This window comes from Oncorhynchus gorbuscha, linkage group LG10, assembly GCF_021184085.1.
Source record: "Oncorhynchus gorbuscha isolate QuinsamMale2020 ecotype Even-year linkage group LG10, OgorEven_v1.0, whole genome shotgun sequence".
Taxonomy (NCBI): Eukaryota; Metazoa; Chordata; class Actinopteri; order Salmoniformes; family Salmonidae; genus Oncorhynchus; species Oncorhynchus gorbuscha.
Genome location: NC_060182.1, coordinates 52337250 through 52481428, shown reverse-complemented (window position 1 = coordinate 52481428; position 144179 = coordinate 52337250). Strand labels below are relative to the sequence as shown.

The 144179-nt window shown below is 42.5% G+C and overlaps 4 protein-coding genes and 1 long non-coding RNA gene across 6 annotated transcripts in view; 3 read left to right on the top strand and 2 right to left on the bottom strand.

Annotated features, from left to right (window-relative positions):
• Window positions 1-31331, top strand: part of babam2 (BRISC and BRCA1 A complex member 2) — a 194566-nt gene extending 163235 nt beyond the window's left edge. Inside the window, exons 9-12 of the mRNA XM_046366379.1 lie at window positions 22904-22974; window positions 27369-27451; window positions 27635-27788; window positions 29141-31331. Of these exons, the coding sequence (XP_046222335.1) occupies window positions 22904-22974; window positions 27369-27451; window positions 27635-27788; window positions 29141-29204 (372 nt within the window). The 3' untranslated portion in view covers window positions 29205-31331. The remainder of the gene's footprint in view (window positions 1-22903; window positions 22975-27368; window positions 27452-27634; window positions 27789-29140) is intronic.
• Window positions 31332-66032: 34701 nt separating this feature from the next.
• fosl2 (FOS like 2, AP-1 transcription factor subunit) lies at window positions 66033-75412 on the top strand. 2 transcript variants are annotated; one of them, XM_046366378.1, is made up of 5 exons: window positions 66033-66257; window positions 66631-66750; window positions 71334-71588; window positions 71856-71963; window positions 73187-75412. In XM_046366378.1, exons 3-5 carry the CDS (start codon window positions 71349-71351, stop codon window positions 73721-73723), a joined length of 885 nt encoding a protein of 294 aa, XP_046222334.1. In that variant the 5' UTR covers window positions 66033-66257; window positions 66631-66750; window positions 71334-71348; the 3' UTR covers window positions 73724-75412. The 2 variants fall into 2 exon arrangements, with proteins under 2 accessions (XP_046222334.1, XP_046222333.1); XM_046366377.1 differs by having other exon boundaries at window positions 66537-66750.
• A 279-nt stretch (window positions 75413-75691) lies between these two features.
• On the bottom strand, window positions 75692-81555 carry LOC124045199. Its single transcript, XR_006840801.1, has 5 exons — window positions 80706-81555; window positions 80366-80479; window positions 79620-79840; window positions 77257-77427; window positions 75692-77143 (listed from the first exon to the last, which is right to left on the bottom strand). It is a non-coding gene; the product is annotated as an uncharacterized LOC124045199 (long non-coding RNA).
• A 5155-nt stretch (window positions 81556-86710) lies between these two features.
• On the top strand, window positions 86711-105451 carry styx (serine/threonine/tyrosine interacting protein). Its single transcript, XM_046366375.1, has 11 exons — window positions 86711-86953; window positions 87579-87611; window positions 87711-87764; window positions 98053-98150; window positions 98254-98314; window positions 98424-98460; window positions 101866-101905; window positions 102054-102104; window positions 104110-104182; window positions 104377-104467; window positions 104947-105451. Exons 1-11 carry the CDS (start codon window positions 86894-86896, stop codon window positions 105018-105020), a joined length of 672 nt encoding a protein of 223 aa, XP_046222331.1. The 5' UTR covers window positions 86711-86893; the 3' UTR covers window positions 105021-105451.
• A 90-nt stretch (window positions 105452-105541) lies between these two features.
• On the bottom strand, window positions 105542-110358 carry gnpnat1 (glucosamine-phosphate N-acetyltransferase 1). Its single transcript, XM_046366376.1, has 6 exons — window positions 110163-110358; window positions 108396-108559; window positions 107965-108027; window positions 107435-107562; window positions 107162-107223; window positions 105542-106587 (listed from the first exon to the last, which is right to left on the bottom strand). Exons 1-6 carry the CDS (start codon window positions 110168-110170, stop codon window positions 106440-106442), a joined length of 573 nt encoding a protein of 190 aa, XP_046222332.1. The 5' UTR covers window positions 110171-110358; the 3' UTR covers window positions 105542-106439.
• Between the last annotated feature and the right edge of the window lie 33821 nt (window positions 110359-144179).

Here is a 144179-nt window from a genome sequence, read left to right as displayed (position 1 = left end):
AGTCTATGGAAGGTGGTGAGAACCACGAGCCTCCTAGGTTTTGTATTGAAGTCAATTTACCCAGATGAGGACAGAAACTAGCTGTCCTCAGGCTACACCATGGTGCTACCCTACAGAGTGCTGTTGAAGCTACTGTGTTTTAATCAATTATTTTTGTGGCATGATTATATTTAGCATAGTTTTATCTAAAAATGATAACTTTTTTAATGAATTTTTATGAAATTCACTGAGGAGGATGGTCTTCCCCTTCCTACTCTTAGGAGCCTCCACTGGTGTACAGGGACTCCAGCAGAGCCCTCATACAGCTGCGAGTCCTGTTAGGAATAGGCACCTGAGACAAAAACAAGCACACAGACAAGTTTTCCTTCCCTATTGACGATATAATTTAATATGATCATGTGTGTTTATCCACCAAAACATGTTAAATTAAATTGTTCTGCTTCTTTTCGCTGTCAATCCTTCATATTCCCCAAAGAAAATGTGCATACCAACAGAGGCACCAGCTACCCTCCTGTAGGTTTTCACTCCATGTAACTAACCTGATCCATCTTATCAACCAGCTAATTATTAGAATCAAATGCACTAGATCAGTGGTTCCCAACTCCGGTCCTCGAGTATCAGATGTACTTGTTGGCGGCTACAATAAAAATGTGTGTTGTTCGAGGTACTTGAGGACCGGAGTTGGGAACCATTGCACTAGATTAGGGTTGGACCTACAGGACTGTAGCTCTCCAGGAACCATGGGAGGGTGTAGAGCAGACGTGTCAAACTCATTCCACGGAAAGCCGAGTGTCTACAAGTTTTCACTTCTCCCTTGTACTTGATTGATGAATTAAGGTCACTAATTCATAAGGACTCCCCTCACCTGGTTGTCTAGGTCTTAATTGAAAGAAAAAAAATAACTGCAGACACTAGGCCCTCCATGGAATGAGTTTGTCACCCCTGGTGTAGAGGAGCTGAATGGAAACAGGCATGTCTTCACCCTGCCTGGAAAGGGGGAGAGAGAAGGGCCACAGGCACTTCATGTTTTTGATTTAACCAACTAGGTGTGTTGAATTTAGATAATCACTGAACTGATCGATTAGTTCAGTTGGTCTGGTGTGGTGCCTAGTTGGGACAAAATCCTGACTATACTACATACCTGGGATGAGGAGTTAGCGAGGTCAACTCTGAGTTCATTCAGAATAAATGGAGTTAGCCTGGATAGTTCTGTAGGATTTGTTGTCATAAAGATTTACTTTTCAAAAAGGTGAGCCAGCTACGGGTTATTCTGAGTTGAAAGTGTCTGAGCCATAAATTGAGGACCAATGAAATCAGATACCATCCCTCTCTCAAAGATTGTTATCATCCCAGTCATTTGAGGAAGACAATCAAATGTTATTTTTTTGTGTAAAAAAGTATTTAGTAACGACAGCATTTGCTTTCCAAACTGTGTGTTTTTCCTGAGATTGCATTTTGAAGTTTGCGGAAGGCCAACTGACAGTCGCAACCAACCATAAATATATAATCCATAGATGGCAGGTTCCATTCAAATCAAGACTGGCAGCCATTGCTAGTTTACCCATGATTTTAACAGTCAAATTGCCAGGGTTAGAGGTTCCAAAATCTTTTATGGAATATATTTCTATGGCCACAACTCAACAAGCTGTTCCACAGATGGAAGAACGGGAGTGGGGGTAAAGGTGCTTGTGCATTGATAAGCACACCAAAGACAGCATTAACCTGTTAATCCTACCCCCTTACTTTTTCCGAACATTCTGTTAAAAATCGCGCAACATTTCAGCGTCCTGCTACTCATGCCAGGAATATAGTATATGCATATGATTAGTATGTGTGGATAGAAAACACTCTGACGTTTCTAAAACTGGTTAAATCACGGCTGTGACTATAACAGAGCCTGTGTTCCATCGAAAAGCGCAAGAAAAACTGATCACTGAAAACTGGAAAAAGTATCAATGCGCCACTTGCATGTATTGTTTATGGGAAACCAAATTACATGGGGCTGAGATTGCAAGTCCTACAGCTTCCACACGATGTCGCCAGTCTTGTCAATTGCCTGGGCTTTGTTTCTTGGTCAAACAAGTAAGAGAGAGCCCATTCCTTCCGGTCTCCGACAGGATGTTTTGGATGAGAAATTTTCGACCATGAGTTCAAGACGTGGAGCTATTGAAAACACATCGCCCGTGATCAATTTGATAGATTATTAACGTTTACTAATACCTAAAGTTGTATTACAAAAGTATTTCGAAGTGTTTTGTGAAGGTTTATCGTTGACTTTTTTAATTTAAAAAAATGACGTTGCGTTTTAAAACGCTGTTTTTTCCTGGATCACACACTCTTCATAGATCGATATTTAGGGTATATATGGACCGATTTAATCGAAAAAAAGACCCAATAGTGATGTTTATGGGACATCTAGGAGTGCCAACAAAGAAGATCGTCAAAGGTAATGAATGTTTTGTATTTTATTTCTGTGTTTTGTGTAGCGCCGGCTATGCTAATTATTTTGTTTACGTCCCCTTCAGGTATTTCGGGGTGTTGCATGCTATCAGATAATAGCTTCTCATGCTTTTGCCGAAAAGCATTTAAAAAATCTGACTTTTTGGCTGGATTCACAACGAGTGTAGCTTTAATTCAGTACCCTGCATGTGTGTTTTAATTAACGTTTGAGTTTTAACGAGTGCTATTACCATTTAGCGTAGCGCATTTGCATTTCCAGATGGCTAGATGGGACGCATGCGTGTCGGGTCGACTTAAGAGGTTAACGAGTTCTTAAATAAAGACGTCACTTCTAAAAGCCTATTTCACACCATAGCCTGCTGAATTTGCAAGATTTACTTTTATTTTATCTAGATTTTGGCAGAAATGTATGGCTCTCGAGTGGCACAGCGGTCTAAGGCACTGCATTTCAGTTCAAGAGGCATCACTACAGTTCCTGGTTCGAAACCAAGCTGTATCATATACGGACATGATTGGGAGTGCCATAGGGCGGCACACAATTGGCCCAGCGTTGGCCGGGGTAAGAATTAATAAGAATTTGTTCAAGGTAAAAAATAAATAAAAAATGTATAATAATAAAAATCATAAAGCCTGACTTGGAATGTGAAGTACATGTTGATAGACGTAGTATAAACCAGCCTTTAGTCTTAATCTTTGATTCTCTAGTGCACTATCATACTGACTATTTAGCACATCGCCTCACATGTGAATCCTTAAAGAGATGGGTGGGGCTAAGACTTAAGAGGGTGTGAACTATTTTGAATGGGTGTAGACAAAGAAGAGCTCTCCAGTAGGCGTACCAAAATAGTCAAGGGCCATTTTCTAAAAAAAATCCCATATTTCATATTCTAGATTGGACTATTTTTTGATGACCTATACTTACATGCATGTTGTACAGTCATGTGCTATTGGTTCTATAGTCATTTATGACCATGCCCGACCTACATAAATATTGAAATTGGCAAAACAATCCCTAAAACGAGATATTGGAGACTTAATATGTCTCTGCTTAACAATGAAGGATTCTGCTTTGTGTTAAAAAATTACTGGCTTGACAATCAACTCTCTCCTGTCTCAGCTGAAACTGTCTGGGATGCTGGTGAAGCAACCATAAGGGCTTATATAATTTCCCAAACTTCTCTGATCAAGACGCTTAGAAAACAGGGAACATTTTGAGGCTGAAGTAAAGCATTTAGAACCTTTTCATAAACAACAACCAACCCAGGCAAACAGGAAGTCACTAGCTTGTGCTGAGGCCAAACTCAATTCAGATCATACAAAGCATGTAAAAAAAAACTGTTTATTACCCAGCGAAAATATGAGTTTGGTAACTGGCCGAGCCGTCTACTTGCTCTACCAACTTAAAAAGATTAAGTCTGTAAGGAACGCAGATGGCTCCACTTCTTATGATCCATTGCCTATCAATAGTACCTTTTGCGACTTCTATATATCTCGTCATACTTCACAAAGATCGAACTACGAAATGACAAAATATCTGAATAAGATCATCTTGACCACTATATCAGATGAGCATAGAAATAAACTAAATGCTCCCATGGGAAGCAATGCCTTCTGGTAAGGTACCCGGCCTAGAAGGCTTCTCAGCAGAGTTCTACAAGAAGTTCTGGCCTGAGATAGGGCATATTTTCATGCCTGCTCTAAATGATATGTTCGAAAGAGACATACCAGAGTCCTGGAAAACTGCATCCATTAGCCTGATACTAAAAAAGGACAAAACCCCATTAAACTGCTTTTCATTTAGACCTATCAGTTTGCTAGGAGTTGATGTTGAAATAGTCGCTAAGAGACTTGCTCGCAGGTTGGAGGGCCTACTTCCAGACCTCAATAAACCTTATCAGATTGGCTTTGTGAAATCCAGATCTGGAAAGGACCATGTGAGACATGCTTTGAATATCCTAAACCATCTTGGCAAAAGTAAAGACCCTGCACTCAATGTCTCTCTCGATGCCGAAAAGTCCTTTTGATGGAGTTGGATGGAAATTCTTGTTTGCTGTATTAGAAAAAGTTAATCTGGGTGACCATTTGATTAATTCAGTAAAATTACTTTATTCTGACCCATCAGCAACAGTTAACACAAATGGTAAACTATCAGAAAGATTTCCTATCGGTATGGCTGACGTAAAAGCTGTCCTTTATCTCCTGCTCTGTTCTCGTTAGTCATAGAACCACTGGCTGAGGCAATAAGGTATAGTAATAACATCAGTGGGTGACGAAGAGCAAAGAATTTCAGAATTTCGTTATTTGCTGATGTTAGGGTAGTTTTTAAGTCACAGTGGGTACAACATTTCCTATACTCTTCCTGATAAACTCAGTCACAGTTTATTTGTCAATGTTATTCTCAGAGGCTACCCGGAACATATCCCAGTCTACGTGATCAAAACAGGTACTTCCTGTTTTGAGTTTCTGCCTATAGGAAGGGAGGAGCAAAATGGATTCGTGATCAGATTTGCCTAAGGGAGGATGAGGGAGGGCCTTGTAGGCATCCCGGAAGGTTGGATGTAGCAGTGGTCGAGTGTTTTAGCTGCACGAGTACTACAGTCAATATTTGATAGAACTTCAGTCGCTTTTTCCTCAAATTTGCTTTGTTACAATCCCCAGCTACAATAAAGGCCTCGGGATATGTGGTTTCCAGTTTGCACAAAGTCCAGGAAAGTTCCTTGAGGCCGTCGTTGTATCGGCTTGAAGGGGAACATACAGGGCTGTGACTATAACCGAAGATAATTTTCTTGAGAGGTAATACGGTCTGCATTTGATTGTGAGGTATTCTAGGTCGGGTGATCAAAATGACTTGTTTCTGTATGTTATCACAATCACACCATGAGTAGTTAGTCATGAAACTTACACCCCCGCCCTTCTTCTTCCCGGAGAGATATTTATTCCTGTCTGCGCGATTAACTGAGAACACAACTGGCTGTACAGACTCAGACAGTATATCCTGAGAGAGCCATGTTTCCATGAAACCGAATATGTTACAATCCCTGATGTCTCTCTGGAAGGACATCCTTGCCCTGAGCTCGTCAACTTAATTATCCAGAGACTGAACATTAGCAAGTAATATACTCAGATGCGGTGGATGGTGTGCGCTCCTCCTTAGTCAAACTAGAAGTCCACTCCGGATACTTCAAAGAACTTGGAATCAGTTCAGTTGCCCTACAGGGTACGAACAAAGGTGAGTTACCGCCACTCTGATATCCAAAAGTTTTTCCCGGCTGTGTTATTTAACAAAATATCTGGGCTAATAATGTAAGAAATAACACACAAAAAAAATACTGTGATGTTGCTCAAGAGCAAGAAGCACAGCTGCCCCATCTGTCGGCACCATTTCCCTGGACATCATATCTGAATATGGTAACCTGTCAGGTTCAAATCAAATGTTATTTGTCACATACCCAGGGTTACAAAATGTATGTGGATAAATCCATGGCTTTACCTTTGAATATCCCTTCGACAATCAACTTAGAAATGATATCTCCATTCCAATTGACTGAAAATACTTTAAATACTTGGGCATACAGTGTGGAGAACAAGTATTTGATACACTGCCGATTTTGCAGGTTTTCCTACATACAAAGCATGTAGAGGTCTGTAATTTGTATCATAGGTACACTTCAACTGTGAGAGACGGAATCTAAAACAAAAATCCAGAAAATCACATTGTGAGATTTTTAAGTAATTTATTAGCATTTTATTGCATGACATAAGTATTTGATCACCTACCAACCAGTAAGAATTCCAGCTCTCACAGACCTGTTAGTGTTTCTTTAAGAAGCCCTCCTGTTCTCCACTCATTACCTGTATTAACTGCACCTGTTTGAACTCGTTACCTGTATAAAAGACACTTGTCCACACACTCAATCAAACAGACTCCAAACTCTCCACAATGGCCAAGACCAGAAAGGGTGTAAGGACAACAGGAATAAAATTGTAGACCTGCACAAGGCTGGGATGGGCTACAGGACAATAGGCAATCAGCTTGGTGAGAAGGCAACAACTGTTGGCGCAATTATTAGAAAATGGAAGAAGTTCAAGATGACGGTCAATCACCCTCGGTCTGGGGCTCCATGCAAGATCTCATCTTGCATGATCATGAGGAAGGTGAGGGATCAGCCCAGAACTACACGGCAGGACCTGGTCAATGACCTGAAGAGAGCTGGGACCACAGTCTCAAAGGAAACCATTAGTAACACACTACGCCATCATGGATTATAATCCTGCAGCGCACGCAAAGTCCACATGCTCAAGCCAGCGCATGTCCAGGCCCGTCTGAAGTTTGCCAATGACCATCTGGATGATCCAGATGAGGAATGGGAGAAGGTCATGTGGTCTGATGAGACAAAAATAGAGCTTTTTGGTCTAAACTCCACTCGCCGTGTTTGGAGGAAGAAGAAGGATGAGTACAACCCCAAGAACACCATCCCAACCATGGAGGTGGAAACATCATTCTTTGGAGATGCTTTTCTGCAAAGGGGACAGGACGACTGCACCGCATTGAGGGGGGGATGGATGGGGCCATGTATCGCAAGATCTTGGCCAACAACCTCCTTCCCTCAGTAAGAGCATTGAAGATGGGTCGTAGCTGGGTCTTCCAGCATGACAACGACCCGAAACACACAGCCAGGGCAACTAAGGAGTGGCTCCGTAAGAAGCATCTCAAGGTCCTGGAGTGGCCTAGCCAATCTCCAGATCTGAACCCAATAGAAAATCTTTGGAGGGAGCTGAAAATCCGTATTGCCCAGCGACAGCCCCGAAACCTGAAGGATCTGGAGAATGTCTGGTCTGTATGGAGGAGTGGGCCAAAATCCCTGCTGCAGTGTGTGCAAACCTGGTCAAGAACTACAGGAAATGTATGATCTCTGTAATTGCAAACAAAGGTTTCTGTACCAAATATTAAGTTCTGCTTTTCTAATGTATCAAATACTTATGTCATGCAAATTAATTACTTAAAAATCATACAATGTGATTTTCTGGATTTTTCCATCTCTCACAGTTGAAGTGTACCTATGATAAAAATTTCAGACCTCTACATGCTTTGTAAGTAGGAAAATCTGCTAAATCGGCAGTCTATCCAATAATTGTTCTTCCCACTGTATATGTTACTCCAAATCTTAAAGACCTGTTCACTTCCAATTCTATGACTTTGCGCACAAAGATTTAAACGGGACCTGGTGTCAGGATTAATGTGGTCAAGATGAATATCCTTCCACGGCTAAATTATCTATTACAAAATATTCCCTGCAATCTGTCACAGTCCTTTATTCAGAAAATGATGCCAATATCCGAAAATATATCTGGAACAATAAGAAACCTAGAACCACATTTACCAAACTAATTAAGCCTAAGGATTTAGGAGGGGTCTCTGCCAAATATGCAACTATATTACTGGTCTGCTCAGATCAAGCACATGATTGGTTGGTGCCTAGACAGACGTGACTCACTTTGGGTTGGGATGGAATTAATAGCATGTCATCAAAGAGCCATAGCTTCCTCACCTTTTATTAATAGCTTTGTAAAGATCTAGGCCCTTTCTGACAATTTTACAGTCCATAATACACTCTTAGCTTGGAAAGATGTGAGGAGATACTTGCAGATTCCAGACCATTTATCACTTTGGTCACCGATTGCCCTTAATCCTGACTCCCCCCCCCCCAAATGAGGAGTATTGGACTTCTGGGCTGGAAGACAAAGGGTATCGCTGACCTTATGCCTTTATTTACTCAGAACACTCTTAAATGATTCCAACAGATACAAACGTATTTTTACTTTTTTTTTTATTGTTTGAAGTACCTACAACTTAGATACTTCACAGAGGGTCCTAAGAAAGTTGATAAACTACATTTTCAAATTACTGAAGTTGAAAAACGATTTACGAATCCTACTGTTCAAAAGAGAGGTTTAATCTTTGATTTATTATATTTTGTTGAATAGAAGTGCCGCCTCCTATGATGCATTGAGACATGTTTGGGAGAGTGACATTGAACAGGCATTAGGTGAGGAAGACTGGACTTCTATCTGCAAAAAGGTCAACCCCAAATGCACCTCCATAAGCTTACAAGAACTCAATTTCAAATGTTTTCATAGAACCTACTTTACACCCGTCCACTTTCACAGAATGTTTTTCAATGCATCACATTTATTTTTCAAATGTGTAGAGCAGTGGTCACCAAACTACGGACCGCGGGCCGGATACGGCCCGTCAGCACATTTGGCCCGGCCCTCTGAACAATACCAGAGACGCTATCGAATTTTTTTCCTATTTGGCCTCCAGAAAAAAAATCCTAGGCCCGGCCCTGTCAAAGAGAGAACGGAATAATGGCGAAAAGGTTAGGTAAGAGAAATTGATTCAGAATGCAGGGTATTTAACCTGCAGTGGACAAACAATTATTTTTTTGTTCAATGCAAAGAAAAGGCTGTTTGTCTCATCTGTCAAGAGACTGTGGCGGTATTCAAAGAATACAATCTTCGCCGACACTATGAATCCCGTCACAAAGACAAGTACGATAGCTTGCAAGGCCAAATACGAGCAGACAAACTCTCAAAGCTAAAAAGTGGACTACTATCTCAGCAGAATACATTTGTACGCCAAGCTCAGCTGAACCAGGCATCCGTTCGGGCCAGCTTTCGGGTTGCTAAACTGATAGCAAGAAGCGGTAAGCCTTTCACTGACGGAGAGTTTGTTAAGAAATGTATGGATGCTGTCGCGGAGGATGTGTGTCCCGAGAAGAAAGATGCATTTAATGCCGTAAGTCTGTCGACGAGTACAATCACCAGACGCGTTGAAGAAATCGGGAGTAATGTATATGCCCAGCTGCAGCAGAAGACGAAAGAATTTGACTTTTTTCATTAGCACTGGATGAGAGCACGGACGTGCAAGACACAGCGCAACTGCTCATTTTTATTCGTGGAGTTAGCGCAAACTTTGAGATATGCGAGGAGCTGGCAGCCCTCCAAAGTCTCAAAGGGACTACAACGGGAGAGGATATTTTTGACAAAGTGTGCCAAACCATGGAGAAGTTGGACCTGGACTGGTCAAAGCTAGCTAGCATCACGACTGACGGGGCTCCTAGCATGGTGGGTGAAACTCGCGGTCTAATAGGACGCATGAACCGGGAGTTGGAAAAAAGGGGTCTCACCGCCCCGCTACGAGTCCACTGCCTAATTCACCAGCAAGCACTGTGCTGCAAAGTGTTGACGTGGGATTCTGTAATGAAGGTTGTGGTGTCGTGCATAAACTTCATCAGAGCAAAGGGACTTAAACACAGGCAGTTCCAAGAATTCCTGTCTGAACTGGAGTCTACGCACGGAGATGTGCTGTACTACACAGAGGTCCGACGGCTGAGCCGGGGCAGAGTTTTGAGGCGTTTTTACGAGCTGCTACACGAAATTAACGCATTTCTTCATTTAAAAGGCAAAACGGTCCCAGAGCTGATCGACCCAGAATGGAAATGGCACCTCGCAATTTTAACAGACGTGACAGAAATACTTAACAGCCTTAACTTGCAGCTACAAGGCGAGGGGAAACTCATTTGCGACATGTATTCACACATAAAAGCATTTGAAGTGAAATTAGCGCTGCTTTTGGAACAAGTGAAAAGCGCAACTTCGTCCATCTTCCTGCTACCCAAAACCTGTCGACAGAGAACCCAGCGGTCCCGTTCCCAGCTGAAAAGTGCGTGGAAGCACTGGAAATGCTGAAGGCGGAGTTCGGTGTGCGATTCAGTGAACTACATGTTCATGCAAAAGAAATCCGTCTTTTTCAGAACCCCTTTGTTGCCGACATTGATGAAGCCCAGCCTTCATATCAGTTTGAGTTGGCTGAGTTACAGAACTGTGATGTTCTGAAAGACGCATTCAAGCCCAACAGTCTCATTGACTGCTATGCCGCCCTCCCAAACGACACATATCCAAACATCAAAAAACACGCAATGAAAATGTCCACAGTTTTTGGCAGCACGTATATCTGCGAGAAAACCTTTTCTCGCATGAAACTGCTGAAAACCCCGATGAGATCAAGATTGACAGATGAACATTTGCATCAGTGCTTGAGACTGGCTGTAACTAGAATGGAACCTGATATTCAACTTCTCACCAGCCAGATGCAGGCCCACAGTTCACACTGATGAACATACATAGGTAAGCTCACTTTTCTGACTTGAATGAGTCATTCTGAGCATAAACAAATATAATCATAATAAAATCTACTGGGATAAAATCCATCTTTACAACCATACTGGTAGTGAAATGTATTGTGCTGTGTAGGTGCTGTATCACTTAGTTCAGTTTCTCAACCTGCTTCTTTTGTGGTTTTCACAGGGAAGTTGATGAGAGAGAGCTGCAAACAGCGGTGTCTACAAGCCTACTGGAACCCACAAAATGATTATAAGGAAGGAACACAAGAACTTTAAGAGACTGCTCATATGTGTCAGAGAGATTCTGCTCTGACAACTGAGCTGAACTTTTATCTGTTAAGATTGTGCATGGCACGACAGAAAGTTAATGTTCCATGGCTTTTTTTCTATGAAGAACCCAGAGAGAGTTATTTAGTTATTATTTATTTCCTGTTTTATCTGTGAAGAACTCAGAGAGGGTTATTTAGTTATTATTTATTTCATTAATAGTGTTATTATTTGTTTCTTGACTTTTTCTGTAAAGAACCTGGAAAGGGTTATTTGGTTATGTGTGGCTTTCTGGAAAACAATAAATTTATTAAGCTCCCCTACGATCGTCACACTTTTTCTGTTACAAACTGACACCGGCCCCCCATCAGAGAAGGGAAAAGTTATGTGGCCCTCACAGGAAAAAGTTTGGGGACCCCTGGTGTAGAGGATACTGGCACCTTAATGCATGTTTTTTGGTACTGTAGCAGAATTCATTTACACATCTGGAAGATCTTGGGTAGACAATTTGCTCTTTCACCAAATGTATATTTATTCTAATTTGATTGTTAAGTTGTTTGAGCCTGAGTCTGAACGTCTGTTCAATACCCTTGTTTATTGTATATTGTTATTGTGGCCCACACCTCAAGTACCATCTGCGAGGATGTGTCTTTCTCAGGCTTCTGCTATTCTGCCTCTAGAGAAATGTTCCTTTGTGGTCCTACAGTTGAAGTCGGATGTTTACATACACCTTAGCCAACTACATTTAAACTCAGTTTTTCACAATTCCTGACATTTAATCTGAGTAAAAATTCCCTGACTTAGGTCAGTTAGGATCGCCACTTTATTTTAAGAATGTGAAATGTCAGAATAATAATAGAGAGAATTATTTATTTCAGCTTTTATTTCTTTCGTCGCATTCCCAGTGGGTCAGAAGTTTACATACACGCAATTAGTATTTGGTAGCATTGCCTTGAAATTGTTTAACTTGGGTCAAACGTTTCGAGTAGCCTTCCACAAGCTTCCCGAAATAAGTTGGGTGAATTTTGTCCCATTCCTCCTGACAGAGCTGGTGTACCTGAGTCAGGTTTGTAGGTCTCCTTGCTCACACACACTTTTTCAGTTCTGCCCAAAAATATTCTATAGGATTGAGGTCAGGGCTTTGTGGTGGCCACTCCAATACCTTGACTTTTGTGTCCTTAAGCCATTTTGCCACAACTTTGGAAGTATGCTTGGGGTCATTGTCCATTTGGAAGACCCATTTGTGTCTTGAGATGTTGCTTCAATATATTCACATAATTGTCCTTCCTCACGATGTCATCTATTTTGTGAAGTGCACCAGTCCCTCCTGAAGCAAAGCACACCCACAACATGATGCTGCCACCCCTGTGCTTCACGGTTGGGATGGTGTTCTTTGGCTTGCAAGCCTCCCCCTTTTTCCTCCAAACATAACAATGGTCATTATGGCCAAACAGTTCTATTTCCTTTTCATCAGACCAGAGGACATTTCTCCAAAAAGTATGATCTTTGTCCCCCATGTGCAGTTGCAAACCGTAGTCTGGCTTTTTTATGGCGGTTTTGGAGCAGTGGCTTCTTCCTTGCTGAGCGGCCTTTCAGGTTATGTTGATATAGGACTCGTTTTACTGTGGATATAATACCTTTGTACTGGTTTCCTCCAGAATCTTCACAAGGTCCTTTGCTGTTGTTCTGGGATTGATTTGCACTTTTTGTACCAAAGTACGTTCATCTCGAGGAGACAGAACGCATCTCATTCCTGAGCGGTATGACGGCTGCGTGGTTCCATGGTGATTATACTTGCGTACTATTGTATGTACAGATGAATGTGGTACTTTCAGGCGTTTGGAAATTGCTCCCAGGGATGAACCAGACTTGTGGAGGTCTACAATTTCTTTTCTGAGGTCTTGGCTGATTTCTTTTGATTTTCCCATGATTTCAAGCAAAGCATTGAGTTTGGAGGTAGGCCTTGAAATACATCCACAGGTACACCTCCAATTGACTCAAATGATGTCAATTATCAGAAGCTTCTAAAGCATGGCTTAATTTTCTGGAATTTTCCAAGCTGTTTAAAGGCACAGTCAACTTAGTGTATGTAAGCTTCTGACACACTGGAATTGTGATACAGTGAATTATAAGTGAAATAATTGTCTGTAAACAATTGTTGGAAAAATTACTTGTGTTTGTTTAACAAGAAATGTGTGGAATGGTTGAAAAACAAGTTTTAATGACTCCAACCACTTTGTTCTTTTGTCTATAGAAACTCTTTTAAAAACAAATTGAATATAAAGATAATTAACCCCCCCCCCCAAAACAAATCAGCATTACCTCTTGTCAATCTGCACTAGATGTACTACATACAGTGGGGCAAAAAAACAGACAAAATGAGAGAGAAAAAAAATCAGAAAATCACATTGTAGGATTTTTAATTTATTTGTTTGCAGATTATGGTGGAAAATAAGTATTTGGTCAATAACAAAAGTTTATCTCAATACTTTGTTATATACCCTTTGTTGGCAATGACAGAGGTCAAACGTTTTCTGTAAGTCTTCACAAGGTTTTCACACACTGTTGCTGGTATTTTGGCCCATTCCTCCATGCAGATCTCCTCTAGAGCCGGAATGTTTTGGGGCTGTTGCTGGGCAACACGGACTTTCAACTCCCTGCAAAGATTTTCTATGGGGTTGAGATCACACAGTCGTCCAGAACAGCTGATGCACTCATGCATGCTTCGTTGTTGCTTGCCTCGAAGCGAGCATAGATGTTATTTAGCTTGTGTGGTAGGCTCATGTCACTGGGGAGCTCGTGGCTGTGCTTCCCTTTGTAGTCCGGAAGTTTGCATGCCCTACCACATCTGATGAGCTTTGGAGCCGGTGTAGTACGATTCATTCTTAGCCCTGTATTGACGCTTTGCCTGTTTGATGGATCGTCATAGGGCATAGCAGGATTTATTATTAGCTCCCTGGTTAGAGTTCCCCTCCTTGTAAGCGGCAGCTCTACCCTTGAAAGCGGCAGCGGATGTTGCCTGTAATCCATGGCTTCTGGTTGGGGTATGTACGTACGATCACTGTGGGAACAACGTCATCACGTCATCAATGCACTTGTACGTGCCTCTGTGTGTGGAGTAAAGGTGGTCTACAGTTTTTCTTCCTCTGGTTGCACATTTTACATGCTGATTTAACATGCTGGCAGAAATGAGATAAAAGGGATTTGTTTCCCTGCATTAAAGTCTCCGGCCACTAGGGGTGTCGCCCCTGAGTATTTTCTTGACGGTCAATAGTCGACCGTGCCTGGAGCGTCCCTGCTAGGCATGGACACACACACCAGCAACTCAGAGCTGTCAACACACTACGTGTGTGTGTGTGTGTGTGTGTGTGTGTGTGTGTGTGTGTGTGTGTGTGTGTGTGTGTGTGTGTGTGTGTGTGTGTGTGTGTGTGTGTGTGTGTGTGTGTGTGTGTGTGTGTGTGTGTGTGTGTGTGTGTGTGTGTGTGTGTGTGTGTGTGTGTGTGTGTGTAGATAATTTCCATAGAACAATGGTTATATCAAAGGTCACGAATGAGTTAACACTGTCCCAAAATAATATGTTGATCTGCTCCTACCTGTATATGTTTTTGTTCAACTTTAGTGAAATATTCACTAAAATATTATCTGCATCATGCTGTATCTGCCTTTCCCATTAATGAACACCCGCACATAACCAACACACGCACACAATACACACTCAAATAACACAAGAATGGAAGCAGTGTGCAATGAGTCTAGGTTTCACATTATTTTGAACCTGTATTGTTTTTTTAACAGGCAATCAGGGGCATACCACCACCACAGCCTGTGAGGCACAACTTTTTGCGTAAATTACATTATTCCAACCAGTTGCCATTCTCTCTCCCCCTACCCCCTACCATCAGAAATATAACTCACTGTTACAGTGCATTCAGATACTATTCAGAACCCTTCCCTTTTTCCACATTTTTACGTTACAGCCTTATTCTAAAATGGGAAAAAATAATAATGACAGAAAAAACACAGGTTTTTTTTACATTTTTGCAAAGCTATTAAAAATATAAAAATATTTACGTATTCAGTATTCAGACCCTTTGCTATGAGACTCAAAATTGAGCTCTCGTGCATCCTGTTTCCATTGATCATCCCTGAGATGTTTCTACAACTTGATTGGAGTCCACCTGTAGTAAATTCAATTGATTGGACATGATTTGGAAAGGCACACACCTGTCTATATGAGGTCCCACTGCTGACAGTGCATGTCAGAGCAAAAACCAAGCCATGAGGTTGAAGGAATTGTCTGTTGAGCTCTGAGACAGGATTGTGTCGAGGCACAGATCTAGAGAAGGGTAGCAAAGCATTTCTGCAGCATTGAAGGTCCCCAAGAACACAGTGGTCTCCATCATTCTTAAATGGAAGAAATTTGGCTGTCTGGGCAAACAGAGCAATCGGGGGAGAGCGGCTTTGGTCAGCGAGGTGACCAAGAACTCGATGGTCAGTCTGACAGAGTTCCAGAGTTCCTCTGCGGAGATGGGAGAACCTTCCAAAAGGACAATCATCTCTGCAGCACTCCACCAATCAGGCCTTTATGGTAGAGTGGCCAGATGGAAGCCACTCATCAGTAAAAGGCACATGATAGCCCGCTTGGAGTTTGCCAGAAGGCACCTAAAGGATTCTGACCATGAGAAACAAGATTCGCTGGTCTGATGAAACTAAGATTGTGCTCTTTGGCCTGAATGCCAAGCGTCACGTCTGGAGGGCATGTTTTCCAGCGGCATGGACTGGGAGGCTATTCAGGATGGAGGGAAAGATGAACGGAGCAAAGTACATGATGATAACCTACTCCAGAGCGCTCAGAACATCAGACTGGGGCGAAGGTTCACCTTCCAACAAGACAACAACCCTAAGTACACATCCAAGACAACGCAAGATTGGCTTCGGGACAAGTCTCTGAATGTCCTTGAGTGGCCCAGCCAGAGCCCGAACCTGATCAAACATCTCTGGAAAGACCAGAAAATAGCTGTGTAGTGACGCTCCCATCCAAGCTGATAGAGCTTGAGAGGATCTGCAGAGAAGAATTACAGGTATGCCAAGCTTGTAGTGTCATACCCAAGATCACTCGAGGCTGTAATCACTGCCAAAGGTGTTTCATGAAAGTACTGAATAAAGGGTCTGAATGTTTTATTTTTTTTGCTTTGTCATTATGGGGTATTGTGTGTAGATTGATGAGGGGGAAAAAATATTTTAGAATAAGGCTGTAACGTAATGTGGAAAAAGTTAAGGGGTTTGTATACTTTCCGTATGCACCTTATTGGCACACTTGATGAAGATGAGCAAAGACTGTATAAAATAAATTACAAATACTGAGCTATATTGTATGCTAAATATTTTTTATTTTTTATTTTATACTAATACAATTACTCAGAGAAAGAGATTTTGTTTAACAAGAAATAAAATAAATTCTCAACAAGATAAGTTTCAAAGTTATTGGCACCACTAAAGATTTTAATAAATAAAATAAAAATACATTTTATCTGCATTAACATTCTACTTAGGTAAATCTCAGCTTCAGGAACTGTATTGTGGTCTTTCATGGCTTCCTGTTTCACTGGGTATAAACATGCAAAATCCATTTGCGATCCATCACCGTGGGGAAAGACAAAGAACTCTCAAATGAAAAGAGACAAATGGTTGTTGACCTTCATAAATCAGGCAATGGGTACAAAAAATTGCTTTCATAATATGCCACTTACCACTATTAGGGCAATCATTTAAAAGTTTAAAACCACTGAAACAGTGATAAACTTGCCTGGTAGAGGACGCAAGTGAGTAGTTTATATAGGGCGGCTTATGTCAATCAATCAAATCTTGTGACTTATGAGGAGGCGGGACTTCCGCCTAAGATTTTAATATCTCACCCAGGATGTAAATATCACATCCACTTGCTGTATGTAATTATAAACTGGGTGGTTCGAGCCCTAAATGCTGATTGGCTGACAGCCGTGGTATATCAGACCGTATTCCACGGGAATGACAAACATTTATTTTTACTTATAATTATATTGGTAACTAGTTTATAATAGCAATAGGGCACCTCAGGGATTGTGATATATGGCCAATATACCACGGCTAAGGGCTGTTCTTAACCAGGACGCAACGCGGTAACCAGTCTATAATAGCAATAAGGCACCTAAATATCCCCTCCATTGTTCTGAGTGGCCAGTGCTTTCACATCAGGATGTGAATGACACCCTTGTTATTTATTTTTACCGTGTGTTTTATGTAAACACACCCCACTGATCTGATTACAGTATTGTGAATGTGAAGAAGGGTCCTAGTGTCTGTGCAGACATGTTGTGAAAGGTGTTGGTGGGGTGACAGAGACTGTGTTGATCAAGGGGCTATTGTGTTGGGGCCTATGGTGACGTGGGGATTGATGTGATGGTTTAGTTAGAATGGAGGTTCCATGTTTGAGCATGACAACTATACCCCATTGTCCAATTTCCTTAACCAGTGAGAATTCTTGGAGTTGTGATGGGCTCGTCAGGAGAGAGGTTTGTGTGTATTAGTGCGGCAGGGGCTGGTGATGTGGGTCTGGACAGTTCAACTCTAAAATGGCATAGTTGCTTCAAATAGTTGTTTTATTAATAACATGAGCTGTGAATTTAAAATATGCAGGGTTAATTTAATTCTGTTTGGAAAAGGTACATGTCCAAGATTCACAGTTGGAGACACTTTCTTGACTTTTTGGAGTGGTAATGGCTTGTTTGCATGCCTAAAAAAACTGGTTGGGGGTAGGCTTGGGCCTTCCAGTGCATTCAAATCTGGCCCAGTGGAGAATCAATAAGCGGTTGCCTGGACTTCACTGAGCCTTGGAAGTACTGAGCCTTGGAAGTTAGACTTTATTTTATTATTATTTTTAATCGCTTTAGTGGAACATTTTCACAACTCTAAGCACATAAATCAAATCAGATCATCGAAGTGGCTCATGTTTCAAATCTCTAAGCACATTTTCGAATGAAAATCACTTGTCCACTGCACCAAATCACTCTTTCAATTTGGATACATATTCACTCGCTCAAAACCAGGCTACAGTTACAAGTCCAGACAAACCACCCCCCAATTACAAAAGGTATAGAGAGGGGCCGCCTTGTCTTGGGGAAACAGCGAATCGACAATGTTTATGCAGATTTTACCCTCCTGTATTCCGTGAATCCAAATGTGAACTTCACATTTCCATATCATAAAACTCATGTACAGTGTCACAATGTTTGAGGTACTTAAGTCAATTGAAATGTGGTTTTGATACATGAGCCATTTTGATGATCTAATTAGATTTGTGTGCTAAGAGTTGTGAAAATGTTCCACATAATTGTAAAAAAATAAATAATTGAAAGTCCAAACAACTGCGTGTTGATACCCCACTGGGCCTGGTGTGAATGCTCAATGAAGCTTAAACCTACCTCCAACCAGTTTGATTACAATGTTGGATTTCAACCCGGACCCCCAAAACACACATCCCACTCAAAACAGTTTCCACATGCAAAACCGCCCTTCTCTCCACCCCACAAACTTGATCAAAGTCACAATAGACCTTTGGGTCACCAAATAGCCTAATACATTACCCCTGATCAAGAGCAAAACACATATTTGTCCCACATTTGACCATTAGCCCAATACACTACCCACAGGATCACAACAAGCCTCTCACACCAGGTCCACACACACAGTGATGCAGACACTGCATGTGGAAATAAATGTAATCCTTAAGAGTCGATGGATGCGCCTGTCAATCTAAGTAACATAATTTTTAAAAATCCCCTTCAAAATCTGTCAGTGGCACCTAGAGAAATCTTTTTTTGTTGTTGCATGGGCTACAGTGGTGTTTGTCAGACCATGAGACATCCTGAAAATCGGTCTTCTCACGAAAACGTCTGTTGCGCCCGAACGGTTTTGCCTTCACACCAAAATGACCACTCTGGAAAGATGAGACACTCACGAACACGAGGGTGTTCTCTGTTTCGCTCTTTGATCCCCCACAAGCCCCAAGGGACTCGTCTAAAGTCAGTACCACCGATGTGTAGCGTCCAAACCGTTTGGCCTACTAATATAACTCTATGGAAAGATGAGATTCTCACGAACACAATGGTTTTCTCCATCCTGCTCTACGACCCCCATAAATGGCTCAGGATTCATATGAAGGTAACCCGGTACCAGTTTAAAAAATGAATGGAAGTATGAAGGTAGTTTTGTGCCAATAATAATGGAGGTTAAATATGTGTCCAAGAAACCAAAATATTTCCTGGGCTTTCATATATTGCCTAGATATAGGACAGACACTTCAAAACCTTATTCCTTAGAATTTATTTTTTGACTGTCTGTTTTACATTTATGAATGTGTTATTCAATACATTTCTATGGGCTATAAGTAGTAAAGCCCAAATATTTTAGCTATAAGTAGTAAAGGCCATATTTTATCAAATAGTTTTTACATATTGTTTTTGTTGATACATACAGGGGTCCTAAAATTCTAAATCAAATAGCTAAGTGATCCATATGTTAGATTAGTAGAACCCCACCCCCTCCCCAAAGGCTTAGACTTTTAGAGGTTAAGTATCATCACAGGAAATAGTATGTTTTTTTAGTTTTAGGCTTAAAAACAAGCCATAATCACTCCAATAACTCAGGAAGGTGTCTTCAACTGTGAGTCTTGGACATGCAACATGTTTTGAACTGTAAGTACCTACAAAGTCACTCAGAACAGTGGGTGTGATATTTGCATCCTAGTGTGAAGCCCCAGCTACTCAGAACAGTGGGTGTGATACTCACATCCTGGTGTGAAATCACATGGGTGTGATATTCAAATCCTAGGCGTAAGTCTCGCCCCCCTCATAAATCACACAATTGTTTTGATAGTTTGACAGAAGCCATCCTATATAAACTACTCAAGTGTATCTTGTCCCCACGTACAGTGGGGAAGATGGTTTGGGAAGGCAAAGAAAATTCCAAGGGGCCACAGTTGGAGAATTACAGAACTTGGTCGAATCTTGGAGTCTCCAAATCTCCAATTAGACGCTAACCTCTATGCCAATAGGCTCGTTGGAAGGGTTGACAGAAAAAAGCTTTTATTGTGAGCAGCCAAAAAATGTAAATGCCTGGAGTTTGCTAAACGGTATTGGCACTTGGATTGGAATCGGGTGCTATGATTAGATGAGACAAAAATAGAGGTCTTTGGCCACGTATACCACGGTGAGTTAGGCGTTGAAAGGAGGATACAAATGCAGAAAATAAGTCCATACCTACTGTAAAATATGGTGGCTGTTTTGCTTCTTAAGGTCAACGGCATCATGAACTCTACTAAGTACCATTAAATGTTTGCTGAAAATGTCATCGCCTCTGCCATGAGGCTGAACTCTTCCAGCAAGACAATGACCCCAAGCACACATCAAAATCCACAAAGAAATTGTCAATTGACCACAGAATCAACATTTTGCATGGCCATCTCTGGACTAAAACCTCATTGAAAACCTGGTTTGAGTGGAAGAGGGCAGTCCATAAGCGCACCGAAGGATATCAAGGATCTGGTAAGATTCTATACAGAGGAATGGTTTGAGATTCCTCCCAATGTGTTCTCCAATCTCATAAACCATTTTATAAAAAGGCTCAGTGCCGTCAACTTTGAAAGGTGAGGGTGCACATACACAAGTATTGAAAACGGGGGTCAATATTTGTTATGATTATACAGGTAAGACAGAACAGGTAGAGGGCAGAACACACACGGATCCCCTACCAAATCAACCCCCCCCCCCCCACCCCAAAACCAGACTTAAAGCAGGCATGATATAAACTCAGCAAAAAATGAAACGTCCTCTCACTGTCAACTGCGTTTATTTTAAGCAAACTTAACATGTGTAAATATTTATATGAACATAAGATTCAACAACTGAGACAAACTGAACACAGACATGACTAACATAAATTGAATAATGTGTTCCTGAACAAAGGGGGGGTCAAAATCAAAAGTAACAGTCAGTATCTGGTGTGGCCACCAGCTGCATTAAGTACTGCAGTGCATCTCCTCCTCATGAACTGCACCAGATTTGCCAGTTCTTGCTGTGAGATGTTACCCCATTCTTCCACCAAGGCACCTGCAAGTTCCCTGACATTTCTGGTGGGAATGGCCCTAGCCCTCACCCTCCGATCCAACAGGTCCCAGACGTGTTCAATGGGATTGAGATCCGGGCTCTTCGCTGGCCATGGCAGAACACTGACATTCATGTCTTGCAGGAAATCACGCACAGAACGAGCAGTATGGCTGGTGGCATTGTCATACTGGAGGGTCATGTCAGGATGAGACTGCAGGAAGGGTACCACATGAGGGAGGAGGATGTCTTCCCTGTAACGCACATCGTTGAGATTGCCTGCAATGACAACAAGCTCAGTCCGATTATGCTGTGACACACCACACTAGACCATGACGGACCCTCAACCTCCAAATCGATCCTGCTCCAGAGTACAGGCCTCGGTGTGATGCTCATTCCTTCGACGATAAACGTGGATCCGACCATCACCCCTGGTGAGACAAAACTGCGTCTCGTCAGTGAAGAGCACTTTTTTCCAGTCCTGTCTGGTCCAGCGACGGTGGGTTTGTTCCCATAGGCGACATTGTTGCCGGTGATGTCTGGTGAGGACCTGCCTTACAACAGGCCTACAAGTCCTCAGTCCAGCCTCGCTTAGCCTATTGCGGACAGTCTGAGCACTGATGAAGGGATTGTGCGTTCCTGGTATAACTCGGGCAGTTGTTGTTGCCATCCTGTACCTGTCCCACAGGTGTGATGTTCGGATGTACCGATCCTGTGCAGATGTGGTCTGCCACTGCGAGGACGATCAGCTGTCCGCCCTGTAGCGCTGTCTTAGCCGTCTCACAGTACAGACATTGCAATGTATTGCCCTGGCCACATCTGCCGTCCTCATGCCTCCTTGCAGCATGCCTAAGGCACGTTCACGCAGATGAGCAGGGACCCTGGGCATCTTTCTTTTGATGTTTTTCAGAGTCAGTAGAAAGGCCTCTTTTAGTGTCCTAAGTTTTCATCACTGTATCCTTAATTGCCTTACCGTCTGTAACCTGTTAGTGTCTTAACGACCGTTCCACAGGTGCATGTTAATTAATTGTTTATGGTTCATTGAACAAGCATGGGAAACAGTGTTTAAACCCTTTACAATGAAGATCTGTGAAGTTATTTGGATTTTTACAAATTATCTTTGAAATACAGGGTCCTGAGAAAGGGACATTTAGCTGAGTTTACAAGGGTGCCAATAACACATCTTTTTGTAGGGAAAAACTATTGCTTATTGAACAAAATCTTTCTCTGAGCAAATGTATTAGTATACTTTTTGTTGAGTATACAAAATATAGCTCAGTACTTATGTTATTTGCTTTGTACGGTCTTTTTTGCTCATCTTTGTCAAGGGTGCCAATAATTTTGGAGGTGACCATATTAATATAAATCCCTGATTGTTTGTGTCACAAAACTGTCATAGCCATCATGCTTATTAGAGTCACTAAGGGGTCACTGGGTTGGCGACTGACCCCGAGTGTAAACGTGCGTAACTCATCCTCTGATACACTTTATAGTTTGACATCTCAGCTCTTTGATATCTGCACTCATTAAAAACGCTGACGTATAATGTCTGAGTATTGATTGATGCTCAATTGATATGGTCTCGTCTTTCTGAGAGGTTGTATGTACCAACCAGGGTCATACTTGGTAAATTTGAATTCAAGTCACTCAATTGAGGAAGTGATTTAAATTGAAAATGATACAATGGAAAAATGTGTGAAATAAAAAGCATGTTATTTTCTGTGTATTAGGTTGACTTAACTTTTCAAGATGCCAACCCCAAAAGTTACATTTTAGTATTGTACAGTTCTGTTTCAGCTGGTATTTGCCTGGTAATCAAGTATGTATTAATTTATCTCCCTCCCTCCTCAGGTGCAGTATGTCATTCAAGGCTACCACAAGAGGAGAGAGTACATTGCTGCCTTTCTCAGTCACTTTGGAATGTGAGTCTGCGGTATGTGTGCGCGCATGTATGTGAGAAAAAAACAGAAATATCACTTACAGTGGGGAGAACAAGTATTTGAGACACTGCCGATTTTGCAGGTGTTCCTATTACAAAGCATGTAGAGGGCTGTAATTTTTATCACAGGTACACTTCAACTTGTATGATTTTTAAGTAATTAATTAGCATTTTATTGCATGACATAAGTATTTGATACATCAGAAAAGCAGAATTTAATATTTGGTACAGAAACCTTTGTTTACAATTACAGAGATCATACGTTTCCTGTAGTTCTTGACCATGTTTGCACACACTGCAGCAGGGATTTTGGCCCACTCCTCCATACAGACCTTCTCCAGATCCTTCAGGTTTCGTGGCTGTCGCTGGGCAATACGGACTTTCAGCTCCCTCCAAAGATGTTCTATTGGGTTCAGGTCTGGAGACTGGCTAGATCATTCCAGGACCTTAAGATGCTTCTTATGGAGCCACTCCTTAGTTGCCCTGGCTGTGTGTTTTGGGTCGTTGTCATGCTGGAAGACCCAGCTACGACCCATCTTCAATGCTCTTACTGAGGGAAGGAGGTTGTTGGCCAAGATCTCGCGATACATGGCCCCATCCATCCTCCCTTCAATGCGGTGCAGTCGTCCTTTCCCCTTTGCAGAAAAGCATCCCCAAAGAATGATGTTTCCACCTCCATGCTTCACGGTTGGGATGGTGTTCTTGGGGTTGTACTCATCCTTCTTCTTCCTCCAAACACAGCGAGTGGAGTTTAGACCAAAAAGCTCTATTTTTGTCTCATCAGACCACATGACCTTCTCCCATTCCTCGTCTGGATCATCCAGATGGTCATTGGCAAACTTCAGACGGGCCTGGACATGCGCTGGCTTGAGCAGGGGGACCTTGCATGCGCTGCAGGATTTTAATCCATGACGGCGTAGTGTGTTACTAATGGTTTTCTTTGAGACTGTGGTCCCAGCTCTCTTCAGGTCATTGACCAGGTCCTGCCGTGTAGTTCTGGACTGATCCCTCACCTTCCTCATGATCATTGATGCCCCACGAGGTGAGATCTTGCATGGAGCCCCAGACCGAGGGGGATTGACCGTCATCTTGAACTTCTTCCATTTTCTAATAATTGCACCAACAGTTGTTGCCTTCTCACCAAGCTGCTTGCCTATTGTCCTGTAGCCCATCTCAGCCTTGTGCAGGTCTACAATTTTATCCCTGATGTCCTTACACAGCTCCCTGGTCTTGGTCTTTGTGGAGAGGTTGGAGTCTGTTTGATTGAGTGTGTGGACAGGTGTTTTTTATGCATGTAACGAGTTCAAACAGGTGCACTTAATACAGGCAATGAGTGGAGAACAGGAGGGCTTCTTAAAGAAAAACTAACAGGTCTGTGAGAGCCGGAATTCTTACTGATTAGTAGGTGATCAAATACTTATGGCATGCAATAAAATGCTAATTAATTACTTAAAAATCATACAATGTGATTTTCTGGATTTTTGTTTTAGATTCCGTCTCTCACAGTTGAAGTGTACCTATGATAACAATTACAGACCTCTACATGCTTTGTAAGTAGGAAAACCTACAAAATCGGGAGTGTCACTGTATGTCCTGTCTGGTCCAGCGACGGTGGGTTTGTGCCCATAGGCGACGTTGTTGCCGTTGATGTCTGGTGAGGACCTGCCTTACAACAGGCTTACAGTTCCTCAGTCCAGCCTCTCTCAACCTATTGTGGACAGTCTGAGCACTGATGTTGTGCGTTCATGGTGTAACTGGTGTAACCTGTCCCGCAGGTGTGATGTTCAGATGTACCGATCCTTTGCAGGTGTTGTTAAACGTGGTCTGCCACTGCGAGGACGATCAGCTGTCTGTCATGTCTCCCTTTTGTGCTGTCTTAGGTGTCTCACAGTACAGACATTGCAATTTATTGTACTAGCCACATCTGCAGTCCTCATGCCTCCTTGCAGCATGCCTAAGGCACGTTCACGCAGATGAGCAGGGACCCTGGGCATCTTTATTTGTCAGTAGAAAGGCCTCTTTTAGTGTCCTAAGTCTTCATAACTGTGACCTTATTTGTCTTAACGACCGTTTAACAGGTGCATGTTCATTTAATTGTTTATGGTTCATTGAACAAGCATGGAAAACCGTGTTTAAACTCTTTACGATGAAGATCTGTGAAGTTATTTGGATTTTTATCTTTGAAAGACAGGGTCCTGAAAAAGGAACGTTTCTTTTTATAATGAATTTTTTAAAGGAATTAGAAATTATTTATACTGTTACTTTTGATACTTAAATATATTTAAAACCAAATACTTTTAGACTTTTACTCAAGTAGTATTATACTGGGTGACTTTTACTTGAGGCAGTTTATATTAAGGTATCTTTGACTTTTACTCAAAATTGACAATTGTGTAATTTTTCCACCACTCACGATTCAGCTGCCCTGTACGCCGGGTAAGCCAACTGTTGCCACACATTTCTTGTGTCTGAAGGTACAAATCCTACCTTCTCGGCAGGCCCAGAGAACAAATCAAAAACGGATGGCTCAGATGACCGTGTCAAGTAGCAGACAAAAGAAAGTTACTGTGAGATTTCAAAATGTTTAAAACCATGACAAGAGAGACTGCCAGCGAATGCAGCAAAGCGATGCTGTTTTTATGAGTGAGTTCATGCTGAAGTTCTTACTGAGCACTGTCAACACTTTGTATTCAACACTTTTATAAGCCACAAAACGTGCATTCTTCTTATTTCCACTCAGCGCTACAACAAGCACTGCAGCCGTAATGAATGAGAAGGAATGTGTATCTATAGGCTTGCGTTGTTGTTATTTTTAACTTCTTGGGTCTATTTTAATATCAAGGAATAATTCGGTGTGACTTGAGTTTCCTCATCAGTTGGATGACGAGTGTCCCTTTTTGGTCAGTGTCAGTGGAGGAAAGGGAGAGCGGAGGGATGTTGAGGCAGACCCTCAGACTTCTGCTCTCTCCCTCTGCTGACACTGATCATCAGATGCAGGCACCATCAGCCCAGTAAAATAAAAAGCAAATTATTGAAATGTATGCTCACTCAGCTGTGCTTCACAAGTAATACAACAACGCATCTATTACCGGTGTGATCATATAACCACAGCCATTATGCTGATATATTAGCCACTTTCAATGTAACATACTGAAACAAAATGAACTGTGCAAGAGATTTTGTTGTAGTCAGAACACATCGGAGTATGATTCTATTGCATTGACATGCACAACTCAGCCCGTACTCTATTGCCGTATATGGATCTGTGGCATTTATGGATCTGTGCTATTTACTTTGAACTGGACTGTGTTTACAGCATGAATCGGTCGTGAGTAGATACGGATGCACTTGTTTTCAGATCAAAGTGAGAGCTGCATGTAGCCATGTGTGCACATTTTGTTAATATCCTTTGCTAGTTAATGAGTTATTAGCCCAGTTATAGATCATTTGTAGTCAGCGATAGGGGAGTGATTGCTTCCTACAAGGGCACAAAACATAAACATGTCTTAGACATCTTTTAAAAGCGCGTCTGGTTAATAGCTTTTTTTTGTCTTAAAGGGGCAGCGTTGTATTTTGAGACAGGCTTGAATAAGCTAAGTAGCGATAGGCAGAGGGTAGCATAATTTGTCTGATTCTCTGTAATAATGGTATGGGAATAATAATGCTTTTTATTTTGTGAATGTTTTTCTTGCATCAAACAAAACAACAACATTCTTCAGTCACTTCCTTGTCTGAAGGACAAGTGGATAAACAGGTTGATGTCAAGCCCTGCGTGTCTCAGGGAATGTAGGCCTAAATTTAACACCACACATTGGCTGCTACTGTAGGCTGAATGATAGAACAGCTATTTCCATGTTAAAATGTTATAAAATACATTTGCTTCGTTGTTTCTGATGGTAGGCCACTTTGGAAGACCTACATTATGATAAAATAGCCACAGTAGCATACATGGCCTCTGTTAAAGCTGTAACTTAAAGCAGGTACAGCCTCAAGTTTGTACTCAGCAGACCTGAAATTTGCTCAGTACCGAATATATTTACAGGGAATGTTGTTCCCACCAATTTAATGGGTAAACCTAACCAACGTTTCAGCAACACAGAGCCCTCTTCAGTGTTGGAAAGCCCCTGCATTTGAAGAGGGCTCTGCTTTGCTGAGAAGTTGTTTAGGTTAATAAAAAAATATATATATATATATATATATATAATAAAATAAAAAAGCTTTACCCATTAGGTTAGGAGCATGTATAGGCAGTGCTACTTTCTTCTTAGCAAGCACATTTTTGGCATTGTATTTGATTAGTATGGGGCATGTGGACACATTACAGTGTCTATATAAGAAAGGTGTGCGTGCGTGTGTGTGCGTGCATGCTTGTTGCAGGGGGGTGGTGGAGTACGATGCAGAGGGATTCACCAAGCTCACTCTTCTCCTCATGTGGAAAGACTTCTGTTTCCTTGTCCATGGTGAGTTCCACACACACACACACACACACACACACACACACACACACACACACACACACACACACACACACACACACACACACACACACACACACACACACACTTCTTTCCAACATTGATCCCCACGTCACCTCTTTCTCTCTCTCTTTCTCTCCCCTATGTCTCTCCCCTCTCCTCCTCCAGTGGACCTCCCTCTGTACTTCCCGCGGGACCAGCCCACTCTGACTTTCCAGTCTGTGTACCACTTCACCAACAGTGGGCAGCTGTACTCGCAGGTGCAGAAGTCCTACCCTTACAGCCCCCGCTGGGACGGCAACGAGATGGCCAAGCGAGCCAAGTAAGATAGTCAGTCTTACATCCCCCCCACTAATGGTTAGGATTGAGGGAGGGGAAGCTGTTCCTAGATCTGTATCTAGGGGATGCTTTGTTCACCCCGTAGCATACTGGACAACAATGACCAATGACAACAATAACCAATGACTATACCATACAATAATGATTTACACTGAGTGCACTTTTACATTAGGAACGACTTCCTAATATTGAGTTGCACCCGCTTTTGCCCTCAGGGCAGCCTCAATTCGTCGGGGCGTCTACAAGGTGTCAAAAGCGTTCCACAGGGATGCTGGCCCATGTTGACTCGCGTTCCACAGTTGTGTCAAGTTGTCCTGGATGTCCTTTGGGTGGTGGACCATTCTTGATACCCAAGGGAAACTGTTGAGCGTGAAAAACCCAGCAATGTTGCAGTTGTTGACACACTCAAACCGTTGTGCCTGGCACCTACTACCATACCCCGTTCAAAGGAACTTTTGTCATGCCCATGTCCATTTGAATGGAAAAGATACACAATCTATGTCTCAATTGTCTCAAGGCTTAAAAATCCTTCTTTAACCTGTCTCCTCCCCTTCAGCTACACTGATTGAAGTGGATTTAACAATTGACACCAATAAGGGATCATAGCTTTTACCTAGATTCACCTGGTCAGTCTGTTTCCTAAAGTCTCGTACACTTTAGTGTATAATTATCCATAATACAGGATGATAATGATAAAAATCTAATTAATTTGTTAAGGCCTTTGTAAACTACTAGTTAGCAAGAAACTTTCAAAGCTGTTGAACCTTCTACCATCTTTGGACCAGCTTTCCCTCGCCAAATACATTTTATCTCAATCTAACTAATCTGGGATAATAATGCAAAAAAATCCCTGTCGCACTAACAATCACAATAACAGTACGACCACCTAATCGCTTTCATCGAAAAGGCATATCACTACGCCCACGGTGGTGAAGATTTGTATGCAAAATAGATATGATTTATAAATGTATGGCTCTCCCAACTTTATCCTACTCTACCTTTTTTATTTTTTAACATGAACCAGTTAACCCTGTTTGTGGTTTAATTGCTTATCTCCAGCTGACCATGCTTACTTTGCACAGAACAGGAGTGCTTAACTATAAAAGCAGAGGTTTTGTCCCAAAGTTGATGGTTACATGGAATAGATATGTCATTGTCTTTGTTGATATCGCCGGTCTCCAAGGAAAGTCAGTATTCTATTGCTGAAAGAGCAAACCGGTGCTTTGCTTTTATGGTCAGATAAGTACTGGTGCACTTCCAGTAAATCTGTATCTGTCTAAATGACTTTTATTGCTCTCTTTCTCGCTCTCTTTATCTGTCTATCTTTCTCCACAGAGCATACTTCAAGAGCTTCATCCCTCAGTTTCAGGAAGGGGCCTTTGCCACTGGGAAACTCTAGGACTGAAGTACAGCAGTGTGTTCGTGTGTGAGCATGTGCGTGTGTGTTTGTGTGTGAATGGACTGCATGATAGTGATAATGTGCTTACTGTACGGGTACTCTCTAACGCCACGTTGAGCATTTCATGCTTTTTCCTACACTGTCTGTTTCTCCATTTTATTAAGTTGTTTTTTCTCCTTTCTTAAAACTAGAGGGAATGAAAGTACTGAAAAGCTGTTACTAAAATGGTTTGGAGTAGTAGGTCAGAACCACTTGTTACATCAACAGACAGATGTGGGGCTTGCCCAGCCAAAGTGTTACGACTTCAAAGCAGACGTCAATTCTGATCTTCAGAGTGTTTGTCAGAGAACTGGAAAAGTGCCCTTGAAGGGGAATAACGGAACCCCTCTGACTCATTGTTGGACTGTCTGTCAAAGTGTTCACCTTTCTCAGTCAGGGACAGTGAGGTAGAGCAAGAGCTACGTCACCAGGTTATGCAGCTGCTCACTCACTGCAGTGCTAGATAGAATTTTGATGAATAACACAAAAATAATCAAATTTAGTTAACAGTGATCATACAAGATTCGTGAAGGTTACTGCTCAAGCAGCAACACACGCACGAGGGGACTCCTCATAAACACAAAACACTGGCAATTTTCAAAATAGCCTGCATCAGACTTTAGCACATAACCCAACAAAACACACCTTTATTGTCAGAAGCGTCATCAGACCTAGGTGGTAGCCTATATAATTTCTCATGTTCAATGCTCTGTAAACCAAGCAGAAAATGCTGTGCTCTAAAGATGACATAGCCACGCAAATACATTAGAAGATAATAGTTGATCTGAAACACTGTTCTCACAACCTTTATCTCCTAAATGATGTCGCTGGTGTATTTTGTAATATATTGTGCAGTAGGCTATAAGGTTTTTTAACCAGGCTCGAATCCTTCCAGGCTGAAAACATATAAGAATACTTTTGCATTTTATAAAATGAGCCTACATTATTACATTCTCTTGCTCGCTCCAGGCAAATCGCTTGCATCATTTAGTAAATCATTGTCAATAGTCTACCGATTTAGAAAATGTAAATGTGGGCTAATAATACATGTAATAATAGCATATGTGATCTACCCCAATGAAAAGTTTGGAAGTGAGCATAAATCACATTTCGATAGATGCATGCATCAGTACCTAGGCTATCTATTATATCTGCAACGGAAATTATTTTACATGGATAGGTTTGCTTTCAGCTGGCTGCTGTAGTGAATTTACAATTTTATAAAACATTTCTTCCATAAATGAGCCGTATAGCCCGTATGTGTCATCCATTGAAGTGGACGTTATGTTGCACACTCACTAGACTTTCCCTCTCATTTTAGTATATATATTTGTATATTTATGTTGCCGTAATGATCTGATCACACCATGCAACAATTGATGTAGCCTACAGTCAGAGATGGAAGATGGGCAATGTTAATTGGCAGGTGGAATGATGTCCAATGGGGTTGCATGGTTAAAAGTGGGAGGCGGGATCAGGTTGGCTCCTTTCATCCTTGCTTGGCAGAGATCTCAGAAAAGGTCAAAGGATGAATCTGATACCCAAATTGATCACAGAAAATGTTTAAGACAATTCTCACAATTGATTGGGCTTCCCGAATTTAGTATATTCGCTGTGACCAAAAGTTTAATATTTTTGTAGATTTGTGTTATTCCACAAAGTTCTATCTAGCGCTGCAGTGAGTGGGGAGCTGCATAACATAGTTGTAGCACTATCTTGCTCTCCCTGAGTGAGAGAGGTGAGCACTCTGACAGACAATTCAACAATGGGTTAGAGGGGTTTATTCCCCTTTAACTGTTTGACTGGAGCTCAATGTGGGAAAGATCAAGATCAGCGGTTCATCTTCATTCATATCAAACAGTGGGGTGGGGCCAAACCTTGATCTTACCAATACCTGATTACGTTCTACACTTGTCTTAATCCTTGCCTTGAGAAGTCCTCCTTAGTACTATGTACATTGGAGAATACTGTAAAAACCTGTGATTGTATTTTGACTTACTACATGAGTTTTTACTGAATTATGTTTTTCTGTTATATTTTTGTTTCACCAACATCTCAGTCATTTTCCCAATAAACCCTCAAATCATATACTGTCCAGAAATACATTATTTCAAAGTTGATGTGATTGTAAGCCACTGAGATGCACTGTGAATTCTGGCCTGTGCTAAATGTACTGTGCCTTCAGAAAGGATTCACACATCATATTTTGTTGTGTTACAAAGTGGAATTAAAATAGATTTAATTGTAATTGTATGTCAGTGATCTCCACAAAATACTCATGTCAAAGTGGAAGATTCTTTCTGGGTAATCTCAGTTTTGCACACCTGGATTGTAAAATAAAATCATCCCATTAGTCTTTTTAATGTTCTTCAAGCTCTGTCAAGTTGGTTGTTGATCATTGCTAAACAACCAGCGATTTAAGTCAAAACTTTAGCTAGGCCATTGAGGGACATTCATTGGCATCTTGGTAAGCAACTCCAGTGTGCATTTGGCCTTGTGTTTTAGGTTATTGTCCTGCTGAAAGGTACAATTGTCTCCCAGTATCTGTTGGAAAGCAGACTGAAACAGATTTTCCTAGAGGATTTTGCCTGTGCTTAGTTCAAAAAAAAAAACTCACTAATCCTTTGCGATGACAGGCACACTGATAACATGATGCAGCCACCACCATTCTTTAAATTGTGAGGTGTGGTACTCAGGGATCTGTTGGATTTGCCCCAAACATACCACTTTGTATTTAGGACAAAAAGTTAATTTATTTGCCACATTCTTTGCAGCATTACCTTAGTGCCTTATTGCAAAAAAGATGCATGTTCTGTCATTTAGGTTAGTATTGTGGAGTAACTACAATGTTGTTGATCCATCCTCAGTTATTGGTCACGATTAACTTTTCCTCTCCATATCATAACGCATTTATTACACATCTATAAGCATTTCATGAACGTGTTATAACAGGTTTAAAGACGAGAGGAGAGAACTCGAGACAAAGGGGTTGTTTCAGAATGACCAGAAGCTGATCTGTTATGATCCGCATTAGGTTAATTAAATATATCCATAGCATATGTATAGCACATTTATGTCATGCAAAAGCTCATATTTGTGTATCTTAATAGATGCATTATTACAATGACACTGTAGTGTCATTATGGCCATACCAGTATTACTGAATATGCCAAAAGGACAAACCACATTTTGAAAATCATGCTGATATATAAGTTAGCCTGTACCAGCCCCATTTCCCCCACCTTCTGATCCTTCTTCTCACTTAGGTCAATGGTGCATGACGATTCCCACAGGGTTGAATCCTCAGGGTCAATTTTACGGATCAAATCGTGTAGTTGAGGGTCATAACTCATTAACAGCCCTCCACATCACAGTTAAGTTGGTCGTACTGGTCTATAATGCACACATGTAGTCAAAGTAAAGTCAAATCAATTTTCTCATTCATGAAACATTTATAACATTTATAGCTAAGCACTTCATGGTAATTACAGTTGAAGTCGGAAGTTTACATACACTTAGGTTGGAGTCATTAAAACTCGTTTTTCAACCTCTCCACAAATTTCTTGTTAACAAACTTTAGTTTTGGAAAGTCGGTTAGGACATCTACTTTGTGTAATTTTTTCAACAATTGTTTAAAGACAGATTATTTCATTTACATTTACATTTACATTTAAGTCATTTAGCAGACGCTCTTATCCAGAGCGACTTACAAATTGGTGCATTCACCTTATGACATCCAGTGGAACAGCCACTTTACAATAGTGCATCTAAATATTTTAAGGGGGGGGGTGAGAAGGATTACTTTATCCTATCCTAGGTATTCCTTAAAGAGGTGGGGTTTCAGGTGTCTCCGGAAGGTGGTGATTGACTCCGCTGTCCTGGCGTCGTGAGGGAGTTTGTTCCACCATTGGGGGGCCAGAGCAGCGAACAGTTTTGACTGGGCTGAGCGGGAACTGTACTTCCTCAGTGGTAGGGAGGCGAGCAGGCCAGAGGTGGATGAACGCAGTGCACTTGTTTGGGTGTAGGGCCTGATCAGAGCCTGGAGGTACTGAGGTGCCGTTCCTCTCACAGCTCCGTAGGCAAGCACCATGGTCTTGTAGCGGATGCGAGCTTCAACTGGAAGCTAGTGGAGAGAGCGGAGGAGCGGGGTGACGTGAGAGAACTTGGGAAGGTTGAACACCAGACGGGCTGCGGCGTTCTGGTTTCACTTATAATTCACTGTATCACAATTCCAGTGGGTCAGAAGTTTACATACACTAAGTTGACTGTGCCTTTAAACATATTGGAAAATTCATGAAAATGACATCATGGCTTTAGAAGCTTCTGATATGCTAATTGACATAATTTGAGTCAATTGGAGGTGTACCTGTGGATGTATTTCAAGGCCTACCTTCAAACTCTGTGCCTCCGTGCTTGACATCATGGGAAAATCAAAAGAAATCAGCCAAGACGTCAGAAAACAAATTGTAGACCTCCACAAGTCTGGTTCATCCTTGGGAGAAATTTCCAAACACCTGAAGGTACCACGTTCATCTGTACAAAAAATAGTGTGCAAGTATAAACACTATGGGACCACGCAGCTGTCATACTGCTCAGGAAGGAGACTGGTTCTGTCTCCTAGAGATGAACGTACTTTGGTGTGAAAAGTGCAAATCAATCCCAGAACAACAGCAAAGGTCCTTGTGAAGATGCTGGAGGAAACAGATACAAAAGTATTTATATCCACAGTTGGCCATAATGACCATCGTTATGTTTGGAGGAAAAGGGGGAATGCTTGCAAGCCGAAGAACACCATCTCAAACGTGAAGCACGGGGGTGGCAGCATCATGTTGTGGGGGTGCTTTGCTGCAGGAGGGTCTGGTGCACTTCACAAAATAGATGGCATTATGAGGAAGGAAACTTATGTGGATATATTGAAGCAACATCTCAAGACATCAGTCGGGAAGTTAAAGCTTTGTCGCAAATGGGTCTTCCAAATGGACAATGACCACAAGCATGCTTCCAAAGTTGTGGCAAAATGGCTTAAGGACAACAAAGTCAAGGTATTGGAGTGGCCATCACAAAGCCCTGACCTCAATACCATAGAAGATTTGTGAAAAAGCGTGTGCGAGTAACGAGGCCAACAAACCTGACTCAGTTACACCATGTCTGTCATGGAGGAATGGGCCAAAATTCACCCAACATATTCTGGGAAGCTTGTGGAAGGCTACCCGAAACATTTGACTCAAGTTAAACAATTTAAAGGCAATGCTACCAAATACTATTTGAGTGTATTTGTCACGTTCGTTGGAACATACTCGGACCAACGTGCAGCATGATCTGGGTTCCATATCTTTTTTTATTTAAAGTAAGTGAACCACACAACAAAACAAAGAATGAACGAAACAAACAACGAACCGTGACTACAGAGGTGCAACATGCACTAACTCAAAACAATATCCCACAAAACACAGGTGGAAAAAAGGCTACCTAAATATGATCCCCAATTAGAGACAACGATAACCAGCTGCAACCAAGGGCTCTCTATGGTCAGGGCGTGACCTACTGGGAATGTGATGAAATAAATGAAAGCTGAAATAAGTCATTCTCTCTGTTATTATTCTGACATCACACATTCTTAAAATAAAGTGTTAATCCTAACTCACCCAAAACAGGGAATTTGTACTAGGATTAAATGTCAGGAATTGTGAAAAACTGAGTTAATGTATTTCGCTAAAGTGCATGTAAACCTCCGACTTCAACTGTAACTGTGCAGTTTGCCACTGATCTACATCAGCAATATTAAAGGTCTTTGCAGTCAATGTACTGTCATTTCTATTTTTATATTCATAAAGCATTTATAAATATGCCTCACTTATTAAAAAACAGACCTGTGACACAACACAATGTTAAAGAAAATATTAACATATTATTTTCCAGATGTAACGTTAGCTCATAAAACCATTGCTGACGACATTTTTTCAGTTGGACTTTTCTAGAAAACGTTTAACAAAGATTCATATTCATTGCATTCAAATAAAATTCCCAATTTCAGACTCATAGCTAGAAATAGCTACAGTATTTTAGTGAGTAAAACGTATTAACACAAATGGTAAAGCTAGCTTTTACCCCTAGCAGCTAGCTAAGCCCCTGGCAATGTCAACACTTTTTCCAACTCACTCAATAAACATTACAAAATCGTCATGAAACTCATAAAACATTTAATTAACAATGGTAGCTATCTCAGTAGCTTAAGACTTACGCTGTACTTTTGCACATTACGAACCTTTAACAACAGGACAAATTAAGAGACAAACATCACAATGTTCTTTCAATTTTGGCTGCACAGCCACAGGAAGGAGGAGCAAGTGAGAGATCATCGAAATGTCACTTCCTGGTGACCTCACGTTAAAATACCTCTCTAACGCCCAGAAAGCTCTGACTCAAACTCCCATTCACCAGCTCTGCAATCGTTGGTCACCAAATATGGAGTTTCGCTGAGCAACTATCTATATTTACTCCTGGTACGGCCGGTATGTACTTCCAAAAAAGGTCTAAATAAAAATGTACAAACAACCAAAATAATGCGTCTTCCACAATATATTGAGCTATTGAGTGTTGTAGACTTCCGACCTGTGTGAGGCAATAATCAGTGATTTACATTGGCAATGCCAAATATATATATTTTTAGGTTGCTTTTTATTTAGACCTTGTTTGGAGGTACAGTACATACAGTGGGGCAAAAAAGTATTTAGTCAGCCACCAATTGTGCAAGTTATCCCATTTAAAAAGATGAGAGGGGCCTGTAATTTTCATCATAGGTACACTTCAACTATGACAGACAAAATGAGAAATAAAATCCAGAAAATCACATTGTAGGATTTTTTTTATTAATTTTTTTGCAAATTATGGTGGAAAATAAGTATTTGGTCATCTACAAACAAGCAAGATTTCTGGCTCTCACAGACCTACAACTTCTTCTTTAAGAGGCTCCTCTGTCCTCCACTCGTTACCTGTATTGATGGCACCTGTTTGAACGTGTTATCAGTATAAAAGACACCTGTCCACAACCTCAAACAGTCACACTCCAAACTCCACTATGGCCAAGAACAAAATTGTAGACCTGCACCAGGCTAGGAAGACTGCATCTGCAATAGGTAAGCAGCTTGCTGTGGGAGCAATTATTAGGAAATGGAAGACATACAAGACCACTGATAATCTCCCTCGATCTGGGGCTCCACGCAAGATCTCACCTCATGGGGTCAAAATGATCACAAGAACGGTGAGCAAAAACCCCAAAACCACACGGGGGGACCTAGTGAATGACCTGCAGAGAGCTGGGACCAAAGTAACAAAGCCTACCATCAGTAACACATTACGCCGCCAGGGACTCGAATCCTGCAGTGCCAGACGTGTCCCCCTGCTTAAGCCAGTACATGTCCAGGCCCGTCTGAAGTTTGCTAGAGAGCATTTGGATGATCCATAAGAAGATTGGGAGAATGTCATATGGTCAGATGAAACCAAAATATAACTTTTTGGTAAAAACTCAACTCGTCGTGTTTGGAGGACAAAGAATGCTAAGTTGCATCCAAAGAATACCATACCTACTGTGAAGCATGGGGGTGGAAACGTCATGCTTTGGGGCTGTTTTTCTGCATAGGGACCAGGACGACTGATCCGTGTAAAGGAAAGAGTGAATGGGGCCATGTATCGTGAGATTTTGAGTGAAAACCTCCTTCCATCAGCAAGGGCATTGAATATGAAACGCAGCTGGGTCTTTCAGCATGACAATGATCCCAAACACACCGCCTGGGCAACGAAGGAGTGGCTTCGAAAGAAGCATTTCAAGGTCCTGGAGTGGCCTAGCCAGTCTCCAGATCTCAACCCCATAGAAAATATTTGGAGGGAGTTGAAAGTCCATGTTGCCCAGCAACAGCCCCAAAGTATCACTGCTCTAGAGGAGATCTGCATGGAGGAATGGGCCAAAATACCAGCAACAGTGTGTGAAAACCTTGTGAAGAGGTTTGACCTCTGTCATTGCCAACAAAGGGTATATAACAAAGTATTGAGATAAACTTTTGTTATTGACCAAATACTTATTTTCCACCATCATTTGCAAATAAATTCATTAAAAATCCTACAATGGTGATTTTCTGGATTTTCTTTTTCATTTTGTCTGTCATAGTTGAAGTGTACCTATGATGAAAATTACAGGCCTCATCTTTTTAAGTGGGAAACTTGCACAGTTGGTGGCTGACTAAATGCTTTTTTGCCCCACTCTATCAACCATAACGGGAGTAAATAAAGATATTTGCTCAGATCAACTCCATATTTGGTGATCAACAAGCTTATTTTGATGCTTGCAGAGTTTTTAATGGGAGTTTGAATCTGAGCTTTTTATGCATTAGAGAGGTCTCTATACTGGTTAGTTGCTAGCTGTACGTCTGAAATGGAACATTTAACTTGAAAGCTTTGAATATGGATCTTTGGTAAATCTATTAAGAAAGGTTCAACTGAAAAATATCAGTAGTTGGATTGATTATTTGGCGATGTGCTCAGCAATTGTTTTCTGTGCTTGCTAGCTAACGTTACATCTAGAAAATTGAAATAAAATGTTAATCTTTCCAATAACATTCTGTGTTGGGTCTGTATTCTTTTATGTAAGTGAGGCATGTTTATAAATTATTTATAATTTCTTTGTGAATGGGAAAATAGAAATGACAGTACATTGACTGCAGAAAATTCATACATAGATTTTGAATTTTGGTGTTATAGATCAGTGGCAAACTGCACAGTGCTTAGCTATAAATACTTTATGACTGGGAAAATAGATTTGACTTTACTTTGTATAGAATTCTTACATAGACTCTTCATCTGTGCCTTATAGACAAGTTTGACCAACTTTAATGGGTTTTGATATGACCCTCAACTAGAGGTCGAACGATTAATCGGCATGGCTGATTAATTAGGGCTGATTTCAAGTTTTCATAACATCCTGGTAATCGGCCTTTTTGGATGACGACCATGGCCGATTATATTGCAATCCACGAGGAAGCTGCATGGCAGGCTGACCACCTGATACGCGAGTGCAACATCAAAAGGACCTTGTGGCTGCAAGGAGCCATGGTAAGTTGCTAGCTAGAATTAAACTTATTTTACAAAAAATATGGTTGATTATATTGCTAAGTTAACTAGCTTGTCCTGCGCTGCATATAATCAATGCGGTGCCTGTTAACTCATAAACATCAAAACCTTTCTTAAAATCAATACACAGAAGTATATATTTTTAAACCTGCATATTTAGTTAAAATAAATTAATGTTAGCGGGTAATATTAACTAGGGAAATTGTGTCACTTCTCTTGCGTTCAGTGCAAACAGAGTCAGGGTATATGCAACACTTTGGGCCGCCTGGTTCGTTGCGAACTGTGTGAAGATCGTAATTAATTTGACATAATATTGAAGGTTTTGCAATGTTTAGACCTCCATATTTCACTGGAAGAATAAACGCTTTGTTTTCGAAATTATCGTTTCTGGATTTGACCATATTAATGACCAAAGGCTCGTATCTCTGTGTTTATAATATCATAATTAAGTCTATGATTTGATAGAGCAGTGTGACTGCGCGGTGGTAGGCAGCAGCATTAATTCAAACAGCACTCTACTGCACTTAGCAATGCTTGAACCACAGCGCTGTTTATGACTTCAAGCCTATCAACTCCCGAGATTAGGCTGGCAATACTAAAGTGCCTTTAAGAATATCCAATAGTCAAAGGTATATGAAATTACAACTGATATAGAGAGAAATAGTGGACACGTCAACCTAAAACTTCTTAACTGGGAATATTGAAGACTCATGTTGAAAGGAAACACCAGCTTTCATATGTTCTCATGTTCTGAGCAAGGAACTTTAGCTTTTTTACATGGCACATATTTCACTTTTACTTTCTTCTCCAACACTGTGTTTTTGCATTACTCAGTACTTTGTTGAAGCACCTTTGGCAGCGATTACAGCATCAAGTCTTCTTGGGTATGACGCTATACGCTTGTCACACCTGTATTTGGGGAGTTTTTCCCATTTTTCCCTGCAGATCCTCTCAAGCTCTGTCAGGTTGGATGGGGAGCGTTGCTGCCCAATTATTTTCAGGTCTCTCCAGAGATGTTTGATCGGTGTTCAGGTCCGGGTTCCGGCTGGGCCACTCAAGGACATTCAGAGACTTGTCCCGAAGCCCCTCTTGCATTGTCTTGGCTGTGTGCTTAGAGTGGTTGTCCTGTTGGAAGGTGAACTTTCAACCCCAGTCTGAGGTCCTGAGCGCTCTGGAGCAGGTTTCCATCAAGGATCTCTCTATACTTTGCTCCGTTTCATTTTGCCTCGATCCTGACTAGTCTCCCAGTCCCTGCCGCTGAAAAACATCCCCACAGCATGATGCTGCCACCACCATGCTTCACCGTAGGGATGGTGCCAGGTTTTCTCCCGACTTGATACTTGGCATTCAGGCCAAAGAGTTTTGGTTTCATCAGACCAGTGAATCTTGTTTCTGAGAGTCTTTCGGTGCATGTTGGCGAACTCCAAGCGGGATGTCATGTGCCTTTTACTGAGGAGTGGCTTCCATCTGGCCGCTCTACCGAAAAGGCCTGATTAGTAGGGTGCTGCAAAATGGTTGTCCTTCTGAAAGGTTCTCCCATCTCCACAGAGGAATTCTAGAGCTCTATCAGAGTGACCATCAGGTTCTTGGTCACCTCCCTAACCAAGGCCCTTCACCCCCGATTGCTCAGTTTGGCCGGGCAACCTGCATTAGGAAGTCTTAGTGGTTCCAAACGTCTTCCATTTAAGAATAATGGAAGCCACTTTGTTCTTTTGGACCTTCAATGATGCTTTTTGGTACCCTTCCCAGATCTGTGCCTCGACACAATCCTGTCTCAGAGCTCTACGGACAATTTCCTCGTCCTCATGGCTTGGTTTTTGCTCTGACATGCACTGTCAACTGTGGGACCTTATATATAGACAGGTGTGTGCCTTTCCACATCATGTCCAGTCAATTGAATTTACCACTGTGTAACGGCGTTCGTTTGTTGAAGGAGAGTCGGACCAAAATGCATTGTGGTGGTTACTCATGTTCTTTAATGACGAATAGCGAATACATGAAAAAACTATACAAATACAAAACAACAAACGGAACGTGAAAACATACACAGCCTGTTTGGTGAACAACTACACAAAGACAGGAACAATCACCCACTAAAATACAGTGGCATAGTATAAAGTACAGTATATACATATGAGATGGATGATGCAATATTTACAAACAATTAAAGTGACTAAGATACCATAGGATAGTATAGAGTACATCTTACACATATGAGATGAGTAATGCCAGATACAGAGACATTGTTAAAGTGGCTAGTGTTTCATTTCCTTAAAGTCGCCAGTGATTCCTAATCTATTCCTAATCTGAGTTAGGAAGGATGCCTGTATCTTCATTATCGCATTCCCAGTGGGTCAGAAGTTTACATACACTCAATTAGTATTTGGTAGCATTGCCTTTAAATTGTTTAACTTGGGTCAAACATTTTGGGTAGCGTTCCACATGCTTCCCACAGTAGGTTGGGTGAATTTTGGCCCATTCCTCCTGACAGAGCTGGTGTAACTGAGTCAGGTTTGTAAGGCCTCCTTGCTCGCACACGCTTTTTCAGTTCCGCCCACAAATGTTCTACAGGATTGATGTCAGGGCTATGTGATAGCCACTCCAATACCTTGACTTTGTTGTCCTTAAGCTATTTTGCCACAACTTTGGAAGTATGCTTGGGGTCATTGTCCATTTGGAAGACCCATTTGCATCCAAGTGTCACGACTTCAGCCGAAGTTGGTCCCTCTCCTTGTTCGGGCGGCGTTCGGCTGTTGACGTTACCGGTTTTCTAGTCACCACCGATCCATGTTTAATTTTCGATTTGTTTTGTCTTCATTATACACACCTGGTTTCCATTCCATAATCATTGTTCCCTATTTAACCCTCTGGTTTCCCCCTTGGTTTTGTGCGTGTTTGTTATTGTCAAATTGTCTCGTTTTGTGACCTGGATTATTTTGTCTCCTTTATGGAATATTGTTTTTGAGTAAAGTAACGGTTATTACTCATCTCTGTGTCCTGCGCCTGACTCCGCCTTACCTGCATCACCTAGACATTTGACACCAAGCTTTAACTTCCTGGCTGATGTCTTGAGCTGTTGCTTCAATATATCCACATAATTTCCCTTCTCATGTAGCTATCTATTTTGTGAAGTGCACCAGTCCCTCCTGCAGCAAAGCACCCCCACAACATGAGGCTGCCACCCCCGTGCTTCATAGTTGGGATGGTTTTCTTCGGCTTGCAAGCGTCCCCCTTTTTCCTCCAAACATAATGATGGTCATTATGGCCAAACAGTTCCATTTTTGTTTCATCAGACCAGAGGACATTTCTCCAACAAGTACGATCTTTGTCCCCATGTGCAGTTGCAAACCGTAGTCTGGCTTTTTTATGGCGGTTTTGGAGCAGTGGCTTCTTCCTTGCTGAGCGGCCTTCCAGGTTATTTCGATACAGGACTCGTTTTACTGTGGATATAGATACTTTTGTACCTGTTTCCTCTGGCATCTTCACAAGGTCCTTTGCTGTTGTTCTGGGATTGATTTGCACTTTTTGCACCAAAGTATGTTCATCTCTAGCAGACAGAACGCGTCTCCTTCCTGGGCGGTACGGCGGCTGCATGGTCCCATGGTGTTTATACTTACGTACTATTGTTTGTACAGATGAACGTGGTACCTTCAGGCATTGGAAAATTGCTCCCAAGAATGAACCAGACTTGTGGAGGTCTACAATTTGTTTTCTGAGGTCTTTTCTGATTTCTTTTGAATTTCCAATGATGTCAAGCAAAGAAGCACAGTGTTTGAAAGTAGGCCTTGAAATACATCCACAGGTACACCTCCAATTGACTCATATGATGTGAATTATCAGAAGCTTCTAAAGCCATGACATCATTTTCTGGAATTTTCCAAACTGTTTAAAGGCACAGTCAACTTAGTGTATATAAACTTCTGACCCACTGGAATTGTGATACAGTGAATTATAAGTGAAGTAATCTGTCTGTAAACAATTATTGGAAAAATTACTTGTGTCATGCACAAAGTAGATGTCTTAACCGACTTGCCAAAACTATAGTTTGTTTACAAGAAATTTGTGGAGTGGTTGAAAAATGTGTTTTAATGACTCAAACTGTAATTGTTGTATGTGTAGAGTACAGAGATGGGGTGGTCATTCAAAAATCATGTTAAACACTAATTGCATACAGAGTCAATGCAACTTAGTATGTGAGTTGTTTAGCAAATTTTTACTCCTGAACTTATTTAGCCTTGCGATAACAATGGGGTTGAATACTTATTGACATTTCAGCTTTCATTTAGAATGAATTTGTAAAAATGTCTAAAGCATCACTCCACTTTGATGTTATGTGGTATTGTGTGTAGTTCAGTGACTCAAAATGTGTAAAAAAGTCAAGGGGCATGACTACTTTCTGAAGGCACTGTAGCTGTGTTTGAAAGAGCGTAAGAGAGAGACGGGAAGGTATGTGTGAGGGAGCAAGACTAACAGGAGTGTAGAGAGGGAGGGATGGTCTGTGTACTGGAGGAAGGGAGAGAGGGACGGTGTGTGAGAGAGGGAGTGTGTGTGTGTGTGTGCATGCTTGTTTTCATTATTAAACATGAGGGGGTCATAGTTAGGGGTTTTTCCTGGCCTGGGGGCCAGCCCTTTGCTATATTTATTGTTGGTAATGCAACTGTCAAGTCTAATTAGGAACTATAGGGTGAATGTATCTGGGGCATTTAATAGCATCAAGTCTCTTAATAAAAAATAATTAAAAGCAAGCTTATTTTCGTCTCTTTTTGCTGTGCTCCACGCTTCCCACGGTAACCTTTGCCGACCTGCTTTCAAATGGTTTCTCTCGTCAGCCCGGGGACAAACTGCTCCCTTTTTTGGAGGGAGGGAGTGCAGAGGAAGGAGGGAAGAATTATGGGGTAACAGCATCTTTAACAAAGGCTTCTCGAGGACAGTAGAGGCGTTTTATTTTATCGTGAACTAGGCGCATCACATTGAACATGCATTTTGTTTTCCTTTAATCGATGTTGGCAGCTTAGCATGTCCTCTGGATCCTTACTTAGTCAATGTTCTTAGCAGAAGTCTATAGCTTCACGTACGAATAAACGATCAGCTTTAAATCAATAAAAAAATATATATTATTATTTTATATATAAATAAAGATTGGAGTGAGCTGTGAGGAATCTACAGACGCTAACATTGTCAACGATTCATAGAATTCTGTTAAGTTTGGTGCAATACTTAAGGTCTTGAAGGTAATATACTTTGACATAAAACTTCTAAGTTACTCGTAAACAACTCTTTCAACTTACTTAAACTATAGCACAGGTGTCATTTCACATGAAGGCTCCACATCCAAAGTACTGCAGTCCACATGATGGAACTTGCCTCTCTTTTGCAGGCTTTAAACCTCTTAATAGGGATACGGTCTTTGTAATGTAATCTTAATCTTATGAAGGTGCTGCTCAAGATACCTTTTGAAGCGGTTTTTCTCACCCCGACTCACGGTACAGAGGTCTCCTGCCTGCCAACTCTGTTGCTAATACTCCAAATCCTCTAATCCAGCCTTATTTAAGAGATCGCAATGGCAGTCGGCCGGATTCATTAAAGGTAAGAATAATTAGCCGGGGGGATCTCTGGAGAGAGTTGATTATAATGATGCTCGGGATCTCTTTACCACTCAAAGCCAATTTAACCTTTGCTGAACCATGAAATGGTTTTGCTAATGATTGTCGTCCATTTTGGTTTTGGATAAGTGGTTTGGTTTACAGTTAAATGAGTCACGACCTCTTCGCCTATGTCTAATGAAGATGTTTATTACATTCTTTGATTACTTAATCATATAATTTGTTGAAAAAGAGGCTCAGTCAAGGTTGGCCTTTTTACTCCCTGTAGGCTGTTAATTCTGAAGGCTCCCAACCAAAGCTGAAACCTCACTTTTCTCACACTCTTTCTCCTTTCTCAAGCTCCTGGCATGCTTTACTCAGCAAGTGTTTCCTACTCAACCCAAGGGATCTGGCTAACTAGCTACATCAACATTAGACTGACATTCTGCTCTTGCGAAACCCCTGTTAGCAGTTAGCTTCAAGGCAGTCATGGATATGCCAGTCTCAGCTAATGACAGGTGTGTGAAACAGGATCACTTAAGCTCAGTAGCACGTTCCCTGAGTGATAACCTGGGGCTAGCTTTTAGAATTACTTAGGCTCAACCTAAGAAGTAACTCAATGAACGTTCGAGAGCGGAGGTCGAGAAAGTCAAAAACTCCCCGCCTTTTGCACACTTGACTTCGGCTGGGGAGCTAATCGAGAAATGTACAGACAAATAAGCAAAGGGAGAAGGGAATGATTGAGAATCCTTCCTGCCATCCCAAATCAGCCCTTATCTCTGGAGATGTTAAACAGACAGGACGGCAGTGAACACGGGGAGGTAATCGGAGGGAAATGGAGAATATCCGAAAGGCCTGAATATGTCACAGGGAGGCAAAGGATGGCTGCCTTCGCCCACTGTTTACTCCCCACCCTTTTTGCGTCCAAGACACCTAAGCTGTCAGCCATTACTTTTTTTCCACCCCCCAAAGTCGGGTTTCAGCAGTAGGCAGTGTTTGGTATGCAGCGGGGTTGTTGATGCGAGCCAAGCTGAAAATGATGGAGCTGAGAGGCTTAGCTAATTTGAGAAAGAGAGAGTAGTGAGGAGAGTGGGGGATTTGGTGTCTTTTGTTGCAGCTTGTTTGATCAGGGGGAGTTTTGGGGAGAAAATAGCCCAGAGATGTCGTGGAAATGAGAGAATTACTGGTTTGGGCCACTCTTGTTTTCATCCCGAAGTCGCAGGGATATTCTAATGCACTCACTGTCAAAGCAGCAGATTTCTCCCTCTTGCATAGATAATAACGGGATCTCGTTAAACCCTGATTGTTAATTGCTAATTACTCTCGTCCTAGCCGAAACATGAGAAGCCAGGAGAGCGTGGCTAAGCCGATCAAAAGACTCCTCGCTCAAGAGCTTGTAGGTTTTCCATTTTTTGTCTTCCTCTTACATTGTTTGGCCGTTTTGGATGGGTTGGATGGCTTTTGATGAAATGAAGGCAGATATTTGTGTCATTTTTTTTTTATACCCCATCTTCTTCTTAAACATGTCATGGATTTACCAAAGCACATCCCTCAGGTGGTTTGTCTCTGGAATGCAGCCTTTGGTTCTCTACTATTTAGCAGGGAATTTGTCTGGGGCCGACACACTAAATCAGCATATAAGATGAGTCTCAATTCGCCTGATAAAGGTCCTACTTGGCAATCCTAGACAGACACTGTTTTTTTTGGTAGAGAGAAGGGTTTGAGTGGTGTTCAGAGGTAATGTAAGGAAGAGTGACTAACTTATTTTATGGCTTGAAGTTGACCTTATTTCCATGAGTTTCTCAGATGAATAACCTTTATCTTTTTCTTCCCCTTTACACTTCTGTTGCCTGCCAGTCTCTCTTCCTTTACCCCGCTCTTTCTCTCCTCCCTTTCTCCCTTCCCTCTCTTTTCCACTGGCAATACTACCTGACGAGCTGTCACTCTGTATTGCAATGCTGCCGGTTCAGGCTGTCACACTGACTGAGGGACACATCCCGATCGGCTTTGTACACTGATAGACCTGTCAGGTGGAGTGACAGGCGGGACTTGGACAGGCACGCAAACAGGTAAATGTAATGTGAAAAGACCCTCCTAAATAAATAGTTGTAAATATGCGTGTTGGTAACTTTTAATAGTGTGTGTGGACAAGTGTCCTTGCAACTTGGAAAACTTTACCTGACGCTAAATGGATGTGATGTAACCTACTGTAGGCATGTGATATGTAAATTGCAGATGCACACAAAATCAGAACTGCATTTTTGACCACGTATGTTTTTGAGATTTTCAAATTCATGTTTAAATGTCCATGTGAAATTAATAGATTGTTTTCCTTCATTGAATTCTTGTTATTTACAGTAACAGCCTTACAGTAACAGGCTTAATACTTAGTATTATGTTATATGTAGATGCTAAATGTTTTAGCTGTAAAGAATAGCACTGTTCCATAGATAGCACTATTTTGGCTATAAAGATCATATGGAAATGAGGATGTTGTACTGGTACACCCTCACTCACATACATACATACATACGTACGTACGTACGCACGCACGCACGCACGCACGCACGCACGCACGCACGCACGCACGCACGCACGCACGCACGCACGCACGCACGCACGCACGCACCCATGCATACATACTCACATTCATATATACATACATACACACTCAAATACATACATAAAACTCACATACATACATTTTATTTTTTATTTTTTATTTCACCTTTATTTAACCATGTAGGCTAGTTGAGAACAAGTTCTCATTTGCAACTGCGACCTGGCCAAGATAAAGCGTAGCAATTCGACACATACAACAACACAGAGTTACACATGGAATAAACAAACATACAGTCAATAATACAGTAGAACAAAATAAAACAAAAAGTCTATATACAGTGAGTGCAAATGAGGTAAGTTAAGGAAATAAATAGGCCATGGTGGCGAAGTAATTACAATATAGCAATTAAACACTGGAATGGTAGATCGGCAGAAGATGAATGTGCAGGTAGAGATACTGGGGTGCAAAGGAGCAAAATAAATACCAGTATGAGGATGAGGTAGGTAGACGGGCTGTTTACAGATTGGCTATGTACAGGTGCAGTGATCTGTAAACTGCTCTGACAGCTGGTGCTTAAAGCTAGTGAGGGAGATGTGAGTCTCCAGATTCAGAGATTTTTGCAATTCGTTCCAGTCATGGGCAGCAGAGAACTGGAAGGAAAGACGACCAAAGGAGGAATTGGCTTTGGGGGTGACCAGTGAGATATATCTGATGGAGCGCGTGCTACGAGTGGGTGCTGCTATGGTGACCAGTAAGCTGAGATAAGGCGGGGCTTTACCTAGCAGAGACTTGTAGATAACCTGTAGCCAGTGGGTTTGGCGACGAGTATGAAGCGAGGGCCAACCAACGAGAGCGTACAGGTCGCAATGGTGGGTAGTGTATTGGGCTTTGGTGACAAAACGGATGGCACTGTGATAGACTGCATCCAGTTTGTTGAGTAGAGTGTTGGAGGCTATTTTATAGATCACATCACCGAAGTGGAGGTTCAGTAGGATGGTCAGTTTTACGAGGGTATGTTTGGCAGCATGAGAGAAGGATGCGTTGTTGCGATATAGGAAGCCGATTCTAGATTTAGTTTTGGATTGGAGATGCTTAATGTGAGTCTGGAAGGAGAGTTCACAGACACCCAGGTATTTGTAGTTGTTCACGTATTTTAAGTCAGAGCCGTCCAGAGTAGTGATGCTGGACGGGCGAGCAGGTGCGGGCAGCGATCGATTGAAAAGCATGCATTAAGTTTTACTTGCGTTTAAGAGTAGTTGGAGGCCACGGAATGAGAGTTGCATGGCATTGAAGCTCGTCTGGAGGTTAGTTAACACAGTGTCTAAGGAGTGGCCAGAAGTATACAGAATGGTGTCGTCTTCGTAGAGGTGGATCAGAAAATCACCAGCAGCAAGAGCAACATCATTGATGTATACAGAAAAGAGAGTCGGTCCGAGAATTGAACCCTGTGGCAAACCCATAGAGACTGTCAGAGGTCCAGGAAACAGCCCCTCCGATTTGACACACTGAACTCTATCAGAGAAGTAGTTGGTAAACCAGGTGAGGCAATCATTTGAGAAACCGAGGCTGTCGAGTCTGCCAATAAGAATGTTGTGATTGACAGAGTCGGTTATGATGTCGTTTAGACCCTTGAGCGTGGCTGAGGTGCACCCATGACCAGCTCTGAAACCAGATTGCATAGCGGAGAAGGTATGATGGGATTCGAAATGGTCAGTAATCTGTTTGTTACCTTGGCTTTCGAAGACCTTAGAAAGACAGGGTAGGATAGATATATGTATGTTGCAGTTTGGGTCTAGAGTGTCACCCCCTTTGAAGAGGGGGATGACCCCGGCAGCTTTCCAATCTTTGGGAATCTCAGACGATACGAAAGAGAGGTTGAACAGGCTAGTAATAGGGGTTGCAACAATTTCGGCAGATAATTTTAGAAAGAGAGGGTCCAGATTGTCTAGCCCGGCTGATTTGTAGGGGTCCAGATTTTGCAGTTCTTTCAGGACATCGGCTATCTGAATTTGGGTAAAGGAGAAATGGTGGGGGCTTTGGGGGGTTGCTGTGGAGGGTGCCGGGCAGTTGACCGGGGTAGGGGTAGCCATGTGGAAAGCATGGCCAGCCGTAGGGAAATGCTTATTGAAATTCTCAAATATAGTGGATTTATCGGTGGTGACAATGTTTCCTAGCCTCAGAGCAGTGGGCAGCTGGGAGGAGGTGCTCTTATTCTCCATGGACTTTACAGTGTCCCAGAAATATTTTGAGTTAGTACTACAGGATGCAAATTTCAGTTTGAAAAAGCTTGCCTTAGCTTTTCTAACTGCCTGTGTGTATTTGTTCCTAACTTCCCTGAAAAGTTGCATATCACAGGGGCTATTCGATGCTAATACAGAACGCCACAGGATGTTTTTGTGCTGGTCAAGGGCAGACAGGTCTGGTGTGAACCAAGGACTATATGTATTCCTAGTTCTACATTTTTTGAGAGGGGCATGCTTATTTAAGATGGTGAGGAAGGCACTTCTAAAGAATAGCCAGGCATCATCTACTGACGGGATGAGGTCAATGTCATTCCAGGATACCCGAGCCAGGTCGATTATAAAGGCCTGCTCGCAGAAGTGTTTCAGGGAGTGTTTGACAGTGATGAGGGGTGGTCGTTTGGTCGCAGACCCATTACGCATGCAGGCAATGAGGCAGTGATCGCTGAGATCTTGATTGAAAACAGCAGAGGTGTATTTGGAGGGCGAATTAGTTAGGATGACATCTATGAGGGTGCCCGTGTTTACTGATTTGGGGTTGTACCTGGTAGGTTCATTGATAATTTGTGTGAGATTGAGGGCATCAAGCTTAGTTTGTAGGATAGCCGGGGTGTTAAGCATGTCCCAGTTTAGGTCACCTAGTAGCACGAGCTCAGAAGATAGATGGGGGTAATCAGTTCACATATAGTATCGAGGGCACAGCTGGGGGCAGAGGGAGGTCTATAGCAAGCGGCAACAGTGAGAGACTTGTTTCTGGAAAGGTGAATTTTTAGAAGTAGAAGCTCAAATTGTTTGAGTACAGACTTAGCCTGCAGAGTTCTGTATTACTTTATATCTTTGCAGTAGATTGCAACACCGCCCCCTTTGGCAGTTCTATCTTTGCGGAAAACGTTATAGTTAAGCAATGGAGATTTCAGGGTTTTTGGTGGTTTTCCTAAGCCAGGATTCAGACACGGCTAAGACATCTGGGTTGGCAGATTGTACTAAAGCAGTGAGTAAAACAAACTTAGGGAGTAGACTTCTAATGTTAACATGCATGAAACCAAGGCGTTTACGTTTACAGAAGTCAACAAATGAGAGCACCTGGGGGGTGGGAGTGGAGCTAGGCACTGCAGGGCCTGGATTAACCTCCATATCACCAGAGGAACAGAGGAGAAGTAGGATAAGGGCTATAGGATAAGGATAAGGGCTAAAGACTATACGAACTGGCCGTCTAGCACGTTCAGAACAGAGAGTAAAAGGAGCAGGTTTCTGGGCACGATAGCATAGATTCAAGGCATAGTGTACAGACAAAGGTAAGGTAGGATGTAAGTACATTGGAGGTAAACCTAGGCATTGAGTAATGAAGAGAGAGATATAGTCTCTAGAGATGTTTAAACCAGGTGATGTCATCGCATATGTAGGAGGTGGAACAACATGGTTGGTTAAGGCATATTGAGCAGGACTAGAGGCTCTACAGTGAAATAAGACAGTAATCACTCACCAGTACAGTAATGGACAAGGCATATTGATATTAGAGAGAGGCATGCGTAGCCAAGTGAACATATGGGTCCAGTGAGTGGTTGGGCTGGCTGGGGACACGGCTAACAGTTAGTAGGCCGGAGCCAAACAAGCTAGCAGCTAGTAGACCAGGGTAAGCTAGCTGTTAGCAGGCCAGGTTAGCAAGCAAGCAGTTAGCAAGGGCTAGCAGTTAGCAGACCAGGCAGGCAAGCTAGCAGTTAGCAGACCAGGGCCCGGCAGTTTAACAGTTAGCAGACCGGGTCAGCAAGCAAGCAGATAGCAGGGGCTAGAAAGTTAGCCTTTTGGGGGGGGGACCAGTCGTGGAATTAGAAGGGTTCCAAGTAGCTCTAGGTAGCTAGCAGGCCGATATTGTAGCCCAGGAGTATGCTTCGGTGGTAGCACAGGAGCCCTGGCCGGGCTAGCTTCAAGCTAAATTGGTGCTTGCTCTGGGATGGAAACGCTAGCTAGGAGTAGTCATTGCGGTTAGCTAGTTGTGAAGATCCAGATGAAAATGTTCAGTTTGCGGTAGGAATTTGGGGATAAAAATAACAGGTCCGTTATGCACTGGTTAGAGTCACGTTGTTCGAACTGGCGAGAGCTTTCCGAGCTGAAGGTTAGCTGATGACCACTGGCAATGGTTTGCTGACTGCTATCTGGTAGTTAGCTGGCGAGCTTCAGTTGAGGGATTCCAGATCCGAAGTAAATATAAATACTTTAGGAATAAAAAGCAGATCCACGCCACATTGGGTGAGGCGGGTTGCCGGAGAGTATTTAGATGAGGTTTAGCAAAATATTTTAAAGGATATGCGACTAAAAATATGTAAAACAAAGGACACGAGAGGACAAGGACGTCTGACTGCTACGCCATCTTGGATCATAAGTCATTCATGCATACATACATACATACATACATACATACATACATACATACATACATACATACATACATACATACATACATACATACATACATACATACATACATACATACATACATACATACATACATACATACATACATACATACATACATACATACATACATACATACATACATACATACATACATACATACATACATACATACATACATACATACATACATACATACACACTCACATACATACATACATACACACTCACATACATACATACACCCACTCACATACATACATACACACTCACATACACACATACATACACCCACTCACATACATACATACATACACACTCACACATACATACATACATACATACATACATACATACATACATACATACATACATACATACATACATACATACATACATACATACATACATACATACATACATACATACATACATACATACATACATACATACATACATACATACATACATACATACATACATACATACACACTCACATACACACTCACATACATACATACACACTCACATACATACATACACCCACTCACATACACACATACATACACCCACTCACATACATACATACACATACATACATACATACATACATACATACATACATACATACATACATACATACATACATACATACATACATACATACATACATACATACATACATACATACATACATACATACATACATACATACATACATACATACATACATACATACATGAACACTTACATACACACTCACATACATATACATACACACTTACATACATACATACATACATACATATACACTCAAATGCATATATACACACATTTATTTTCCACCATAAATTCATTTAAAATCCTACAATGTGATTTTCTGGATTTTTTTCTCTCATTTTGTCTGTCATAGTTGAAGTGTACCTATGATGAAAATTACAGTCCTCTCTCATCTTTTTAAGTGGGAGAACTTGCACAATTCTTGACTGACTAAATACCTTTTTGCCCCACAGTACATACATACATACACCCTCACATACATACATACATACAAATGTCTGACATTTAAGCTCATGAATATAAAATATTTCTGTGATGTAGTTAGCTACAAATTTTGTTGAATCCATAAAGCAACGTAAACCCATTCCAGAGTCAGCAGCACCTTAAACCACTCTGACCCTCGGTGGCAGCTCATTGAAACGCTCAGCGAGCTATACAGTATGTGGCCACCACACAGCTGTAAACTGTTGACCTCTGCCTGCCCCCATCGGCCCTGTAGGTCAAGCCTCCGAGGACTGTGGGTAAAAAGGGAAGTGGGGGTTGGACTGCAGTGAACGCAATATGGAGAGGGTGAAAGAGCGGTAAGGGGTGGGGTGTGGGGTGTGGGGGGGGGGGTTGTGTCGCTCGTGCCAAGTGACACAAACCCCCCTTGGCAGCCTAATTAAATGTTCCACTTTTCCACATTCGCATTAAGCCTCCATCCAGCCGGAAGGAATGGACGCACCGGAGCAGTAGACCTCAGGAAAGGACTCTGCCCCCCACCCCTCCTTCCTTCTCTTTCGCTCCTCTCTTCTCCTCTCTTTCCTTTCTTTACATTTATGCTGTAGTAGTGTGCTTATGGCAAAGGGGAAAGAGAGTCTGTTATGCAGGAGACAGGAGCAGTCAGGAGGAGTCAGTGTCTTCATCTTCACTAGCTGCCTGTCCCTTAGCGCCTAAAAGAAGCCCTAGTGGGAATACTCATCAGTCATTATAGAAATGCCCTTTAATTTGCTCCCATTTCAAGTTTACATGAGGGAACACGATTAAAAGCATAGCTACAACACAAGAAAACAATGGGGAATATTATTGCAGATTAGAAGCAGCACGCTGAACTTGAGGCATTGGCACACAAACCACAGCACCATTAATTATTTTCTTCCAGATTAAGAAATACAAGCTGAAATAGATTGTGTGATTATCTCAATAAAGCATTCCATGGGAATCCAGCGATATCAGCACATTTTCTGGATTCCTGATATTCCTCCTTTAATGTGACTGTAAAGAGAGTATGCCGACAGGACGGTGGCCATTTGAGTGTGAACATATTCAGTGGCATAAAAGATGTTCTTTCTGTGTCGCTTTCTATTCCTTCCCCGTGAGGCTCTCGTTCTCTCTGTCTCGCTACCTCTTTATACACTTCTCAAGTTTTGCTGTGCTGTGGTGCACCTGATTTCTAGATGGCCATTGTTGACAATCTCACATTCTTCTCGGATCGAGCCTGACAAGCTACATTTCTTCTCAGATCCTCCAACTTAAGGGTGGGCAACATACAGCCTGTGGACGGTTTGATAATGTTTTATTATTTTGGGTTACAAAACACGTCAGGCCACTCTTGAATGTTTAAAACTAGATGTACAGTGGGGCAAAAAAGTATTTAGTCAGCCACCAATTGTGCAAGTTCTCCCACTTAAAAAGATGAGAGAGGCCTGCAATTTTCATCATTGGTACACTTCAACTATGACAGACAAAATTAGAAAAAAATCCAGAAAATCACATTGTAGGATTTTTTATTTATTTATTTGCAAATTATGGTGGAAAACAAGTATTTGGTCACCTACAAACAAGCAAGATTTCTGGCTCTCACAGACCTGTAACTTTTTCTTTAAGAGGCTCCTCTGTCCTCCACTCGTTACCTATATTAATGGCACCTGTTTGAACTTATCAGTATAAAAGACACCTGTCCTCAACCTCAAAAGTCACACTCCAAACTCCACTATGGCCAAGACCAAAGAGCTGTCAAAGGACACCAGAAACAAAATTGTAGACCTGCACCAGGCTGGGAAGACTGAATCTGCAATAGGTAAGCAGCTTGGTTTGAAGAAATCAACTGTGGGAGCAATTATTAGGAAATGGAAGACATGCAAGACCACTGATAATCTCCATCGATCTGGGGCTCCACGCAAGATCTCACCCTGTGGGGTAAAAATGATCACAAGAACGGTGAGCAAAAATCACAGAACCACACAGGGGGACTTAGTGAATGACCTGCAGAGAGCTGGGACCAAAGTAACAAAGCCTACCATCAGTAACACACTACACCGCCAGGGACTCAAATCATACAGTGCCAGATGTGTCCCCCTGCTTAAGCCAGTACATGTCCAGGCCCGTCTGAAGTTTGCTAGAGAGCATTTGGATGATCCATAAGAAGATTGGGAGAATGTCATATGGTCAGATGAAACCAAAATATAACTTTTTGGTAAAAACTCAACTCGTCGTGTTTGGAGGACAAAGAATGCTGAGTTGCATCCAAAGAACACCATTCCTACTGTGAAGCATGGGGGTGGAAACATCATGCTTTGGGGCTGTTTTTCTGCAAAGGGACCAGGACGACTGATCTGTGTAAAGGAAAGAATGAATGGGGCCATGTATTGTGAGATTTTGAGTGAAAACCTCCTTCCATCAGCAAGGGCATTGAAGATGAAACGTGGCTGGGTCTTTCAGCATGACAATGATCCCAAACACTCCGCCCGGGCAACGAAGGAGTGGCTTCGTAAGAAGCATTTCAAGGTCCTGGAGTGGCCTAGCCAGTCTCCAGATCTCAACCCCATAGAAATTATTTGGAGGGAGTTGAAAGTCCGTGTTGCCCAGCAACAGCCCCAAAACATCACTGCTCTAAAGGAGATCTGCATGGAGGAATGGGCCAAAATACCAGCAACAGTGTGTGAAAACCTTGTGAAGACTTACAGAACATGCTTGACCTCTGTCATTGCCAACAAAGGGTATATAACAAAGTATTGAGATAAACTTTTGTTATTGACCAAATACTTATTTTCCACCATCATTTGCAAATAAATTCATTAAAAAGTCCTACAATGTGATTTTCTGGATTTTTTTCTAATTTTGTCTGTCATAGTTGAATTGTACCTATGATGAAAATTACAGGCCTCTCATCTTTTTAAGTGGAAGAACTTGCACAATTGGTGGCTGACTAAATACTTTTTTGCCCCACTGTATATGTCCTGCAAATTGCTTTTGACAAACAAATCAGTCCCCAAAGAAATCTGTGTGGCTCCTCCCCTACGTCCTGAAATGCTGATGTGGCCGCTCCTGCTCTAGATCTAGTGTTGCACGGTATACCGAAACCTCTGTCCTTTTTCGATACTAGAACATGAACAACAGTTCGGTTTAGGATTTGTGTTACGTTAGGTACTTCTGTCAAATGTGTCTCACTGATCAAGCCGGTCTGTCAGCTCAACCGACCCCTTATTATAGCACACATTGTGCCTTCACCACTTACTCATTACTTGCCTGCACTGGGAGTCTGGGCTGTGTCATGTTATCTCCCCACTCATGATGCACAGAAGTTAACACACTTGAAAAATGTGACACGGCATGTAGAAATGTTGAAACTGTTAACTACTGTTCACAAAATAATATCCATACAGGCTGGATGACTTTACAATGGAAGAAGGTTCCGGTAACTTCCAGCTTTGCTGGCAAACTTTCCTTACTAGCTGACAGCCAAAGATAACACCAATTCACTACCCTAGTACTTTGTTTGTGATTTATTCCCAATAAAATGCAAAATATGCTGATTTCAAAGCTGATTGCCACCAAAAATGTTATTCATTCACTTATTCGGTCTCTCTCTGTCTTTTCCGAAGATTATATATAGAGCTGGCCAGCTTGTAGTCCTAAGATCCGGAAATGCCTTACCTCTGTTTCCCTAAGCTGTCCCTGTGGGCAAATTTAATGGGGAAAGAATAGGGTTTTGGAATAAATGAGAAAAAAACGAGCTTAACACAGGTTTAGGAAAACGTTTTCGTTCTATAAGATGATAGCAGCCAGTTAACACAACCTTTATGAATTATTAAGCATTTATGTGCTGTTTATATTACATACATTCTTCAAAATTCACAAAAGGTGATGTTCGCTGTAAGATCTCCTAATCCTGTGTTTGCCAACGCACACACACACACACTCCTATTAAATATGCATTCAGCTGTATTGTGGATAGGCCTGGACTACATCTTGATTTACCCAGTTTGTCAATAGAGATAAACCATGCAACTATTCAAATAAATGATTACCATTACGTAGTTACATTGGTCATAATAAAGTCAAATTGATTGTATAATTGATTAATTAATGCATACATGGCTGTCTCTGGATTTAAAAGAAAATGTAATGTTATTGAACTGATGATGGCCAATGATTGAACAGAGCAGTAGCTGAGTTTATCTGTCTAGATCAAGTGCCATTCTGTGGATTTGGCTAATATGCCTTGTTTCTTTGCCGTGGTATCGTTTTAGTATCGAGGATCTTGATGATATTGAGTATTGCGATACTAAACTTGGTATCATCGAATTCAACATTATGGTATCGTGACAACACTATCTAGGTCATCCTTGAGTTAAGTCATTACACTTATTCACTTTGTGTGTAGGAGTCACCAAGGGACAGGAATGCAGACAACATCATAAGAAAGGCTATTAGTTAGTCAAACTACGTGAGTTTGACTTGTGCTCCAACCGGAAGCCATTAACATTCCAAGCTGCCTGGCCTCCCTGCTCCAGACGAAATTCTCGTAAATTGCACTGGACGACCTTGTTGACACATTTCCCCATTGTGTGTTGTGGCTCCGTTGAAAAGCGCCACTGAAAACATGATTCTGTTTGACCTGTTTTGGAGCAGTGAGGGGGAAAACAAGCTGAGGCAGAGAACCACCTAAATAAAAACCTGACCTAAAGCGCTTCTTGTCAGGTGGCCAACTAACACGTTCCTTTGTCGGTTTCTAGTAAAGAGTGCTGTTGTTTTGATTGGGCCTTTTTCCAGACAACAAAACATGTCGACGAAACGTCCAGTGAGGTGAGAGCCGTGCGGAGGTCCTGTTTATCCATAGCTGCAGATGGTGGGGTTGACTCCTCCGCTGCCTGCTCAGAAGTCTCTGGCCACTTGAGTTATTTTATTCTCCAAGCCCCGGCTATTTGTTCACTTCTTCCACCACACACTCCAACATTTCCCCTCTTCTGTTTTTCGCTTCGCCTGAGCAGCGTTCCATTCTTCTTTGTTTCGAGGTACGCTGCATTTGTGACGCACTTCCTTCCATTGTAGCAGGAAGAACTGATACCCTCTGGGTTTTTTTTGGGTGGGGGGGGGTTACGGTCAAAAGACCAGACTTATTACTGTTAAGTGTGTTCATGTGTAATGTGATTGGGGATATTGACTATATCTTACCTTCACCCACATAGTCGTGTCCTGTTGCACATGGTGTTGTTGCAGCTTGTTTTTGCCACTAGGTTGGCTAGGGTAAAGGTTATGCTTCCATTACAGAATTGTATAGCAATTAACAACGAGTACAGAGAATTACCTTTTGTCTACTAGGCAATGGACTGCGAGTTGCCAACATACAAAGGACAAGTGTTGAACAGTAGTGCTCCTTAACAACATTGAGTCACCTTTCAGGTCGATTTTCCAGCATCAACAAACAAACAAAGAAACATTTGGTGGTTGCTACGTGATGGCAATTTGGCATTTTAGTCAGTGCTATTCCTCCTCTCCAGAGGTTTTCGCATAAGGCTCTTCTTTTCTCGACAGCACTGGTGTCCAATTGGAGACATTATTACATGCTGAAGTTATAGGGAGAGTGAGGCATTATGAATGCAGTGTTTGTTGACTACTGCTCGAATACTACTTGAGATATGCAAAGAGGCTAGCGCCTCATCCATAAGCAACTATTAAACTCTCCTTTGAGGGTGGATCCCTGAGATCACCAAATGTATCAAAGTCTGCCCATCCCTCCTTGAATAGATCACGGTTCTGATAAGGAAGATGGGAAGAATTATAGGATAATGGATAATGGGGGGGGGGGTTTATCAATCACTGTCAAGCTCTGACGTGTGTAAAACAATGGAAACTCATGGCTTGGATATGTCAAGACCCCATATAGGCTTTCTGATTTTCTGTTGGATAGAGACCATAGGGCAAAAACTGCAATTGGATGTCTATCTTGAGCTTGTCAAACCTGCAGTTGTTCCTAAGTCATTGCAAAAACTGGAAGGGTATTGTTTGACAGCCACATTACTTCTGTTTTCTGCTTGCTTTAATGTGATTGGTCTTATGGGAAGAAATGCACATCGGAATGAATACATTTTCTCCTCCTCTGTATTGCACATTCTCTTAAGGTCAGGAACGCTATTGTGCTGCTGTGCTCCTCTATTTCTTACTGCTTTACATTAGTCGCCAAGGTAACCTGCAAATAGAATTGCAGGAATGTATGTTGCTAATTTGGATCAGCTGTGTCTACCAATCTGATTTGGAATCCAATAGGAATCTGTGCATCACTTGTTCTATGAAATGTAATAACATTTTATGAAGACATCTGAAAAGTTTTCAATGGTAGGCGTCAACAAAGTGGTGCATAATTGTCAAAGGCGCCCTAGTCATAGATTGTTCTCTCTGCTACCACACGGTATTGGTATTGTTATTTACTGCTGTCATTTAATCATTTGTTTTTCTTATCTCTTACTTTTTTTGGGGGTGTTTTCTTAAAACTGCATTGTTGGTTAAGGGCGTGTTGTGTTCGGCGCATGTGTCAAATAAAATTTGATTTGATTTTTGATAATTGTCTTCATTTCAAATAAGTTGTATAAAATGTTATTTACTTGCTCAAATTCAGGTGGTGCTTATTAAATAGACAGCCCACTGTACTTTCAGTTATCTGGATAACATGTCAACTAATCTATAGTATGATAATAATGGTACAATAACAGCACAACTAGGCTGGTGATAAGTAAAAGGATGTATATCAGAATGTCATGCTGACATCATAAACGGTTAACCTATATGCCACGTGCATATGTTTGCAATAACAGCTCACTACCTATTTCCATGTCTGATCCTTTACCCCATTGCCCTCCGAGTCAGCACTTTAGCGCGTGCGTACATAGACAGCATTTGGAGTTATCAGATTAGCTAGTCTGATCACATGAGCTATTATCCAGGTTAGGGTGTAAATTAAACCTGTGAAAACAATACTGCCATGGAAGGAGGAAAGTGATACGGGGGGGGGTCAGTACCAAATATTTGTGTGTTAATTTACACATTGACTTAAACTTATACTACAAAGTTCATTTCCTTGGCTTAGTGTTAAATAAAGGGAACTGAGCCCACTTCAGTTTACAGCTGGTTAATCACATAATCACTTTGTCAGGTAAAATACCTAACTTCCTTGCACTCTCCCATATTAGCCCCATATACGGTATCTGTACCGGATGGATTGTTATTGTGATATTTGCACTGATGTCATGCTGAAATGAACATAAGCTCTGCAGCAAAACCAACCACACGTGATATGGATGGATATTGCAAGACCATTGAGACTGTGACCAGCTAACAGAATGGTGTTTTTTCTCTCATATGGTCATATGGAGGTGGATGGTCAAACACTGATCTTGATTTACACAGGTGTCTGAGATGTGTTATGTGTGCTTCCCGGCTGTTGGGTGAGACAGAAATAATAGGAACTGGGTTTAGCCATTGGAGGCAGTGAGTCTATCAAAAGAGCTTGACCATCTTGTTCTCATGGTACAGGAAATTACATATGTGTTAAATGCCATTGTCCTACAATGCTGATACTTGGGTAGAGCCTGTGTAAAACAATTAGGTAATAATTTAGAATTACTTTAATTAACAAACAGTTATAAACTATATAAATAGTGTACCGTACATATTGTTAATCAATTATGTCATAACTTTCATAAGAATGTAGGCCTATAAGCATTCAAATTAAATGCAATTCATAAGAAAATAACACAGTTGTTCAAACATTTTTTTATAAAGTAAAAACAAACATGATACTGAAACTTTAATTATGTTGTATCTATAGGCAAAGAATGATATTTACATACATGGTGTTTGCCTGTTTCCCAAACAAACTGGCCATAACTATGCCTATATGTGAACTGGTTTAATATGAAAAGTAACATTCTTTAAATTCCTCCTGTGTAAATGTATTCATTTTAATGGTTATGGACAGGTGGGTTAATTGGCATCTTTGTTTTATCTAAATGCTTTCATAATCCTCTCTCCCGTCTGCCTGACGTCACAAATGCACCTGCAGCATGGGCTATGTGGGGGATTGTATAAGCCTACTTATGAATGAAAAAAGCTTCACGTGTGATCCGAGGAATAGCCTATACATAATATTCTGATGATCAAGAGATATACTTTTCCACTCTGCTATGTCTGGCTCCGATCGATTGTTGTCATAGCGGATAATTCGCCTGATGATTAGCCTATGCTTCCTCACTTGAGGAGAGATCGTGACTCGGACAGACGCTTCAAAGACTTTCGAGAGTCATCCTACCCCGATCGACCACCAAGCCAGGTAGCCCCTCTCTCACGCACAACCCAATGATAGGCTATAAATCCACTGCTCCCAGGCAGTAGCATATTTTATGCAGGAGACCAGTGGTGCATCATATATAGGTCTTTCTATAAACGAGGGTACCAGTGAGGATTAACTGCACTGGACAATTTATTACAGCTGTTGATAAATCACTGATAATAATCTGTCTTTTTTTCATGTCATTATTACATTGGATCTAGCTGTTGGACAGGTTTTTTGTATAGTGATCTCAGAAATGCAGTTTAACTATATAACATTGTGTCTCCTTATGTTATGGGGTGAAAGGTTTTCATCGGCACACAAATCCAAAATTGTGTATGAATTGCAAAATCGAATGCTTACCGAAAGGAGCACCTTTCCTTGATACTTAAAACCTAAATCGATGTTGTCATTAATGTGGTTCTTCAATAATAACGCATAACACTTGTTGGATGTGCATTTGGTGTCTACTGTCCAGCTGATCAGTTATGCCATGATATTTTCACACACCATCATCTGATCCTGGAAGGAATTTTCCGAATGACGGTCAATTGATGATCAGTTGTTATGATAGGATGCAAGAACATCCCAAGTGCTGGAAAAAAGGTGTTCACAAGGAATGTCCACAATATTTCGGTGTCTCATTCCTGAAACTGGAGAAGATAGTTGTGCCTGGATCCACGTTGGATAAAATATATACAAATAGTTTTGCCCGCAATACAGACGGCTATATTAGTCCACTAAGCGCAGGGCTAGTAAAGTTCCGGTGCAAGTATTTTTGTGAGAAAAATATATATATATATGTATATATATATATTTATGTATATATATATATTTATTTATGTATTAATATTGTGTTTTGAATATGTTTTTTCAGGGAGTGCTATAGGACCATCAGCACCCCTACTTCCCATGGCTATCAATACAAGGGACTTGAAGTAGCCTACTTGAATTTGGAACTCATAAATTAAAGTACTGTAATAGGCCTACCTTGAAAATCTGACATTTCCTCAATTTGGGAAAGGGGGATACCAAGTCAGTTGCATAACTGAATGGATTCAACCAAAATGTGTCTTCCACATTTTGCACAACCCCTCTGAATCCGAGAGGTGCAGGGGGTTGCCTTAATCGATATCCACGTCATCGGCGCCCGAGGAGAAGTTGTTGTTGGGGTTAAATGCCTTGCTCAAGGGCAGAACAGAAGATTTTTACACCTTCCCGGCTTTGGGATTCGAACCTCCGACCTTTCGGTTACTGTCCCAACGCTCTTAACAGCTAGGCTTCCTGGTGTTTGAAAAGTTATTGTTGCCCATTTCTAAGTTCTCCTGCTCCCTTATAATTTATCCGTGATTTCATTTGTTATCAGTTTTTGCCAGAGATATGGCCACTTTCGTTTGTTTCCCGCCGCTTCAATTGAAGGGTGTTGCGCGACTCTGTTGCGGTAAAACCACATGTGGTTATTATGAGGACGACATCTAATGCTGGCTTTATCTTGCCTTTCCATAAAATCCTTCATTAAAAAAGATACCTGGTTTTTGGTCACTTTCTCATAAAAAACAGAGATGGTGAGATTCAAATCGGGATATTAATGCTACCACTATTCGTGGCTTTATTATGCCTATGTGTGCCTGTGTCGGCCACATTGGCTACAGACAAATTGCCATGCATGCGTCCAATCTATTTAGTCTGGCAATGTCCACATTATTCTCACATATTTCAGAATGTAATAATAATTAGAATATCAATGCATTGGCAAGGCCCCCCCCCAAAAAAACCTTCATAAAGTAGTAAATGGGAGGGGGGGTTAAATTAGGCTCTATATGTACAATTATATAAATTATACATTTACATTTACATTTAAGTCATTTAGCAGACGCTCTTATCCAGAGTGACTTACAAATTGGTGCATTCACCTTATGACATTCAGTGGAACAACCACTTTACAATAGTGCATCTAAATATTTTAAGGGGGGGGGGGTGAGAAGGATTACTTTATCCTATCCTAGGTATTCCTTAAAGAGGTGGGGTTTCAGGTGTCTCCGGAAGGTGGTGATTGACTCCGCTGTCCTGGCGTCGTGAGGGAGTTTGTTCCACCATTGGGGAGCCAGAGCAGCGAACAGTTTTGACTGGGCTGAGCGGGAACTGTACTTCCTCAGTGGTAGGGAGGCGAGCAGGCCAGAGGTGGATGAACGCAGTGCCCTTATTTGGGTGTAGGGCCTGATCAGAGCCTGGAGGTACTGAGGTGCCGTTATACAACTGTATAACATTGAGATCATTGACAATTACAATTAAGTCCTTGAAAAAGTTAAAGAAAGTCCTTGAATTTGACTTGCCAATGTCTGTATGAACACTGCTTAAAGGATGTATGCATGAAACTGCTTGAAATTCCTATTTTTTTCTTTTTTTAACCATTTTGAAATGTTTATCCCAATGTCAATATTACATTGGCCCCATTATTTATAGAAATATCCATTTACACTGAGTCTACAAAATATTAGGAACATCTTCCTAATATTGAGTTTCACACCCTTTTGCCCTCAGAACAGCCTTAATTGGGGGGGGGGTGACTACAAGGTGTCGAAAGATTTTCATAGGGATGCTGGCATATTACATAATTTATGTGTCATTCTCTGGATTTATGGTGCTTTCAAGACAACTGGGAAGTATGGGGGAAACAAGGGTGAATTATGACGTTAGTGATCTTCAGGTCAAAGCTCTAGAAAGAGGAGTTCCCGAGTTGGATGACAATTCAAAACGTGTATTCCCAGTCGGAGCTCGTTTTTTTTTTAATGTGGCAGAAATCATGCTGGATTGACAGCATGGCCCCCCCAATAGTGATCGACTACCGAGGATCGCTATGGAGCGCAATCGGGCGATGTAGGCTTGTACACAAACGTCCAACCTTAACACACACACACACTCACTCTGTGTGGTTACAGTGGGCTAACGTATGTCAATGGTCAAGGAACACCAGTAACATCAGGCAGGATTTAGGCTACCAACTGCCTAGCCAATTGTAGCTCAATCTTGGGTGCAATAATCACGTTCCCGGACTGACTGACTGTGTGGATGCTCATTGATTTAACATTACGTTAGCCTACATCCTACACCAGTAAGTTAAAGTTATAAATTATATAGCTGTCAGCTATATTAGCCACGATTTACCGTTCTTTGTGCAGCTTGAAATGGCTAACAAAATTGGAAATTGTTGCGCCTCATTCTGTAATTATCTTCCCGCAATGTTTTGCAGGTTGCAATCCGTTTTTTGTTGATACAGAGGCGTCTTTATATCCGAAAATAATAATTTTGGGTATCATCTTTCCAAGGGCTCTATCTGAATTCACCCTGCGACGTTCTTCTGAACTGCCACGCACAACTTTTTCTCAGTTGGCACAGTTTTATTGGCTGCTGTCCGATTCAATCTGTAATCCGTTAAATGAAGAGTTGATGCGCTGCACACTTTTTCTAATAGCACCAGTTTTAATATTTGGGCATCAAGTCCCAAATATTGGAGGGCATCAAGTCAGGTCGAGTCAAAAGGCTCAAGTCAGAGTCAAGTCACGAGTCATTGGTGTTAAAATCAAAGTGGAATTGCAAGTCATCATTTTTATGACTCGAGTCTGACTCGATTCCAAGTCATGTGACTCGAGTCCACACCTCTGCTGGGCAATGAGCACCGATACTTTATATCTATAATTTCTCTTCATATGACATGGATTGAAAAGGATTTGCCAGCAGATTGTTGACTTGATTCATGACGATGACTGCTTGTCTAGCTTGCTAGCTAAGTCTTTGAAAGTATGATGTTGACATGATCAGTCCATTCAAAGCTACCGTAGATATAACGGGATTTGACTTCCTTTTTTCTGTGGCCAATGACCTTGAGCCTTCTTGAATGGGCACTTCTAATGTAACTCTATGTCAGCACCCAAGGGGCTTGACATTTCAAGCTCTCCCTGTAGATTTGGTGGTGACGTAGTGTCCCCATGAGTGATGGAACACTAAGCCAATCAGGGCGCACCTAGAGAACATTACCAACCCCTACGCTCCTTATTTTCCTCTGGCTGCCCCACCACCACAAAAAGCACTGAGCTAGGCTGAAATAGATGCATTTTGTAGCTGCCTTCCTCAAGAAAACAAAGAAAGAGACCATGTTTGTATGCAGCTTTATTAACTCTATTATTATTTTTTTTTTTACATTGTTTGCAAACTGATATGTGACCCGTATTAATGCCAAAATAACATGGAAAACTGGGGAAAGGAATGACTGGTCGCCACTGAGTGTTGCAGTTATTGACACACTCAAACCATTGTGCCTGGCACCTACTGCCATACCCTATTCACAGGCATTTCAATATTTTGTCTTGCCCATTCACCCTCTGAATGGCACACGTGCACAATCCATGTCTCAATAGTCTCAATGCTTAAAAATCCTTCTTTGGATATAACAGGTGACGTCAGTAAGGGATCATAACTTTCACCTGGATTCACCTGGTCAGCCTGTCATGGAAAGAGCAGGTGTTCTTAATGTTTTGTTAATTCAGTGTACCGTACTCTAGTCAAGGCTCGTCCTATATAACTACTGCTGTACACACCTTTTATATTCATATTCTGTCCATGATGTCTATATACACGTTATATGCATATTTATATTCCGGGCTCTGACATTCATTCAAACATTTCTATATATCTGAATTCCTTTATTTTTGGTATTTGCGTGATTTGTCAGGTATTACTTCGCTGCTGGAGCTAAGAACATGATCATTTCGCTACACCGGCAAAATATGTGTAGGCGACCAATACAATTTTATTTTATTTGACTAGCGGTGGAGAATATGGTAGCATTTCCTTCCATAATCTTCCCTTACTGCTGCTAGCCACATCTATCTGTTGCTCGGGCTACACATCAGGGCAGGCATTTAAATTCTAGAGCTGCGAAAAACTTCAAAGGGATATAATTCTCTCTCGTTCTGTCTCTTCGTGTGAAAACCAAAGGTTACAAAAAGGTTGAATAGTCATGAGATGAAGATCCACACGGATGGCAAGATATAACTGCACACGTCTTTGTTAATAACTGCATATACCTAACCTACTCTATGTGGCACAGAGACCCTATCCTTCTGAGCTTGAGGAGAAAATGCGGTGAGGGAGGGTAGGGATTCCCTCCAGTCTCTGACGTGCCTTTACCAAGGAAACCTTGTCCTCTCGCAACTGCCCATTTTAGGAAACATGCGTCAAAGGACTGTACCAAATCAGACAAACGGTGAATATAGAGAAACTTTATAACCTCCAACCCGATGATAAAATACACGGGCGTAAACATGTAGGCTTATCACAAGCATAGTACATCGACTCTAACGATGTTATGTATAACAATATAGCTGATTTACGATACCTTGTGCTGATTTTTACAATCTTAGCTATGATAACCCCTCAAGTGAAGTGTCTACGCCCAGACAGTGACGTGAATGAGCCTGCTTGCGTTGATAAGCGGCCGCAGTTCTCCGTCGTGCCATTGAAGTGAGTCATCCTAGTGTGGTGAAGGAATAGAAAAAGAAAGATAGAACTGTTCCAGGGGAACAGCGGATTGCTGAAGTAGGCCTAAAGTGTGTCGCGGGGAAGAGATTCTGTAGAGTAGGCTGGGGTGGAAAGCAATTTTAAAGCCTCTGTATGTGACTCACTCGCAACGCAAGTCTATTCACCGCCAACTCTGGATTGACTGCGAAAGTAGGTGACTTTTGTTCTTGAAGTTGGCTCTTGTAGCACACCTGAATAGGCTACAGCAGTGACAAGGGAAAGAAACAGGATATACTTATTTGGAATGGACAAAAAAATATAAATATTTTCAGTTTTACTTCTAGTTAATTACCTTAAAATATTTAATTTCGAAGAGCCTGGATTTATTGTACCAATAACCTATTTGAAAACACCTTTTTTCTGGATTTCCACGTGTTTTAACGACTATTGCTTTCAAGTTGGTCATTTTCCAATCTGGTCCACTTTCAGCTTCCAAAGGGGATTCCACTGTCAGAGGATTTTTTGAGAGTTGGGAGCTCATATCAACTACTGAAATCTTCCTCTTTCCTGGATCATGTACCAGGACTACTCCGTGAACTACGACACCTCGTCCTGCGGCAGCAGCACTTCGCCGGTCCAGCCAGAGTCATTCACAAGCGGCAGCAGCACGATCGGCAGTCCGATCTCTACCTCAAGCTACCAGGTAACGCAATACAACATAATATAATATTCTCTTTTCTCAAATTCAAATATTGGTATTCACAACTGTAAATTGAGTTTCATTGTATCGACATTTCGTCACTGTGCAGTTGTCTATGACACACTTTTAGATGGGTAACCCGGAGAGGCTATAGCGCTGTTCGTAATTAAAGGTGCTGTGCAATGCAATAGAGGTGCATATTATTTTTCTAATACACTGCTATGTACATGTTTTATTCAAGGACCATTAAGAATATTATATTGATATTAAATATAGTACTCCAAACTATAGCCTAGTGCTGTAGAGACTTTTGTCTTCACATTTGGAGAAAGCGCGCTCGCGGTATCGCCTGTGATATTATCAGAATCTTCGCGCGTTATATTGTGATATTCTCCCAATATTTTCCAGACCTGCTCTGCAATAAAGTTAAATTTAATAGATTATATATGTGGTTCTGGCCAAGACACCGATGCGCGAGCGAAGTGCGTAAAAAAGGAACAAACCGACTCAATGCCGGATTTATGTTGAATGTCAGAAACCGGTGTTATGAAACCTGTGTTATGAACGACTGCAGAAAATGTACTTATTGACACACATGTGTATGCGTAATCTGAATTGCAATATGCAATCAGGTATTGCTCAATCGCTGTAGCCTATAATTTAACACCCACGTGTTGCACTATAGAACTGGTCATTTGAAGTTGAGGGGACGTTTTTATTATAAAATACATATTTTGTAGACGGAAGAATATACTTTAGAAAGTGTTCATACTGTGGAGTCCACAAAATTTTTAGGTATACGCACATTATAATACCTGTTGAATGAGTATAAACTTCTATGAACACAGTAGGCAAGTTATCATGAGTTATAACACACACCAAACTGCGTATAGGTTGCTACAGCATATTTTGCCATTCTGATTGCTCTTAACATTTCTCCTCCAAGATATAGATTTAAGTATAAGTTGGAATGTGTAAACCAAAGGGCTACCTTTTCCCTTGCACATGGGATAGCGACTTTATTCATGCGCATAACTTGGTCAAGGGGAACAAAAAAACATGCACTGATTCGATTCTACCAATCCTTCTCAGTGCCTTCTTGGTTATGATAGCCTACTGTATGTCTCTGACCTGCTGATGATCAGTGATCATCACTGTAAAGCGAACAGAACAATAACGAATATTGACTAGGACTCCACATTGGATAGAAGTTCTGCAACAAGGTCTATAGCGTCATTCAGTGGTGGTACGCTGCACATTGCACAATATAGGACATCCACCCATAGCTTCGGGGTTGTGTGTGTGTGTGTTGCAGATGGGGCCCATGTATCACGCACTGGCAGATTTGGTCGTGACATGGAAACGGCAGGTTAAGACGCTCACGATGCGTCTCCCAATGCGCCTTCGTTTATGTTGGAACATTTGGAGACTACAGACAATGATTAGGCCTACATGTTTTTTTCTACCTGCTCTCTTGTCCTCTCGTTCTAGTGACATTCTGAGATATGATGCCCAGTGGCTATCATTGAGGAACAACCATAATCAGCATTTCACACCACATGTCCACTTTAAATGCTATTCCCGACAAAATGTGAGCTTTTAAGGTTGAAATGTATCTATATGTTTTATGAAAGTGACAGAGAGACAATGTAATGTGTCTTGTGTTTTCAGTCGTCTGGTGTTAGGTTGTCCGTGTCCAATTCACAACCCGCAGTAGGCCTACTAAGGCAAATGAAGGAGGATCTCTGCGCTACATTTAACAGCTTGTTCTTTCATAGATCTAGACCAGTGTTCTAAGTTAATTTCGTATAATGAACATTGCAACTGTTCAGATGTCCTCTCAGGCACGTGTCGGAAAACTGAGGGCTAAAAGAAGTGTCTCGTTTTTGTAGGTGAAATGGCAACTGTTGTTTTGCTCCCGTGGGCGCACATATAACAGCTGGACTGGTCGTAGCGTTAAATAATATTGATCGTCCACTCCAGACCAGAACTCCCACGCATTTTACTTTGTTCTTTCAATCGTTTGTCTGCCTGAATCCGTCTTTTGAATTGACTTGGTTACATCAATTTCGAGATCATCATAACCACTTCCGTATTTGTTCCCGGTTTGACGCAGTGCCATAGGTGCTCTCTCTTCCCTGGACATGTTTACAGTATTATTGAGCCGAAAGTTCCTGGATGTTTACGTCATCCTTTAGTTTCTCGGGGGCGGAGGACAACTATTCTATTTGTTTAAGAGGGGTGTTATTTTCTTCTGCAGCAATGGCGAAATCCCAGCGCATAAGAGTAAGAAGGGGGGTAACGTGTGGGAAGTGTTTACCGGTGTTGTGTCGAAAATCTCCCCCCTGCCAGAATCCCCCCCTCCTCCCATCTAATTTCCTTAATTTTGTGGCTAGATTCAAATACTTTCTGTGACACACATCAGAGTCAAATACTTTCTATAGAACAAACTTCGTCAGGAGCGGCAACCGAAATTAATAATTAATGTATGTGTGTTATATTAAACATAGAGGAGGGAGTCAAATGTTGGCAAGCAATAAACATTTCAGAACAACCATGGCTGAATTTATTATCCTTACACTTTCAGAAATACCAGTCGAATAAGACATGGGAGAGATGACGAATTTTGGCAAAGAGATTTATTTATAGACTAATACAAAATCAGTAGCGGATTTAGGTACGGGCGACATGGGCAGCCGCCGCCGCCCCCTGGTGCGGGTGGGCGCGGGTTCGCCCAGACCGCCATAAAGCGAGAACCGCCACATACACTTGAAACAAATAGCCAAACCTAAAACGGCAGACAAAAATGTTTTTTTTTTCTGCTAGTAGATCAGTGAAATGTAAGCTAAAATGAAAACGGAGTGAAGAGCAGAAATCTCAACTAGCAAGCAAGTCGCAGCAATGAAGAACGCAAAGGGGAGGGAGAATTCTCGGCACAACACCGGCATTAGCATACTGACTTGATAGCATATGCGAGACAACTCGAGAAACCGCGTAACATGTTGTATTTGTACCCTGCACCTGGAATTGTGGACAGTGTTTCACATTTGGAGTCTACTCACAGTCGATTCACCTATTGGCTCACAAATCAAATTTGCACAACAGCCTTCCTTTACCTATTTTCATATCCCCGGTTCTTACCAGAAATGTCTGTTACTTCTGTGTGGCAACCAGTCACCCCAATTACCATATCCAACCATTACCCCATTTAGGACCTTACCTTCTCGTTAGTTATTAGTCCCTGGGATTTATGACTGCAGTGGAATTTTCCCTGTTGCCTCACTTCTGGAATGTAACTGTCTGGGGACCTAGCTTTTCTCTCTAGCCTAAATATAATGCCTCTTTCCGCCTTACTGGAACTGACCGTTTTACGCACTGGCTTTACATATCCCCAACATGACTCATCAAAAGAAAATAATGGGGGAATTGACCCCTGGATGGCAGCCCAGAAGCATTTACTCGTCTCTTCATGTTCTATGTTTAATGAACGAGCAAATCCAGCCCATATCGGGTTGGCTGATGACATGCATCACTCACCTTTGCCCTCTAGTCACTCAAGTGTCTGGCGTGGACTTGTTGAGACATACTGACTTGCGTCCTATCCTTGCTTTTAGGGGCAATATCAGTGTGGCATCAGATATTGTCTTATCACCCCAAAGATGCCTCATGAGGGCTCAAGCCATATAAACTGAAATAAGGATACTGTATTTTGCTTTAAAGATGGTCACTTCTGTGTTGTCTCTCACAGCAGTTTGGTGTTGATCACTGATGAGCATGATAAGAGTCCTCAGATAAAGTAAACTTGTGGTTTTATGTCATCTATTTTATTAGAAAAAAAATAGATATGCTTACACTTGTCTATGGAAAGAGAGGGGCCTATATCAGTGCCACTGCAAACCATCATGAACACCTTATTCTGGCTGGAATAAACAAGTCATCACATCTTCCCTGGTGGATGTTTTTCCTTCTTCAGAGAGGTGTACCATTCCATACCATGTTGCTCTCCAGATGACTTGCAGCTTGATGCAAGCTCCTCTCCTAGCTGTAGTGTGATGATGGAGGCAGCAACACTACAGGCTTTCCCGCCGTGATTCACTGAACGTGTCACTGACTGTGCCACTCCAGGGGTTAAACGGGTGAATCTAGACAGTGTTTGTGTGTGGAGTAAGTGATTCACTACTAGGCTGTAATGAAGAGGATGTGTGAGTATGATGAAGGGTGGGTGGCTGGTGTGTAAACGGAGGGTTAACGCTACAGTACTCTGTGCCAGAAATGGAAATTGAGGTAACAGGGTCAAAGACATGTCAAGTTAAGTTTTTCCCCCAGTTGTAACCAGTAAAATAAATTAACAACATTCAATTTCAGCAAAAAATAAATGCATGGAAATGTATATTTTGAAGTTACTCCATTCACAATGTGTTTGTCCCCTGAGTTGAAGACACACAACCTGTGTTCTTTGTCATCTTGAAAAAAACATCTATTATCATCTTGAAAATATCCACTCACCATTTTTCTCCCGCTCTGCCCTCTTTTTTTTGCCCACTCTGCCCACCTCCCTCTCTCTTGGCTACCTTTCCTGTATCTAGAAATACCGGGTCGACATGCCTGGCTCTAGCAGTGCCTTCATCCCTACGATAAACGCCATCACGACCAGCCAGGACCTGCAGTGGATGGTGCAGCCCACAGTGATCACCTCTATGTCCAACCCGTATTCACGCTCCCACCCCTATGGCCACCACCTCTCCAACGGCCCTGGGCTCCTGGGACACACCACCCTGGCCCGTCCGGGTGTCATCCGCTCCATCGGGGACACCCGTGGACGCCGCAGGAGAGATGAGCAGGTGAGGACCACAAGTGTACAGATGATGTGGGTGTTAAAAGTTCATTTTGTCTGGATGTGTGGAATTCACCATGTGCCGGCAAGCACTATTGGTGAATGTCTTCTAACATTGTGAGACAGTAGAGTGAGTTTTAATATCAAAGTCCCAAGTTGTGAGGAATTTGGATATGACGGCTTATATGTCTTAACCCAAGGCTTCTCTTCTTGTTCACCCTGTTCAGCTTATGTGTGAACGACAACTCACAAGGTGTGTTGTTTATTTCCTTAGCTTACCCCTGAAGAAGAGGAGAAGAGGAGGGTGAGACGCGAGAGGAACAAGTTGGCTGCCGCCAAGTGCCGCAACCGCAGACGAGAACTCACTGAGACGCTCCAAGGAGTGAGTTACACGGCACACACACACCCTAACTGAGAAGAAGAGACAAAGTTTTGTAATGGTTAGGTTGTTACGAATGCACTGATATAAGTGGACACAAGTGGCATTTCGGCAAGTTTGATAAAAAGGAGTTGTGCCTGTTGTTCAGACACGTATCTGCCTTCTCATTGGCTAGAATAGTCCCATCTGATCTCAACTTGATGACTACACTTTCCCCTCCCTCAAACTGCTTCCAGCAAAAACGCCCTTCCCTCTCTCCACCACACGCCACTCTTTGTTGAATGACCAAATAAGGAAGTGTCATATTTCAATCATGAAGGGCAACCTGAACTTAAACCTACACTTTACCTGACATTACCTGACATTCAGGTTTGACCCTTATCCTAATTTAAAAAAATATTGCTAGTACAACTTTGTCCAAACAAAAAAGGTATGAGGAAGTAGGAAACAAATGAGCAAAGCACGGACACACCCCAAAAATAGGAGAAATAGTGCAACCGTCTCTTTCCTTGTTGCACTATTTCTCCTATTTTTACTACAACCATCTCTTTCTTTCCTTGTTGCACTATTTCTCCTATTTTTACTACAACCATCTCTTTCTTTCCTTGTTGTACTATTTCTCCTATTTTTACAACAACCATCTCTTTCTTTCCTTGTTGCACTATTTCTCCTATTTTTACTACAACCATCTCTTTCTTTCCTTGTTGCACTATTTCTCCTATTTTTACAACAACCATCTCTTTCTTTCCTTGTTGCACTATTTCTACAATTTTTGGGGTGTGTCCATGCTTTGCTCGTTTGTTTCCTACTTCCTCATACCTTTTTTGTTTGGACAAAGTTGTACTTGCAATATTTCTTTTAATTAGGATAAGGGTCAAACCTAAATGTCAGGTAAAGTGTAGGTTTTACGTTCAGGTCATTCAGGTGCAACATAGCCAAGACTGCCCTTTCCCTTTATCCCTACTCTTTTCCTGAGCAAACTTACACTCAAATATAATGTGCTGTGTGCTCTTTTTGGAAAACAGTACACTCTTGTGGTAGCATTAGGTGGTGCAGAAACTCACCAATGTGTACCTTAAACAGTGATTGGGGCTGTAACATGAAGATTAACACTTTTTCTTTCTATTCCAAAGACAAGTATTGTAATTGAGCTTAATATTAACCCTCCAGATACTGAAGATTAAAACTTGTCCTGATCGTCTGTTTTGTTTGTTTGTGTTTTCCAGGAGACTGAGGAGCTGGAGGACGAGAAGGCTGATCTACAGAAAGAGATCGAGACACTGCAGAAGGAGAAGGACAAGTTGGAGTTCATGCTGGTGGCCCACAACCCCTTGTGCAAACTGCCCCCCGACGATCGCCACCAGGGGGGCCACCACCACCAGCAGCAGTGCGCTCCTCTTCCGCTGACCATGCGCAACAATCTGGGTCCCAGAGGCCTCGTCAACCCCGTTGTGGTGAAGCAAGAACCACAAGAGGACGATGAGGATGGCAAGTCCCAGCGCTCCGTCATCAAGCCCATCTGTCTTGGTGGAGGTGGTGGGATTTACTGCGATAGCGACAGCCTCAACACACCGGTGGTGGCCGCCTCCACCCCGGCCTCCACACCCAGCGCACCTAGCCTCATCTTCACCTACCCCAGCATGCTGGAGTCCGAGAGCCCCTCGCCGTCCTCAGAGTCCTGCTCCAAAGCCCACCGGCGCAGCAGCAGCAGCGGGGATCAGTCTTCAGACTCCCTCAACTCACCTACCCTCCTGGCCCTCTGAGCAGGGGCAGTAAGGTGATGTTGTGCGGAGGGCGAGCAGCGCCCCCTTACCGACTTGGAAGACAAAGAGCACACTCAAGCCTGGACCAAGCCAACCAGTAACTGTTTCATTGACACCAGGAACCCTCAAGGGCTAAGCCGCTTGTTTTTCTTGTACGCTTCAGTGTGATTTTTTTTATACCCAAAGTGTGTGCACCTGTACCAGCCAGTGTCATCCCTTCTCCATTTCAACTCCAGCACAACTTGTTTTTTGAACAATGAACATATGACATGGATGTTAGAAGTGACAGCAGAGGCAGTCATAAGAGGAGAAAACTGGTGAATGCAAGACGTATTTTTTGATCAACATTAAGTAAAGCCATCGGGCAAAAGTTGCACTCTGCTATGATCAATCTATCAGTTAATGACTAAATGAGAGACCATGGGAGGGATATAGAAACAATGGAGAGATTTTAAAAGCAAGCTCATCTTTTTCCTTTTTTTATCCTCCCTCTCCCAGAATCCAGGACCTGTTTGAGAGACTACAGAGAGTGTGTGGATACGCTAATAAACATATGACTTTATTTTCATCTCTACTTGTATTTATGACCTGTGCTGTGTGACCTTGCATTCTGGTGTTGTTGTCTCCTGATGGTTCACTGGGTGAGCCTCAAAGCCTCAGTGTCTCAAACGAAAATAGCCCATTTTTATTCATTGCCTAGATCCTCAACACTCTACTCCGAATATTGGTCAAAGTATCGATGGCCATCGTATTGTGTGCTTTTCTCAGTAATGTACCTGAACTTTATTATGTGTTTAATACATGTTTGTGTGATTTACATTGATGTCAGGGATTTCTCTTCTGTGTGGTTGTTGATAACTATTTTAAGGAGCAGCATGGGAAGCACTGGGGCTCAAATGCTTGAGTGATATATGAGGAGAAATTCAAACCGTGGACCCTTCTACTTCTGAAATTATGTCATTCACCAAGACAGTTCGACCAACGAGGGTATTATGACCAACTCCTTATACCCCCAATACTAGTGGAAGTGAAGGTTCAAGCAGACACTCTAGAGCTTCATTGAAAATATATATATATTTTTTTGGGGGGGGGGGTTGATTGAATTGCAATATTTAAGACCTGTTATTTACTTCAAACATTCCTTACAGGGTCAGTGAGTGTCATGGCCTGGCTGTGATCACGGGACAGAAGACTTACTGAACCATTTTTAGTTGTGCTGGATGCAGCAAATAAGACTGTGCAAAAATCTTTGTTGCTGCTGTTGTTGTGTACTGACCAGTCTTGAAGGAGAACACATCACTTATTTATCTTTGTGTGGATGGTCTTGAGGTAAACTTCACTGGAAAGTTATGGTATCACAATGATAGCATTTGAACAACAACACCCATCATGCATTGCGGCAAATTGCAGACTGAAAAAAAGATACCAAAAACCATTGTGGGAGAGAGTGTGTTCTTAGTCTGTTGAACCCCTTAGAAACACGTAGGAAAGCCATTGACTTTAGATCTTCTACTGTACGTGTCATCTACTGTACGTCTTCTGTTTCTGACATCTATTTCTTCTTTTCTCAAATGCTTTAACTGTTTAAAATGATTGAAAACAAACAAAAACAGCAATATGTATAGCAGTGTTTGTTCATTTCGTAATTTAAATCAATAATTATAATAAAAAAACATTTTCAGCAAAGAATTCTTGAAAGTTGTTGTGTTGGCCTGTTCATCCTTGTGTTCACAAACTGTGTCCCATGAGCGATACAGTGTCCTTACATTTTTTGCAGTGAATATTAGGCACTGAATATTTTACCCCTAAACTACTTAGTGGGGTAGATCGACTAAACCACCTGTTATGTTATATCTCATGCAACAGCAGGATATAACACTGCGTTAAAAAATGCAATAATTGACAGCGTGGGAAATATCTTTATTATATATGCAGACTTTTTGGTTGGTCATTCAGTGGTCAGTTTGTCAGAACCTATCTACAGTGACAACCATAAGAAAAACTCCACTTTTTGACCATATGCCTGAATGGCCAATTAAACATTTACAAGTAAGTGATAGGTGTCATTATCCTTCTCGTTTCAAATGTTTGTTTTTCTCCATTTCACAGTATATACTTATTTCTAGTGGTTAAAGTGAGACATAGGAACATCTGTAAATCCAACATCACAGGGTATGTTTGAGATTCTTTGAATATAATTCAATCATGAAAAAAAGTAAATTACTTTATCAACCCTAAAACCCTTAGTAGAGAGGCTCAGTGAATGTGGAGCCAACATGTGTACAAGTGTGCCAGTGGAGACGCTGTAGAAGGACCAGCCAGCCCAGATACCCCTACCTGCAACAGAGTCTTAGTGTATGTATGGTAGTCTGCTTATAGTTGTGCCATAAAAAAATATGTAGTTAGAGCACAGCAGACTCCATGACTTATCATTGTGTCCAAGCAAACAGTCAAAATCCTCTCCTACTAAGTATTTTATATGTCACCCCTACAAGATCCCATATCCCCACACCAGTTTGCCTCCCAGTAACAGTACCCGGTCAGCCCTTGTCTACACAGCAACTGTAGCCACACCTCAAAATCAAGAGGTTGGTGGCACCTTAATTGGGAAAGATGGGCTTGTTGTAATGGCTGGAGCGGAATCAGTGGAATGGTATGGACGACATCAAACACATAGTTTCCATGTAATTCCATTTGCTCCGTTCCAGCCATTATGAGCCGTCCTCCCCTCAGCAGGCTCCTGTGCTTAAATATCTTAGAGTGATCACAATAGGGCTGTGTTTTGGTTCTGTGTGACCTCAAAGGCATCTGAAAATTTATAGAAAAATCAGTAACACTTCAAGTCTCCAGGTATAGTACTTTATTACTTGTTATAAGCATGTAAAAGCCTTTATAGTGTCCTATTGAAATGCTTATAATAAGTTATGTCTATGTCGAAAATCGTTGAGTCATTGACTGAAAATGTCTGGTATTTAGTCAGAATCATTATGAGATTGTTATAGGCATTATATGGGTTCATGCATGCTTATGACAAAACCGCATCATAATGAATTAAACCTGTAGGCTTTATGTAAAGTTCCCTTCACATCATGATGTTGTTATAGTCACTTTCATTACTGTAATGACCAATAAATATATTATTAATAAATTAGGAACTTAATCACCATGTAGAAATATCAAAGACTTATGGCAAATATAGGTGCTCAATACAATTGGAACAACACTTTACTACTACCAGGTAGCCTCTCCTTAAAAGTGTGCACAGGTAATAGTTTCTCCAGTTTAGTAGAGACCAACTTCCCTCCAGAGTCTCCCGGATTATTGTCGCTCACATCCAGCTCTCTCATATGTGAAGGGTTTGACTTCCGAGCTGAGGCCAGCGAAGCACAACCTCCCTCTGCGACTCTTCAGAATGACAATCTACAAAATGATATGACAATCAGAGTAAAGCTGGCTCACACTTGGCATCGATTAGAACAATAATGTCAATGTACTCTAATACCCATTCCAAAGTCTCATTAACCACATAATACCTTCGCTCAGTGGTTTACAGAGTGGACTCGAGTTCAGCAAAGAGCAGCTTCAATCCTGAATCCTGCAGGTTGTTGTCCCTTGGATCCAGCTGCCTCGAGTGTGAGGGGTTTGAGCTGAGAAATGAGGCCAGCTCGTCACAGCATCTTTCTGTCAAGTTACATCTTAACAGCCTGAGTGGGAGAAAATAATGACATATTTTAAACCCGAATTCAATCAGGATGTGCAATATGATGCTTTAAAGGGGAAGTTCAGGAGTTTACAACTTGATGATTCCTCACCTTGAAAGTAGTCTATGAGCAAGGAGAAAATGTAATCCATGATATGGTTTTCTTTATACAGCCATTACAAACTTCAGCTAGCTTTAGCCACCACTAGCTAAAAATCAATGGAAGTGATAGGGGCAATTGTTTAGTTGAAAAAAAAACGCCAAATTACCTTTTACACTAGCACTGCTAAGCTTCTCAGCCTTCAAGTGCCCACTAGAAAACGTGCTGTCAGAAGTCTCCTTTAGCCTACGTATCAGATGAATCTACTATGCTGTTATCAGAGGGTGGCTATATTCGTAATCATATCTGTAAATTGACAGTTGATACTCATGATGGGAAAAAAGTTCAGGGATATTATGTCTAAGTACCCATCTCCCTGCAGGTTTATATCGCTGCTGGTTAGGACCAGCGCGCAGAGGTGTGTGTGTGACTGTGTCTGTGTGTCCTGTTCTCAAAACTGTCACATACAAGGGTGTCATCACTCAGTCAGAATGTGCATCAGCGTTTCTACTGATTTATCATAGTGGCAGGCTAACAGGAGGCAGCAGCAATCTAAATGATCAGACCAAAACGTGATGAGAAGTGATCGGGTGAAATACGAAGCTACAAGCGAGTGAAAGAAGACAGCTTTGGATAAAATATGTGACCTCAGGTGAAATATCAACTATCTATGAAAGGTCAACTATCCAATCAGAGCAGCAGGATCAATGTGCAGCCCGTCCTTCTCTTTATATACAGCATGTTGCTTTCAAAAGGGAGACCCGGGAGACAAAAGGGAGACCCATGGGGCGGTGCACAATTGGCCCAGAATCGTCCGGGTTAGGGGTGGGTTTGGCCGGCAGGGATGTCCTTGTCCCATCGCGTACTAGCAACTCCTGTGGTGGGCCGGGCGCAGTGCACACTGACATGGTTGCCAGGTGTACGGTGTTTCCTCCGACACACTGGTGCGGCTGGCTTCCGGGTTACGTGCGGCTGGCTTCCGGGTTAAGTTGGCATTGTGTCAAAGAAGCAGCCGTACCAGCCCTTGGTTGGGTTGTGTTTCGGGGAAAGCACGGGTCTCGACCTTTGCCTCTCCCAAGTCTGTATGGGAGTTGCAGCGATGAGTCAAGATTGTAACTACCAATTGGATACCACGAAATTGGGGAGAAAAAAAAGATTTTAAAAAAGATTCAAGGCCTGGTTATTTGATATTCATAAATGTTGCATTTTACCTAATGAAAACCATAGCGGGTGGTAACTAACAAAATTCCTACAAATTTAAGAGATTACATGTTACCTAAGGAAACCCATGCCGGATGAGTCTATACTCTACCCCAGTATACCCATTACGGGCCATAACTATAGAAACAAGGTAGCTTTCTTCATGTCAGGGGAACTTAGCGAAATATGGTTGCTATATTTGCGTCGGGGGAATTTAACGAAAAGTGTCAGCCTATTTGCAATGCACCTTCTTGTTATTGCATTTACATTTACATTTTTGTGTGTTGCACTTGCTGTCAGTGGTGTCTATGAATCACATTATTATGAAGGCATAAATGTATGAAAGCGTGTACGCTTATTTGAAATAGATTTAGTTATGTCCTTGTGATGAACTTGTTACTGTTATGTTTTATTTCATGTTTTGTGTGGACCCCAGGAAGAGCTAGCTAATGAGGATCCTAATAAAATATTAAAATATCAAAATACCTCATGTTCATTATTGACCTCTCCACTTCTACCTTCTGTGATGTAGAGCATTGTGTAGATCCTGATGAGCAATGTGTTTTTTTGCTCAGCTATACGTTTGAACATACATTGAAACTTTCTTTCCGGGTTGGATTTGAATTTAGGTTGGAACACAGCAAGCTCATCTGAATGGTCAAACAAAACACAAAACTTTAGTACTCATAGACGCTTTGTTTGGCGTTTCAGATTTTTTTATCCAGTAATGTTTATTCTCTTTGGAAACACAGTTCACAAATATTTCCCCCTTTAGGAGGCAATGAGGCCTTTTATTTTCAATCACATGCTTAGGTGATAGTGTACATTTCTGAGTGAAAATAATGAACCAGTAATCACAGTGAATACAATACAGCACAGTGAACTAGATTGCTTACCTTTCTCCATTATGTCAGCTGGCTCCTGGTTCATGTTCCACAGGAAATGCAGTGTGATCTGCTGAGCCCCCTCTCTGGCAAATGCTCTCCTGCTTCTCATCTTCAATCATTTCTGCATCCTCCCTCAGACTCTCAAAGCATTCTGGAAGATCAGGACTCAGAAACATTTTTAACCTCTTCATCTCTTTCTTCACAAAATAGATAATGTGGTCTTCGAACATCTGAAATCAACAATTCAATAGGAAAAGACAGAGAAATCATGACAAGTGATAAGTCTAATTGTAAATGTTAAAACCCCATACCGAATATTGATCTTTATGGTATACGATAGAAAGATAAATATTTTCCACATTGAATCCTGGCACACGATCAGGAAAGAACATAAGAAACATATATTGGGCTCAAGTTATCCTACAAATGCCTAGGTATTTGGTTGGATGACAAGTTGTCCTTTAAAGTTCATGTGGATAATCGTGTGACAAAACTTAAATTGAAACTTAAATTGAAATTTCAATTACTAAACAGAAATAATATTATGCCTTTTTGGTTGTGTCAAGTCACTCTCTTCCAGATTTATTATTAGTGTATTTTCCATCTGACAGTGTTTTGATTTGTATGTGTCATTTCAAATGTAGCTAATAACATTGTTACATTTCATAACTTTATCCCATAGAGTCCTGTAGAGAGTAAAATTAGTAGAGTAAAATGTCACCCACTGCACAAAAAAGATATGCACGGATATTTACCCTTGTTTTGTAGGGAAGGCTTTCTGTCTGAATTCTATAGACAGTATCATAGACTGGTCACTCTTCATGGACACACAGCTGGGTTCAGGTGAGTCTGATCTTCCCTGCTGGGCCCTTTCAAAAACAAAATGTTTAATATTAGATCAACCATCTTACAGAAAGAATATTAAGCCTTTTTAGTAAATGTGATGTCAGGTTACTCTCTTTCAGATGAATAATAATGTATTTCCCATTTCACAGTGTTTTGACTTCTATGTGCCATTTCAAATGTCATAACATTGTTACATTTCAGACTTTAGTCCTGTAGAGTCCATAAACAAATAAATGTATAGGAATATACCCTTGTTTTATAGGCTGGCTGCCTGAATCAGTTGGCAGCTTCATGGACTGGTCACTCTTCACGGACACACAGCTCGGTATAGGTGAATCTGGTCTCTCCTTGTCGATTGGGCTTCAGGACAACAAGTCCATAGACAATGTTATTGCGCTGAGTTCCTTGAAAGATTTCCTTGAAAGATCTGCACACACAGACACTCAAACATACCGCACATGTTAGCTCCATGGTCCACAGAAGGACTAATTTCAGAGACTGAACCCCTCTCCTTGAGAGACTCCTTTTAAATGTAGGGGTCTTCTCCTCTGTCTCCACCTAGAGAGACTCCTGATATCTCCTTGCACTGTGAATGCATATGCAGTACATTACAGGTGGAATTTACCGCTTTGGATGCATTTTCTCATGCCTATATATCTGCGCCGTTGTGTGTTGTATTCAGTCACATATAGCATCTACTGTGGTTGCAATTAAGACTACTATCTTAAGGCATCTGCAACACTCATATTACACACACACGCACGCAGAGAGAGAGAAAACAGCAACTTATTGTTTTGATCTCTGCTTGCTTTAGCATCCTGGGCCTTTGATAAGTGAAGGGAGTCACCTTGGTCACAGCATAGATGCGGTAAATGAGTCAAGGGAATGCAGATATTGGCGCACATTCATCAAATCCATCATGATTTATGTATTGTAACAGGCCCACAATGTGGTTACTTAAGTCTGATTTGGATATATTTGGTTGTTTTCTCTGAATAGCATGTAGAAGTTGTCCCTTTTCAGGTTTAGAAGTAATGCCTGCTAAATGCTAACTCCCATCCTACCGATCCTCGACTTCAGCGATGTCATCTATAAAATAGCCTCCAACACTCTACTCAACAAATTGGGTGCAGTCTATCACAGCACCATCCGTTTTGTCACCAAAGCCCCATATACTACCCACCACTGTGACCTGTACGCTCTCGTTGGTTGGCCCTCGCTTCATACATGTCGCCAAACCCACTGGCTACAGGTTATCTACAAGTCTCTGCTAGGTAAAGCCCCGCCTTATCTCAGCTCACTGATCACCATAGCAGCACCCACTCGTAGCACGTGCTCCAGCAGGTATATCTCACTGGTCACCCCCAAAGCCAATTCCTCCTTTGGTTGCCTTTCCTTCCAGTTCTCTGCTGTCAATGACTGGAACGAACTGCAAAATCACTGAAGCTGACTCATATTGCCCTCACTAGCTTTAAGCACCAGCTGTCAGAGCATCTCACAGATCACTGCACCTGTACATAGCCCATCTGTAAACAGCCCAACTATCTACCTCATCCCCATACTGTATTTATTTATTTATCTTGCTCCTTTGCACCCCAGTATCTCTACTTGCATATTCATCTTCTGCAAATCTACCATTCCAGTGTTTAATTGCCATATTGTAATGACTTCGCCACCGTGGCCTATTTATTGCCTTAACTCCCTTATCTTACCTCATTTGCACTCACTGTATATAGACTTTTTTGTTTTCTTTTTTCTACTGTATTATTGACTGTATGTTTTGTTTATTCCATGTGTAACTCTGTGTTGTTGTATCCGTCGAATTGCTATGCTTTATCTTGGCCAGGTCGCAGTTGCAAATGAGAACTTGTTCTCAACTAGCCTACCTGGTTAAATAAAGGTGAAATTAAATAAAATACATTTGTATAAGCTCGTTAGCATTGCTAGGATCCAGAAATCGGTGGTGGTAGTCAAAGTCGTTTTTAACTGTAATGAAGTTGATTGGTAACGATGACCTGAGACTTTGACCTGAGACTGTGAGCTGATGGCACACACATTCCTCTACACCCACAACCAGAGGTCATAAGGGCACAGAGACTGTACAATACATTTTTCGACTACACAATAACCTAAATTAACATTAGCTAGATCACCAATCTTTATACTGTATGCATGCCTCATCTAAAAACATTGAGGCTGTGAATTTATCTTCAATATGGAGTTTATGCTTCCTGCCACCGCATCTGCAAGGGGTGTATACTTGTATCCTACTGTACATTTATGTACTTTGCATTCTTCTTGACTTTGTGTGTCCACCATCATCACCATCATGCGATGTAGTTACAGAAAATATTTTATGGGTGGTTGGTTGTATGTAGGGCTCCCGAGTGGCGCAGCGGTCTAAGGCACTGTATCTCAGTGCAAGCGGTGTCACTATAGTACCTGGTTCAAATCCAAGCTGTATCACATTCGGCTGTGATTGGGAGTCCCATAAGGCGGCGCACAATTGGCCCAGCGTCGTCGTAACAATGTACGCTGAGAGTCCGGAAGCAAGTTCAGGGAGTGAAGACATTTAATTAATAAATGAACAAAACAAAAACCACAAACAGTGCACCACCATGAAACAGATACAGAAACAATAACGCCTGGGGAAAGAACCAAAGGGAGTGTCAGAAATAGGGCAGGTAATCAAGGAGGTGATGAAGTCCAGGTGAGTGTCAATAAGTGCTGGTGCAGTTTAGTGACCTAGAGGCCAGAGAGTGTACAAAGCTGTCATCAAGGCAAAGGGTGGCTATTTGAAGAATATAAAATTAGTTTTCATTTGTGCATGTCTGTTCCAGACGATTGTGTGATCTCGCTCTACGTAGCCGATGTGAGCAAGACATTTAAACAGGTTAACATTCACAAGACCGCAGGGACAGCTGGCATCTTCACTGACATTTTCAACCTCTCCCTGAGTTCGTAATACCTACATGTTTCAAGCAGACCACCATAGTCCCTGTACCCAAGAATGCCAAGCTAACCTGTCTAAATGACTATCGCCCCGTAGCACTCACATTTCGTAACCATGAAATGGCCCACATCAACACCATCATCCCAGACCCCGGACCCACTCCAATTTGCATACCACCCCAACAGATCCACAGGTGACCGAATCTCTAAATCAAATCAAATTTTATGTCACATACACATGGTTAGCAGATGTTAATGCGAGTATAGCAAAATGCTTGTGCTTCTAGTTCCGACAATGCAGTAATAAACAACAAGTAATCTAGCTAACAATTCCAAAACTACTACCTTATAGACACAAGTGTAAGGGGATAAGAATATGTACATAAAGATATATGAGTGAGTGATGGTACAGAGTGGCATAGGCAAGATACAGTAGATGGTATTGAGTGCAGTATATACATATGAGATGAGTATGTAAACAAAGTGGCATAGTTAAAGTGGCTAGTGTTACATGTATTACATAAAGATGCAGTAGATGATATAGAGTACAGTATATACATATACATATGAGATGAATAATGTAGGGTATGTAAACATTATATTAGGTAGCATTGTTTAAAGTGGCTAGTGATAGATTTTACATAATTTCCCATCAATTCCCATTATTAAAGTGGCTGGAGTTGAGTCAGTGTGTTGGCAGCAGCCACTCAATGTGAGTGATGGCTGTTTAACAGTCTGATGGCCTTGAGATAGAAGCTGTTTTTCAGTCTCTCGGTCCCAGCTTTGATGCACCTGTACTGACCTCACCTTCTGGATGATAGCGAGGTGAACAGGCAGTGGCTCGGGTGGTTGTTGTCCTTGATGATCTTTATGGCCTTCCTGTGACATCGGGTGGTGTAGGTGTCCTGGAGGGCAGGTAGTTTGCCCCCGGTGATGCGTTGTGCAGACCTCACTACCCTCTGGAGAGCCTTACGGTTGTGGGCGGAGCAGTTGCCGTACCAGGCGGTGATACAGCCCGACAGGATGCTGTCGATTGTGCATCTGTAGAAGTTTGTGAGTGCTTTTGGTGACAAGCCGAATTTCTTCAGCCTCCTGAGGTTGAAGAGGCACTGCTGCGCCTTCTTCACGATGCTGTCTGTGTGGGTGGACCAATTCAGTTTGTCTGTGATGAGTACGCCGAGGAACTTAAAACTTACTACCCTCTCCACTACTGTCCCATCAATGTGGATAGGGGGGTGTTCCCTCTGCTGTTTCCTGAAGTCCACAATCATCTCCTTAGTTTTGTTGACGTTGAGTGTGAGGTTATTTTCCTGACACCACACTCCGAGGGCCCTCACCTCCTCCCTGTAGGCTGTCTCGTCGTTGTTGGTAATCAAGCCTACCACTGTTGTGTTGTCCGCAAACTTGATGATTCAGTTGGAGGCGTGCGTGGCCACGCAGTCGTGGGTGAACAGGGAGTACAGGAGAGGGCTCAGAACGCACCCTTGTGGGGCCCCAGTGTTGAGGATCAGCGGGGTGGAAATGTTGTTGCCTACCCTCACCACCTGGGGGCGGCCCGTCAGGAAGTCCAGTACCCAGTTGCACAGGGCGGGGTCGAGACCCAGGGTCTCGAGCTTGATGACGAGCTTGGAGGGCACTATGGTGTTAAATGCAGAGCTGTAGTCGATGAACAGCATTCTCACATAGGTATTCCTCTTGTCCAGATGGGTTAGGGCAGTGTGCAGTGTGGTTGAGATTGCATCGTCTGTGGACCTATTTGGGCGGTAAGCAAATTGGAGTGGGTCTAGGGTGTCAGGTAGGGTGGAGGTGATATGGTCCTTGACTAGTCTCTCAAAGCACTTCATGATGACGGAAGTGAGTGCTACGGGGGCGGTAGTCGTTTAGCTCAGTTACCTTAGCTTTCTTGGGAACAGGAACAATGGTGGCCCTCTTGAAGCATGTGGGAACAACAGACTGGGATAGGGATTGATTGAATATGTCCGTAAACACACCAGCCAGCTGGTCTGCGCATGCTCTGAGGGCGCGGCTGGGGATGCCGTCTGGGCCTGCAGCCTTGCGATGGTTGACACGTTTAAATGTTTTCCTCACGTCGGCTGCAGTGAAGGAGAGTCCGCATGTTTTAGTTGCGGGCCGTGTCAGTGGCACTGTATTGTCCTCAAAGCGGGCAAAAAGGTTATTTAGTCTGCCTGGGAGCAAGACATCCTGGTCCGTGACTGGCACGCCACACTGCACTCTCCCACCTGGACAAGAGGAACACCTACATGAGAATGCTGTTCATTGACTATAGTAATATAATAATAATAATAGCTCAGCGTTCAACACCAGAGTGCCTTTCAAGTTCATCACCAAGCTCAGGACCCTTGCAGGACACTTGGCAGTTGGTCCTCGCATGCTCTGAGTACACATCCTGGTAATCCGTCTGGCCCTGCGGCCTTGTAAATATTGACCTGTTTAAAGTACTTGCTCACCTCGACTACAGAGAGTGTGATCACACAGTCATTCGGAACAGCGGGTGCGGTAGAGAGAGAGAGTCGAAAACAGCATGTCCGGTGAACAGGTCAGGGTTCCATAGCCGCAGGCAGAATAGTTTAAACTGGAGCAGCAGCACGACCAGGTGGACTGGGGACAGCAAGGAGTCATCAGCCCAGGTAGTCCTAAGGCATGTTCCTAGGGCTCTGGTCCTCCGAAAGAGAGAATTAGAGGGGGCATACTTAAATTCCCACAGGACACCGGATAAGACAGGAGAAAACTCCAGATATAACAGACTGACCCTAGGCCCCCGACACAAACTATTGTGGAATAAATACTGGAGGCTGAGACAGGAGGGGTCGGGAGATACTGGCCCCGTCTGACGATAGCCCCAGACAGGGCCAACCAGGCAGGATATAACCCCACCCACTTTGCCAAAGCACAGCCCCCACACCACTTCACTTGCCACACTTTCGGATTCAAGCACACTCACCATTTCCTCTAGACCGACCTCACTCCAACTCTCTCGCCAAGGAGCCATGCTGGCGTTCTATAAGAACTCCCCCTTGTTCTACAACCAACTTGGGCACATCGCCCTTGTGTGGCAACATTTGCAAACACAGGAAAGGGTCTTTATTTTCAATGTTAACTTCAATTGGATAGTGACGTCCCAAGGATCCCGCATTGAAATTCCCATGTATTTACAGAGAGCAGCTAAGAGCAGGTCTCCGTGGTTATCGAAGTTATTTTTTTTTTCAAGCAAATAATAAGGGAGTTGTCTAGTAGGTGGCGGTAATGCAATATTTATTGGATTCCAACCGCCGTTAAACGTCATCGAAGAAGAACGTCTACGTGGTGACGTTTGTTTCTGGTCACGTGACGCATCCGAAAGGTAGCAGCATGGCGGAAACGCATGTGCAACCTCAAAACAAACTTCTGCAATTGTACAGTTTTAGCTAGCAAACCAACAAAACCGAGCGACAGGCCGGGGTACCGGCGCCCGAGTACACTGCAAGATGGACGAGGAGAATAAGCTTCAGTTCCCGTCCCTTCCTCTGTGTAAGGAGGACCTATTGGTAAGTTCTAGCATGCAAAGCTAACGCAGCTAGCTAAATGAACAAGTTAGCATACTCAAAAACAGCCCTTGTAAGATGAACGTAACATTAGTCTAACATGTCATCTCTCACGCGACAAATGTGACTAACGTTAGTTAAATGTAATCTTGTCTGAAGTATTTTTAAATTACCGTTAATTATATTTCTGCTCAAATTAGATGTGTTCCGCGAACTAGCCACCTAACGTCGGCTAACTATCTAGGTAGTTTGTATATTGCCAATAAACCACGGCGAAAGGCCTAATTGCTATTATAAACTAGTTACAAACGTAATTTAAAAAAAATAAGACTTATTTTATATGGTCTCATTCCGCTGCTTTCAGCCAATCAACATACCATGGGTATGACAAAACATTTATTTTTACAACTCTTAATTACGTTGGTAACAGTTTAATAGCGAAAGGGTTTGTGGTATATGGCCAATATACCACGGCTAAGGGCAGGCGTGTAAGAACAGCCCTTAGCCGTTGTATATTGGCCATATACCACACCCCCTCGTGCATTATTGCTTAAATATACCGTTAAGTAGCTCGTTAGCCTGCCAGCTAACATCCCTTGATTTTTTTCCCCCCTGATATCTTCCACAGGACTGGGCATATCCAATGAGACGAGAAATGCAGGTAGCTATGCCCTTCTCTCCCCAGTGGAATTCTTGAAACAGGCAACAGAAGTGCTGAGTCATCTCATAATGATGCCAAAACATGTTTCTCCATTGTTAGGAAATTCTACCAGGCCTGTTTTTAGGTCCCTATTCAGCTGCTATGAAAAGCAAGGTAAGTTGGTATACCATAATTAAAACAGGGGTGGTTATTCTGATCTGTGGAGGGCAAGTGTGGGTGCAGACCTTTGTTCCAGACCAGTTAAGCAGTGGCACCTCATTCAATAAGTCAGTCTCGACTGACGATGGTGGATAATTGATTGGTAGAATCAGGTGTGTTTCTGCTTGGCTGGAACAAAAGCCTGCACTCACACCGACCCTCTAAGTGTGAAGGGCCACCCACACCAAGGACGATAAACATTTAAGTAGTTATAATTCAAGTGAACAGCGGCGTCCACCCGATAACTACCAAAACAGTGGGGAACTATTTCTATCATTGGGGTCACTTTTAGAGTGCCCAACGATACAACGTCAACAATCAATCAAAAACGTCTTCTATTGAAGGGTTCTAACTAGGAATAGCCGTTCGGAGAGGACAGGAGGCAGAGCGCATTGTGAGCTTTCCTGAATAACTGGTTGTGTGAGCATGTTGTTGGCCACATTAATTATGGGATGACTTGGGAGACTGATTATCCACGACAGACAGCACACCTGTGTCAGAAGCCAATTTCTTCTCAAATACACCATATGAGGGGCCTGCTAATAATGTACCTTTCTGAACCTTGTAAACCACTGGTATCAAACTATGGAGGGCTGAGTATATGTGGGTTTTTGTTCTTCCCTTGTATTTGATAGATAAATTAATATTAGTAAGGAACTCTCCACACCTGGTAGTCAAGGGCTTAATTGAGGGCTTAATTGAAAGGAAAAAACTAAAACCTACAGACACTAGGCCCTCTGTGGAATGCGTTTGATAGCCCTGTTGTAAACTGTCGAATAGACCCATAACTGATCCAAATGGTTGCATAATCAGGCCTTGCCTATGCAGTTATTTCAGCATGAAGCATGCATTCAAAATAGGACATTTGAGCTGTTATTAAAATTAACCTACATCACTGCAGTTTGTCTGGACTGTAATAATTGTGTAGCCTACTTACTTGATAACAATAATATCATTTCTAATTTTACTGTTAGCCTAGGTAGAGTAATTTTGTTTAAAATCGTGCAACTTTGGTCTGCAGAGCGCAGCCATTTCAAAATGGTAACTCTTTTATTAATACTAGGCCTGTTCAAGGAGAGAAGCAGGCTTGCTATTGCTTATTGCTGAATGTAAAATAGGCCTACAAGCATAGGCCAAAATAATATTAACTTCAGTTATATAACGCTTTTCAATACAAGTAACAGTGCTTAATATAATAAAATATAAGAAGAACACAACCCAACCAGCCGTACTGCTTCTTAACACAGCGCGCATCCAACCTGGAAGCCAGCCGCACCAATGTGTCAGAGGGTACACCGTGCAACCTTGGTTAGCGCTCACTGGCGCCCGGCCCGCCACAGGAGTCGCTGGTACGCGATGAGACAAGGACATCCCTACCGAGCCCTCCCTAACCCGGACGACGCTAGGCCAATTGTGCGTCGCCCCACGGACCTCCCGGTCGCGGCCGGTTACGATAGAGCCTGGGCGCGGACCCAGGGACTCTGATGGCACAGCTGGTGCTGCAGTACAGCGCCCTTAACCACTGCGCCACCCGGGAGGCTGAAATATATCTTTATAAAAGTGTGTCTTTAGCAGTGATTTAAAGAGGCACTGAATTTGCATGCCTGATTAGGTGCCCTAATGGCAAATGCCCGGTTTCCTTTTGTTTTCAACCTAGACTTTGGAATGGTCAACAGTGCCCTGCCAAAGAATCTCCGGTTGCGACCTGGCTCGTAAGGCGATTAAAATATCAAAGATATAGGATGGGGCTAAACCAAGTCTTAAACTTGGTTAATGCAATTATAAAATGTATTCTGAAAGGGACTGGTCGCCAGTGTAGAGAAGCTAAACTCTCAGCTACCCCCAAGCCACAAGACTGCTGAACATTTAATCAAATGGCTTTCCGGACTATTTGCATTGACCCTTTTATTTTATTAGTTATAAAATGTTTTGAGGCGCCAAGTCTTAACCACACACAGACAAAAAGGCATTCACACCCTTAACAGTTTTCTGCATAGTCACTTTACCCCTACCTACATGTACATATTACCTTGACTAACTCGTACCCCTACACATTGACTCGGTACCCCTTGTTATTGTTATTTTATTGTTACAATTTTTCCTTTTAGTTATTTGTCTCTCAAATTTTTTGGGGAAAAAATATTGTTGGTTAAGGGCTCTTAAGAATTTAAGAATTTCACGTTATGGTCTGTTGTATTTGGTGCAAATCAAATCAAATCAAATTTTATTTGTCACATACACATGGTTAGCAGATGTTAATGCGAGTGTAGCGAAATGCTTGTGCTTCTAGTTCCGACAATGCAGTGATAACCAACAAGTAATCTAACTAACAATTCCAAAACTACTGTCTTATACACAGTGTAAGGGGATAAGGAACATGTACATAAGGATATATGAATGAGTGATGGTACAGAGCAGCATACAGTAGATGGTATCGAGTACAGTATATACATATGAGATGAGTGTGTAGACAAAGTAAACAAAGTGGCATAGTTAAAGTGGCTAGTGATACATGTGTTACATAAGGATGCAGTCGATGTTGTAGAGTACAGTATATCAAATCAAATCAAATCAAATTTATTTATATAGCCCTTCGTACATCAGCTGATATCTCAAAGTGCTGTACAGAAACCCAGCCTAAAACCCCAAACAGCAAACAATGCAGGTGTAAAAGCACGGTGGCTAGGAAAAACTCCCTAGAAAGGCCAAAACCTAGGAAGAAACCTAGAGAGGAACCGGGCTATGTGGGGTGGCCAGTCCTCTTCTGGCTGTGCCGGGTAGAGATTATAACAGAACATGACCAAGATGTTCAAATGTTCATAAATGACCAGCATGGTCAAATAATAATAAGGCAGAACAGTTGAAACTGGAGCAGCAGCACAGTCAGATGGACTGGGGACAGCAAGGAGCCATCATGTCAGGTAGTCCTGGGGCACGGTCCTAGGGCTCAGGTCCTCCGAGAGAGAGAAAGAAAGAGAGAATTAGAGAGAGCATATGTGGGGTGGCCAGTCCTCTTCTGGCTGTGCCAGGTGGAGATTATAACAGAACGTGGCCAAGATGTTCAAATGTTCATAAATGACCAGCATGGTTGAATAATAGTAAGGCAGAACAGTTGAAACTGGAGCAGGAGCATGGCCAGGTGGACTGGGGACAGCAAGGAGTCCTCATGTCAGGTAGTCCTGGGACATGGTCCTAGGGCCCAGGCCAGTTGAAACTGGAGCAGCAGCATGGCCAGGTGGACTGGGGACAGCAAGGAGTCATCATGTCAGGTAGTCCTGGGGCATGGTTCTAGGGCTCAGGTCCTCCGAGAGAGAGAAAGAGAGAAGGAGAGAATTAGAGAACGCACACTTAGATTTACACAGGACACCGAATAGGACAGGAGAAGTACTCCAGATAAACAAACTGACCCTAGCCCCCCGACACATAAACTACTGCCGCATAAATACTGGAGGCTGAGATATACATATGCATATGAGATGAATAATGTAGGGTAAGTAACATTATATAAGGTAGCATTGTTTAAAGTGGCTAGTGATATATTTACATCATTTCCCATCAATTCCCATTATTAAAATGGCTGGAGTTGGGTCAGTGTCAATGACAGTGTGTTGGCAGCAGCCACTCAATGTTAGTGGTGGCTATTTAACAGTCTGATGGCCTTGAGATAGAAGCTGTTTTTCAGTCTCTCGGTCCCAGCTTTGATGCACCTGTACTGACCTCGCCTTCTGGATGATAGCGGGGTGAACAGGCAGTGGTTCGGGTGGTTGATGTCCTTGATGATCTTTATGGCCTTCCTGTAACAACGGGTGGTGTAGGTGTCCTGGAGGGCAGGTAGTTTGCCCCGGTGATGCGTTGTGCAGTCCTCACTACCCTCTGGAGAGCCTTACGGTTGAGGGCGGAGCAGTTGCCGTACCAGGCGGTGATACAGCCCGCCAGGATGCTCTCGATTGTGCATCTGTAGAAGTTTGTGAGTGCTTTTGGTGACAAGCCGAATTTCTTCAGCCTCCTGAGGTTGAATAGGCGCTGCTGCGCCTTCTTCACGACGCTGTCAGTGTGAGTGGACCAATTCAGTTTGTCTGTGATGTGTATGCCGAGGAACTTAAAACTAGCTACCCTCTCCACTACTGTTCCATCGATGTGGATAGGGGGTGTTCCCTCTGCTGTTTCCTGAAGTCCACAATCATCTCCTTAGTTTTGTTGACGTTGAGTGTGAGGTTATTTTCCTGACACCACACTCCAAGGGCCCTCACCTCCTCCCTGTAGGCCGTCTCGTCGTTGTTGGTAATCAAGCCTACCACTGTTGTGTCGTCCGCAAACTTGATGATTGAGTTGGAGCGTGCGTGGCCACGCAGTCGTGGGTGAACAGGGAGTACAGGAGAGGGCTCAGAACGCACCCTTGTGGGGCCCCCGTGTTGAGGGTCAGCGGGGAGGAGATGTTGTTGCCTACCCTCACCACCTGGGGGCGGCCCGTCAGGAAGTCCAGTACCCAGTTGCACAGGGCGGGGTCGAGACCCAGGGTCTCGAGCTTGATGACGAGCTTGGAGGGTACTATGGTGTTGAATGCCGAGCTGGAGTCGATGAACAGCATTCTCACATAGGTATTCCTCTTGTCCAGGTGGGTTAGGGCAGTGTGCAGTGTGGTTGAGATTGCATCGTCTGTGGACCTATTTGGGCGGTAAGCAAATTGGAGTGGGTCTAGGGTGTCAGGTAGGGTGGAGGTGATATGGTCCTTGACTAGTCTCTCAAAGCACTTCATGATGACGGAAGTGAGTGCTACGGGGCGGTAGTCGTTTAGCTCAGTTACCTTAGCTTTCTTGGGAACAGGAACAATGGTGGCCCTCTTGAAGCATGTGGGAACAGCAGACTGGTATAGGGATTGATTGAATATGTCCGTAAACACACCGGCCAGCTGGTCTGCGCATGCTCGGAGGGCGCGGCTGGGGATGCCGTCTGGGCCTGCAGCCTTGCGAGGGTTAACACGTTTAAATGTCTTACTCACCTCGGCTGCAGTGAAGGAGAGACTGCATGTTTCCGTTGCAGGCCGTGTCAGTGGCACTGTATTGTCCTCAAAGCGGGCAAAAAAGTTATTTAGTCTGCCTGGGAGCAAGACATCCTGGTCCGTGACTGGGCTGGATTTCATCTTGTAGTCCGTGATTGACTGTAGACCCTGCCACATGCCTCTTGTGTCTGAGCCATTGAATTGAGATTCCACTTTGTCTCTGTACTGACGCTTAGCTTGTTTGATAGCCTTACGGAGGGAATAGCTGCACTGTTTGTATTCAGTCATGTTGCCAGACACCTTGCCCTGATTAAAAGCAGTGGTTCGCGCTTTCAGTTTCACGCGAATGCTGCCATCAATCCACGGTTTCTGGTTAGGGAATGTTTTTATCGTTGCTATGGGAACGACATCTTCGACGCACGTTCTAATGAACTCGCACACCGAATCAGCGTATTCGTCAATATTCCCATCTGACGCAATACGAAACATGTCCCAGTCCACGTGATGGAAGCAGTCTTGGAGTGTAGAGTCAGCTTGGTCTGACCAGCGTTGGACAGACCTCAGCGTGGGAGCCTCTTGTTTTAATTTCTGTCTGTAGGCAGGGATCAGCAAAATGGAGTCGTGGTCAGCTTTTCCGAAAGGGGGCGGGGCAGGGCCTTATATGCGTCGCGGAAGTTAGAGTAACAATGATCCAAGGTTTTACCACCCCTGGTTGCGCAATCGATATGCTGATAAAATTTAGGGAGTCTTGTTTTCAGATTGGCTTTGTTAAAATCCCCAGCTACAATGAATGCAGCCTCCGGATAAATGTTTTTCAGTTTGCAAAGAGTTAAATAAAGTTCGTTCAGAGCCATCGATGTGTCTGCTTGGGGGGGATATATACGGCTGTGATTATAATCGAAGAGAATTCTCTTGGAAGATAATGCGGTCTACATTTGATTGTGAGGAATTCTAAATCAGGTGAACAGAAGGATTTGAGTTCCTGTATGTTTCCTTCATCACACCATGTCCCGTTAGTCATGAGGCATACGCCCCCTCCACTCTTCTTACCAGATAGATGTTTGTTTCTGTCGGCGCGATGCGTGGAGAAACCCGTTGGCTGTACCGCCCTGGATAGCGTTTTCCCAGTAAGCCATGTCTCCGTAAAGCAGAGAACGTTGCAGTCTCTGATGTCCCTCTGGAATGCCACCCTTGCTCGGATTTCATCAACCTTGTTGTCGAGAGACTGGACATTGGCAAGAAGAATACTGGGAAGTGGTGCGCGATGTGCCCTTTTTCGGAGTCTGACCAGAACACCGCCGCGTTTCCCTCTTTTTCGGAGTCGTTTCCTTGGGTCGCTGCATGCGATCCATTCCGTTGTCCTGTTTGTAAGGCAGAACACAGGATCCGCGTCGCGGAAAACATATTCTTGGTCGTACTGATGGTGAGTTGACGCTGATCTTATATTCAGTAGTTCTTCTCGACTGTATGTAATGAAACCTAAGATGACCTGGGGTACTAATGTAAGAAATAACACGTAAAAAAACAAAAAACTGCATAGTTTCCTAGGAACGCGAAGCGAGGCGGCCATCTCAGTCGGCGCCGGAAGTAGTAATGGTGACAAATACATTTTGATTTGAAAATAGGTGTATTATGGTTACATTTTCTGCTGCCTGTTAAAGCAGAGCTGCAGAATATTGAACAAACTGCAGACGTTGGAGTGATTTGACTGCGGCGTATACAAAGACTTACAGTAATCTAGGCATGTGGAAATAAAAGCATGTATTACTTAAGATGATAAAAGGGCTGGACAGTCCCATTAGATGACAGCTAGGCTTACTGGTGTCCAACACATAACAAAAAATATATTTCAGACCAAATTTCGGCACTGAGCAAATTGTTCAAGACCAAATGGTTGCACAGAACAGACAGATCAGCACAGTGAAAAATATTCTAACTTAATAAACAACCATTAGAAAAATGTGAATCACTTGCAAACCAAATCACTTGAGCAACAGGGCAAGCAGTAACATGCTGTAAAAGATGCACATGCTAAATGGCGTTTGTTGAATTGCTACATTGAAATATGAGTTTCTATATCATTTTCCCTTTACATGTACACTTAAGTATTATTTGCAGTTGTCACTGACAATGAACATGAACTGAATGGACTGTTACCTTATTAATCAAGCTGTTCTCTGAGTAGAAGTAACATGGTAAATGTAAATCTGGGACATAATTTGTGGATGTCCGTCATCCTTTTCATATATGTTACGAATGACAATTTACTTAAAGCCTAATCTAGACCCCCTGCCTACAGAGTAATTATAGACCCATTTCTAAACGTCATTTTGTATCCAAGATTTAGAAAAAAATAGTTTTCAAGCAATTGGTGGCGCATCCACAAAGAAAGTTGTCTCATAGTTCAATGGCTGTGAGTTCTAATCCCACCTGAGTCAGATGCCCCCCCCTCCTTCCAAATCCTTAATTTACAATATTCATCCCGTACAATATACATCCATCTATTTCTGAAAAATTTAAACATACCTTTGACAGGGACCCTGGTAGTCGTTGTTGGTTTTTATACAGTACCAAGACCAATGTTCCCTCCAAATAAATTAGGCACTGAGCTCAGATTAGAACCCTGTGAATATTCTGCAACTTCCAGCCTACCAGAGTGGCCTACCATAAAAAAAACTATGGAGAAAGTGCATCCCATAACATTTTAACATGGAACTAGCTGTTCTATCATTCAGCCTACAGTAGCATCCAATGTGTGGCCCAGCGTCATTCCGGTTTGGCCGAGGTAGGCCATCATTGTAAATAAGAATTTGTTCTTAACTGACTTGCCTAGTTAAAAAAAGGTTACACACACCACTGACCAAAAGGTTTTGTTGGCATTTATGCATGTCCCCATTACCAGTAAAACAGGATCAAAACCAATTTCTTTCCATTATTTGCTGTTTCATTGTTCATTTATTCAGTTGTTTCATTCTCTCGTTTCATTTGTTCAGTCGTTTCATTTGGGTCTTTGCATGTCAAATAAGCTTGTTGACCAGTCAGGACCTGAATATGACTGCACGTCACATAATAAATTACCGCGTTTGTTCATTTTTTAAACTTCCAGCAGCATCTGGTCTCCCATCCAGGGACTGACCAGGACCAACCCTGCTTAGCTTCAGAAGCAAGCCAGCAGTGATATGCAGGGTGGTATGTAATTGAATAGATCATGCGAAACGAGGTTGAAATGGTATATAAAATCAACAAAAGACAATTTGTTTGACAATCTCTTTAAATCACACTAGATGTATTATACTTTAGAAATGCATTGGGGCATACTTATTTCGCTGTATAGCCTTACCTATGGATTGTTGATCAATGACATGGGGTATCAGTCTACTCAGTGACACCCAGAGAACATTAGCATTGTAGCTCTAATTGCGGGATTCAATTGAATTGAGACACATTTATTGTCAACCTATGTGTATTGAACACCATTCCCAAAGAAAAACAATACTGTGTGGGTGTTTTGGAGTCGTGATACCTCTGAGGAGGACATTGGGGAAAAATATATTGGGTATTGAGTAGACTGATACCTAAGGATTGGGGATCAATGAAATGGGGGCAAGGCTGTACAGTGCAATATGAATGTCAATACACACAATAGGCTGACTGGAGAGATGATTTGACATAGTCACAGTCCTGCAATTAGAGCTGCAACGCTAATATTTGTGTAAACTCTTCACAGTTGTGCTCTGTGTGTCACCGAGTAGACTGATACCCCATTTCATTGCTTCACATTTCAACGTTGTTTAACATTATGTAGTCTAAATATGGCATGATTCCACCAATTGTAACCTTCTGCAACACTTTCAAAGGGGTACTTTTATTTTGAAGGCAAACCGCAAATTCCACTTGTGCCTAATCCTTATTGTGGCTAGCTTCACAACACATAACCTGGTCATTTCGAGCCTCACTAGCCAGGTGAAGCTAGCTGGCTGCTTATAATGTTAGCTTTGGGCAACAGGGTTAAGTAGCTGGCGAGCTATTTATGTTCATGAACTGAAGTTCAATTTCAATAGGCGAACAACAAGTGGCAACCTAGTTAATACTTACTCACAATGATTCCTAAATCATTGCTAAGAATAGTGAAAATGCCGTTTCTACTGGTCATTATTTTCCGGCTGGTTGTATTGGTGCTGGCTAAGGTACCAAGCTACAGCTGGCAAGCTACCCCAGAAGTTGCGGTCAAACAAATAATGCTTTATAACCAACGCGGTATTGTAAACGCATCGTTCGTGGCCTGTGTTTGCACTTTTTTGTACGGCTTTGACAGTGCTACTGATGGTAGTGGTGGCGCTTGGATTGCACGTATATTCTGAACACAACATTCTGTAATATAACTGTTATTAAACGCGTCAAATAGTGTTATTTGACGTGTATCTTTTTTGACACGCAAAGACTCAAATGGCGTTCCATAGTATGTCGTGAAGCAAATAGCAGTGACGCTATTACTGTGTAACTCCGGTAGGGAAACATTTGAAACAATGGCGCACTTGGTAACGTTAGTGTGTACCGGTTCTCGACCAGTCGTGAAAGCCAACATCCCACGGCAGAACGACTGATTGTCAATGGCAATGAATTCCATTAACTTGACGTTAATGGATTTCGCCTTGGAGTTGTCTCGCTTAAATTTTCTTACTCTTTCAAATGACTGCTTGATCCATACAGCAGACACTGGGCTAGGTTAGGAATGCTATGTAAGCACAACATTTTACGTGGCGTCATTGCATCATTTACCTACGTTACATAGATATGCACGTCAGCTTTGACATCGGTTTTTCACATTGCCAAATAAGGTGCACTGTCACCTGCTAACTAAACCTAAAACATCTGGATTTAAATGTTTTTTCTCCCCCATTTTTTTCACAAGTTACTCTTTAAGTAACCTGTCTTATGTAACCAAACATAACATACTAATTTGAGTTTCCCAGATTTTATTATTAGGCCTACAGCGTGCAGTAGGATGTGTTGATCAGTTGATTGACAGGTGTAATGTAGAACGATGACCTTGCCTCCAGTGTGGATGTTCGCCAACATTTTCTAGTTGTGTAGTTTATTCTCATAGTTATAGTTAGTGTCTTTGGGGTGGATGACCCTTTAAAATTATTTATCGAAATGTTGAAGGTCCTGGACCATAAAAATAATACATTTTTTTGAGTTTGTACAATGTGCTGTTAACTGAACCTTTTTGTCCTCTTTTAGCTTTCCATCCTTGAAAGACAGGAGATAACACACTTAGTGTGTGTTCGCCAAGATATTGAGGCAAATTTTATAAAGCCCAACTTCCCACATAAATTTCGGTAAGAATCAAACTGAGAATAGGTACGTGTTTAAAACTCAGCTAAATGACATCTCACTCAATCGATCAGCTAATTCATGTGGTCTGCTTTCTTCTGTTTTCAGATACCTTGTTTTAGATATTGCCGACAATCCTGTGGAAAACATAATTAGATATTTCCCTATGGTGAGTTTCAGCATGAGCTAAATGTGGTGGATAATGTTACAATGTACTGCAGCCTGACCTGCCATGTTATTGCTAGTAGGCCTAAATGTATTTTCTCCTCTATCCACAGACTAAAGAATTTATTGATGGCTGTTTAGCAAGCGGAGGTAATAAAAATGTATTTAATTGGATTGAATATTGTCTTTAGAATTTAATTCAAAAAAATGCATACAACAATGTGCAGGTACTTCTTTTCCTTCTACAGTGCCTTCAGAAAGTATTCACACCCCTCAACCTTTTTCAGATTTTGTTAGTCTGAATTTTTTATTTTTTATTGATTTACATTTATGTTTTGTCACTGATCTACACACAATATCCCATAATGTCAGTGGATTTTTTTCCCCAAAATGTCTTGTCAATAAGTATTCAACCCCTTTGTTATGGAAAGCCTAAAGTTAAGGAGTAAAATTGTCTTGAATAAAAAAAGAGCAGACATTGAATATACCTTTGATTTAATTAATTACACTTTGGATGGTGTATCAATACACCCAGTCATTACAAAGATACAGCCATCCTTCATAACTCCATTGCCGGAGAGGAAGGACACTGCTCAGGGATTTCACCATGAGGCCAATGTTGACTTTAAAACAGTTAGAGTTTAATGGCTGCGATAGGAGAAACCTGAGGATGGATCACCACAATACTAACTTAATTGACAGATTGAAAAGAAGGAAGCCTGTATATAATATTTACGGTACCAGTAAAACAGTTTGGACACCTACTCATTCAAGGGTTTTTCTTAATTTTTTTATTTTTTACATTGTAGAATAGTGAAGACATCAAAACTATGAAATGGCACATATGGAATCATGTAGCAACCAAAAAAAGTGTTAATCAAATCAAAATATATTTAATATTTGAGATTCTTCAAATAGCCACCCTTTGCCTTGATGACAGCCTTTGCATACTCTTGGCATTCTCTCAAGCAGCTTCATGAGGTTATCACCTGGAATGCATTTCCAACAGTCTTGAAGGAGTTCCCACATATGCTGAGCATTTGTTTGCTACTTTTCCTTCACTCTGCAGTCCCAACTCATCTCAATTGGGTTGAGGTCTGGTGATTTGTGGAGACCAGGTCATCTGAAGCAGCACTCCACCCCTCTCCCCCTTGGTTAAATAGCCCTTACACAGCCTAGAGGTGTGTTGTAAGTCCCACTAAGCGCAAACCAGATGGGATGACGTAACACTGCAGAATGCTGTGGTAGCCATGCTGGTTAAGTGTGCCTTGAATTCTAAATAAATCACTGATAGTGTGGGCACCAAAGCACCATCACACCACCTTCATGCTTCACGGTGGGAACCACACATGCAGAGATCATCCATTCTCCTACTCTGCATCTCACAAAGACAGTGGTTGTAACCAAAAATCTCAAATTTGGACTCATCAGACCAAAGGACAGATTTCCAGGGTTCTAATGTCCATTGCTTGTGTTTCTTGGCCCAATCAAGTCTCTTATTTTTGTTCGTGTCCTTTTAGTAGTGGTTTCTTTGCAGCAATTTGACCATGAAGGCCTGATTTCATGCAGTCTCTGAACGTTGATGTTGAGATGTCTGTTACTTGCACTCTGAAGCATTTATTTGGTCTGCAATTCCAGAGGCTGGTAACGAATGAACTTATCCTCTGCAGCAGAGGTAACTCAGGGTCTTCCTTTCCTGTGGCGGTCTTCAACTGATTGGCTCAAATGCATTAAGATATTCCACAAATTAACTTTTAACAAGGCACACCTGTTAATTGAAATGCATTCCAGGTGACTACCTCATGAAGCTGGTTGAGAGAATGCCAAGCGTGTGCAAAGCTGCCATCAAGGCAATGGGGGGGCTAGTTTGAAGAATCTCAAATGTAATATATATTTTAATTTAACGCTTGCAATCAAGAGTGACACTCCATATGTTAGAAAATAGTCCAAATAAAAACCCTGGAATGAGTAGGTGTCAACTTTTGACTGGTACTGTATATATTCCAAAACATGCACCCTTTTTGCAACAAGGCACTAAAGTAATACTGCAAAAATGTGTCAAAGCAATTAGTTTTTTTGTCCTGAATACAGTTGTTTGGGAAAAATACAACACATTACTGATTACCACTCTCCATATTTTCAAGCGTAATGGTGGCTGCATCACGTTATGGGTATGCTTGTAATCGTTAAGGACTCAAGTTTTTCAGGATTAAAAGGAAACAGCGAAGCACAGGCAGAATCCTAGAGGAAAACCTGATCCAGTCTGCTTTCCACCAGACACTGGGAGATGAAATCACCTAAAACTACCAAGAAGACACTGACTGTTCCCGACTAGCCGAATTACAGTTTTGACCTAAATCTGCTTGAAAATGGTTGTTTAGCAATGATCAACAACCAAGTTGACAGAGCTTGAAGTATTTTGAAAGGAATAATGTTACACAATCCAGGTGTGGAACGCTCTTAGAGACTTAGCCAGTAAGATCGTAATTGCTGCCAAAGGTGATTGTAATACGCATGGACTCGGGGTTGAATAATAATCTACACTGAAGAGAAATATTAACTCAACATGCAACAATTTTAAAGATTTTGCTAAGTTACAGTTCATATGAGGAAATCAGTTAACTAAAATACTTTAATTTGTCCCTAATCTATTAATTTCACATGACTAGGCAGGGCTGTGGCCATGGGTGGGCCAGGGGGGATGTAAGATCACCCACTTGGGAGCCCAGCCAATCAGAACTAGTTTTTCCTCACAAAAGGACTTTATTACAGACAACTACTTCCCCTCCCTTTGACGATCATGCAGGTGAAGAAGCTGCGTGTGGAGGTCCTGGGCTGGCGTGGTTACAGGTGGTCTGCGGTTGTGAGGCCGGTTGGACGTACTGCCAAATTCTCTAAAACGGCGTTGGAGGCTGCTTATGGTAGAGAAATTAACATTAAATTCTCTGGCAACAGCTCTGGTGGACATGCCTGCCGTCAGCATGACAATTGCACGCTTCCTCAATTTGACAGCTGTGGCATTGTTGGGACAACTGCACGTTTTAGAGTGGCCTTTTATTGTTCCCAGAATAAGGTGCACCTGTGTAATGATAGTGCTGTTTAATCAGCCTTTTGCTATGCCACATCTGCCAGGTGGATTTATTATCCTGGCAAAGGATTAAATGCTCACTAACAGGGATGTAAACAAATTTGTGCACAACATTTGACAGAAATAAGCTTTTTGTGCATATGGAAAATTATTTTTATTTTACTTCATCTCATGAAACATGGGACCCGCACTTTACATGTTGCGTTGATATAGTAAGTGTAGATCGTGTTTTATTTTGACACTGACATGAGTATTTTGTGTAGATCATTGATCAAAAATTACAATTAAATCCATTTCAATCCCACTTTGTAACACAAGAAAATGTGCTAAAAGTCTTTCTGAAGGCACTGTATGTGACTTATTGTACTCTGCACCTGGATAATTGTTGGGTTGTGCAAAACAGTGCTTTTGAATTCTTATTATTTCCCCATAGAAATCTTGACTCTTTCCTTGTCTTGTTCACATAGGAAAGGTACTAGTTCATGGAAACGCAGGGATATCAAGAAGGTTGGTTACCTCGTGTAAAATATTTGATTTTGAACAGATCCAGTGTTTAAAAATTGCCTGCTTGTCTATTGATCTTGATTGATCTTCCTGATACTTAAAGATGAAGATTAGTATCAATCTTAATCTAAATAATTCTCTCTTCTTTCAGTGCTGCCTTGGTTATTGCATACCTTATGGAGACATTTGGTGTAAAATACAGGTAAGACCGTTCAACAAACCATGCAGGCTTCATTTATTGCTAGCTAGTTCAGAGTAGAGCTGGAATGATAAACCGAAAATGGCCAACACGGATATTGACTTCCTCTTACCAAAGCAAATGTTGGTGTTTTTGCTACACAATGTTTGTGTAGATGGTTATAAAACCGTAAGTCGCTCTGGATAAGAGCGTCTGCTAAATGACTTAAATGTAAATGTAAATAATTTGTTCAACAGTAAAATCCTATGCATTGTGTTGAGTCCTGCTATAAAAGTGTCTGCCTATCCCGGTTTCGCTGTTTGCTGCTGACTCACTCCCTCTCCCCACGGTCCGTGCGGAGGAGAGAGCGATGCATTCTGAGTAGCACAAGCATGTGAACGTTGTTCAAAATGCTATTGCGGGAAAAATAGTTTAATGCAGCTATTTTTCTAGTCACAGAGAGGAGACTCACAGCTTTCTGTGAGTGTATATACAGTTCATTCGGAAAGTATTCGGCCCCCTTGACTTTTTCTACATTGTTTCTACTGCCTTATTCTTAAATTGATTTCCCCCTCATCAGTCTACACACAATACCCCATAATGACAAAGCAAAAACAGCAAAAAAATGTTTTTCAAATGTATTAAAAATAAAAACGCTATCAGATTTTCATAAGTATTCAGACCCTTTACTTTGTTGAAGCACCTTTGGCAGCGATTACAGCCTCAAGTCTTCTTGGGTATGACTCTACAAGCTTGACACACCTGTATTTGGGGAGTTTCTCCCATTCTTCTCTGCAGATCCTCTCAAGCGCTGTCAGGTTGGTTGGAGAGTGTCGCTGCCAAGCTATTGTCAGGTCTCCAGAGATGTTCGATAAGGTTCAAGTCTGGGCTCTGGCTGAGCCATTCAAGGACATTCAGAGACTTGTCCCGAAGCCACTCCTGTATTGCCTTGGCTGTGTGCTAAGAGTCATTATCCTGTTGGAAGGTGAACCTTTGTCCCAGTCTGAGGCCCGGAGCAGGTTTTCATCAAGGATCTCTACTTTGCTCCGTTATCTTTCCCTTGATCCAGACTAGTCTCCCAGTCCCTGACGCTGAAAAACATCGCCACAACATGTTGCCACCACTATCCTTCACCGTAGGGATGGTGCCAGGTTTCTTCCAGATGTGACGCTTGGCTTTTAGGCAAAAAAGTTAAATATTGGTTTCATCAGATCAGAGAATCTTGTTTCTCATGGTCTGAGAGTCCTTTAGGTGCCTTTTGGCAAACTCCAAGCAGGCTGTCGTGCCTTTTACTGAGGAGTGGTTTCCATCTGGCCACTCTACCATAAAGGCCTGATTGGTGGAGTGCTGTCCTTCTGCAAGGTTCTCCCATCTTCAGAGGAACTCTGGCGCTCTGTCAGTGACCATCACCTCCCTGATCAAGGCACTTCTCCCCCGATTGTTCAGTTTGTCCGAGCAGCCAGCTCTAGGAAGAGTCTTGGTGGTTCCAAACTTCTTCCGTTTAAGAATGATGGAGGCCACTGTGTTCTTGGGGACCTTCAATGCTGCAGGCATTTTTTGGTACCCTCCCCCAGATCTGTGTCTCGACGCAATCCTGTCTTGGAGCTCTACGGACAATTTGACCTCATGGCTTGGTTTTTTGTTCTGACATGCACTGTCAACTGTGGAACCTTATATAGACAGGTGTGCCTTTCCAAATCAAGTACAATAAATTGAATTCACCACAGGTGGAAGTTGTAGAAACAGGATGCCCCAGAGCTCAAATCTTTGAAATTGCTGCGTTTATATTTTTGTTCAGTGTAGTTACATTTATTGCAATATTACTTTTTTCCATATCGCCAAGCTAGTCTCTCCCAAAAAGTATTTACTGTAATTTATCGCTGATTATTGCAAACAAAATTTAAATTTATCGCAATATGGATTTTTTTTTTGTCCTAGACATTTTATGAGTTCACTCCATGTATTACTGCTGCATAGTGACTAAAGATCTAGTCACATGTCCTGCTGTATTTGGCTGGTTCTTCTGCAGGGATGCTTTCAGCCACGTTCAGGAGAGGAGATTCTGCATCAACCCTAACGTGGGCTTTGTGCATCAATTACAGGTAGGGTCCTCTGTATCAAGTTGTTGATTCAACCTTCCAAACAGCTCTCACCACTGATATACCAAAATGGCTTGAGGGATATTCAGTGGATTTCAACATTACAAATTTGGCAGATAAATAAATGTCTGCTCAAAACAAGACCATTTCTGTCTGAATGTTTGTGACATTGCTCCCTCCATCTCTGGGTTTTCTAGGAATATGAAGCGATCTACTCAGCTAAACTCACCATCAAGATGTCACCAATACAGCTGGGCAGATCATTCTCCCTGCATGCTGGAATGCCAGGTCAGTGTGTGCAACTTGCATTCAGGTGACAGTTCCAAGAATCTGGGCTTATTGTGTCACCGTGGGTGAATTTGAGATGACTTACAAACTACCTAGAAAGAAGTCCATTGCAGTTGGAGGTGCTTATGTACCAACACTTTCTGTGGTTTTCCAACAGCAAGGCTCATTTCAACATGGCTGTGTCGTCATAGCTACCACTGTTCATATGTTTTTCATTAATGTCAAAATAAATTACTCTATCATCCTAGTACATTCGTGTACAATCAATGGGTGCAGGTCAGATAATTCCTATAATGCAACACATTGAAAGTAGCTTATTATTGATCAGTGACTGGACAGAATGTATGCACTCATATGCCCAATTACAACTGGTTTTCATCCCATGAAGTTGATATTTACAGTTTGGATTAAATGGGTTTTTACAGTTTATTTAACCTCACCAGTCTTTCTTTATGGATTTTTGACTCTGTATCTCACAGGCAGCCTGAAACGAAGCCTGGAAGACGACGAGGATTTTGGGGGAATGCAGGTCACTGCTGAGCAGAACGGATAGGCTTATTATGCAGATAGCCGTCATCATAGTGCACTTTCTTTTTTTTTTTTACATTTGTATTGATATAATAAATGTATATATTAAAACATTTCTAAAGGGGGTCAGAGAGCATTGGGTCCACTTCCTGACGTCTGAGACCAAAGGGAGAGGGGATACAATTTCTTAAGTGACTTGTTTTTCTTGAGCTGTATGCACTGAAGGTTTTATAGTATTTAAAGCATTTTGCATTTGCAGCGGGACAGTATTGCAATAATGCACTTTTGATACTTGAATTATTTTTTGGCATAAGGTACAGTAATAAGAAGTAAATGCCCAATGCTGAGCCACACGTTAGGGAATTGGGAATATTGGACAGATGAGGTTTACAATTGAGAAACAGCTTGCCAGAGAATTAACAAACCACTGTTCAATAAACAAACATCTAACATGTCTTTTGTCTGTTTCTAGCATTCTTTATCAATTTAACACATTGCTCCCAAATATTATACATTAGGTTTTTGTATTTTGACCAAAGTAACAACCAGTGTAAAAATAATTTATTAGCATTTTTACATAGAATAAAAATGTCCCCAGTTGCCAAGACTAACAGCATAATTATGAAACTAAACTGAAAAACCTAAAGGTTGAATAAATAAGCTTTCACTACAATTCCATTTAATTTACCCCATATCTTCATACCAAATGTAGCTATGTATTTTCTAGAACAGAATTCCCTCAAACCTATACATGATTTTACTTGTGTACAACTTGAACTTCCTGAGGTCTGAAATAACCCATGTACCATTGATCACTAGTGAAAGCATATCAAACTTGAGTCATTCTCTGCTGCCCCATAGGCCAATAGTTTGCCAGCACAGTTATCAGTCTAAAGGGCACGGAGATCAAAGTATTTTTGCCAATGAACAGAAAATACAATTTCAGCGGATAATTGTCAAATTTCTCAATAAATATGCAGTACCTTAGCATAATGAATGTCCCAAGTTTTCTGCCCTACATTAAGGTATCAAACCGTTACCAAATGGTCTTTGTAGTACGTGGGACTTCTCACATGTGGACCAGTCTACAAATCTTAAGTTGCAATTAACATATGTAAATATTAACTAAACCCTCTAACACATACATTTGAATCAAAAAACTGAAAAATAGGAAATCATTCAATGTGTTTCCTATAAAGTGCAGAGAGCACTTTATTGCATGTGCAGAAGTCCCAAATTCCAGACTGGATTGACATTCCTTTGTTAAGAAGCCAGGGACACAATGCCAAATCTCCCCCAGGTGAGGTAGCTTTGTGACCAGAGGGACGGTGACTGACGGTGGGGAGATGACTTGAACGTTAGGGGATCCTAGGATGTTGAACCAATATGACAATGTCCTGGAACCAATTTCTTCAAGTCAAATCCCAGGGAGGGAGAACGACGCTCAATCAAAGAACCGACACTGCATGTAAGTCTCGTCTGATGCGGAGTAGCTAAACTTTGTGTAGAAGGCCACGTTCTTGGGTGCACATTCCAATGTTATTTTATAGCAATCTAGTTTTTTGCTGAGGAGAGTGAGGGTCGACACTAACCTGAAATTGGTGAGAGAACAAGAACCGTTAAAGGACAATAGCTCACCTTGTTTTGCGAGACAAGTAGGCTAAAGCTACAACCTCACTGTGAAATGTAACGCACATGTTTACCAGATAGTATTCCAGAACAGGGGTTGGAAGGACTACCAATTAAGTCAAACTATATTTTGGTATTTTTTTCCATTAGTTTACTGTTCATACAGTCCCAAAATATTTTGCATGTCCGCAGTCAAGTCATCATGATGGGGTGGCGGGTAGCCTCGTGGTTAGAGAGTTGGGTCAGTAACCGAAAGGTTGCTAGATCGAATCCCCGAGCTGACAAGGTAAAAATATATAATTCTGCCACTGAACAAGGCAGTTAACCCACTGTTCCTAGGCCTTCATTGTAAATAAGAATTTGTTCTTAACTGACTTGCCTAGTTAAAAAAATTAAAATGTGGCAAGTGACACTGCTTCTTGTCAATAGGACTTTCAAGAAGCAAACTGACTGCTGACATGCAAAACATTTTGAGACTTAACAGTGGAATTGTTTTTTTGGTGGATTTTTCCTTTAAGCTCAGTGGAGACTACTCACAATTTCCCCAGCTGTTTTCCCCGGCACACGTCACTGACAACCACCTCCTCCACCCTTCCTCTCTGTGAATGAGACAAAATGTCAGACATTCAGAAGTCTTCAATGGGCTGATTAACTATGTGACAAACGTGTGGTTTTGAGCAAAATATCCCATTGTCATCAATGCAATGTTACGCGTGTGTCTGTCACGATTCGGCCCAGTACATCAATCAAAAAGGAGTTGACATAGACCCAGGGAGGGTTTAATGTAAATTGCTTGTTGGTAAACCCTACCTTTGCACAGGAATGAATGAATTTGTGCTCTGTGATTAATGTGGCCGTGGCAACAATCTGTCCCAGGTTTGTGTCCTCCACCACGATGACATAGTAGTCCCCAGTCTTTTTCATGTGCTCAAATTTCTCTACGAGAGAATATACAGGATCATTTTGGGTAGTGTGTGCATCTACATCTGATGGACAGGATATTATATGGCAAAAGGCTTATTGAGGACCTTTTTACCGGAGAATGTTTGTTTTCTATGATTGTGTATTGATGTGTATACAAGGCTCATTAGTAAAAGAGACCTTGGTCTCGGCATGACTCCCTATCGAAATAAAAGGTAAAATAAAATAACCAGTTCTTAGCAGTAAACGATAGTATGGCTCTTAAGCATATCAATATTTTTTTAATGTTTGTTTTAGGATTTACATACCATGCCTTTGAAAAATCTGAATGTACATTCACTTTACAACATGTCAAAAGCCACTGTCAAAATTAAACAGTCTATGTGTATTGCCATACCTAAGCTTTGATTGGAACTTACTAATAAACTGCTCTGGCGTAACATCCCCTGCAGTTGTGAGTTGGGATAACACCTTGTAGAATCCTGTGTAGCAAAAACAACATTGGAACTATTAGGAAACTTACATTCAACATTTTATTTTAGACATAGAATAGAATGCACGACTGTTGAGCCAGACATGTCAGTCTCTTATTGTGAAAGCACTGACTTTCAGGAATGCCACTATTGTAAGGGACAAGTCAGTCAGTCTCTTATTGTTGTTCAGCTAAGTCAGTCTTATTATTTGGAATATGTCAGTCAGGGTCGTGCTCATAAGGGAACACTGTAGCAAAAGGTTTTGCAACGGAAAACTCAAAATGACCGTTCCTGCTTCAGTCCGTTTTCTTCCGGTTGGTGCCGAATGCACACAACCCAGATAAAGCATTGTGTTGTAGTGGCCCTTCCTTCCTTACCCCTGTTGAAGTCAGCTGTGCAGAGGGGCCTGAGGACCAGACCTTCCCCAGGCTGGGAGGGGGAGATTGGGGGAGAGAAGGACACTGTCTTGCTACTCCAGTCCAGCTCCTGGAGCAGAGCTGGCTCGAATAGTGGGGTCTCATCCAGCAGCATCCCACAGGCTCTACACACACACACACACACACACACACACACACACACACACACACACACACACACACACACACACACACACACACGTTTAATGTTAGCAAAACTGTGACCTAAAGGTGTGGGAATAGGATATATGTACTAATCAAATACTGACTGTATGTAGTGTGTAAATCCTTTCTCCAAGATTAGCTTAATATGTTTACTTTTGAAATTACGAATTCAGTTCTGATGTACAGACAGTGGACTTTGACCGAGCAAATACGGTATAAAATAGTACCGAGGAACAAAATGAGTCTAAATTTGGGTTGAAAGACACTCAGGGCAGTTTCCAAAATGGTAGACAATGTCAGTGAGTGACTAACATTCAACTTGAGGAAATTGTATAAATCATTTAATGACACTATTCTGTCCTCTTGGCTTTGTCAGGTGAAATAACTTCTTATCTCACATTTACTGGGATTGAATTACAACTGTATTGTGTTCAGAATATGCCCTCCAATACTCTCCTCCTATCCAGGAAGTGTAACAGGAGTTGGACCTACCCCACTATGTGGACACATTTGGGTGCAGCCATAGAACAAGAATTTAGGCCTACAGTCCACCTTTTGCCAAGTAGAATAACTGACTGATGGTGGTCAAAGTCAATTGTCTTGCCTAGAATTGTTTCATAAACAGTGAAGGACTGGTCTAGTTATGGAAGTGTTTATATTTTTTCCCTTGATGAATCTAGAAGAGCAAGGTTAGTTCATTGCTAGCGGTCTGTGGTAAAACGTACTTAAGTAAAAAATACTTTAAAGTACTACCTAAGTCGTATTTTTTACTTCACTACATTCGTAAAGAAAATAATGGACTTTGTACTCCATCCATTTTTCCTGACACCCAAAAGTACTCGTTACATTTTGAATGCAAGCACTTATCAAGAGAACATCCCTGGCCATCCCTACTGCCTCCGACCTGGTGGACTCACGAACCACAAATACTTCATTTGTAAATTATGTCCGAGTGTTGAAGTGTGCCCCTGACCATATGTAAATACAACAAGAAAATGGTGTCCTCTGGTTTGCTTAACATATGGGATTTGAAATGATTTCTAACTTTTGATACTTTAGTATATTTGAGCAATTACATGTTCTTTTGATACTTATGTATATTTAAAACCAAATATTTTACTTTTACTCAAGTAGTATTTTACTGGGTGACTTTTACGTGAGTCATTTTCTATTAAGGTATCTTTACTTTCACTCAAGTATGACCATTGGGTACTTTTTACACCACTGCTAGCTGTCATAAAATGTTCACTATTTCCAAAAGGCACAGTAACTATGTTGACACAAGCACAGATAGAACAATGGTTTAGTTATAGATATCTTTGCCATGAGTTTCCATAGTACCACAATCTTTTTCCTGAAAAATGTTTTCCCTGACAAGCTAACGTTACAACAACTAGCTAGCTAGAGAGAGTAACTACTTGCTAACATGTTAATTATAGCTAGCTAATTATAGAATTAATCAGAGATCTGCTGGCTAGTTGACGTTAGCTACACTTCACAACATTGCTCTTCAGCTATGCTAATGTGGCTAGCTAAATCAAGAAAATATGTCAATGTACTTACGGTGACATCAATGTAAGGACACGTACAGATGAATAAATATCGGAATGAATACTTGATCGATCTCCTTCTTCGAGAGTATCACTAGTTTACATCATTGATCGAAACAGATTATTTTTTCTTCCTCCTTCTGATATCACTACTATATGACGTGGCAGAGATGCTGGAGCCAGAGACGGAAGAGGAAGTGTGACATCCAACTCCACTCACAACTAAGTAGACAAGACCAAGAGCCGTATACAGTGCCTTCAGAAAATATTCATGCCTCTTGACTTATTCCACCTTTTGGTTGTTACAGCCTGAATTCAAAATGTATTAAATAGTTAGTTTTTTTCCTCTCACCCATATACACACAATAACCCATAATAACAAAGTAAAAACATGTTTTTTTTTTTTTGCAAATGTATTGAAAAGGAAATACAGAAATAGCTAATTTACATAAGTATTGATACCTATGAGTCAATAATTTGTAGAAACAACTTTGGCAGTGACTACAGGCGTCTTTTTGGGTATGTCTCTAAGAGTTTTCCACACCTGGTTTGTGCAACATTTGCCCATTATTATTTTCTAAATTCTTCAAGCCCTGTCAAATTCGTTGTTGATCATTGCTTGACACCATATTCAGGTCTTGCCATACATTTTCAAGTAGATTTAAGTCAACGCTGTAACTTGGCCACTCAGGAACATTCAATGTCTTCTTCGTAAGCAACTCCAGTGCAGATTTGGCTTGTGTTTAGTTTATTGTCCTGCTGGAAGGTGAATTAATCTCCCGGTGTCTAGTGGAAAGCAGATTTTGCCTGTGCTTAGCTCCATTCGGTTTATCCTGAAAAACTCCCCAGTCCTTAACGATTACAAGTATCCCCATAACATTATGCAGCCACCACTATGCTTGAAAATATGAAGAGTGGTACTCAGTAATGTGTTATATTGGATTTGTCCTATACATAATACTTTGTTTTCAGGACAAAAAGTGAATTGTTTTGCCACATTTCTTGCAGTATTACTTTCGTGCCTTGTTGCAAACAGGATGCATTTTTTAAAAATATTTTGTATTATGTACAGGCTTCCTTCTTTTCACTCTGTCAATTAGGTTAGTATTCTGGAGTAACTACTATAATGTTATTGATCCATCCTCAGTTTTTTCCTATCACAGCCATTAAACTGTGTAACTGTTTTAAAGTCAACATTGACCTCACGGTAAGAACCCTGAGCGGTGTCCTTCATCTCCAGCAACTGAGTTAGGAAGGACACCTGTATATTTGTATTGACTTGGTGTATTAATACATCATCCAAACTGAAATTAAGAACTTCACAATGCTCAAAGGGATATTCAATGTCTGATTTTTTTAAACCAAAAGGTGCACGCCCCTCTTTGCGAGGCATTGTAAAACCTCACTGGACTTTGTGGGTGAATCTGTGTTTGAAATGCACAGCTCGACTGGGGGACATTACAGATAATTTTACGTGTGAGGTACAGAGGTGACATATTCATTAAAAAAAAATCATGTTAAACACTATTATTCCTTGTGATTTATGTGACTTGTTGAGCAAATCTTTTCCACAACAAAGTAGGGAATAGGTCAAGGGGTGTGAATACTTTCTGAAGTAGTTGGGCCAGGTTTTAGAATAGCTGCCATGTTTGCACCGTTATTCTTAACATTTTGGTGATGTAACAGTACGAGAGCACCTCTGACAATTCCCCTATGAAATTACCGCTGTAAACAAGCAAATTTAACAGATGTTGTTATTGATTAGCATTAGGGATAACGTGTATCCAAGTCTGTACTATGTTGTGTTGTCAACAAATTGCATATCTGCTTTCACTGGACATCTTCATAGGTTTTGAAAACTATCTGAAATAATCAGTACAACGAAGGGTCAATTAGTAACGGCTATGGAGAAGAAAGTGGAGCTCTCTAAATGTTCTGACAGAAACAGCAATGGCCCAACTCTCTATATCCAGTGCCTTCGGAAAGTATTCAGACACCTTGACTTTTTCCACATATAGCCTTATTCTAAAATGGATTAAATAAATAAAAATCCTCTGAAATCTACCCCATAATGACAAAGCGAAAACAGGTTTTTAGAAATATTAGCAAAAAAATGAGCTATGAGACTTGAAATTGAGCCAAGGTGCATCCTGTTTCTATTGATCATCCTTGAGATGTTTCTTCAACTTGGAGTCCACCTGTGGTAAATTCATTTGATTGGACATGATTTGTAAAGGCACACACCTGTCAATATAAGGTCCCAAAGTTGACAGTGCATGTCAGAGCAAAGTCAATTGTCCAAAGAGCTCCGAGACAGGATTGTGTCGAGGCACAGATCTGGGCAAGGGTGCCAAACAAATTCAGCAGTACTGAAGGTCCCCAAGAACAAAGTGGCCTCCATCATTCTTAAGCGGAAGAAGATTGGAACCACCACGACTCTTCCTAGAGCTGACCACCCGACCAAAATAAGCAATCGGGGGAGAAGTGCCTTGGTCAGGGAGGTGACCAGGAACTCGACTCTAGAACTCGAGAGTTCTAGAGTTCCTCTGTAGAGATGGGAGAACCTTCCAGAAGGACAACCATCTCTTCAGCACTCCACCAATCAGGCCATTATGGTAGAGTGGCCAGACGGAAGCCACTCCTCAGTAAAAGGCACATTTCAGCCCGCTTGAAGTTTGCCAAAAGGCACCTAAAGACTCCCAGACCATGAGAAACAAGATTATCTGGTCTAATGAAACCAAGATGGAACTCTTCGGCCTGAATGCCAAGCGTCACATCTGGAAGAAACTTGGCACCATCTCGGTGAAGCATGGTGGTGACAGCATCATGCTATTGGGATGTTTTTCAGCGGTAGGGACTGGGAGACTAGCCAGAATTGAGGGAAACATGAACAGAGCAAAGTACAGACAGATACTTGATGAAAACCTGCTCCAAATCGCTCAGGACCTCAGACTGGAGTGAAGGTTCACATTCCAACAGGACAATGACCCTAGGCACACAGCAAGACAACGCAGGAGTGGCTTCGGGACAAGTCTTGAGTGGCCCAGCCAGAGCCCGGACTTGAACCCGATCGAACATCTCTGGAGAGACCTGAAAATAGCTGTGCAGCAACGCTCCCCATCTAACCTGACAGAGCTTGAGAGAGTCTGCAGAGAAAAATGGGACACACTCCCAAAACAGGTCTACCAAGCTTGTAGCGTCATACCCAAGAAGACTCAATGCTGTAATCACTGCCAAAGGTGCTTCAACAAAGTACTGAGTAAAGGGTCTGTATACTTACACTACTGATCAAAAGTTTTAGAACACCTACTCATTCAAGTGTTTTTATTTATTTGTACTATTTTCTACATTGTAGAATAATAGTGAAGACATCAAAACAATGAAATAACACATATGGAATCATTTATTAACCAAATCCGTGTTAAACAAATCAAAATATATTTTATTTTTGAGATTCTTCAAATAGCCACCCAAATGCCTTGATGACAGCTTTGCACACTCTTGGCATTCCCTCAACCAGCACAACCAAGTCAGAACAATAGGCTTAAATTATGAGCGTGAGGCACATGGGCTACTAACAGCTTACTACAGAACATACACTAAGTATTTAGCTACAGTGTATATATCTCCCTGGCATATTACATAATTTATGCAGCAGTATACAAGACACCTAGTTGTGCTGTGCTCACTTGAACAGGGAGGTGGTGGTCCTTCGTGGTAAAATTGTTCATCAAACTTTGTCATCAAAGTCTAGCATTCTCTGGATTTATGGTGCTTTCAAGACAACTGGGAACTCGGAAAAAAACAAGGTTGAATCATGAACTCCGTGATCTTCAGTTTGGAGATCTAGAAAGAGACCCGAGATCCCAACTTGGAATTCCGAGTTGGATGACCATTCGAAACTTATTTTCCCAGGCGGAGCTATTTCTTTTTTTAAAGTTCCCAGTTGTCTTGAACTCACTGAAGTCTGAGATTTCCCAGTTCCGAATTTCCAGTTGTTTCGAATGCGGCAGAAGTCATGCTGGATTGACAGCATGTCCAACTTTATATGTTTATCCTTTTAAGGTTGGAAAAGAGACCCTTCAACCCTGACTTGGACCATACATCCACTCCTCTGTATAGCAGGTTAGTGATTGTTTTGCTATGCTTGCAGTTAGCCACAGATTCCTTCCAAACCACTCATTGTTGTGTAATGTTTATGTCCAATGGCCGATGAGCACCGATAAGTTTTTACCTATAATTTCTCTTCATACGACAAGGATGGAAAAGGATTTGCTGGTAGACTGTCGACTTAATTAATGATGATGACTGCTAGCTTGCTAGCTAAGATTTTGAAAGTATGATGTTGACATGATCAGTTCAATCAAAGCCACAGTACATATAACGTGATTTGACATCATTTTATCTGTGGTCAATGACCTTGAGCATTCTTGGATGGGACCTTAAATATATATATTTTTTTAAACCTTTTTTTCCAATTTCGTAATTACCATCTTGTCTCATCGCTGCCACTCCCCAGCGAGCTCGGGAGACACGAAGGTCGAGTCATGCATCCTCCGAAACATAACCGCATTAACACCCGCTCGATTAACCCGGAAGCCAGCTGCACCAATGTGTCAGAGGAAACACTGTTTAACTGACAATCATTGTCAGCCAGCAGGCACACGGACCACCACAGGGAGTCGCTAGAGCACGATAAGCCAAGTAAAGCCCCACCGACCAAACCCTCCCCGAACCCGGACGACGCTGGGCCAATTGTGTGCCACCCTATGGGACTCCCGGTCCCGGCCGGCTATGACACAGCCTGGAATCTAACCACAGGCCGTAGTGACGCTGCAATTCTATGGCAGCACCCAAGAGGCTTGAATTTGCGAGCTCTCCCTGTAGAGTTTGCAGTGACAAAATGTCCCCATGAGTGGCAGAACACTGAGCCAATCACGGCTCAACTAAAGAACATTACAAACCCCTACACTCCGTATTTTCCGCTGGCTGCCCCACCACCACAGAAAGCACAGAGTTAGACTGAAACAGATGCATTTTGTAGCTGCCTTATTCAAGAAAGCAAAAAAGAGACCATGTTTGTATGCAGCTTTATTAACTCAATGATACATTTTTGATTGCAAATGTACACCCCCGATCAAAAGTTTGGGGTCAAGTAAAAATGTCCTTGTTTTTGAAAGAAAATATTTTTTTTGTACGTTAAAATAACATCAAATTGATCAGAAATACAGTGTAGACATTGTTAATGTTCTAAATTACTATTGTAGCTGGAAAAGGCAGATTTTTTAAATGGAATCTCTACATAGGTGTACAAAGGCCCATTATCAACAACCATCAGTCCTGTGTTCCAATGACACGTTGTGTTAGCTATTCCAAGTTTATAATTTTAAAAGGCTAATTGATCAAGTATATTAGAGTGTCTAGTTTGAGAAACAGACTCCTCACAAGTCCTCAACTGGCAGCTTCATTAAATAGTACCTGCAAAACACTGTCTCAACGTCAACAGTGAAGAGGCGACTCCGGGATGCTGGCCTTCTAGGGAGAGTTCCTCTGTCCAGTGACTGTGTTCTTTTGCCCATGTTAATGTTTTATTTTTATTGGCCAGCCTGAGATATGGCTTTTTCTTTGCAACTCTGCCTAGAATGCCAGCATCCCGGAGTCACCTCTTCACTGTTGAGAATGGTGTTTTGCGGGTACTATTTCATGAAGCTGCCAGTTGAGGACTTGTGAGGTGTCTGTTTTTCAAACTAGACACTCTAATGTACTTGTCCTCTTGCTCAGTTGTGCACCGGGGCCTCCCACTCCTCTTTCTATTCTGGTTAGAGCCTGTTTGAGCTGTTCTGTGAAGGGAGTAGCACACAGCGTTTTTCAAGATCGTCAGTTTCTTGGAATAGCCTTAATTTCACAGAATAAGAATAGACTAACGAGTTTCAGAAGAAAGGTATTTGTTTCTGGCCATTTTGAGCCTGTAATCGAAACCACAAATGCTGATGCTCCAGATACTCAACAAGTCCAAAGGCCCGTTTTATTGCTTCTTTAATCAGGACAAGTTTTCAGCTGTGCTAACATAATTGCAAAAGGGTTTTCTAATGATCAATTAGCCTTTTGAAATTATAAACTTGGATTAGCTAACACAACACAAGTAGCTATAAAGTTTACTTAGCTACTGCAGCTACAGTAGTTGCCTTGATAACAAAATAGACATACTTCCTAGTTTAGCTAACCAAACCATCAGTCCTAGCTTGCTATAATGAAAATCAAATTCAACAATGACAATGTTTTTAATTTGACTTTTTCTTTCAAAAGCAGCTCAAACATAGAACATGTAAGCTCAGCTCAGCATTCAACATCATAGTACCCACAAAGCTCATCACTAAGTTGAGGACCCTGGGACTAAACATTCTCCCTCTGCAACTGGATCCTGGACTTCTTGACAGACCGCCCCAAGGTGGTAAGGGTAGGCAAGAACACATCTGGCACTCTGATCCTCAACACTGTGGCCCCTCAGGGGTGTGTACTTAGTCCCCTCTGCTTCTCCCTGTTCTCCCACGACTGCATGGCCAAGCACGAATCCAATGGCATCATTAAGTTTGCTGATGACACAAAAGTGGTAGGCCTGATCACCGACCACGATGAGACAGGCTATAGGGAGGAGGTCAGAGAACTGGCAGTGCGGTGCCAGGACAACAACCTCTCCCTCAAGGTGAGCAAGACACAGGAGCTGGTCATGGTCTTTTGGAAAAGGAGGGCTGAACAGCCCCCCATTGACATAGATAGACGGGGCTGAAGTGGAGCGGTTCGAGTTTAACTTACAGTCACGTCAAACAGTGCAGTCAAAATAACAACAGTAGCTGCATTTGCATTTCGTTTGAGCTGTTTTTTAGTGACATTTATTTGGATACATCCCTAATAATGAGCTAATGAGGAGCGATTTCACTGGCATAGAAAAGGAGAGGAGCTAGCCAACAACACAGTTAACACAATCATTTCAAACTGAAGCTGGAAAGACTGCAGGCTAGATGCACTACCTTTTTTAAATGGATATTTCTTTGTATATATCCATACAAATAATGCCAGCTGGAAGGCATGTATGGTGAAACTTTAGAATAGACTGTTGGATATGCCAACTGCCAGAATAGCTAGTAAAAATTTTAAATGGCATCATTCCATAGGGGGAGACTGGGCAACTGAACTGTCTGACCTTTTTCAAACAGTCTGACTGTGAACATCTGTACAAAAAAAAAATTAAGGGAGACATGATAAAACAATAGATACAACAAAAAAATCTATTGATGCAATGTGAAAAAAATGGGTAGAGAATAATCATAAACCCAAATTGAGGACCTTTTGTTTGATCAAGGGTGCATTTGTGTGTTAGAGATTTGTTGTGTATAACCTACCTAAAAGCAAGAGATCGCTATGTGCACAGGTAAGATCAGGGATATTACCTCTGCGTATTGAAACAGGTCGGTATTGTGGTGAAACAGAAGAGGAAAGACTATGTACTGTAATTATTGTTACCACGAAGAAATAGAGAATTAAACTCATTTTATCCTCTATTGCCCGTTCTACCACGATATACACTTGCTCTTATTCCAGAAAGTCCACCAGATATACCCTGGCATTATGTGGCTGAGTGATGAGGAGAAATTGAGCAGCCATACTGCTCGTTCTGTGCGTGATTTCCTGCAAGACAGGAATGTCAGTGCTCCATTGTGTATTTCCGTTTGCGGAAAATGTTGATAAAGCCTGGAATAAAATAAAAGGGGCTACCGATAATTCAATTGTAAAAATATTTAGATTCTATGTGGTAAATGGTATGTGTGTATATAGATTGTGTATAGGCTTGTCTCCCATTTAAATCTTCTCTTTGTGCCAGACTGGGTTCAAGTGACTTCTGTTTCTTTTTTTATTTATCTATATATGTTATGTGTGTGTGTGTGTGTGTGTGTGTGTGTGTGTGTATGTATGTCAAATCAAATCAAATCAAATTTTATTTGTCACATACACATGGTTAGCAGATGTTAATGCGAGTGTAGCGAAATGCTTGTGCTTCTAGTTCCGACAATGTAGTGATAACCAACAAGTAATCTAACTAACAATTCCAAAACTACTGTCTTATACACAGTGTAAGGGGATAAGGAATATGTACATAAGGATATATGAATGAGTGATGGTACAGAGCAGCATACAGTAGATGGTATCGAGTACAGTATATACATATGAGATGAGTGTGTAGCGAAAGTAAACAAAGTGGCATAGTTAAAGTGGCTAGTGATACATGTATTACATAAGGATGCAATCGATGATGTAGAGTACAGTATATACATATGCATATGAGATGAATAATGTAGGGTAAGTAACATTATATAAGGTAGCATTGTTTAAAGTGGCTAGTGATATATTTACATCATTTCCCATCAATTCCCATTATTAAAGTGGCTGGAGTTGGGTCAGTGTCAATGACAGTGTGTTGGCAGCAGCCACTCAATGTTAGTGGTGGCTGTTTAACAGTCTGATGGCCTTGAGATAGAAGCTGTTTTTCAGTCTCTCGGTCCCAGCTTTGATGCACCTGTACTGACCTTGCCTTCTGGATGATAGCGGGGTGAACAGGCAGTGGTTCGGGTGGTTGATGTCCTTGATGATCTTTATGGCCTTCCTGTAACATCGGGTGGTGTAGGTGTCCTGGAGGGCAGGTAGTTTGCCCCCGGTGATGCGTTGTGCAGTCCTCACTACCCTCTGGAGAGCCTTACGGTTGAGGGAGGAGCAGTTGCCGTACCAGGCGGTGATACAGCCCGCCAGGATGCTCTCGATTGTGCATCTGTAGAAGTTTGTGAGTGCTTTTGGTGACAAGCCGAATTTCTTCAGCCTCCTGAACTTGAAGAGGCGCTGCTGCGCCTTCTTCACGACGCTGTCAGTGTGAGTGGACCAATTCAGTTTGTCTGTGATGTGTATGCCGAGGAACTTAAAACTAGCTACCCTCTCCACTACTGTTCCATCGATGTGGATAGGGGGGTGTTCCCTCTGCTGTTTCCTGAAGTCCACAATCATCTCCTTAGTTTTGTTGATGTTGAGTGTGAGGTTATTTTCCTGACACCACACTCCGAGGGCCCTCACCTCCTCCCTGTAGGCCGTCTCGTCGTTGTTGGTAATCAAGCCTACCACTGTTGTGTCGTCCGCAAACTTGATGATTGAGTTGGAGGCGTGCGTGGCCACGCAGTCGTGGGTGAACAGGGAGTACAGGAGAGGGCTCAGAACGCACCCTTGTGGGGCCCCCGTGTTGAGGATCAGCGGGGAGGAGATGTTGTTGCCTACCCTCACCACCTGGGGGCGGCCCGTCAGGAAATCCAGTACCCAGTTGCACAGGGCGGGGTCGAGACCCATGGTCTCGAGCTTGATGACGAGCTTGGAGGGTACTATGGTGTTGAATGCCGAGCTGTAGTCGATGAACAGCATTCTCACATAGGTATTCCTCTTGTCCAGGTGGGTTAGGGCAGTGTGCAGTGTGGTTGAGATTGCATCGTCTGTGGACCTATTTGGGCGGTAAGCAAATTGGAGTGGGTCTAGGGTGTCAGGTAGGGTGGAGGTGATATGGTCCTTGACTAGTCTCTCAAAGCACTTCATGATGACGGAAGTGAGTGCTACGGGCGGTAGTCGTTTAGCTCAGTTACCTTAGCTTTCTTGGGAACAGGAACAATGGTGGCCCTCTTGAAGCATGTGGGAACAGCAGACTGGTATAGGGATTGATTGAATATGTCCGTAAACACACCGGCCAGCTGGTCTGCGCATGCTCTGAGGGCGCGGCTGGGGATGCCGTCTGGGCCTGCAGCCTTGCGAGGGTTAACACGTTTAAATGTCTTACTCACCTCGGCTGCAGTGAAGGAGAGACCGCATGTTTCCGTTGCAGGCCGTGTCAGTGGCACTGTATTGTCCTCAAAGCGGGCAAAAAAGTTATTTAGTCTGCCTGGGAGCAAGACATCCTGGTCCGTGACTGGGCTGGATTTCATCTTGTAGTCCGTGATTGACTGTAGACCCTGCCACATGCCTCTTGTGTCTGAGCCATTGAATTGAGATTCCACTTTGTCTCTGTACTGACGCTTAGCTTGTTTAATAGCCTTGCGGAGGGAATAGCTGCACTGTTTGTATTCAGTCATGTTGCCAGACACCTTGCCCTGATTAAAAGCAGTGGTTTGCGCTTTCAGTTTCACGCGAATGCTGCCATCAATCCACGGTTTCTGGTTAGGGAATGTTTTTATCGTTGCTATGGGAACGACATCTTCGACGCACGTTCTAATGAACTCGCACACCGAATCAGCGTATTCGTCAATATTCCCATCTGACGCAATACGAAACATGTCCCAGTCCACGTGATGGAAGCAGTCTTGGAGTGTAGAGTCAGCTTGGTCTGACCAGCGTTGGACAGACCTCAGCGTGGGAGCCTCTTGTTTTAATTTCTGCCTGTAGGCAGGGATCAGCAAAATGGAGTCGTGGTCAGCTTTTCCGAAAGGGGGCGGGGCAGGGCCTTATATGCGTCGCGGAAGTTAGAGTAACAATGATCCAAGGTTTTACCACCCCTGGTTGCGCAATCGATATGCTGATAAAATTTAGGGAGTCTTGTTTTCAGATTGGCTTTGTTAAAATCCCCAGCTACAATGAATGCAGCCTCCGGATAAATGTTTTCCAGTTTGCAAAGAGTTAAATAAAGTTCGTTCAGAGCCATCGATGTGTCTGCTTGGGGGGATATATACGGCTGTGATTATAATCGAAGAGAATTCTCTTGGAAGATAATGCGGTCTACATTTGATTGTGAGGAATTCTAAATCAGGTGAACAGAAGGATTTGAGTTCCTGTATGTTTCCTTCATCACACCATGTCCCGTTAGTCATGAGGCATACGCCCCCGCCACTCTTCTTACCAGAGAGATGTTTGTTTCTGTCGGCGCGATGCGTGGAGAAACCCGTTGGCTGCACCGCCCTGGATAGCGTCTTCCCAGTAAGCCATGTTTCCGTAAAGCAGAGAACGTTGCAGTCTCTGATGTCCCTCTGGAATGCCACCCTTGCTCGGATTTCATCAACCTTGTTGTCGAGAGACTGGACATTGGCAAGAATAATACTGGGAAGTGGTGCGTGATGTGCCCTTTTTCGGAGTCTGACCAGAACACCGCTGCGTTTCCCTCTTTTTCGGAGTCGTTTCCTTGGGTCACTGCATGCGATCCATTCCGTTGTCCTGTTTGTAAGGCAGAACACAGGATCCGCGTCGTGGAAAACATATTCTTGGTCGTACTGATGGTGAGTTGACGCTGATCTTATATTCAGTAGTTCTTCTCGACTGTATGTACCGTGTTTGTTTTCCGTTAAACATGCCTATGTTTTGTTCTGATGGGGAACAACAGTAAAACTTAGCTCAACAAGCATGTATAACCTTTCTTCAAGAAGCAATGGGTATACAGTGCCTAGTGAAAGTCTACACACCCGTGAACAGTTTTCACATTTGAGACTGACTCCTTTACTGTCCAGTCACACCGGCTCAGGGTGTCAGCCTTCAGATTCGCATTTTGAGTATTTGGCGCACGGTGGTGGAAGGTGGAGACAGTCCATCAGAGAGACCGAGTCTGCTGGTAGGGAGACAAACAAGAAGACATATTGTCACGCACATCACTTTACATGGGATTCAAGTGAGGAATGGGATCCGCTGGAAACGCATCAACCTATAAAATGTTGTTTTACACTAAACTTACAGGTCATTTCCTTTCTTTTTTATAGATGCCGATGCCCTGAAGAGGGGGCAACACTACTCCAGCTAATTTCCCCAGGGACATGGGGGAGGGGGCTAGAGAGGGCTAAGGCTAACCCAGGGAGGGGGGCCCGACACCTTACATCCAGCCAGATCCTTGTCCAAGCTATAGAGCGAAATAGTAATGGCCTCTTTTTGTAGGCACTAACTCCGCCATGGTCCAGAGTGCATTTACAAAAACTTGTTTGGTCATTTTTACATGTTCTTTACACCTGTCCAGTGTGCATTTTCAGGTGATTAGAATGCTTGTTTGGGGCCAACCACTGCCCGTAGCCACCAGGGGACGCCATTACATCTAGCCTGCTCCCTGCAGCAGGAAATGGTGGGAGAGGACCGGAGAGTGCTGGGGCCGAACCAGTAGGGGCAGCTAACTCCCAGAGAGGGGGCCTGACCTCCACCCCGGCCACCAAGGGGAGCCACTAGATCTACCCAGCTCCCTGCACAAGGGGGGGGGGGCAACTCAGGAAAGGGGGGCCGACACCCTGGAGAGGGTGCCAGATCTCCGCCTGCTACCAAGGCCACAACTGGGCGCCACTCCATCCAGCCAGCTCCCTGCACTAGGGAGATTGGGGGAGAGGGCAAGAAAGTGATGGGATCTACTCAGGGAGATTGGGGCTGACCTCCACCCCCGGGCTCTAACTCCGCCATTGGTTTGTTCGACAGCGTATGGGGTGATGACTGGTGTTTTTGTATGTTTTTTGATAATCATCGAAAATAACTTATTTGGTAAATACAGGCTTAGGAAATGTTATGTTTTGTTCTATGAGATAATCTTCATCAGCTAACGGGACAATTTGTTTTTCAGTAGGACCGATTGGAGTAATGGCTACCCCCTGGAGAGGGTGCCAGATCTCCGCCTGCTACCAAGGCCACAACTGGGCGCCACTCCATCCAGCCAGCTCCCTGCACTAGGGAGATTGGGGGAGAGGGCAAGAGAAGGATGGGGTCTACTCAGGGAGATTGGGGCCGACCTCCACCCCCGGGCACTAACTCCGCCATTGGTTTGTTCGACAGCGTATGGGGTGATGACTGGTGTTTTTGTATCTTTTTGATCATCATCGAAAATAACTTATTTGGTAAATACAGGCTTAGGAAATGTTATGTTTTGTTCTATGAGATAATCTTCATCAGCTAACGGGACAATTTGTTTTTCAGTAGGACCGATTGGAGTAATGGCTACCTCTGTATTTTACGTGAGAATCTCTCTGGCAGCATCAGGTGACCACTTGCGCAATGCTTACGGGTATTCTTCAACATAAATGTGTAAAACTACGTCACAATGCTGTAGACACCTTCGGGAACACGGAGAAAGAGTAATCTGGTTGATAGCCCATTCACTGCTCAATAGGGACTCATAGGAACGCAGCGCTTTCAAAACATGGGGCTTCCGGATTGGATTTTTCTCAGGCTTTCGCCTGCAACATCAGTTCTCTTATACTCACAGACAATATTTTTACAGTTTTGGAAACGTTAGAGTGTTTTCTATCCTAAGCTGTCCATTATATGCATATTGTAGCATCTTGTCCTGACAAAATATCCCGTTTACTATGGGAATGTTTTTTTATCCAAAAATGAAAATACTGCCCCCTAGTCACAACAGGTTTTAAAAAGGTAAAATAAAATAATGAGTTGACTGAATAGATATTTAATAAACATTTCAAAACAATACCTTATACTATAGACCTGCTAAATTACTTACATCCAGCATAAACATTAGAAACAGAATGAACAAAAATAACTCTGTATTTATTTCAGAAGATGTAACAATTTTTCATGAAGCAAACATTGTATGACTTGGTGAAAGTGTGATAGAAAGAAGCTGTCTGTATTCCTCCCGCTCCTTCATCTTAGCATTTGGAGATTCCTGTGAACACCAACAGTCATAAACTTGTCATTCTGAACAGCACCATCTTCCTACTAAGAATTTAGTCCAGTTGACAATTCAACAGTTCAACAATTCAATCTTGTTCATGCTGATGATCATTACAACATGAGACAGATAGCGACTCAGTAAAAATAGATAAAGAAATTATAAAATGGTTTATAAGCCTTGAATGCTGATTGGCTGAAAGCCATGGTATATCAGAACATATACCACGTGTATGAGTCAATATTACTTGTTTACTGTTGTAATTACATTGGTAAACAGTTTCTAATAGCATTAAGGTTGGTTCTACAAATTGGTTCTACTTGGAACCAAAAGGGTTCTACCCGGAACCAACGAGTTGTTCAAAAGGTTTTCCTATGGGGATAGCCGAAGAACCCTTTTAGGTTCAAGATTGCACCTTTTTTTCAGAGTACAGTTTTTTATCAGACATTTTCAGTAAAGGCAACACATTTAGCAAGCCAATTCAATGTATATCTGATATAATAACTAACTAGTACTTATTGTTCTATGGATTTTCCCCCTCCTCCTCGCTGATCTGCAGATGCTTGACTACTTGATTATGATGTTATGGCTGTAACATGGCCTGGATATTGCATAAGAACAACAACTAACAAGTTTATCAGAGACATTTTCAGGAAAAGCAGTTCATTTAGCAAGCCAATAAAATATCTATTGCATTGGTTCAACCTTCAACCTAAATTATGTGAATGCATTTACACATTTTTACAATTTGATCCATATTTAGCAACATCTCGTGCCCAAAGTAAGCAATTCATCGCGACAGGCTATTTGACCAAGAAGGAGAGTAATGGAATGCTGCATCAGATGACCTGGCCTTCATTATCACCCAAACTCAACCCAATTGAGATGGTTTGGGATGAGTTGGACCGAGTGAAGGAAAAGCAGCACAAGTGTGGAGATCATCCGTTCACCTACTCTGCATCTCACAGAGACATAGCGGTTGGAACCAAAAACCTCAACTTTGGACTCTTCAGAACAATAGACAGATTTCTACCGGTCTAATGTCCATTGCTCGTGTTTCTTGGCCTAAGCAAATCTCTTCTTCTTATCGGTGTCCTTTGGTAGTGGTTTCTTTGCAGGAATTTGACCATGAAGGCCTAATTCATGCAGTCTCCTCTGAACAGTTGATGTTGAGATGTGTCTGTTATTTGAACTCTGTGAAGCATTTATTTGGGCTGCAATCTGAGGTGCAGTTAACTCCAATGAACTTATGCTCTGCAGCAGAGGTAACTCTAGGTCTTACATTTACATTTACATTTAAGTCATTTAGCAGACGCTCTTATCCAGAGCGACTTACAAATTGGTCTTCCTTTCCTGTGATGGTCCTCATGAGAACCAGTTTCATAATAGCACTTGGTTTTTGCAACTGCACTTGAGGAAACCTGACTGACCTTCATGATGGACTGTCCTTTTTCTTTGCTTATTTGAGCAGTTATTGCCATAATATATGGACTATCTTCTGTATACCACCCCCACCTTGTCACAACTGATTGGCTCAAATGCATTAAGAAGGAAAGAAATTCCACAAATGAACTTTTAATAAGGCTCACCTGTTAATTGAAATGCATTCCAGGTGACTACCTCATGAAGCTGGTTGAGAGAGTGCCAAGAGCGTGCAAAGCTGTCTTCAAGGTAAAGGGTGGCCATTTTGAAGAATCTCATATATAAAATATATTTCGATTTGTTAAACACTTCTTTGGTTACGACATGATTCCACTACATGTGAAAGGGTTATTTCATAGTTTTGATGTCTTCACTATTATTCTACAATGTAGAGAAAAACATTTTAAAATAAAGGAAAAACCCTTAAATGAGTAGGTGTGTCCAAAATGTTGACTGGTACTGTATATCCAAGGCTGTCCAAGTGTGATATGAGGTTATGGTATTTCAGTTCCTTGTCAGCAAAGGCCTGGTGCATTTAGCAGTGAAATGAGCAACCTACTCCCCCCAATAACAATATTTGGTACAGAGGAAACCATATAATCATCGTCCAACCAACTTCCGTTAACACAAGAATGTTTATGGAGGTGTGTTTGCAGTTGGTGAGGCTACATTTCTCACCTCAATGGCTATTTGGTCATTGAGGCGGTCATGTCCAGCTATGTACGTGTCCTTGTATGAACAACAACCATTTAACACACTCCGTTACATTTGACAGTGTGTAAGATATCAATCAAATGTATTTATAAAGTCCTTCTTACATCAGCTAATGTCACAAAGTGCTGTACAGAAAGCCAGCCTAAAACACCAAACCGCAAGCAATGCAGGTGTAGAAGCACGGTAGCTAGGAAAAACTCCCTAGGAAGGCCGGAACCTAGGAAAAACCTAGAGAAGAACCAGGCTATGAGAGGTGGCCAGTCCTCTTCTGGCTGTGCCAGGTGGAGATTACAACAGAACATGGCCAAGATGTTAAAAAGTTAATAGATGACCAGCAAGGTCAAATCATAATAATCAGTGGTTATAGATGGTGCAACAGGACCTCGGGAGTAAATGTCAGTTGGCTTGTCATAGCTGATTATTCAGAGTATCTCTACCACTCCTGCTGTCTCTAGAGAGTTGAAAACAGCAGGTCTGGGACAAGGTAGCACATCCAGTGAACAGGTCAGGGTTCCATAGCCGCAAGCAGAACAGTTTAAACTGGAGCAGCAACACGACTAGGTGGACTGGGGAAAGCAAGGAGTCATCAGGTCAGGTAGTCCTGAGACATGGTCATAGGGGAGAGGGAGGGAGAGAGATTAAATTCACATAGGACACAGGATGAGACAGGATAAATACTCCAGATATAACAGACTCATTTACCACCTTCACAAGTGCAGTCTCAGTGCTATGATGGGGTCTAAAACCAGACTGAAGTGTTTCATATGGGGCGGCAGGGTAGCCTAGTGGTTATAGCGTTGGACTAGTGACCGAAAGGTTGCAAGTTCAAATCCCTGAGCTGACAAGGTACAAATCTGTCGTTCTGCCCCTGAGGAGGCAGTTAACCCACTGTTCCTAGGCCGTCATTGAAAATAAGATTTTTTTCTTAACCTCTTCAGTCGACCCTCTACTTTTTCGATCATTCTGTTAAAAATCGCGCAACATTTCAGCGCCCTGCTACTCAGGCCAGGAATATAGTATATGCATATGATTAGTATGTGTGGATAGTAAACACTCAGACGTTTATAAAACTGGTTAAATCATGGCTGTGACTATAACAGAACGTGCGTTTCATCGAAAATTGCAAGAAAATCTGATCACTGAAAATGGAAATAAATATCCTTGCGCCACTTCCAGGAATTGTTCAAAGTGAACTGAATTACATGAGGCCGAGGTTTCAGTGCCTACAGCTTCCACACGATGTCTAGAGTCTTGTCATTTGATTCAGCTTTGATTCTTGGTCAAACCGAATCAAGGGAATCGATTCCCTCTGGTCTCCGACCTGATGTTTTGGTCGAGCTCTCTCCAGACATCTTTTCGAGACCGACAGCTATCCTGATGAATTTTATCGCTTATTAACGTGTACTAATACCTAAAGTTGCATTACAAAAGTATTTCAAAGTGTTTTGTGAAAGTTTATCGTCAACTTTTTGAATTTTAAAAAATGACGTTACGTTATGAAATGCTATTTTTTTCCGTTTATCACACAGTCTTCATAGATCGATATCTAGGCTATATATGGACCGATTTAATCGAAAAAAAGACCCAATAGTGATTATGGGACATCTAGGAGTGCCAACAAAGAAGATGGTCAAAAGTAATGAATGTTTTATATTTTATTTGTGCGGTTTGTGTAGTGACGACTATGCTAATTATTTTGTTTACGTCCCCTGCGGGTCTTTTGGGGTGTTACATGCTATCAGATAATAGCTTCTCATGCTTTCGCCGAAAAGCATTTTAAAAATCTTACTTGTTGCCTGGATTCACAACGAGTGTAGCTTTAATTCAATACCCTGCATGTGTATTTTAATGAACGTTTGAGTTTTAACTAATACTATTAGCATTTAGCGTAGCGCATTTGCATTTCCAGAGCTCTAGATAGGACGCCTGCATGCCAGGTAGGAGCAAGAGGTTAACTGACTTGCCTAGTTAAATAAAGGTAAAATAAAATAAAAATATATGTACATTTTCTTCAGGAATGCAGTCGTTTTTATTTATTTGTAAATTTGCTATCGTAAATGTTAGCAACACCTCCTTTTGCGGGATGCGCGGGGGATATGGTCACTAGTGTAACCAGGAGGTGAGGCCTTATTTAACACAGTAAATTCATCAGACTTAAGCCATGTTTCCGTCAGGCCAATCACATCAAGATTATGATTTGACTTTAACACCAATAACTCGTGACTTAACTTGGACTTGAGCCTTTTGACTCGACCTGACTTGATGCCCTCCCCAAGCCCAAATATTAAAACTAATGCTATTAAAAAAGTGTGCAGCGCATCAACTCTTCATTTACAATTGTGCCAGCTGAGAAAAAGCTGTGCGTGGCAGTGCAGATGAACGTCGGCGGGTGAATTCAGATGGAGCCCTTGGAAAGATGATACCCAAAATTATTATTTTCGGATATAAAGATGACTCTGTATCAACAGAAAATGGATTGCAACTTGCGGGAAGAAAATTAGACGGAGGTGCAACAATTTCCAACTTTCTTCGACATTTGAAGCTGCACAAAGAACGGTAAATCGTGGCTAATATAGCCACGGGTATATCAGTCTAATTATGAATTACTTTGTCTTTAAATACACTTTCCTTACCTTCTCCTGACAATTATTTTATTTATTCTACTCTCCTGCCGTCTCTCTGCACGATTTGCTGTCTGGGAGCAAATCTGGATGCATGTCCTGATTCTCCACCCAAAGTCTTCAGTTGTAACAACTGTTTACTGACTACAGGCTTACAATAATTGTAGCTGTTTAATGTTTTTGAGTATTCATTTTTCCCAATATCATAAAAAAATAAGAGACAGCCTATTCTGTAGTGCAATGCTACCCAAAGTTCTCCTTGAGTAACCACTGCAAGTCCACTTATGTGATGTATTACAGAACTTGCACAGAACTGCCCAATTGCACTATATTATACAGTCAATCCAATCAAGAAACATAAATGTTTGACCATTTTGTTTTTCTTTGTCTGGCATTATGTAGTACCTACAGTGGGGAGAACAAGTATCTGATACACTGCCGATTTTGCAGGTTGTCCTACTTACAACGCATGTAGAGGTCTGTAATTTTTTATCATAGGTACACTTGAACTGTGGGAGACGGTATCTAAAACAAAAATCCAGAAAATCACATTGTATGATTTTTAAGTAATTAATTTGTATTTCATTGCATGGCATAAGTATTTGATTGCCTACCAACCAGTAAGAATTCTTCTTCTCACAGACCTGTTAGTTTTTCTTTAAGAAACCCTCCTGTTCTCCACTCATTACCTGTATTATCTGCACCTGTTTTGAACTCGTTACCTGTATAAAAGACACCTGTCCACACACTCAACCAAACAGACTCCAAACCTCTCCACAATGGCCAAGACCAGAGAGCTGTGTAAGGACATCAGGGATAAAATTGTAGACGTGCACAAGGCTGGGATGGGCTACAGGACAATAGGCAAGCAGCTTGGTGAGAAGGCAACAACTGTTGGCGCAATTATTAGAAAATGGAAGAAGTTCAAGATGACGGTCATTCATCCTCGTTCTGGGGCTCCATGCAAGATCTCACCTCGTGGGGGAATGAATGATCATGAGGAAGGTGAGGGTTCAGCCCAGAACTACACGGCAGGACCTGGCAATGACCTAAAGAGAGCTGGGACCACAGTCTCAAAGAAAACCATTAACACACTACGCCGTCATGGATTAAAATCCTGCAGCGCACGCAAGGTCCCCCTGCTCCAGCCAGCGCATGTCCAGGCCCGTCTGAAGTCTGCCAATGACCATCTGGATGATCCAGAGGAGGAATGGGAGAAGGTCATGTGGTCTGATGAGACGGCTCTGGCGGATCCTGGCTGACTGGCGGCTCTGGCTGACTGGCGGATCCTAGCTGTCTGGCGGATCCTGGCTGACTGGTGGCTCTGGCGGATCCAGGCTGACTGGCGGCTCTGGCGGATCCTGGCTGACTGGCGGCTCTGGCGGATCCATGCTGACTGGCGGCTCTGGCGGCTCTATGCTGACTGGCGGCTGTGGCGGCTCTGGACAGACGGGAGACTCTAGTGGCTCTGGACAGACGGGAGACTCTAGCGGCTCTGGACAGACGGGAGACTCTAGCGGCTCTGGACAGATGGGAGACTCTAGCGGCTCTGGACAGACAGGAGACTCTAGCGGCTCTGGACAGACGGGAGACTCTAGCAGCTCTGGACAGACGGGAGACTCTAGCAGCTCTGGACAGACGGGAGACTCTAGCAGCTCTGGACAGACGGGAGACTCTAGCAGCTCTGGACAGACGGGAGACTCTAGCAGCTCTGGACAGACGGGAGACTCTAGCAGCTCTGGACAGACGGGAGACTCTAGAAGCTCTGGACAGACGGGAGACTCTAGAAGCTCTGGACAGACGGGAGACTCTAGCAGCTCTGGACAGATGGGAGACTCTAGCAGCTCTGGACAGATGGGAGACTCTAGCAACTCTGGACAGACGGGAGACTGGATAGATGGGAGACTCTAGCAGCTCTGGACAGACGGGAGAGACTAGCAGCTCTGGACAGACGGGAGAGACTAGCAGCTCTGGTCAGACGGGAGACTCTGATGGTGCTGGGCAGACAGGCAGCTCAGGCGGCGCTGGGCAGATGGGCAGCTCAGGCGACGCTGGGCAGACTGGAGACTCCGGCAGCGCTGGAGAGGAGGAAGGCTCTGGCAGCGCTGGAGGGGCTCTGGCGCCTCTGGACTGAGGGGCGGAAGCTCTGGCAGCGCCGGACAGGCGGGAGACGCTGTCCGCCACCTGTCTCTCTTCCCAAGTTGTATAGTCCAGATAATGCTGCCTCTCCTGCTGCTGCTGCTGCTTCTTCTGCTGCTGCTGCTTCTTCTGCTGCTGTTGCCTCTTCTGCTGCTGTTGCCTCTCCTGCTGCTGCTTTTGCTGCTGCTGCTCCTGCTGCTGCTGCTGCCACTGTCGGTTACCATGCCGCTTCGTCCTTGGTTGGTGGGTGATTCTGTAATGGTTTTCTTCCTCTTCGTCTGAAGAGGAGAGGCGAGAAGGATCGGAGGACCAAAATGCAGCATGGTTAGTGTTAAACATCATTAATATAGACGATAACTGAGAACACTACAAAAACACAAAACAATAAATGTGAAAACCGAAACAGTCCTGTGTGGTGAAACAGACATGGAAACAATCACCCACAAAACAACAGTGAAACCCAGGCTACCTAAGTATGATTCTCAATCAGAGACAACTAACGACACCTGCCTCTGATTGAGAACCATACTAGGCCGAACACAGAAAAACAACCTAGACACACAAAACATAGAATGCCCACTCAACTCACGTCCTGACCAACTAAAACAAACAATTAATACAATAACTAGGGTCAGAACGTGACAGATGAGTACATTACAAAAGACACCTTGAGTAATTTTCCTCAGTGGTCAGGTGAGATAATGTCTGTTAGCTATATCTAAAGTCATGGCATGTGTAAAGTATATACAAACATTGTCTTTTGCATATGGGACGACAAGACATTATTGTGATCACTTGGGAACACATAGAAATGTAATTTTGAAACTTGTTTATTTAAAGAGCAATCATCCACTATAGATGATCAAATTGTTTTAGTCTGTCACCTTTCCGGCTATATTCCAAACTATCCACAATGTACAATTTACATCAACATCATAGGCTAGGGATCATCAACTAGATTCTGCCATGGGGCAATTTCCTCTTCAGTGATGGATGGTCAAGGGTCAGACCATAATGAAAAATAATTAGTAGACTGCAAATATAATGAAACAAGCACAAAGAGATATAATCACATATCTCTCTCTATTATGCATGGGAATACATATGTCCAAAATTAAAAACACTTGAAGCTGGTTTGCTAGTGTTTTTACAGCATTGTTTTCTGAGAACTTGGGAATCCAAATGACATCACCTGCGGGCTGCCAGATGGGGAAACCTTATATCTTTGCTACTGAGTTAATATGCTAGTTTAGAAGCTCTCTTAAGTTGGCTAATGTTTATATTGGATTTTCGTTGAATATTGGTTATTCAATCTTCAATAGGCCATTCAGAATCGTGGGGGGGATAATAGTACGCACAAAACACCAGTCTGAATGTCTTCAACATTGAAGAGGCGACTCCGGGATGCTGGCCTTCTAGACATAGTTGCAAAGAAAAAGCCATATCACAGGCTGGCCAATAAAAAGAAAAGATTAAGATGGGCAAAAGAACACAGACACTGGACAGAGGAACCTAGAAGGCCAGCATCCCAGAGTCACCTCTTCACTGTTGACTTTGAGACTGGTGTTTTGCGGGTACTATTTAATGAAGCTGCCAGTTGAGGACTTGTGAGGCGTCTGTTTCTCAAACTTGACACTCTAATGCACTTGTCCTCTTGTCCTCAGTTGTGCACCAGGGGCCCCACTCATTTACATTTACATTTAAGTCATTTAGCAGACGCTCACTCCTCTTTCCAGTTTATGCTGTTCTGTGAAGGGAGGGAGGACACAGAGTTGTACGAGATCTTCAGTTTCTATGTTAATTTCTCACATGGAATAGCCTTCATTTCTCAGAACAAGAATAGCGTTTCAGAAGAAAGTTCTTTGGTTTCTGGCCATTTTGAACCTGTAATCAAACCCACAAATGCTGATGCACCAGATACTCAACTGATCTGAAGAAGGCCAGTTTTATTGCTTCTTTAATCAGGACAACAGTTTTCAGCTGTGCTAACATAATTGCAAAAGAGTTTTCTAAGGATGAATTAGCCTTTTAAAATGACAAACTTGGATTAGCTAACACAACGTGCCATTGGAACAGGAGTGATGGTTGCTGATAATGGGCCTCTGTACGCCTATGTAGATATTCCATAAAACAAATCTGCCGTTACAAGCTACAATACTCATTTACAACATGAACAATGTCTACACTGTATTTCTGATCAATTTGATGTTATTTTAATGGACAAAAAATGCGCTTTTCTTTCAAAAACCAGGACATTCTAAGTGACCCCAAACTTTTGAATGGTAGTGCACATGTCAGCAGGGATGAAAATGAAGGTAGCCCGAGGCTACTACTTTTCAGACTGGAATAGTAGACAATGTGCCAAACTAGTCTGACACAGCAGTGAAATGGCTAGCAGAAAATGTGCCGAACTAGCCTGACACAGGAGTGAAATTTTGCCTTTACAAACATCGTATGCCACAGATTTAGGACCTAAATGTTACCCGAGCTAGTAGAAATCGGGGTCTGCTGGCCAGTGCCCAAAATCCTTATATTCCATCCCTGCATGCCAGTCCCTTTCAGCCGAACCCCCCTTATCAGTGTTGGTCCTCCTCAGTGACCTCACGGCTGAAGGTTTTAACTTTACTCTTGAGAATTAGAATCAGAAGTAAAGTAGTATAACTCATAGCAATACTCCACCTCATCGGGCAAATAGTACACTAGACTGTCCTGATCATCTAGTTGAGCATTCCAGATTTTATTATTTTTTATATTTTTTATTTCACCTTTATTTAACCAGGTAGGCTAGTTGAGAACAGGTTCTCATTTGCAACCTGCGACCTGGCCAAGATAAAGCATAGCAGTGTGAACAGACAACACAGAGTTACACATGGAGTAAACAATTAACAAGTCAATAACACAGAGAAAAAAAGGGGAGTCTATATACAATGTGTGCAAAAGGCATGAGGAGGTAGGCGAATAATTACAATATTGCAGATTAACACTGGAGTGATAAATGATCATGTACAGGTAGAGATATTGGTGTGCAAAAGAGCAGAAAAGTAAATAAATAAAAACTGTGGGGATGAGGTAGGTGAAAATGGGTGTGCTATTTACCAATAGATTATGTACAGCTGCAGCGATCGGTTAGCTGCTCAGCTAGCTGATGTTTGAAGTTGGTGAGGGAGATAAAAGTCTCCAACTTCAGCGATTTTTGCAATTCGTTCCAGTCACAGGCAGCAGAGTACTGGAACAAAAGGCGGCCGAATGAGGTGTTGGCTTTAGGGATGATCAATGAGATACACCTGCTGGAGCACGTGCTACGGATGGGTGTTGCCATCGTGACCAGTGAGCTGAAATAAGGCGGAGCTTTGCCTAGCATGGCCTTGTAGATGACCTGAAGCCAGTGGGTCTGGCGACGAATATGTAGCAAGAGCCAGCCGACTAGAGCATACAAGTCGCAGGGGTGGGTAGTATAAGGTGCTTAAGTGACAGAACGGATGGCACTGTGATAAACTGCATTCAGTTTGCTGAGTAGAGTGTTGGAAGCAATTTTGTAGATGACGTCGCCGAAGTCGAGGATCGGTAGGATAGTCAGTTTTACTAGGGTAAGCTTGGCAGCGTGAGTGAAGGAGGCTTTGTTGCGGAATAGAAAGTCGATTCTTGATTTGATTTTCGATTGGAGATGTTTGATATGGGTCTGAAAGGAGAGTTTGCAGTCTAGCCAGACACCTAGGTACTTATAGGTGTCCACATATTCAAGGTCGGAGCCATCCAGTGTGGTGATGCTAGTCGGGCATGCGGGTGCAGGCAGCGATGGGTTGAAAAGCATGCATTTGGTTTTACTAGCGTTTAAGAGCAGTTGGAGGCCACGGAAGGAGTGTTGTATGGCATTGAAGCTCGATTGGAGGTTAGATAGCACAGTGTCCAATGACGGGCCGAAAGTGTATACAATGGTGTCGTCTGCGTAGAGGTGGATCAGGGAATCGCCCACAGCAAGAGCAACATCATTGATATATACAGAGAAAAGGGTTGGCCCGAGAATTGAACCCTGTGGCACCCCCATAGAGACTGCCAGAGGACCGGACAACATGCCCTCCGATTTGACACACTGAACTCTGTCTGCAAAGTAATTGGTGAACCAGGCAAGGCAGTCATCCGAAAAACCGAGGCTACTGAGTCTGCCGATAAGAATATGGTGATTGACAGAGTCGAAAGCCTTGGCCAGGTCGATGAAGACGGCTGCACAGTACTGTCTTTTATCGATGGCGGTTATGATGTCGTTTAGTACCTTGAGTGTGGCTGAGGTGCACCCGTGACCGGCTCGGAAACCGGATTGCATAGCGGAGAAGGTACGGTGGGATTCGAGATGGTCAGTCACCTGTTTGTTGACTTGGCTTTCGAATGGCCTTAGATAGGCAGGGCAGGATGGATATAGGTCTGCAACAGTTTGGGTCCAGGGTGTCACCCCCTTTGAAGAGGGGGATGACTGCGGCAGCTTTCCAGTCCTTGGGGATCTCAGATGATATGAAAGAGAGGTTGAACAGGCTGGTAATAGGGGTTGCGACAATGGCGGCGGATAGTTTCAGAAATAGAGGGTCCAGATTGTCAAGCCCAGCTGATTTATACGGGTCCAGGTTTTGCAGCTCTTTCAGAACATCTGCTATCTGGATTTGGGTAAAGGAGAACCTGGAGAGGCTTGGTCGAGGAGCTGCGGGGGGGCCGGGGCTGTTGGCCGAGGTAGGAGTAGCCAGGCGGAAGGCATGGCCAGCCGTTGAGAAATGCTTGTTGAAGTTTTCGATAATCATGGATTTGTCGGTGGTGACCGTGTTCCCTAGCCTCAGTGCAGTGGGCAGCTGGGAGGAGGTGCTCTTGTTCTCCATGGACTTCACAGTGTCCCAGAACTTTTTGGAGTTGGAGCTACAGGATGCAAACTTCTGCCTGAAGAAGCTGGCCTTAGCTTTCCTGACTGACTGTGTGTATTGGTTCCTGACTTCCCTGAACAGTTGCATATCGCGGGGACTGTTCGGTGCTATTGCAGTCCGCCACAGGATGCTTTTGTGCTGGTCGAGGGCAGTCAGGTCTGGAGTGAACCAAGGGCTGTATCTGTTCTTAGTTCTGCATTTTTTGAACGGAGCATGCTTATCTAAAATGGTGAGGAAGTTACTCTTAAAGAATGACCAGGCATCCTCAACTGACGGGATGAGGTCAATGTCCTTCCAGGATACCCGGGCCAGGTCGATTAGAAAGGCTTGCTCACAGAAGTGTTTTAGGGAGCGTTTTACAGTGATGAGGGGTGGTCGTTTGACTGCGGCACCGTAGCGGATACAGGCAATGAGGCAGTGGTCGCTGAGATACCTGGTTGAAGACAGCGGAGGTGTATTTGGAGGGCCAGTTGGTCAGGATGACGTCTATGAGGGTGCCCTTGCTTACAGAGTTAGGGTTGTACCTGGTGGGTTCTTTGATGATTTGTGTGAGATTGAGGGCATCTAGCTTAGATTGTAGGACTGCCGGGGTGTTAAGCATATCCCAGTTTAGGTCACCTAGCAGAACAAACTCTGAAGCTAGATGGGGGGCAATCAATTCACAAATGGTGTCCAGGGCACAGCTGGGAGCTGAGGGGGGTCGGTAGCAGGCGGCAACAGTGAGAGACTTATTTCTGGAGAGAGTGATTTTCAGAATTAGTAGTTCGAACTGTTTGGGTATGGACCTGGAAAGTATGACATTACTTTGCAGGCTATCTCTGCAGTAGACTGCAACTCCTCCCCCTTTAGCAGTTCTATCTTGATGGAAGATGTTATAGTTGGGTATGGAAATCTCTGAATTTTTGGTGGCCTTCCTGAGCCAGGATTCAGACACGGCAAGGACATCAGGGTTAGCAGAGTGTGCTAAAGCAGTGAGTAAAACAAACTTAGGGAGGAGGCTTCTGATGTTGACATGCATGAAACCAAGGCTTTTTCGATCACAGAAGTCAACAAATGAGGGTGCCTGGGGACATGCAGGGCCAGGGTTTACCTCCACATCACCCGCGGAACAGAGAAGGAGTAGTATGAGGGTGCGGCTAAGGGCTATCAAAACTGGTCGCCTAGAGCGTTGGGGACAGAGAATTAGAGGAGCAGGTTTCTGGGCATGGTAGAATATATTCAGGGCATAATGCGCAGACAGGGGTATGGTGGGGTGCGGGTATGGCGGAGGTAAGCCCAGGCACTGGGTGATGATGAGACATATTAGGATTTTAGATGTGCAGATAAACCAAAGCCCAGTCTGTTACCGTTACAATAGTCAAGTCTGTGAGTTATAGTATTTGAATATAGATGGTAACGTTTCAGTAATCAACTTAGCTAGCTAGTAAAAGTAACTTTTGTTTGTCTTTCAGACGTGTTGGCCCGGAAACCCAGTGACAACCCTTGGGTCTGCAGCTGCTATTTTCCGGTAGGAAAGAGAAATGGCCCTGTATTTACCAGAAAAGGTAGCTCTCATCCACCATGGCCGAAGAGGAAGAAGAAGAAGGGGAAGAAGAAGAGGAAGAGGAAGAAACAGACTGTTGATTGAGAAACAAGAACCATCAATGAGGCATGAGGATTGGGTGTTGAGGGACCACTTGTCACATTCTCCAAGATGGGTTTGTGTTATGATTAACAATGCACTTTCTGTCGGCAGATTAAGCCTGTGGTCCGGCAGGTCAGTAACTCATCAAATGTGATACAACAATGAATTTGTTGATATCTGTGCAGTATGTTTGTCACGTTTGTGAATGGTTCTCATCACTTGTCACATTGTCCAAGGTGTGTTTGTGTTATGACAAACAAGGTGTTTTCTTCCAGATAAAGATGTTGATATGGCATTGAAAAATACCCACCACTGACCAAATGTCTCTTTGTTTTCCAGTCCAACAGGAGTGCATCCCTTAGACCATCTGGTACATGGACATCCTGTGCCAGTGTGATCCGAGAGTGAGCGTCCAGTTGTGGAGACTACAGCACTTCGAGCCTGTGGGCGGACAGGTCAGTAACTCATCAAATATGATACAATATTGTGTAAAACATTGAATTGGTAGTTGCATCGAAATTCTGACTTTATGTCCCTTTTCCTCATGTTTTAGACATGAGGCATGACATGGGGAACGTCAGGCTCACCCCACGAGAAGCAGTGCTTGATCAACGCCACCCTCAGCAAGGAAATCTGCTGGAAGTGATGTACTCTCTCTTACACTCTGGGGTAAGACATCATTTAAACATCACAGATATAAATTCCTATTGTGCCCATGATAAACTGCAATGTGAATTATTTTGTACTACTGAAAGAAACTGTGTGGAGATTCACTCAGACCAGTTCTTGTGATTGAACTTGCGTTAACCGTACTGCTATTCTGAAAGCCTACTGTGTGTGTACTATGTGGAATATTTTTAGACCATTGGCTTCCCTGAACACAGGCACTGACATGATGTTCAACAAGAGAGCTGATCCAGTGCTCCCCATCCCCCAAAAAGGTAAGAACAAAAACTGATTTGTGTGCGGATGTTCATAGGTATACATGACCACCAGCACCACTGTGGTGCCCACCAGACCATCCGGTGAGGCACCCAGGATCCCAGACCCTGTGACCCAGGTACAGGTCCTCCACTGACTGCACCTGGTTGGTCACGGTTTGCTTCCTCCACTCACATTCCATATCTTTTACAGACGATATTGTGAACCGCAATAATAGCCCATGTAGCTGCATGGCTACACTTATGAGCTCCACAAGGCCATTCTCATGTGGTAGAGAGAATCCCCTGGTCACCTATAGAGACCTACCAACATGTTAAGTGTTACATTTGGTAGAGAGTGTCACCTATAGAGACCTGGCCAAGAGGAAGGATGTTAATTGCCACATGCCTTTCAACGCATGACTTTGAATATCTTGAAATGCATTTGATGTAGGAAATATGCTATATAAATGAAGTTTGATTTGGTTGATTTCATTACAGTTGCAGATATTTAATCTACTGTAATTATCACATCATAACTGCAGTTTTTCTATAAATTATCAAGTTAACAGTGAAAAGTTTATCACTTGACATATTAATCATATGGTTGGAAGGATCCTATCAATAAAGACTGTGTGAATGCATGTACCACTCTGAATAAATACTGTAGATAATGTGCCTTTGATGATTTGTCTCTGGTCATGAAACTACAATACAGGCTGGATGTGTAAACAGAGTAAATTCTGAATGTCAATAGATTTTTTGATTCATTCTCATCAATGACAACATTGTAGAACTGAGTTATCACTCATCTAATTTATTTTTATTTTTACAATGGGTGGGTCTAATTCTGAATGCTTCTTTCCAGCCAGTGTCTATTCCACAATTTACCACCAGCTAAATCTATGATGTTAAAATGCCTATTTACTCTGTTCCATCTGACTGCAATCCACTGTCTCATCAGCCCAGCTAGGTAATTTCTAAACTTCATCTCCACAATAAAAAGCATCGAGACATTATCTCACATTTCTTTTAGACTAACATATTTGTTTTCAACAGCGGAGATGTGTATAAACCTAACTGTGTGTCTCTCCGACATTTGCAACATTGTTTAAACATGCTCCAGCCGTCCCATAGTAATGAACGTGCCGGGACGAGACAGATAGGTAGGCAGCGTTTCTCAGCCAGTCTAAATTATGAATCAGTTGGCATGAATTACATTTTATTTTTGAATTAATTAAATTGTATTTTTGTGTCAATTCGCCAATTGGCAACCCATCCCTTATGGGATTATTTGACACATTTAAAAAAAAATACAATTAACTCATGGTAATTAAATTATAGTTCTTCCGGTGTTCTATGCATTGCGCATTGCATGAAGAGTGAAAAAATATATAAAAAATCTATACATAATAGTAAATAAGGTTATCCAAAATATTACATCCCTAGAGCAGTAAAATAATATATATACACTGTGGCAGACCAGGGGGTTTGGTCAAGATTAGCTCGGTTTCAAGTGTGTTTATTTAATCAACAAAAGAAAAGAATAAGACCTTCAGGATACCATCTTCTGGGGCTCCGGGGTCTTGCTGTATTCTGGGGGGAACAAAACTGAGCTTCCTCCGTTATCTCTGGGGCTGAGCATGACTATATGAGAGTAACCTTTCTTCCCCCAGTCCCCTCCTCCGTGTGCTGCCCTTCTGGCAGCTTTATGGGACTCGTCCAGCTGGTGAGCAATCAGCCCCTTGATTACTCACCAACCACAACCTGCCCCAATTACTCCTGGCTGGAGAGCCCGTCGAGACCTGGCACATCCAGCAAAGGGAGCCATCGCCTCGTAATGTAGACTCTGTCTGTCACCAGGCCTCGACAAGTCTCCCACTGGTGGCTGAACTACGCCACAATGGGATTGAGATCCGGGCTCTTCGCTGGCCATGGCAGAACACTGACATTCCTGTCTTGCAGGAAATCACGCACAGAACGAGCAGTATGGCTGGTGGCATTGTCATGCTGGAGGGTCATGTCAGGATGAGCCTGCAGGAAGGGTACCACATGAGGGAGGAGGATGTCTTCCCTGTAACGCACAGTGTTGAGATTGCCTGCAATGACAACAAGCTCAGTCCGATGATGCTGTGACACACCACCCCAAACCATGACGGACCCTCAACCTCCAAATCGCTCCCGCTCCAGAGTACAGGTCTCGGTGTAACGCTCATTCCTTCGACGATAAACGCGAATCTGACCATCACCCCTGGTGAGACAAAACCGCGACTGGTCAGTGTAGAGCACCTTTTGCAGGTCGAGCGACGGTGGGTTTGTGCCCATAGGCGACGCTGTTGCCGGTGATGTCTGGTGAGGACCTGCCTTACAACAGGCCTACAAGCCCTCAGTCCAGCCTCTTTCAGCCTATTGCGGACAGTCTGAGCACTGATGGAGGGATTGTGTGTTCCTGGTGTAACTCGGGCAGTTGTTGCCATCCTGTACCTGTCCCGCAGGTGTGATGTTCGGATGTATGGATCTTGTGCAGGTGTTGTTACACGTGGTCTGCCACTGCGAGGCCGATCAGCTGTCCATCCTGTCTCCCTGTAACGCTGTCTTGTGCGTCTCACAGTGTGGACATTGCAATTTATTTCTTTTTTTTGCTGAGTTTACATACATACATACATACATACATACATACATACATACATACATACATACATACATACATACATACATACATACATACATACATACATACATACATACATACATACATACATACATACATACATACATACATACATACATACATACATACATACATACATACATACATACATACATACATACATACATACATACATACATACATACATACATACATACATACATACTAAATTTTATCAGCATATCGATTGCGCAACCAGGGGTGGTAAAACCTTGGATCATTGTTACTCTAACTTCCGCGACGCATATAAGGCCCTGCCCCGCCCCCCTTTCGGGAAAGCTGACCACGACTCCATTTTGCTGATCCCTGCCTACAGGCAGAAGCTAAAACAAGAGGCTCCCACGCTGAGGTCTGTCCAACGCTGGTCAGACCAAGCGGACTCTACACTCCAAGACTGCTTCAAGTGGACTGGGACATGTTTCGTATTGCGTCAGATGGAAATATTGACGAATACGCTGATTCGGTGTGCGAGTTCATTAGAACGTGCGTCGAAGATGTCGTTCCCATAGCAACGATAAAAACATTCCCAAACCAGAAACCGTGGATTGATGGCAGCATTCGCGTGAAACTGAAAGCGCGAACCACTGCTTTTAATCAGGGCAAGGTGTCTGGTAACATGTCCGAATATAAACAATGCAGCTATTCCCTCCGCAAGGCTATTAAACAAGCTAAGCGTCAGTACAGAGACAAAGTGGAATCTCAATTCAATGGCTCAGACACAAGAGGCATGTGGCAGGGTCTACAGTCAATCACGGACTACAAGAAGAAACCCAGCCCAGTCACGGACCAGGATGTCTTGCTCCCAGGCAGACTAAATAACTTTTTTGCCCGCTTTGAGGACAATACAGTGCCACTGACACGGCCTGCAACGAAAACATGCGGTCTCTCCTTCACTGCAGCCGAGGTGAGTAAGACATTTAAACGTGTTAACCCTCGCAAGGCTGCAGGCCCAGACGGCATCCCCAGCCGCGCCCTCAGAGCATGCGCAGACCAGCTGGCCGGTGTGTTTACGGACATATTCAATCAATCCCTATACCAGTCTGCTGTTCCCACATGCTTCAAGAGGGCCACCATTGTTCCTGTTCCCAAGAAAGCTAAGGTAACTGAGCTAAACGACTACCGCCCCGTAGCACTCACTTCCGTCATCATGAAGTGCTTTGAGAGACTAGTCAAGGACCATATCACCTCCACCCTACCTGACACCCTAGACCCACTCCAATTTGCTTACCGCCCAAATAGGTCCACAGACGATGCAATCTCAACCACACTGCACACTGCCCTAACCCACCTGGACAAGAGGAATACCTATGTGAGAATGCTGTTCATCGACTACAGCTCGGCATTCAACACCATAGTACCCTCCAAGCTCGTCATCAAGCTCGAGACCATGGGTCTCGACCCCGCCCTGTGCAACTGGGTACTGGATTTCCTGACGGGCCGCCCCCAGGTGGTGAGGGTAGGCAACAACATCTCCTCCCCGCTGATCCTCAACACGGGGGCCCCACAAGGGTGCGTTCTGAGCCCTCTCCTGTACTCCCTGTTCACCCACGACTGCGTGGCCACGCACGCCTCCAACTCAATCATCAAGTTTGCGGACGACACAACAGTGGTAGGCTTGATTACCAACAACGACGAGACGGCCTACAGGGAGGAGGTGAGGGCCCTCGGAGTGTGGTGTCAGGAAAATAACCTCACACTCAACGTCAACAAAACTAAGGAGATGATTGTGGACTTCAGGAAACAGCAGAGGGAACACCCCCCTATCCACATCAATGGAACAGTAGTGGAGAGGGTAGCTAGTTTTAAGTTCCTCGGCATACACATCACAGACAAACTGAATTGGTCCACTCACACTGACAGCGTCGTGAAGAAGGCGCAGCAGCGCCTATTCAACCTCAGGAGGCTGAAGAAATTCGGCTTGTCACCAAAAGCACTCACAAACTTCTACAGATGCACAATCGAGAGCATTCTGGCGGGCTGTATCACCGCCTGGTACGGCAACTGCTCTGCCCTCAACCGTAAGGCTCTCCAGAGGGTAGTGAGGACTGCACAACGCATCACCGGGGGCAAACTACCTGCCCTCCAGGACACCTACACCACCCGTTGTTACAGGAAGGCCATAAAGATCATCAAGGACATCAACCACCCGAACCACTGCCTGTTCACCCCGCTATCATCCAGAAGGCGAGGTCAGTACAGGTGCATCAAAGCTGGGACCGAGAGACTGAAAAACAGCTTCTATCTCAAGGCCATCAGACTGTTAAACAGCCACCACTAACATTGAGTGGCTGCTGCCAACACACTGTCATTGACACTGACCCAACTCCAGCCATTTTAATAATGGGAATTGATGGGAAATGATGTAAATATATCACTAGCCACTTTAAACAATGCTACCTTATATACTGTTACTTACCCTACATTATTCATCTCATATGCATATGTATATACTGTACTCTACATCATCGACTGCATCCTTATGTAACACATGTATCACTAGCCACTTTAACTATGCCACTTTGTTTACTTTGTCTACACACTCATCTCATATGTATATACTGTACTCGATACCATCTACTGTATGCTGCTCTGTACCATCACTCATTCATATATCCTTATGTACATGTTCCTTATCCCCTTACACTGTGTATAAAACAGTTTTGGAATTGTTAGTTAGATTACTTGTTGGTTATCACTGCATTGTCGGAACTAGAAGCACAAGCATTTCGCTACACTCGCATTAACATCTGCTAACCATGTGTATGTGACAAATAAAATTTGATTTGATTTTGATTGGATTTGTATAGCCTCAAAACATGGTTCAAACTATCATTTTTATATAATGAATGGCCGTTATTGCATCCATAGCGCCCTTATGTTTATGGTCAGTGCTAACTGGGATCCTTGGGACGTCCTTACCCTAAACCATAACCCTAACCATAACAAAATCCCTTACCTAACCTTAAACATTTTAAATGTCCACTTCAATGGGGTAGGGACGTCCAAAGGAACTGGAATAGCACGGACCATATGTTTTTTATTATCAGAGAGCTGTAGCCATGAATACTGGGCAGGGGACACAAAATAAGAGAGACATGTGTGAGAGACAGACAGTGGCCTGACCATAGAATTATAGAATATTATTATGACATAGCCTGACAATAGGTCACAGAAAATAACTATTTTCTGAGGGAAATTAATATGAGGCCTTTGCGGCCCCAAGTTGCCCATCCCTGACCCAGAGTCCTGAAATGTTGTGCATAGTTCCCTCTTCTCACAAGGAACAAATTTGCTTCAAGGAACCACAAGGTCT

Bases quoted from the DNA above. Each gene is read 5' to 3' on its own strand.
- fosl2 (XM_046366377.1), top strand. From the start codon at position 66,622: ATGTACCAGGACTACTCCGTGAACTACGACACCTCGTCCTGCGGCAGC. The intron at 71,589-71,855 runs GTGAGGACCACA...TTATTTCCTTAG, and splicing joins GCCGCAGGAGAGATGAGCAG to CTTACCCCTGAAGAAGAGGA. The intron at 71,964-73,186 runs GTGAGTTACACG...TGTGTTTTCCAG, and splicing joins TCACTGAGACGCTCCAAGGA to GAGACTGAGGAGCTGGAGGA.
- styx (XM_046366375.1), top strand. From the start codon at position 86,894: ATGGACGAGGAGAATAAGCTTCAGTTCCCGTCCCTTCCTCTGTGTAAG. The intron at 98,151-98,253 runs GTAAGAATCAAA...TTCTGTTTTCAG, and splicing joins AACTTCCCACATAAATTTCG to ATACCTTGTTTTAGATATTG. The intron at 104,183-104,376 runs GTAGGGTCCTCT...TGGGTTTTCTAG, and splicing joins GCTTTGTGCATCAATTACAG to GAATATGAAGCGATCTACTC.
- gnpnat1 (XM_046366376.1), bottom strand. The intron at 108,028-108,395 runs GTAAGGAAGGAA...TTTGCTACACAG, and splicing joins CACAGCTGACTTCAACAGGG to GATTCTACAAGGTGTTATCC. The intron at 106,588-107,161 runs GTGAGTAGTCTC...CACCAATTTCAG, and splicing joins GGAAAACAGCTGGGGAAATT to GTTAGTGTCGACCCTCACTC.